Source organism: Medicago sativa, chromosome 3 (genome assembly GCF_051527215.1).
Source record: "Medicago sativa cultivar Bolivia chromosome 3, Bolivia_mono, whole genome shotgun sequence".
Taxonomy (NCBI): Eukaryota; Viridiplantae; Streptophyta; class Magnoliopsida; order Fabales; family Fabaceae; genus Medicago; species Medicago sativa.
This window is the reverse complement of record NC_140751.1, coordinates 74,196,359-74,327,931: the sequence shown is the minus strand read 5'-3', so window position 1 is coordinate 74,327,931 and position 131,573 is coordinate 74,196,359. Positions and strand designations below refer to the sequence as shown.

The 131,573-nt window shown below is 33.0% G+C and overlaps 8 protein-coding genes, 1 long non-coding RNA gene, 1 other non-coding gene and 1 pseudogene across 19 annotated transcripts; 5 read left to right on the top strand and 6 right to left on the bottom strand.

The window, feature by feature from the left end:
* Positions 1–3,423: 3,423 nt before the first annotated feature.
* On the top strand, positions 3,424–3,529 carry LOC146940104 (small nucleolar RNA R71). Its single transcript, XR_015033783.1, has one exon. It is a non-coding gene; the product is annotated as a small nucleolar RNA R71 (small nucleolar RNA).
* A 26,888-nt stretch (positions 3,530–30,417) lies between these two features.
* Positions 30,418–32,540, top strand: LOC146940103 (uncharacterized). Its single transcript, XM_085753716.1, has 2 exons — positions 30,418–31,317; positions 31,568–32,540. The coding sequence occupies exons 1-2, from the start codon at positions 30,961–30,963 to the stop codon at positions 32,186–32,188; spliced, it is 978 nt and encodes a 325-aa protein (XP_085609842.1). The 5' UTR covers positions 30,418–30,960; the 3' UTR covers positions 32,189–32,540.
* Positions 32,541–33,959: 1,419 nt separating this feature from the next.
* Positions 33,960–39,371, bottom strand: LOC146940102 (serine hydroxymethyltransferase 7-like). The gene is made up of 4 exons (XM_085753715.1): positions 37,975–39,371; positions 36,359–36,764; positions 35,135–35,227; positions 33,960–34,482 (listed from the first exon to the last, which is right to left on the bottom strand). The coding sequence occupies exons 1-4, from the start codon at positions 38,977–38,979 to the stop codon at positions 34,259–34,261; spliced, it is 1,728 nt and encodes a 575-aa protein (XP_085609841.1). The 5' UTR covers positions 38,980–39,371; the 3' UTR covers positions 33,960–34,258.
* Positions 39,372–44,351: 4,980 nt separating this feature from the next.
* Positions 44,352–46,945, bottom strand: LOC146940101 (Co-chaperone GrpE family protein). Its single transcript, XM_085753714.1, has 3 exons — positions 46,688–46,945; positions 46,013–46,504; positions 44,352–44,822 (listed from the first exon to the last, which is right to left on the bottom strand). The coding sequence occupies exons 1-3, from the start codon at positions 46,886–46,888 to the stop codon at positions 44,613–44,615; spliced, it is 903 nt and encodes a 300-aa protein (XP_085609840.1). The 5' UTR covers positions 46,889–46,945; the 3' UTR covers positions 44,352–44,612.
* Positions 46,946–54,525: 7,580 nt separating this feature from the next.
* On the bottom strand, positions 54,526–58,359 carry ARF17 (auxin response factor 17). 2 transcript variants are annotated; one of them, XR_015031890.1, is made up of 4 exons: positions 57,151–58,359; positions 55,426–56,169; positions 54,798–54,888; positions 54,526–54,704 (listed from the first exon to the last, which is right to left on the bottom strand). XR_015031890.1 is itself a non-coding variant. In XM_085753698.1 (3 exons), the coding sequence occupies exons 1-2, from the start codon at positions 58,270–58,272 to the stop codon at positions 55,465–55,467; spliced, it is 1,827 nt and encodes a 608-aa protein (XP_085609824.1). In that variant the 5' UTR covers positions 58,273–58,359; the 3' UTR covers positions 54,526–54,704; positions 55,426–55,464. The 2 variants fall into 2 exon arrangements, 1 of the variants encoding a protein (XP_085609824.1); XM_085753698.1 differs by lacking the exon at positions 54,798–54,888.
* A 13,212-nt stretch (positions 58,360–71,571) lies between these two features.
* Positions 71,572–73,326, bottom strand: LOC146940099 (uncharacterized; annotated as a pseudogene).
* A 3,998-nt stretch (positions 73,327–77,324) lies between these two features.
* On the top strand, positions 77,325–81,069 carry LOC146940098 (Galactosyltransferase family protein). 2 transcript variants are annotated; one of them, XM_085753713.1, is made up of 11 exons: positions 77,325–77,545; positions 77,718–77,820; positions 77,934–77,992; positions 78,103–78,305; positions 78,498–78,561; positions 79,113–79,185; positions 79,280–79,400; positions 79,529–79,616; positions 79,758–79,883; positions 80,207–80,316; positions 80,449–81,069. In XM_085753713.1, exons 1-11 carry the CDS (start codon positions 77,454–77,456, stop codon positions 80,595–80,597), a joined length of 1,188 nt encoding a protein of 395 aa, XP_085609839.1. In that variant the 5' UTR covers positions 77,325–77,453; the 3' UTR covers positions 80,598–81,069. The 2 variants fall into 2 exon arrangements, with proteins under 2 accessions (XP_085609839.1, XP_085609838.1); XM_085753712.1 differs by having other exon boundaries at positions 77,715–77,820.
* A 2,081-nt stretch (positions 81,070–83,150) lies between these two features.
* On the top strand, positions 83,151–87,465 carry LOC146940097 (vacuolar protein sorting-associated protein 9A-like). The gene is made up of 5 exons (XM_085753697.1): positions 83,151–83,298; positions 83,386–83,533; positions 84,285–84,455; positions 85,267–85,446; positions 86,407–87,465. The coding sequence occupies exons 1-5, from the start codon at positions 83,207–83,209 to the stop codon at positions 87,247–87,249; spliced, it is 1,434 nt and encodes a 477-aa protein (XP_085609823.1). The 5' UTR covers positions 83,151–83,206; the 3' UTR covers positions 87,250–87,465.
* A 14,065-nt stretch (positions 87,466–101,530) lies between these two features.
* LOC146940096 (myotubularin-like protein) lies at positions 101,531–102,795 on the top strand. Its single transcript, XM_085753711.1, has one exon. It carries the CDS (start codon positions 101,829–101,831, stop codon positions 102,471–102,473), a length of 645 nt encoding a protein of 214 aa, XP_085609837.1. The 5' UTR covers positions 101,531–101,828; the 3' UTR covers positions 102,474–102,795.
* Positions 102,796–106,323: 3,528 nt separating this feature from the next.
* LOC146940095 (uncharacterized) lies at positions 106,324–111,733 on the bottom strand. Of its 6 annotated transcripts, none has more exons than XR_015031888.1 (12): positions 111,505–111,733; positions 110,966–111,092; positions 110,823–110,868; positions 110,522–110,710; positions 110,290–110,410; positions 109,354–109,820; positions 108,467–108,531; positions 108,305–108,360; positions 108,039–108,190; positions 107,420–107,476; positions 107,136–107,323; positions 106,324–106,539 (listed from the first exon to the last, which is right to left on the bottom strand). It is a non-coding gene; the product is annotated as an uncharacterized LOC146940095 (long non-coding RNA). The 6 variants fall into 6 exon arrangements; XR_015031889.1 differs by having other exon boundaries at positions 107,185–107,323; XR_015031885.1 differs by lacking the exon at positions 108,305–108,360 and having other exon boundaries at positions 111,505–111,727.
* A 1,431-nt stretch (positions 111,734–113,164) lies between these two features.
* On the bottom strand, positions 113,165–124,955 carry LOC146940094 (PHD finger family protein). Of its 3 annotated transcripts, XM_085753710.1 has the most exons (20): positions 123,508–124,955; positions 121,297–121,382; positions 120,717–121,088; positions 120,517–120,600; positions 120,278–120,423; positions 120,031–120,112; positions 119,095–119,134; positions 118,696–118,840; positions 117,955–118,046; positions 117,431–117,646; positions 117,038–117,285; positions 116,730–116,960; positions 116,432–116,650; positions 116,276–116,329; positions 116,083–116,148; positions 115,832–115,972; positions 115,691–115,744; positions 114,640–114,699; positions 114,058–114,462; positions 113,165–113,925 (listed from the first exon to the last, which is right to left on the bottom strand). In XM_085753710.1, the coding sequence occupies exons 1-20, from the start codon at positions 124,802–124,804 to the stop codon at positions 113,752–113,754; spliced, it is 4,212 nt and encodes a 1,403-aa protein (XP_085609836.1). In that variant the 5' UTR covers positions 124,805–124,955; the 3' UTR covers positions 113,165–113,751. The 3 variants fall into 3 exon arrangements, with proteins under 3 accessions (XP_085609836.1, XP_085609834.1, XP_085609835.1); XM_085753708.1 differs by having other exon boundaries at positions 120,031–120,423; XM_085753709.1 differs by having other exon boundaries at positions 117,431–117,643; positions 120,031–120,423.
* Positions 124,956–131,573: the final 6,618 nt, after the last annotated feature.

The window sequence follows — 131,573 nt, the reverse complement described above, 5'->3', positions numbered from 1 at the left end:
AGAGGTGGTCAGCTACCACGTTCTCGACTCCCTTCTTGTCACAAATCTCAAGATCAAATTCTTGCAATAATAGGATCCACCTCAACAGTCGTGGCTTTGAATCCCCTTTTGTTAAGAGATATTTAAGAGCTGCATGATCTGTAAAAACAATGACTTTGGAGCCTATTAGATAAGAACGAAATTTTTCCAACGCAAAGATTACAGCAAGCAATTCCTTTTCAGTGGTGGAATAGTTAACTTGATTTTCATTTAAAACCTTGCTTGCATAGTAAATTGCATGGAACAATTTGTTCTTGCGTTGGCCTAGGACTGCACCAACAGCATAATCACTTGCATCACACATAAGTTCAAAAGGTAAATCTCAATCGGGTGCAATGATTATTGGTGCAGTCACCAACTTGTTTTTAATCAAAGAAAAAGCATTTAGACATTCAGAATCAAAATTAAACTCGTTTTCTTTGACCAAGAGGTTACAGAGGGGTTTGGAAATTTTAGAAAAGTCTTTTATGAACCGCCGATAGAAACCGGCATGCCCCAAGAAACTCCTCACTCCTTTAACATTGACGGGTGGAGGAAGTTTCTCTATAACCTCTATCTTAGCTTGGTCCACCTCAATGCCTTTAGCACTTATTTTATGCCCCAAAACTATACCTTCAGTTACCATAAAATGACATTTTTCCCAATTCAAAACAAGGTTAGTTTCGGTGCATCTTTTAAGTACAACATTTAAATGGAACAAGCATTGATCAAAAGACTTACCAAAAACAGAAAAGTCGTCCATAAATACCTCAATGTTCTTCTCTATCATATCAGAGAAGATGGAAAGCATGCACCTTTGAAAGGTCGCCGGCGCATTACACAGCCCAAAGGGCATCCTTCGATAAGCAAACACTCCAAATGGACAAGTGAAGGCAGTCTTTTCTTGATCCTCCGGAGCCACTGCAATTTGATTATACCCCGAATACCCATCCAAGAAGCAATAAAAGGCTTGGCCAGCCAATCTCTCAATCATTTGATCCATGAATGGTAATGGAAAGTGGTCCTTTCTTGTTGCGGTATTCAACCTCCGGTAGTCTATACACATTCTCCAACCAGTGACGGTGCGGGTAGGTATCAATTCATTTTTTTCATTTGCTACCACCGTCATTCCTCCTTTCTTGGGTACCACATGAACTGGACTTACCCATGAGCTATCTGAGATACGGTAGATCATACCTGCATCTAGTAACTTCAGCACCTCTTTCTTCACCACTTCCTTCATGGTTGGGTTAAGTCTCCTTTGAGGTTGAACCACCGGTTTGTATTCAGCCTCCATGTGTATTTTGTGCATGCAATAAGCTGGACTAATACCCTTCAAATCAGAAATGTTCCACCCCAAAGCTCCTTGATTGTCTCTTAACACCCTCATTAATTTTTCTTCTTCCAAAGGTGTCAAGGTATTGCTGATGATTACTGGTTTAGAAGCATCCTTAGTGAGAAAAACATATTTCAAGTGAGAAGGGAGTTCTTTTAATTCTGGATTTTTCTCTCCTTCTCCACTCAAAATAGGATCATCCATAGAGTACTTACCCATTAATTCTTCTATTTTTACCGGACCCAACTCTTGCTTGCTTGCTTCTAGTTGCTTCACACAATCACTTACTTCAAGATCTTCATCATCTCCACATCTTGCGATAGAATTCACAATTGCACGTTCAAGAGGTTGTGTTGGTTGATGTTCACAAGAGTCATCTTTAACTATTTCTTCAACAATGTCAATCCGCTAACACTTGGGATTTTCATCTTTGTGCTTCATGGCCTCAAATATATTAAACACTACTTGCTCCTTATGGAATCTCAACATTAGCTCTCCTTTCTCAATGTCAATCAAAGCACGGCCAGTTGCAAGGAAAGGTCTTCCTAAAATGAGTGGCATATCCTCATCTTCAGCCATATCTAAGATCACAAAATCTGCCGGAAACACCAAGTCATTAACCTTGACTAGCACATCTTCAAGCACACCTAAAGGATAAGAGATTGACCGATCAGCTAAAGTAATGGTCATTCTTGTTGGTTTTGGTTCCCCACACTTAAGCTTCTTCATCATTGAAAGAGGCATCAGGTTGATACTTGCTCCCAAGTTACATAAAGCTCTTCCAATGTCTACCGGTCCAATTGAACAAGGGATAGTGAAAGCACCAGGATCCTTCAGCTTAGGTGGTAGCTTCTTTTGAAGAATAGCACTACAATTTTCAGAAAGTGCTATGTTCTCATCATCCTTAGGCTTCCTTCGTTTGGTTAACAAGTCTTTCATGAATTTAGCATACAACGGCATTTGATCGAGAGCTTCACCGAAAGGAATATTCACCTGAAGTTGTGAGAAAAGTTGCATGAACTTCTTGAATTGACCTTCATCCTTTTCTTTCTTCCTGGAAAGGTGAGGGTATGGAAGCTTCACATATGATGGAATAACTTGCGGTTTATCTCCATCTTTCAAGATTTGACTCTTCGACTTCCTCAAGATTGAATCTTCATCAATTAACTTCTCACTTTTTTCTCCCTCTATTTTTTTCTTCCTTTCGTTTTCAACTACTCCATGATCATCTTCTTTTTCAACTTCACCATTCTCCTCCACCTCAACTACTACATCATCAACCTTCTTTGGAGCTTTTGGAACTAAAGGTGTCAAAACCTTTTTGCTCCTCAATTCAATAGCATTACAAGACTCATTCTTAGGGTTGTCTTTAGTGTTACCTGAGAATCCGCCTTTACTTTGTTCAGCCAATTGCTTAGCTAATTGCCCCAGTTGAGTTCAAGCATCTTCCTAGAAGCTTCATTGTTCTTTCTTTCAGCTTCTTGACTCTTCTTCATCTCTTCAAAGTTGCCTTGAGTCATCTTCATGAAGTTCATCATAGTTTCCTCAAGAGCTGATGCTTTCTTTGTTGTTGTTGAGGAGGAGTAAGCATCTGAGAATTCAAAGCGTTGTTATTCGAGTAGCTTAGATTGGGATGCTTGTTGATTCCTGGAGTGTAGTACTGATTTTGCCTTTGATATCCTCCCATATAGTTAGCTTCTTCACTAGAACCTTCTGGTACACATTCACCATTGGGATGTTCTTCACCACATAGATCACATTTGATTGCAGCCACTTGTTGTTGCTTATGAGCCAAAGTGAAGCCTTGAAACTCCTTAGTTAAAGCTTCGATTTGTTTGTTCATAGCTGCTTGGTTAGCAAGGATAGCAGTTTGTTCACTTACCCCGAACACTCCTCTTTCCTTCTTTTTCGCTTCAGCACGATACTCATTTCCAGCCATGTTTTCTATCAAAGCTTGGACTTCATGATCAGTTTTGCTCTTGAGACTACCTCCCGCGGAAGCATCTAAGAACATTCTAGTGTTTGGTGTTACCCCCTCAGTGAAGATTTGGAGTTATTGTTTCTCGGTGAAATCATGATTAGGGCATCTCTTAAGAAGCAAATTGAATCGCTCCCAAGCATCATATAATGATTCACCTTCTCCTTGCTTGAAGTTAGAGATCTCCATCTTCTTTTCCCAATACTTAGACATAGGGAAATATTTCTCCAAGAACTTTAGCTCTAACTCTTCCCATGTTTGGACAGTCCCGTTTGATATTGTTAGCAACCAATCTTTTGCTCTTCCCGTCAAGGTGAAAGGAAATAGCCTTAGTTTCTTTTGTGCTTCAGTCACGGTGGCTGGTTGCACACAAAACTCACAAGTTTCAGCAAAGCGGCTCAAGTGTTCATGAGGACTCATAGCTTCAGTCCCATCGAATTGCTTGTCCCTCAAACCGTTGAGGACAGTTGTCTTGATGTCGAAGGCTACGGGGTTAGCTGGTTGAAAAGTATGGGTCAGTTGACCGCGATGAGTGGCTAACCCGTAGTCTCCTAGCTTAGGTCTCGGTGGTACAACTCCTTCACCTTCCATAGTTGCAGATTTAGGAGAAGCAGGTGTTTCAGATTCAGTTGAGAGTGGCTCCGGTATTTGTTCTCGAACACCCGGTGGAACGGACTGAGCTAACCTTTGCGACCGGACAGCTTTCCGAAGTGATCTAGCAGTTCTTTCAATTTCCGGATCGTACTCTAAGTCGTCTGAGCTCTGTTTACCTCGCATAAACAGCAAAATACCTTAGTAGCACTGCACAACGCAAAGTAATCAAGTGAATATGAAAACAGAAAAATAAAAATTAAAAACAGAAAATTAAATTGCAAAAACCCTAAATTATAACGTAATTGCCTTGTTGAAATAATTCAACAGTCCCCGGCAACGGCGCCAAAAACTTGATAGACGTTTGGCAAGTGCACCAAATACTATCGAAGTAGTAAAAATATCGATCCCACGAGGACTGTTTTTAACTTCAATAATTCAATTGCGTTATAAAAGTAGGATGTATAAAATTTATTTTGTTTTGCCACTAGGCAGTAGATTTGATTTGATTTTAATTAAATCAAGAAACAGAAAATAAAGATTTGTTAAGAAAATATGGGAGAGATGAGATCAGATCCGTTGAATCCTCTAAGTTCCCCTAATTGGTCTACTGCACCTATTTGTTATGAATCCTCTCCTAATTTACGATGATTAACAAAATAGCCCTAATCAATCCCTTGAGTTAGGACCCTCTTCTTAAACTACAGCCCCTAATTCCTTAGGTGATCTAATAATTCTTGAAGGTTTTACCGAACGTTAACCTATTATCACTAACAAACGATTATCTATTCCTAGACTAACCCTGTTTATTAGAACAATTCAATTAGGTCTAAGTCGAAAGCCATGGTCAGTGGTCATTCGTTCTCACGAAATCAAGTTATATGTGATCAAGATATAAAAAGCATTAAGAACAATTGAATTGAATAAACTAGAATTGAATTCATAAACAAAATAGAGTTTCACAGCAACATGTGTCAATTAGGGTTACAAAGATTCATCTCGGATCTAATCTCTAAGAGATTTAGCTACTCATAATCGAGTTTACAAATAGCATAATCAATGAAATAATTAAAACATACATGAATTGGTAAAAGGTTGAAGAAATCGCCCTTCTAGCCGTCTCCGATGTCTCAAAATCGCACTTTGCTCTCCAAAATCGTAACCCTTGTTCTTCAGATTGAGTGCAGTATTTATAGAAGTCATGGGCCTGACCCGTCAAAATCGCGCCGCGCCATGTATATAGGCGTGCCGCGATTTCCCTCAAACAGGGAGGATGTAATTTTGCTTCAAAAATCGCAGCACGACTTAAAATTGGCGTGGCGCGATTTCCTTCGAACAGACTTCAATATTTAAGCTTTTTGCACTCCAGAACAGTATAAATTGCATGAGAACTCTATCAAAAAGTCACAATAAGTCCTAAAAATTACGTAATGACAGCATGTCATCACATAACTCTCATCTCCTTTTGCATAGCTTCTATTTGTTGAGTGAGAAGCTTATTTTGAGCCAAAACCGCATCATTTGCTTCTAGTTCAAGGATATCGGCTTTCCTTTGTTGAGGATTCCGGTTGTGAGAAGATTTTCTTGTGTTGAGAGCCATTTGGTTAATGATTTTGACAGCATCAGCTGGATTTTTCATAGCAATAGAACCTCCAGCACTTGCATCTAGCATCGTCTTGGACATGTCTTGAAGCCCTTAACGAAAAAGATATAGTTGCATTTGGCTATCAAAACCATGCTTTGGACAATTCCTTAACAATGATTTATAGCGCTCCCAAGCTTCACAAAGAGACTCACTTTGGCCTTGAGCAAAAGTTGTAATTGAAGTTTTAGCCTCAAGATGCCTATCCTCCGGAAAGAATCTTTCTTGAAACGCTTTCTCTAGCTCAGTCCAGTCTTCCATCAAAGAATTTGGTTGATCAATATACCACTCCTTTGCCTTCCTGATCAAAGAATGACGAAACAATTTCACAAACATACCCTCTTCCTCATTTTCCTTCAAACCAAGTGTCCCGGCGATACCATAGAAGTTGGTTAAATGTCTATATGGATCCTCATGATCCATACCGGTAAACTGGTTATGAGTTATCAAGTTTATCAACCCCGACTTCAGCTCAATTGATTTGGCATTTTGATTTCCAAGATTAGCTAGCCTCCTCGGACTAACCCACATTGGTAGAGCATCATTTTCACCTTCATTAGCCATGACTACTTCTGGTTCACTCCTTGGAGATGATAGTTCAGAAGAGTGTGAAGAACCACTAAGTGAAATAGTATGCACCGAACCGGAAGGAGAAGGAATAAAAAGTAAGGATTCCGGCTGAGCCAGCCTGGCTAATCTCCTAGCTTCCTTTGCTTGCTTCCTAAGTAACCTAGCAGTTTTCTCAATCTCAGGATCAAATTGTAGGTCTTCTTTAGCAACGGTACCTCGCATAAACAAAGTTCACCAAGACTATACCAGGTGGTTAGCATAAAAAATAATGAATGATATAGGTATATGCATGAAAGAATTTTGTGCAAAATTTGACTTAACATGACAAAATTGTTTCAATACTTATGACAAAAATTTCCGTTACTCCCCGGCAACGGCGCCATTTTGATGTAGTTTATTTCTACATGTCATATAACTATGTACACGTGAGTATATATAGGATCGTTTCCACAGGGAGTTACGTTAATCATAAGCATTTTCACAATAGTTCACATTAAGGGTTTGGATATAAATTGTTTGTTTGTAAAACTATATTCCTACATGACATAAAAGTAAAAAGGAGAGGAGATTGAACTATTTCGCTTGCGGTATAAGATAACAACCAAGCATAACAGCAGCAATCTCTTGATCGATTAACAGACTCTAGCTTTAGAACCAATATTATCACAATCATTTCTACAACATCCTTCGTGTCCAAAGCGACATCGTTATCTCTAAGTTAGCGTTTAAACATTCGTGTCCAAATTCCTTAAACGATAACAAAGTCGATCGGATAACTTAATCGACGGTGTCCAGCCCGATTAAGTATCCGAAAGCATTAAGTTCTTGATTAAAAGCAATTATCAAAGGTTTACAAACTTGTCAAGAGTGTTATAACATAAGATAGATTGTTATTATAGTTCTAGATTCAAGAGTTTGTGTCCAAATCATCTTGAATCTCTTTGAAAGCATTAAACATAATAATAACAACAATATTGAATCATTAAGCTAGAACCTTATGTATTAAAAGATCAAAAGATTACATAATAGCTTGTTTAGTTACCTCAATACTACAAGAGTAGATAATAGCTACACATAGACATGTAAACTATGCAAGAGATGAAGGAAAGATGAAGATTCCATGTCAAGATCCTTCGTGTCCAAAGTGATCTTGAGTTGAATCTACTCCTCAACAACTTGCTTTGTGTTTCTCTCTTGAAATAGCTCTAACCTCTCTCTTAGAATGTATGAAAATATCTTAATAAAACAGTGAATGACCTAAAAGAAAGGTAAGAATGCTATTTATATGGGCCTGTGTTTTTGTACCTACGCTAATAGCGCCATTTACGCTAATAGCGTGGTATGTCGGCCTATAATCTGGCCAATGGGCTGTTGCCACGTTGGCCTTGCCCTGCTTCTACGCTCCAGCCACGCTAATGGCGTGGCTTTCTGGACTCTTTACGCTAATAACGTGTCTCACGCTAATGGCGTGTTTCTTCATGGCCTGCTACGCTCCAGGTACGCTATTAGCGTATCTTTCGGGAGTGATTACGCTAATAGCGTAGCTTACGCTAATAGCGTGTTGCTTCACAAGTGCTCCAGATTCACGCTCCAGGTGCGCCATTGGCGTACCTTTCTGACCTTGGGCTTTTCTTCCTCACGCTAATAGCGTAGGACACGCTAATGGCGTGGCTTCCTTGAATTTTGACTTTTCTTGCTCCTTGCTTGTATTTTCATGCACAAAAAGGGTAGAATAAGGCTCAAAAGCATACATGACATATTAACACAATATTTGGAGTTTTCCATAGAGAATCTTGCAAAACAAGTCACTAAAATGCCTAAACTCCTATATGAAATATATCACTTTTAAACACTTATCAGTAAATGATAAAGCTACAGAGTATTTTTCCCATAGTGTTACATCAACTATATTCCCACTGCATAAGGAAAGACATCTTTCAGTTCATTATTAAACTTATACAAAATCCTATCATCTGATGCTGGCAAATTAGAAAATAATACCTTTTATCTTTAAACACAATGTTCGTACACGGTTTCTTTCTAGTCCCAATTGGCGTTGTCTTGACAATCTCATGAAGAAGCCCGATGATTTCTTTAATTTTTTTTTTTACTTCTATAAGAACATTATAATCGGAGAAAACACTGAAATAAATTAAAGCACATAACTATACCATATAAAATGTCAGTTTTGAATTTCCCATCTTGAATTTCCTTAAATGTCTTAAAGCGAAATTCATGAGTAAGAACGTTAGTTAACTTGTCATACTTCTGCACCTTGGTACCAGAGCCAATAACAACCTTAAAGGGATTAAATGCAATGTCATTATCAAACACATGACAATTATACAAAGTATAAGTCGTGTTTTCCTCGATCAAAGTCTTCCAATGCTCCAATTCTCTATATCGAGTTATTACATGAACTCTATCACCCTAAATCCGAGAAAGAAACCAAAAAATATAAATAAATCAAAATGTACACTAATAAGTAACATTGATAAATCATAAAGGAAATTACAACAAATCTTAACTAACTCATCTAACCTTTGCATCACAAATAATGAGCTTCATATGTTGATTTTTATTACTACCAATCACAATCCAAGAATCCAGCACCCCAAATCCTATTTTTTAAATGTCCAAATCATTTTTGAGATCCTTAATGTAATCATAATCCCTTGACATTGAAAGTTCTATATAGAAATACAATAATACATCATTTAATTTTATTCCCTTTGTTCATTCTAATATCGAAAGAAGCTAGCATATTTCTATGTGATCAATTTTTGTATCATCAAATCAACCTGATCTTAAATGCACAAATTTCTGTATCATCAACTTTTTGGACCTCAATGATATGACCAAAACAAATTTATACAAATCAACTTTCGTACGGCTCAATGATATAGGAAAAAATAAACCAAATATGAAAACTGTTATAGCTTTAGGATTACTCATAAAAACTAAAATAACTCACATGCATCAATATTTTTCAACTACAGTACCAGAAGCTAAAATAATAATTGTGTCAAAACTTTACCATGAGCTAAAATTCAATCATCATGACCTTTACTATACTCCACATAACAAAGGAAGATTTTTCTATAGCCATGCAACATAACAATTTCTGGTACATAATCCACTAACAATTGAAAAAAAAAAACCCCTTAAAATGCAGAATCGTGAAAAAAGGAAGAAAACCACCTATGATGAAGCAAAAACTAAAACAGTGTCGAAAAATGAACCACTCAAGCCATAAAAATCAGTCAATTCAAGTCATGCATGGTCTCAGAACCATGAAAAAGAAAGAAAATGACCTCTTATGAAGAAGAAAATGAAACAGTGTTCCCAGCTGAACTTAGATACCGTTTGACCAAGGTTTTTTACGGTCTAAAAGTTACTTCAAAACAAAATTAAAATAAAGGCCTTTAAGAAAGAAGCTAAACATTTCTTTGTTTTTTTTTTGTTTTAAAGCTATTTTTAAGTTAAATGTTGTTTGACAAAATATTGTACAAACTTTGATTTTTTTTTATGGTGTTTGGTGTTAGAACCCCGGACTTGTCATATATTTATGTGTTGTTCCTATCATCTGAGCCAAACTCACAAGGACAAAACTTTGAAACATATATGTTTAGTTTTTTTAATAAGAAAAAGATATGCATAGTTTGATACAATAATAAGGTGCAATATATATATATATATATATATATATATATATATATAAGTATAATTTTTTTAGGTATCTAGACCTTTTTTGAAGAAAAGACATCTACAATTTTACTATTAATTAAAATCAAAATTTTATAAAAATAATCATACGCATTATGCAACGCCAAAAAAAATTATACGCATTAGCGTAATATAAAAACAGACACACGTAAATTATTACTCTAAACGTTAATGTGTGTGTGTGTGTGTGTGTGTGTGTGTGTGTGTGTGTGTGTGTGTGTGTGTATTTGCGAGGTTGAAGAAAGAAAATAAAAATATTTGGTATCATTAAATGACAGCGTGAATAAAAATATTTGTGAGGTTGTGATGATTAAAAGATATTGAAATTAAATCTATAAGTGCTAAAAAGATAATAAAATTCCTTTGAAAAAAGGTAATAAAATTAAATGGAACCTCTTTAAAAAAATTAAATGGAACGGTTAAAAAAAATTATATGGAAGAAAAAACATATTGAAATATAATATTAAAGAATAAAAGAAAAGGTTCCCAACGTGAATTGAAGAGAGATGCTTGTGAAATAAATCGTCGAGAAGTAGTTTTTTGAAGTAACATTCAACAACTTTTGGCCAAAGCTCGTTCCATTCAATTTTATGCATTAAAAAAAAGTACCTTTTTTAGTAAGTACTTAATTGATATTGTATTTGACCTAACTTCTCCTTAAAAATGTAGAGAAGTTAAAAAAAAAAACGGGTCAAACGGTAACTTAATCTCCCACAACGGCAGTGTAGAAGCAACTGAATTTGGGAGAAAAAAAAATTGAAAAATAGTTAAAAATAAAAAAATTGGAAAATAGTTAAAAGTTTTTAAAAATATAAAAATTGGAAAATAGTTAAAAAAACGGTGAGGTAGTGTAACACCCACGGCTGACGAGGGCAGGGGAGTGATTACCGGTGCACAAGGCATGACAAGGTGCGGCTCCCGACAGCTTCTAGAGGAACCGAATCACATCGGAATGAGAGGGATCCTAAGGCCATGTAGGTATGGGATTGCATGGTTAAAGGAAGGCTTATAAGAATTGTTTGGTACTACCTATATCAACAAGATGCATCTTCTTTTCGGTAGCTCATTTCATAAGAACTTCACAGTTAAGCGTGCTTGACTTGGAGTAGTCTTGGGATGGGTGACCTACCGGGAAGTTTCCCGGTAAGCGTGCGAGTGAGGACAAAGCACGTTGAAAAGACTCGTGTTGGTTTGTAGGGTCAGTCGGCAATCCCAAAAGCAATCTGGGATGTTACAAGTAGCACTCAACCAAGCAACACTAAAAAAAATTATATGCATTAGTGTAACAAAAAAACAAACAGAGGTACATAAAATATTACTGTAAACGTTAATGTGTGTGTATATTTGTGAGGTTGAAGAAAGGAAATAAAAATAATTCGGTATCATTAAATGACAGCGCGTGAATAAAAATATTTGTAAGGTTGTGATGATTATACAATAAAATTAAATGGAACCTCCTTAAAAAATTAAATGGAACAGTTCAAAAAAATAAAATAAAATAAAGTTAAATGGAAGAAAAAAACATATTGAAATATAATATTAAAAATAAAAGAAAAGGTTCCCGGCGTGAGTTGAAAAGAGGTGCATGTGAAATAAATTGTCGAGAAGTAGTTTTTTTAAAGTAACATTCAACAACTTTTGGCCAAAGCTCATTTCATTCAATTTTATGCATTCAAAAAAATTACTTTTTTTTAGTAAGTACTTAATTGATACTGTGTTTGGCCTAACTTTTCCTTAAAAATGTAGAGGAGTTGGAAAAAAGTCGGGTCAAACGATACCTTAATCTTCCACAACGGCAATGTAGAAGCAACTGAATTTGGGAGAAAAAATAGAAAAGTAGTGAAAAACACAAAAATTGGAAAATAGTTAAAAGTTATTAAAAATATAAAAATTATAAAATAATTAAAAAAAATTAGTGAGGGGCAAAATGGAAAATTCACCCATATCATGGTGAGGTGGCAACAACCAAATTCCACTAATTAGAAAATTACAAAAATGGCCCTCCTAGGGCCAAAGTGGTAAAATCATAGGGATTAATATTTAATATATAGTAAGTAGACTTCCTATTTATTTTTACTTCTTATACTATGCAAGTTTGCACATAATAGAATTTTTTTTTATAGTGTTGTTTTGGGAGATGATTTTCTTCGAACAATGATAAACACTAAATGTAAACACATCTTTGTTGGAATTCATATATTAATTTGTTATATTGTGGGAAATTAGCCCTTCAAATATAAAAAATGGCCTTCTTAAAAAAAATATGAAAAACTGTAGGGCACCACTTTTTTATTTAAAAATGAAGAATTTTCGGCTGAAAATTCAAGTCTTTTGCATTGGTCCCTGCTTGCTTGGTACTGTCGGCTAAGGAAACATACACACTGGACCAAAATATCCCTTTTAATACTTGACCTATATACATCTACATATGTGGTGGATACCTATACTATACATGCATTATACGGTGGTAGCAGTCTTATCCCACTTATGACCCACTTTTTTATCACTGCGTTGGAGCAGCTGGTTTCTCTTCCATCTCAACTTATCTGTCAAATTTTAAGTGGAAATTAAGTCCCAAGAAAAATCACACAATTTTGATGGGACTAAACTAACAAACTTAGATTTAGGATTATACTATATATCACTTGGAGCACTTGTCATGTTAAAGGGCCAGTATGGTATTATATAACGAAAGTTTGATTGACCAGAATCCTCGGGGTCCTACTCTATCAAGATCAAAAAAGAGTGTCATCCATCAAAGTTGACACTGCTAGGTGCTAATTATCTTCGGCACCTCCACAAGGCACAAGCCTCGTGTAACCTCACCATTCAGTTTTGTCAACATGTGGTATTGATGAGGTATACTAGCTAGTATAAACTTCAAATAGTTATTATTATTAATATGATATGATATAAACAAAGTTGAATTAAGAAGGTAAAATCACATATCAAAATCACAATCATGAACAAGGACAGTTGCAATACCACGGCCTCCCCACATAAAAAGGCCTCCCTAAGTTGCCCTATTTTTAGAGCCTACTAGGAGCACTAGCATTCCTTGAATTACCAAAAACGATTATTTGATGGTTTTAAACTTTTCCATAAAATCTGTATAAATTAAAGGGTAGTGGGAGGAGAAGGGATATTAGGTTGGTTTGGTGGGTAAGGACTGAAGTGTTTAAAATATGGAAAATATTAAGGGTTTGGTCCACACAACTCAAAGCATAATGTTAATAATTATTAATTATTTTTTTAAACAAGTCAAAATGAAATATATTAACCAAAAGCATATTCTACCTTGCACAAGTAGCGTAAGACTATGACTCAAAAATATTTACATTTACAAACTGAAATACAAACCAGACACCAACAAGAAAAAATAATAAAAACACTAGCAAGAAAGCAAAACAAATCACTTGCTAAGGAAACATGACTCAAACAATAAAATGATTTAAAGTCATAAGTGATTGAAATCAAAAGCCAAGTTTTTGTATTTAGTTTTCAACCATCAGAAATATAGAAGTTTCACTTTATCAAAGAGTTGATGTATAGACAGTTCTTTTTGTTGAAAAATACGACAATTTTTTTCTTTGAGAGAACCCAAACACAAGGCAGCTAAATCAAATGAATCGAAAATTAAATTTTTTCAACAACAATTATCGATTATATTAATATTAACCGTTTTAAAAAAACATTGCTAGGAGAAGGAGAAAATGACCAAAAGATAACCATAGTGGGAGGGAATCTTGAAGTGGTGAGTGTTTCCAACCAATTGAACCGAAAAGAAAAGTTACAAAAAAAAAAATTAAAATGAAAGCCCTACCTTGATCACCTCTCACCATCAATGGTAGTTAGTCAAACATGGCAATTGGTTATATCATATCATAGGACCCTAACCTAAGGCATACAATTAAAATTTGATCATTGAGTCCTTTCTTCTTGTATAATAATTGCAAACCCTTTTACTTGTTTCTTAACAAGACCTAATTCGTTGACCCGTAATGAGTTCATTCCCTTTTGCAACTATAGTTTCCCACGCGTTCTCAAGCATAGAGGCAAAATAAGTCCCACATACATAAATGGACCCATAGATCATATCAACTATATATGATCTATAGTTGAATGGAGTGAAAATGATGGAAATTTACGTATCTTCTTAGGAAACCATGAGATGTGTAATGTAGATGATAGTGGACATGTTTGCACAATTATCTTGATCTTTAATCATCTCTCTGCTCCCCACTGTGTCATTTGTATATAGGTATTCAGTTAATCACACACAAAATTGTTGGAGGAAGACAAAGTGTATATCAAACCAGCCATATGTCCCTTCTCCTAATTTGATACGTACTAATATACTACTTCAATAAAAATTACTTTGTCGTCCCTTAAATTACACCCAAAATAAAGAAAAGATTGCAGAGACATTTAATATGTTGGAACACAAACTTGAACCAAATACATTTTTTCTTGTACTTAATGGCCGTGAATTTAATAAGTAGTTTTTTTTACCGATTATTTTATAATTCCAATTTTGCATGTTTTTGAAAAAATTTGACATTTTTTTTATTTGAATGGTTCGCGGATTGTTGGGTCATGAGGGGAGCTTGGGAGATTATTCACATTAGGCCAAAAGCAAACACACAAGTGAGTTGGATACCACATCTTAATTCAAAATCTTAGGACAATAGGTTTATGAGTTCTCTTACTCATAAAGTGTTCAACCTCCGCTTTTTCAAGCAATGTGAGACTTCTAACTCACACTTGCCACAACAGTCTCCCTCTCAAGTGTGATTATATCCATTCATGCGAGCATGTTCCCCCCTCAAGCGAAGTTTTTTCATCCCACTTACACTCGCATTTGCATCGCCGTTGTCGGGACATGTTGTCTGACCACCATTGTCATGAAGACTTTTGATACAATGAGTCGGTGAAACCCTTCTTCAAACTATCAGCTTTGATATAATTGTTGGGTATTGTTCGATTATGAGGGGAGTTTGGATGATTATCCATATTCAGCTAAGAGCAACCACACAAGATAACTGAACAATATCACATCTTAACACGAAATCTTAAGGTCATCCATATTCAGCTAAGAGCAACCACACAAAAGAATTGGACATCACATCTTAACAAAAAATCTTAAGGAATTGAGTTTAAAGAATCTTAAGGAATTATGTTTAAGGATCATCTTATTTATAAAATTTTAACATCCAATTTTTCAAACAATGCGCATAACTCACACTTGTCACAACACAATTGAACATGTCAAATAGTGAACCAATGTGAGGTTTACTCATATATCACAACTCGATATCATGTACATGTTTAGGTTAACCTAATATTTAATGAGGTGGAAGACCCAACTCTACACTTGATTATGAGAAAGATTAATAATATTATCAAATAATACGTGAAAGAAATCACTTGGTTCATTTGGTTTTAAAAAAATCACTTGGTTCGAGATAATTCAGCCATTTTTCAATCTCGAATTGAGAACAAAATCAAGTTATTGTCAAACTCCGTTTATTTCTAGACCCACCTTATCACATTGCTTCTAAACCATTTATTTTATTTTATTTTCTTCCGCATCGGTTTCCGACCCACTAATGATAGACGACTGATTCAGTTCATGCGTAGAGGCATGCGCACTGACCAAGTGTTGTTCCCCGGGAATCGAATCTGGTATTCCCCGGGTACGTCCTTGGAAAGAGCTCCTTACCACCAGAGCCCAAACAACTTGGTTTAAACCATTTATTTTAAGAAAGGAAGAGAATTTCTACTCTAATTAAACAGCTCCACCTGTCCTCCACCCTTTAATGTGATGTTTGATTTACAAGTATGCTTTAGAATCGTCCTTGTTAACATAAATTCGCTTATGATCAGAATTTAAGACCAAGAAGAATGAAAGTTTCAGGTGGTCCCCTGGCTGGTTGCTCAATTAAATTTAAAATTTAGATAAACAATACTATACTCCTATCAAGTTAAGACTCATCACTCTTTATTAGGGGTGTAACGGTTCGGTTTGGATTGGTTTTTAGTCAAAAAAATGTCCGAACCGATGAAATCTTCATCGGTTCGGATTGGTTCGGTTTTCACTGTTTTTCAAAAAAAAAACCGAACCAAACAAATCGGTTTGGTTCGGTTTGGATTGGTTCGGTTGATCGGTTTGTTTAATAATACAATTAAAAAAATTCATATTCTCACAAAAATATTTCATAGAACTTTGTATAATTGTATTTCATATTTTGTTTTTTCATGTTCTCTATTTTCAAACAACTTTTCATAACTAACCTTACTCAATATTTCATACATATGATCCAAAATTCATTCATCCATCATTCTTCAAAAACAACTTCATCAAACTTAAATATTTCAATCATCCATGATACATACATGCATCATTCATCAACAAACACAAAAATTCCAAAAAGCGCATCCTAAAATTAAAACATTGTCAAAATAACAAATCAATGGCATAAACATGATAAAACTAACCAAGAGATAAACGATTGGAGCGGTGGCCGGTGGTGATGAACAATTGGTTTGGTGTGGTTGATGGCTATGGTTTATTTTTTAGTATAAATGAAAGAGTCTGACTGATGAGATGAGATGAAGATAATGATGAGAGAAAGTGAATGGATTAAAAAGTATTTTATGTTGGACTTTAATTTTGGGATTAACCATAAGTTTGTGTGAGGTAAGATAATATTAGTAAAATAAGGAGTGGGGTTATCATCGGATTGGTTCATCGGTTTCACGGATCTCGAAATGAAAAACCATGAACCAAACCAAACTAAATCGGTTTTGATTGGTTCGGATCAGTTTCAAACCGAACCAAACAAGGTCGGATATTTTTTCGGTTTGGTTTAGTTTGGACTTTCGGTTTTGTTGGTTTAGACCGAACCGCTTACACCCCTACTCCTTATTTAAAGATGTTTACCAAGTATTATTTAAATCGGACAATTCATATTTAAGCATGTAAACCATATTAATATGTCGACTGTCATCCCTAGTTAGCATTCCAGGTTGGAATTGGATATCTTTCCAACACTCTATATATCCTGTTATTTTCTCTCTTAAATTTTCCAGCTGAGTGTAACAAGTACTCCTATGCTAATGTATCATTTTCAATTCTTAGGACCACTCAGTTGTGTCCATCTAAGATGAGCATTAAGAGGAAAATGAAATATATTCTTATAGACTTTCTAGGTGAAAATCATGATGAGGAGAAAAAGATTGACAGCCAGATCCATCCGTTCAAAGTGTTTACTTTCGCTCAATTAATTGGTTCACATAAGAATGTTAATCCTATCCTATCCTATATGTATATATTTTCGGACCCATCTTCTCCTTAAAATTAGCTTAAAGGGTCATGTATATGTTATGGGATGATAAATTTGGTAAGTACACCGAATCGTTTAAAGTAATAAAGTAGTAAGTTATCGTTTTCACATGAATTGTTGTTTTCGCCTCGACAATTAAACTAAACTTAATTAAAAACAGTAAATGGTGGAATTTGCAAGAATTGTTGTTTTACAAGAAAATTAAAGTAACGGGAAACAGAACCGATAAAGGCGATTAAGATTTTTTGAATCCCCTCTGTTTCATTGTTTGATAGAACATGTTCCTAGTTAACGTAGGAGGTGCATGGTGTAAAAACTGAAAAAGTTGTTTTTTCATGAATAGAGTATGCGGAGCGCATGAACCAGAGAGCAAATCCTAATACTCGAAAATCTCTAGAAAAGTTTTCCCAAACCATGAGTAACTAAACACTCTAAAATCAAAATATTACAAAAGTTTTCCTAAACCATGAGTAACTCACTATAAAATCTCTAGAAAAACTTCGAATGACAAAAAATACTCGATAACATACCTATAAATATCACATTATGAAGTGTCATCATTGTGTCTTGTAGGTCTAAGGATATAACTTTTAAAATGATTGATTTTGTCATCTAAAAAAGGTTAATGACACAACTTGTTGCTCGTTTTACTTTCATTCCTATGTGATTATATATATATATATATATATATGCATAAAAAACATTACATCATTCTGCACTTTTATGTTAAAATATACATTCCTCCTTCTTTGCTAAATATATTAGAGAAAATTACACATATCTTCTTTAAGAAAAATTTGAATCATATTCTCCTCATCTCTCATGCTAAAATATATACTTCTTTGAGTTCTTTTCTTTTTTGAAAAAGCAAATAGTCCATTGTAATATAATTAAACTTTGGAGTGCATTTTAATATAATTAGTATAAGTTCTATAAAATTTGTTTTAGATCTCGAAATTGGTCCGTGTGGCCCTCGACCACTTGATCTCAATTGACTCGTTAACATCAAATTACTAGCATTTAAGTTTACTAAATAGATTAAAATAGAGTTAAAGTATAAATGAATAAATCGTCAATTTAGTTTATAAAGCATCACTGTCCTTTCAATTTAGTCTATAAACTATATAAATAAATATAATAAGTATATTAAAATTTCAATTTAGTCCTTGTTGTCAAGATTTTAGAGACTAAATTGGCAAAATTCATATTTTGTGTAGAATATATAGTGATGATTTATTCAAATAGAAATTGTCTAATCAAAATTCTTTTTTTTTGTACAAATTGTCTAATCAAATTCTAATAGTCCAAACTCTCAAATTCGCAACCATGTGATTTAGCGAATCAATTTTTACATTAACTAGTTACAAACCCGTGCTTCGCACGGGTTCAATAACGTATTCGATAAAAAAAAATCTTCGAAAGAAGAGATGTTAAAACGATGGAACATTGTGATTCATCATAAAATATGTATGAGCTGATTAAGAGAGCATATAATCAGTTTATGAGATTAGGAATTGACATAATATTTAGGATGAAAACAATTGGAACCAATGATGTGTGAATTATGATTACATATTATCCAAAATTATAAAAAAGAGTTTTGTTGTTAGAGAGTTACCAAAAAAGGATTGATACTCATATTTACATCAGATGAAATCAAGCAAAGAAGTAGCATCAGTGAGTGAAGATAATCTAGTCTAGGATTAGAGTTAAGGTGATCTATTGAAAGTGCAGATCATGAACACCAAATCTTTATTTGGGAACAATTTGAACGTGCATATTTTTAGGTGGCTTCTCTAGATCAAAAATTAGCTTATCACCTACCTCTAACATATGTTCTCTGCAAAAGTTGAACCATTGGCCGCCTAAGTATTTTTCTTAACTTGCTCTCTTTGTCGTTATCAAGCGACACTTATACCTTTTTTGAGCTTGTTTGTCGATGAGTGTGATTGTTTTCCGTGTTCCTTTTAGAAATGTCCTTGATATCTCATTTGGGAAGTGTTAGGTACAAAACAAATTGCAGTGTTAATTAGATGTTATAAATATTATGAATAATTATTTGAGCCTAAATATTATGTCAGTTTCTTATATCATGAACTAATTATTTCTTAGAACAATCTTTCTTTGATTGATGTCTTCAAACATTTGGTGCAACTCTCATAATACCATCCAAACTGGTTAGGATTGAATTTAGTTGTTTTCTAAATAGTGATGCAGTATGTATCCTAACACAAATTATGCACATGAAATAAAGAATAATGCAATATATATTTTTAATTTGTGCGTAAAAAAACTCAAAGCATGTTTGTGCATAAAAAAAGCAGACCTTGACTAAGTTTATAAATTCAGAAATTGGCCTAACCTGAGACAGATTGGAAAAATCGTTGTACGAAGTACGTTGAGAAGAAGCCGAACTCTGACTTAAGTTCTGACTGAAGCTTTGACTATGAGCTTGAGAAGTGTTAAGGTCACGGCAACAATTCAAGAAACATGGTCAAAAAACAATCAAATCAGATTGTGAAATAATAAGTTACTCTAAAACTGTATTGTGAAATTATATTGCAAACTTACTAAGTCTTAAACTTCTCAACAACCGGATGATGTAGGTTGATGAGCAGCCTCGAACATGACCAATTGTTTTATATATTTGGGTTGCTATTGACTACAAAATGGAAGCAAAAAACTCAAGGTAAATAGATGGTAAATGATAAAGCTACGAAGTATTTTTCCCATAGTGTTACATCAACTATATTCCCACTGCATAAGGAAAGACATCTTTCAGGTCATTATCAAACTTATACAAAATCCTATCATCTGATGCTGACAAATTAGAAAATAATACCTTTTATCTTTCAACACAATGTTCGTACACGGTTTCTTTCCAGTCCCAATTGATGTTGTCTTGACAATCTCATGAAGAAGCCCGATGATTTCTTAAAAAAAATTTACTTCTATAAGAACATTATAATCTGAGAAAACACAGAAATAAATTAAAGCACATAACTATACCATATAAAACGTCAGTTTTGAATTTTCCATCTTGAATTTCCTTAAATGACTTAAAGCGAAATTCATGAGTAAGAACGTTAGTTAACTTGTCATACTTCTGCACCTTTGTACCATAACCAAAAACAAACTTAAAGGGATTAAATGCAATGTCATTATCAAACACACGACAATGATACAAAGTATAAGTCGTGTTTTCCTCGATCAAAGTCTTCCAATGCTCCAATTCTCTATATCGAGTTATTACATGAACTCGATCACCCTAAATCCAAGAAAGAAACCAAAAAATATAAATAAATCAAAATGTACACTAATAAGTAACATTGATAAATCATAAAGGAAATTACAACAAATCTTAACTAACTCATCTAACCTTTGCATCACAAATAATGAGCTTCATATGTTGATTCTTATTACTACCAGTCACAATCCAAGAATCCAGCACTTCAAATCCTATTTTCCAAATGTCCAAATCATTTTTGAGATCCTTAATGTAGTCATAATCCCTTGACATTGAAAGTCCTTTATAGAAATACAATAATACATCATTTAATTTTATTCCCTTTGTTCATTCTGATATCGAAAGAAGCTAACATATTTCTATGTGATCAATTTTTGTATCATCAAATCAACCTGATCTTATATGCACAAATTTTTGTATCATCAACTTTCTGGACCTCAATGATATAGGAAAAAATAAACCAAATATGAAAACTGTTACAACTTTAGGATTACTCACAAAAACTAAAATAACTCACATGCATCAATTTTTTTCAACTACAGTACCAGAAGCTAAAATAACAATTGTGTCAAAACCTTACCATGAGCTAAAATTCAATCATCATGACCTTTACTATACTCCATTTAACAAAGGAAGATTTTTCTACAGCCATGCAACATAACAATTTCTGGTACATAATCCACTAACAATTGAAAAAAAAAAACCATAACATGCAGAATCGTGAAAAAAAGGAAGAAAACCACCTATGATGAAGCAAAAACTAAAACAGTGTCGAAAAATGAACCACTCAAGTCATAAAAATCAGTCAATTCAAGTCATGCATGGTCTCAGAACCATGAAAAAAGGAAGAAAATGACCTCTTATGAAGAAGAAAATGAAACAGTGTTCCCAACTGAACTTAGATACCGTTTGTCCAAGGTTTTTTACGGTCTAAAAGTTACTTCAAAACAAAGTTAAAATAAAGGACTTTAAGAAAGAAGCTAAAGTTGTTTGGTTTCTTTGTTTTTTTTAGTTTTAAAACTATTTTTAAGTTAAATGTTGTTTGACAAAATATTGTACAAACTTTGATTTTTTTTTTTTTATGGTGTCTGGGGTTCGAACCCTGGACTTGGCATATATTTATGCATTTATCCTATCATCTGAGCCAAACTCACAAGGACAAAACTTTGAAACATATATGTTTAGTTTTTTTGAATAAGAAAAAGATATGCATAGTTTGTTACAATATAAAGGTGCTATATATATATATATATATATATATATATATATATATATATAAGTATAATTTTTTTAAGCATTTAGACCTTTTTTGAAGAAAAGACATCTACAATTTTACTTTTAATTAAAATCAAAATTTTATAAAAATAATCATACGCATTATGCAACGCCAAAAAAAATTATACGCATTAGCGTAACATAAAAACAGACACACATAAAGTATTACTCTAAACGCTAATGTGTGTATGTGTGTATTTGCGAGATTGAAGAAAGAAAATAAAAATATTTGGTATCATTAAATGACAGCGTGAATAAAAATATTTGTGAGGCTGTGATGATTAAAAGATATTGAAATTAAATATATAAGTGATAAAAAAATAATAAAATTCCTTTGAAAAAAGGTAATAAAATTAAATGGAACCTCTTTAAAAAAAATTAAATGGAACGGTTAAAAAAAATCAAATGGAAGTAAAAAAACATATTGAAATATAATATTAAAGAATAAAAGAAAAAATTTCCAACGTGAATTGAAGAGAGATGTTTGTGAAATAAATTGTCGAGAAGTAGTTTTTTGAAGTAACATTCAACAACTTTTGGCCAAAGCTCGTTCAATTCAATTTTATGCATTAAAAAAAAGTACATTTTTTAGTAAGTACTTAATTGATATTGTATTTGACCTAACTTCTCCTTAAAAATGTAGAGAAGTTGAAAAAAAAAACGGGGTCAAACGGTATCTTAATCTCCCACAACAGAGTGTAGAAGCAACTGAATTTGGGAAAAAAATTTGAAAATAGTTAAAAATAAAAAAATTGGAAAATAGTTAAAAGTTTTTAAAAATATAAAAATTTGAAAATAGTTAAAAAAATCGGTGAGGTAGCACTCAACCAAGCAACACTAAAAAAAATTATATACATTAGCGTAAAAAAACAGACAGACGGACATAAAATATTACTCTAAACGTTAATGTGTGTGTGTATATTTGTGAGGTTGAAAAAAGGAAATAAAAATATTTGGTATCATTAAATGACAGCGTGAATAAAAATATTTGTATGGTTGTGATGATTAAACGATATTGAAATTAAATATATAAGTGATAAAAAGATAATAAAATTCATTTGAAAAAAAGATAATAAAATTAAATAGAACCTCCTTAAAAAATTAAATGGAACGGTTCAAAAAAAAAAGTTAAATGGAAGAAAAAAACATATTGAAATATAATATTAAAAAATAAAAGAAAAGGTTCCCAGCGTGAGTTGAAAAGAGGTGCTTGTGAAATAAATTGTCGAGAAGAAGTTTTTAAAGTAACATTCAACAACTTTTGGCCAAAGCTCATTCCATTCAATTTTATGCATTCAAAAAATACGTTTTTTTAGTAAGTACTTAATTGATGCTGTGTTTGGCCTAATTTCTCCTTAAAAATGTAGAGAAGTTGGAAAAAAGTCGGATCAAACGATACCTTAATCTTCCACAACGGCAATGTAGAAGCAACTGAATTTGGGATAAAAAATCGAAAAATAGTTAAAAACATAAAAATTGGAAAATAGTTAAAAGTTATTAAAAATATAAAAATTATAAAATAATTAAAAAAAATTAGTGAGGGGCAAAATGGGAAATTCACCCATATCATGGTGAGGTGGCAACAACCAAGTTCCACCAATTAAGAAATTACGAAAATGCCCCTCATAAGGGCAAAATGATAAAATCATAGGGATTGATATTTAATACTCCCTCCGTTTCAAAATGAGTGTCGCTTTAGCAAAAAAAAATTGTTTCAAAATGAATGGCACTTTCAGTTTTCAATGCAATAATAACTTTTTCTTTTCAATTGTACCCTCCAATTAATACTCAGCACACTACTTCCAAAGTATTACTTTTAAAACTAACCAATAGTTAATAAGGATAATTTGGTAAAATAAACATTCTCTTTCTTTTAATTATTGCATTTCTTAATATGTATGTAAACATTTAAAACGACACTTATTTTGAAACGGAGGGAGTAAATAGTAAGTAGATGCAATGGAACGTTTGTACAAATTAAGTGTCACTAGCTACCCTCCACTATAGGTATTTTAAGCAATTGAGAAAACTACCCTAGTTGCTTTTAGTTATTTTCATTGATTCCCACATGCATCATTAGAGTTTTTTTTTCATATCTTATTTAGGAAAAGGAATTTTTACCATAGATGAACAAACAAGCCCTTGCCCACCACTCAGATGCTATATCCCCAACTACCTCTTTTCACTAAGCAACGTTTGGATTTGCGTAACTTGTTTTGTATGGTACGCAAGAATAGAAGGTTTCTTTAATTTACGGTTTTGTATGAATGTGGCAGTCTTAAATACTCGAGTTATGTACATTTTCTGTTAATAGGTGGTACTACTATGCCATTATTGTTTGTTTTATTCTTCATTTTAGGGAGGGTAAATACTACTCTACAGTTGAAGCCCACAGTATTAATTAATTATAAGGTCAACTATGCTAAATTATACTATTAAGTTGTGTATAGAAAGAAGGAAAAAAAAAATTGTCTTTATACCTTGTAAAATGAAGACTCGTTTTAATCTTGAAAGTATATGAAACTCAATTTGCTAATTAAAAAAATAAAAGTTGTAATTCTAAAATAAACTTGAACAACTTCGTTTCTAGGGTTTTGTTTTTGTTTGAAAAGAAATGGAGGACTTTGAAAAAAAAAGGAATGAGTAGGATGAAGAAGTAGATAACTTTAAGAGGGAGGGTTTTAAGGGTTTATAATAATTTTCAAATTAAATATATATTGTTACAATATTTTTAAAATAAAAAATAATATTAATTACAAACATTAATTTATCATTATCTAAAAATATAATCTTTCAAAAATGCTAATGATTTATCAATTTTCCCCTATATTTTCTACCTCCCGAAGTTCTCTCTTTTCCTCCTCTCCAAAATCTAAGTAAATCACTGTCATGAAATTTAGTCCTCACAATAAATTTTATAAAGAGACAATTTGACCCATGATAACAATTAAAAAGAGACAATTTAATCCATAAAATCGAAAAACCCCTAAATAATTTCTTTATCTATAAGTTACTTGTTTTTGTTCTCTTTCTTCTTTAGCATTCCATACAATGAATGTGTCTGCCTACGTACAATTGAAGATTTGCATTTGCACACCTTACACTTTTGAAATTTGCACATTTAACCTTATACTTTTTGCACTTTGTACACCCTAACTTTTTGTTACACATGTTTTATTATACTTGTATCCCAAAACGCTCAAACCACTTTCACTTACTTGTTTTCACGCTACACATTTCTCCCCAATCTTAAACTCTCTCCATTTTCTAAGTATTAAAGTGACATGTCTAATTCTTGAAAGTTTCCATATTAATCTCCTTAACTAGTGCCCCGGGGGCACTAGTTAACATTTCCCTTTAATAAACAATGTTATTACCAAAACTGCTAGATCAGGATTGCAAATTTGATACATACCTTGATTTGATTCACTGAAGACTGCATTAAGTTATGTTATGAAGAATTGCAAAATTTTGATCATTAGGAGAAATGTTCTCAATGAAAGAAAAACACTTCTATGATTAAATGTCCACTCATTTTATACTTTTTTTTTTTTAAATGGCCACTCATTTTATACTGAAATCATTTTTTAGGTAATGCCAATACTGAAATCATTATTTTTATAACAAAATTATCACCTTGATATTATTCCAACTCTAACAGATGTTTTTGACAATTCGGTGGATGATTTGGTTATTTGAAAAACTGTAGCACTGCTTACTCATGCCAATTTGCAATCCACAAATTCATTTGAAAAAAATGTAAAAACTCAAATCAAAATATGGAATACACCATTCATCGATTGAGAAAAAAAGGTGTTTTTTTAACAAATCAAAATAAAATTATATATTAAACAAACGGTTCTTCCAACATAAGAAGTGCACAAAGAGAAGCCGAAAACATATTACACAAAATACATACCAACTGCACCAAAAACAGCAAAGAAAATAAAAAAATAAACAACAGATTAACCAAAACACAAAAATGGATTAAACTACCAATGTTAAATATCAAAATCAAGACCCGATTTTCTTGCTTTTTCATCCACCAGAAAATGAAAACCTTAATTCGATCAAGGAGTTTTAGCAAAGCTGGTTGCATATAGAAATAAGGTGTTGGATATTAAAATTGATATGGATATAACGTTTTTCTTTCGAGTCTGATAAAACAACAATGGGTTGCAAACTCGGGATATTTAGTTAAACTAAAATAAACTTTTTACCCATCTCATTTAAGTCGTCTTGAGTAACATTTCTCTTTCTAAATATAAAATCATGTAAAAAGCGTAAAGTGATAAATAAATTAAATAAACGTACATAAAAACAAAATGACTCGTACAAACAAACCATGAAATAACATTTTTCGATTTTACCTCTCTCAAAAAAACATTTTCTATTTTACTATTAGGACATTAAGGTCGGCAGCACTCAATGCCATAGCTGCTGTCCAGTCAAAAAAAAAAAAAAAACATCAAGCTAATGTACTTTCTTTTTTCCAGATACTTCCAAATTAGGTAATTCTCTTTAACACATGGTGAAGTATTAAATATGGACACCTCTAGCTATGAAGAAAAATTTGTAAAATGTACAAAAACATTGACACTCTTCAATAAAACAAAGAAAATCAAAAGCTAAGAAAAAAATTAGTAATAGAAAAAATTAAGAAATTAAGAAAATCAAAAACCTTTTTCCACTTAAATTGCTTTTCATTTGCATGAATCAAGTTACTACCTAAGCTCTGTTTAGTAAAAAATTGTTGATAAGTCTGCTTATCGTGGATAATTGATACCTATTAGAGGATAAACAAGCTTTATTAAATTTCAAATGTTAGGTAAAATTAGTAGTTTAACTAGATGATAAATATAAAATTGCATAAAAAAGATATGTTTAATTAATGTCTAATTTTTTAAATTTAAATAATATGAATAAAATTGAAAGAAAAAATCATAAGCTAAAAGTTACTTGCAATAGCTTATAAAAAACACTATATGCTAGTAAATTTCCAAGTACTCCCACCGTTTCAAAATGAGTGTCGTTTTAGGTGTTTACACACATATTAAGAAATGCAATGATTAAAAGAAAGAGAATGATTATTTTACCAAATTATCCTTATTAACTATTGGTTAGTTTTAAAAGTAAGGAAAATGTTAACTTGTGCCCTCAAGGCACAAGTTAATGATTCAAATATAGAAAAAATTTATTGGAATGTGTGCGTTGCATTTAATATTTAACTTTTTAATCATTTAAATGCACAAAATTTTAGAAAAAGTTTCCTTTTTTAAGTTTCTTAACATGTGCCCTAAGGGCACAAGTTAACACTACCCTAAAAATAATATTTTGGAAAGAGTGTGCAGAGTATTAATTGGAGGGTATAATTGAAAAGAAAAAGTTATTATTGCATTGGAAATTGAAAGTGACATTCATTTTGAAACAATTTTTTTTTACTAAAGCGACACTCATTTTGAAACGGAGGGAGTATTTCGATAATATTGTAACCTCTCTAGAACAAAATATCTCTATAGGTAAAAGTTACTTGCAGTAGCTTATAAGAAAACACCATATGCTAGTAATATTTGCAGCCTTCCTCCAAACTTCAACATTCGAAACAAAATTCTTTTACTTTAGGTACAAGAACTCGAAGACCATTTTTAGGACTACCATGCTCTACTCGAAAAACAATGATCTTGAAGCCTTTCGAAGATTCAAAATGTGTAACTTTTTAAAATGAATTGTCATGTCAAGTTTAAAGAAACGGTTAGACTTGAGAGAACTTTAGCGCTCACAAATTAAGTACTAAAATCTATCAACAACAAAAAAATCAAGTAAAAGAAATTTATAAGAGAAAATTTCACGGTTGTAAGAAGATATATGGCACTCATGTATTGTAAGAGTTAATTTATTTATTCTATAATCAATAGAATCAAACTTCATGCAAAAGTGATCATTTTATGTTATAAAAACTTGTCTATTAGATAACACATTCGTCTTCATAAGACAACAGATCTTACCGACTATTGTTTTGAATTATGTATGCAGCTCATCTTTACTTATAATAATAATTGTATCTTTTTCTTATACTTTTGTCCTTAATTATGTTTGTTTCTTCTTCTTACCTTTTTTACTTCGTTTATTTTACGATCACGTGTTTCTTGCACTGCAAACTAAGGTTTGTAATCTTAAACTTGTCAACGAAGAACCTTTTAAGAATCTAACTTGAATCTTAATTGATCTTCATGTTCATTTCTTGAGAGGTTATATTTCCATATCAACAATATCATTTTTTTTAAATTATAACTTTAAATTAATATCGTTTGCATTACTCACACGTTTTTGTATTTATTTTGATGATGTGGCAAATGATACGTGATAACTCAGTTATTATCTTGGTGAATTCTTACTTAAAAACTAATTTATAATTCGTCAAAATTATATTAAATTAATCTGTAAAGAAAAAACAACCAAATTTGATAAAATACTATCTAAATGAATTATTATTTAATTACCCATTTTATATCACCAATTCAGTTGTTGTATAAGAATTTCACTTGCCATCATAAAAAATCAACCATAAGTGCATAGATGAGAAAATGTCATATATCATTAAAACTTATAGATTTAAAAAAGAAAAACCATAATCATAATTGAGAAAAAAAAATAGAGATAAAAATCTCTTTCCTTTTAAAAATATAGATAACATTTTCTCTATTACTCACTCATATATTGGAGGAAATATATATGAATCTCACAACTTTAAGTAAAACCTATTTCAAAGTGTATTATTCATATACATACCGAGAAAGTGTATTATTCATATTAATTCCATCTAATAAAAAAAAGTATTAAAGAGAATGTTCATAATACTCATCTTCCTAATAAATCATCAACTTATCACATTTATAACATCACATTTTCTTATCTCTTTTTCTATAAGAGTGTACACACACTCATGTGCGTTTACACTAAACATTTTCCTTTGAAAATGAGGGAGTAGATATGAAACACAATGGCCACACCATGACATCATCTTTTATGTAAGCTTCCTTTGTTTTGAGGGATGCCCATATAATCTTTACCTATGACCAATTCAATATTTACTTTTCCAAATGAAATCTTTGAAGACCAACATACTTCTAAGATGTCCCATTCTCCAAAAACCCACGAGCACTCGTCTCAACCAAATTAAATAAATAACATGTTACATAACCCGATGCATAATTTAGATTGCTTGGTAGTAATGGTCCCCCATTCCCTTCTCCCCCAACCAAGAAATTTTTTAAACATTAAACAAGTCATCCATATAAATAGTAATTGGAGCATAGTATATATGAAAAAAAGTAGAAAAAGAATCGCATACAAATGCAATATTCCTTTTCAATAAAATAAAGGAAAGGTAACATTTCGTGGCCTTCAATTCAATTAGTGACTAAATAGTACATTCGATCAAATCAATTAAAAACCAATTGCTATTATACACATATTATGGGACCCAGTTGCAATACTGGACAATCATGAAGCTATGTAGCTCAAAATTATTTTTAAATTTTTTTCCTACCAATATATCTGTCGCTTGATGGGTAGTAAGGCCTACTCAATCAATGGCATGAATATGTATTGAATATTTATTTCACTAATGGCTTGGACAATGAACAATATGCAATTTAAATGATACTTTGGATTTGGATTATACTACTTAGAAGTTAGTGTTTGGAATTAAATATATGCAATACAGGGGGAATAAAGAGTGGTAAAGGGGTATGTGGAAGCATCATCTTTTTTTCAGTTCTTGGTCCCAAAACAAAGTTGATGATACTTATTAATAAAAGTGGTAAAAAGAGCATATATGGCCTCAAAAGACTGATTTATGTATGGGAGAAGATTACGAAAAACACATAAGAACAAGTAGCCTCATCATTCCATTTTCTACTTTTTGGAAGAAAAAAAATCAATTACTTGGACAATATATTTCTAGGAAAAACAAAATTCAAATTTCAATATTTTAGAGTTTGAAAATTAGCTAGCAAATTTCAGGAGCTCGAGGAAGAAATTGAGGAAAGAAGAAGCCAAAGAGCACTCAAAACAAAAGCATGATGTGTATCAAACTCATGTTGTAGAAACAAAACAACCCATGGTCAAACTTTGTATGACCTAGGAAAATCTCAACCTTATACTCCCTCCGGTCTCATTTATAAGCAAAATTTGACTTTTTAAATTCATCGAATAAATAATGTATGTGGTCTATATCATATACCACATACATCATTTATTTAATGTACCTAAAAAGTGAAAATTTGCTTATAAATGAGACCGAAGGGAGTACTTAATAGTTTATACATGTCATGTATCAATAAAAATATCAAAATCTCACTAACTTGCGCCCTCTTCTTCGGTTTCTTTCCCTTAAAATATACTAAAATATATCCAAATAATACAAATAAATGGAATGAGTTTGGAGAAATCATTGTTTAAAGGTTGACACACCAAAAGAAGGAAAAGGAAAAAACTCAAAAGATTAGTATATATTATAACCTATTTGTTTTAGATATTAAAGTTTGACATCAAACATCATATTTCGAGCGCATTCTATATTATCTATGATGTTAGGTATACCACCGTATTTTGAACACCATCTTTAGTGTATTTCATACGATGTCAGGTATACCATCGTATCAAAAATTTGTATATATGTATTTTATAAAGATGGGTTTGTTTTGGGTCATTGACCTTGTTTCTCCATAGTCCATCCCTCCCACTCATCCTCTCATTTTCTTCATTGCTAATGACTTGTCCTCATTTTTTTCTCCTCTTTCTCTTAATATTTTCCAAAATCCCTTTTCTAAAAATTTGATTGTCTTCTTTTTTTGCCTATCTTCTTTTTTGTGTCCATTAAACAATGAAAATGGCATATTACCAATCATCCTTTCCCCTCTGTAGGAAACACCCATCATTGCCCCCAACAATCCTTTTCAACCTTAGAAACCTGAGCTTCTAAGATATTCCCTTCTTCCAATTCCTTTCACTTTTCTTCTCTTTTTTTTTCCCCTCAAAATTCTCCTTTTTTTTCCCTTATGCTTCTTCCACTCTCTCTCAATTTAAATATCTCCTCCCTCTTCACAAACCTCTCTCCCTTCTCACTCCTCCAATACACTTTTCTTGATCTTTTTTTTCCCCTTAAAATCTTCATATTCTCAAATTTTTTCAATTTCCACAAAACTTTAACAACTTAACAAAAGAAAAATGGATCCTTCATCAACAAACTCAGTGAATGGATTCTACTCATTTCTAACAAGAGGAATAGATGATCTAGAAAGAGTGTTCTTAACAAACAACTTCATGTCAATTCAATTCCTTCAAAGAACACTTTCTTTACTTCGATCTTTACACACACAATTGACCCTTTTGGTTCAAAAGCTTCATCTACCAGTTGGTGATAAATGGCTTGATGAATACATGGATGAAAGTTCTAAGCTTTGGGAAGCTTGTCATGTTCTTAAGTCTGGCATTTCTGGAATTGAAAATTATTACTCTGCTGCTTCAAACATCACTTCAACTCTTGATTCTCATATTCACATCACCCCTCAAATCTCTCGACAGGTTTTGATTCTTACCCACATCAAAAAATTCTATCTTTTTCAAATTTCATTCACACCCACATGAAAAAATTCTATCTTTTTTCAAATTTCATTCATATCCACATGAAAAAATTTAATTTTTTTTCCAAATTTGAATCATACCCACATGAAAAAATTCAATCTTTTTTTGAAATTTCTTCATTCATTTTTTGCATGTCAACAAGAACAGAACATTGAAAAAAACGCTTTTTGTTTGGTTTTTGATGATGCAGATTATAAGAGCAATATCAGGATGTAGAAGAGAAGCAGTTGGGCTAGAAGAAGAGAATCGTGCTTTAATGGAAACAAGGATTCAACCACTTTCATTACGTTTTGATGAAAGAGTTTCAATTGAATCAAAACTAAACGGTTTCAACGGTTTCAGAGGTGTTTTATACGCAATGAGAAACGTGAGTTCGTTGTTATTAATGATCCTCTTATACGGTTTGGTCTATTGTTATCCAGAATCATCGGATTTGATCTTCGGAGGGTACGAGGATTATGAATACGAAGGTTGTTTATTTCTTGGATCATCTTTTATGATCTCAACAGCAAGATTACAACAGCGTGTGGCGGCGGAGATGGCAGGGATCAATGGTGGGCCAGGGATGTTGTTACATGAGTTTAGAAGATCAAAGGTTGTTATAGAAGATCTTAGAGGTGAAATGGAGAGAAAAGGTTCAATGATGGAATGGGAAAATGAAGTTGGTATTAGAGAAAGAGTTGATAATTTGAGAAACTCTTTTGGTGTTCTTAGATCTGGTGCTGATAATATTATTGCTCAACTTGATGATTTCTTTGATGAGATGGTTGAAGGAAGGAAGAAGCTTTTGGACTTTTGTAGTCATAGGTGAAAAAATAAGTCAATTATTTTAGTAATTGTGGAATTGAACTATTGAAGAAGAAGAAGAAGAAAAAGTTTCCTTGAAAGGAAAGAAAAAAAAAATGGTTAGAGATTAGAGTAACAGTTGATGGGGTTGTTGTACCTTCTATTAACCCTTTTTTTTTTCTTATTAGAAGTTATCTTTTGTGGTGTTTTGTTTTGTTTTTCACTTTTACCTTAGTTGAAAAACATGAAAAATTTCATGCCACTGCCTAAGTCTTTTTTCCAAGCAGAAGAAGCCTGTAAAGAAGATTCTAAAATTTAATTTAATGTAGTTGTGGATTTGAAAACAACATTTATAATAGATTAGTAGATCAATTTAACGAGTTGTGTTATTTTAACATCAAAATACAGACACCAAATATATTTATCTATATTTTTATTGCTTTTCATCTTCTACAACTTAGTACAAACTTTTCAATAATACACAAATAAAATGTACATAAAAATCAAAAGGCATTGTATTTGATGTGAAAAACTTTAGGTAAAAAAAATCATTTGTTTAATTTAGTTTTAACTTCTTGCACTAGAGTAGAGTTAAATTATTTGGGAAACTTCCATTTCTCCCTCCTCTAACTAATTACAGCTGGTGAGGAAAAGGACAAAAGTAAAAGGGAATAAGTAGTAACCAAAAAAGTGGAAGGGAAAAAAGAAAGTGAAAAAGAGACCCATGATCTTAGACATAAGAAGGCAAACACTGATGACAGAATAGTGTAATAGGGTGAAATTTAAAATGCTTTTTTCTATGGTAGTGATTGCTTTTTTTTTTTTTATTCTCTTTATTGTTAACATTGAATTTGAAAGATTGAAAGAGGTTGTAAGTTTTGCCAAAGAAAATGACTAATCATTCATTCTAGTTTTAGTCCAGAAAGAATAATGGAAAGGGATGCTTTGAACTGTTGCACTCTGAGATTCCTGAACTGCTTTAACTCCAAAGCCAGCTTCTTTTGCTCTTGGCTTAGCTTTTGTCTGATATGGTTCAATTTGAAAGCAATATAAACTATGATGAACATCAAAACTTCCTCTCACCACATTCTCCCATTGCCTGACAAGTCTCTCTCTTTCTGTCTCTCACACTCAGAATTCAGAATTTTGTTCTGTTTCAAAATTCTTCAACTTCCACTTTTTGGGGTTTTGGGTTGTTTTAAATATATCACAAAAAATTCAGAGGTCACTTTCTTAATTCTAACCGTATCTCATGCTTTTTGTCCCTTGCCGCAAATTCATGCCTTGCCTCCTTATAAGGGTTCAATATAAGTAAATGCTTTAAAATCAAACAATAAAATAATACTCAAAGTGCAAAGATGCAGACAAAAAAGAAAGTAATATAATGCATTATGCCGTAGGTAAGAAATGTCTGCTGCTCCTGCTTGCTGCCTGTTCAACAGCTGTTACCAGCATTAAAAGCACTGGTAAATGTACAAACAAAGACTGCTTCTTAATCACACGAAAGTGGTACTATAAAGTAAAAACTTGAGTCAAATATGAGAGTATGATGCTGGTGACAATAACCTCAAGCATGTTAGGCTCCATAAACAGGAATAAGGACAGAAACACAGGTTAGTGATGACTACAAAATAAACTCATGCTTACTTCAAATAACACACAGCCAGTTACACACGGTAGTGACTCTTGACCATTGAATCCAGATCGAATGACTTAGATTATACAATAAGTAAATTAACGTTAAACAAACTCGACCATGGATTTAAATCACAGTCAAGAATTATTAAAGCAGAGAATTTGTATCCATCAACAAGAGTGCCAAATAACATTGTCATGTAATTTTGCTGATGTTTCTCCAAAACCAAAAGAGTATGGACCTAGCATAATTTGTACAATCGCTAAGTAATAACTGGAAAATTGCAGTTCAGTGTATGGTCTGCATACTTATTTACAAGAGCTAACTTGATAAATAAAAGAGTAATGAGAAGAATATAAAAATCTGACTAGATACCATGGAAAAATAATTCAAAACATGGTAAGCCAGGAAGTATAATAATGTCCGGGTATGAATGGATGGAAGGTTTGCACTCTAAAATCAATAATTGAATCCTGGCATTTCAAACTGGGAGCCAAATGTCTCAACCCGATTTCTGAGGTCAAAAATATCTTTATTACTCTGAAGACCCTTGAGAAAATCTTTGCATGATTTACCATGTTCCCTCTGTATAATGCTGGTAATCTGAGCTGCCCTCAGAAGAAAATCTGCCATGGTCTCAAAATCGTCCTCTAAACAGCCTCTTGATGTCATTGCAGGAGTTCCTGAATACCAATAAAATAAAGGATTTTTAGCAATAATTAAACGTAAGGCCATTCAAAAGACCCGATAGTAATTTGTTTAAACATTAAAAAAGTTAAAGCCCAAGAATAAATGAGACTGTATATAAAGTTGATTTGCTAATGAAGTTTTCCCAAAACTCATTTTCCATAAACTTTTTTTCAAAAAGAAAAAATAACAGCTTTCGCTCAGATACCTTCCCCAAAAGTTTCCTAAAACACATTTTTCCTTCCAACAGAGTGGGGAATAAGAGCTTAGACTTTAATAACAACTTCTACTTGAAAAACAAATCTTCTATGGTCTCCAGCACAAGAATAGTATAGAGTAGTAGGGTGTGAGTACAATGCAGACTTTCTCGTCTTTACATTAATTCCAACAAAATAAGATATTACCATTTGTTAAATATGTGGATATTGGATCTTATATGGAATCGATTACGTTTAGACTTTGAATCAAAGACATGTTCTTATGAAACAGTGACAAACCAAGCATGGACTCAAAATACTAAACTAAATAGTATGGTAAAGGTAAACACATATTTACTGCGCTTGCAAACATAATCGACCAAAAAAATTAACGTAAACTGAAACTATTTTAATACTTTGACTTCGGGTTAACTATATGAGAGATACTCACCGATTCTCACTCCTCCAGAAGAAATAGAACCATAAATGGCACACTTATTGAGAGTGATGTGACACGCCTCACAAACCTTCTCATAGTTTCTGTCTGTATAAACATAATAAGATGATAGGGAGAGCATGCTCAAGTCAGCTTTAAGTACAAATTTATAAGACAAAAGGAATATAGGAAATCATGAGTAACAGACACAAACAAACAAGATACTAGATTTCAAAATTATAACAAAAATATACATTAGCATCTTTACTATACAAAACTCAACAACAGAGGCTGGCACATCATATCTATTTCTTCTTTTCTATTCTTTTCTTGCACCTTGCCACCACTTAGTCAAATATCTCTATTTTGTATTACTCAAATCTTGTAAACCATACATCTATTAAAAAAATGGGGACAGATGTGCATAAAACAGATACTTTGAATTTGAAAAGGAAAAATTCCAAAAATAATTTTAGGCTAAAAGAACATACTGCAACATTTGCAAAATCTGACCATTACTTATCGAGTAAACACAACCTTGAGTTAAAAGGACACCCATACAGAGACTCCTACTAACTGTCTATTGCTCATCAACAATATAAGAGTTGAACATCAAAGAACCCGATCTAACAAATTCATAAATAGTTTCTAGGTACTTTAAAATGAACAAAATAATTTACACAACCAATTGATACAAATTTGAAAGTCTTTGGATGGCAAAATAAAGTCAACTTGAAAACATATTTGTTATAAAAATGATGAAGATAAACCTCGCATATCTTGGCAAATAGTCCTCAGGAGGAGAAGAGTGATAAGTTAAGGTAGCAAAATGAAAAGAAGGCAACCTAGTGGGATAAAGATAGATTTTTGTTGTTGTATGTTAGTACTGACTTAAACAAATACTACATAGAATTTTTCATTTACTTGAATGAAAAATGATAAAAAGTAATTAAACCACAAAGAATTGACTTGTGCATTTTATGAATTTATATAAATTAATAATTGAAATAAAGAACTTGCATTGCATTGAAATACATAACAAGTTCAAGTACAATGAGCATACACTTTTAATATATCAGGGACATAATCATAAAATTTAAGGCACTTGTATTTTTCATCATTTAGCAACATGGTTAAAAATAATAACTTGTAATATGGACAAAAAAAACCATCATATTCACTTTTAATTTGATTATAGCATATATGAAAAACAAAACAGAGGCAGCTCGAGAAAAGTACCAATTAAACCGAGTGCAGTTATATCCCAGAGCAAAAGATGATTGTCAGTACCATCAGTAACCAATCTGCATTTTCTTTTCAACAAAGCAGCTGCTAATGCTTGTGCATTTCTCTTCACCTGCTGCATGTATGCTTTATACTCTGGAGTCGCAACTTGTTTCAAAGCTATGGCAAGAGCAGCAATGTGATTGTTGTGGGGACCTCCTTGTAACGATGGGTATAAAGCAAAGTTTATCTTCTCCTCAAAATCATAATTACTATTATCATCTCCATGATTAAGAACAAAGCCTTGCTTCCTTGGTTTTGGCCCTTTTCGGTAAAAGACAATACCTCCTCTTGGACCTCGAAGACTTTTGTGGGTTGTTGAGGTTACAATATCACAGTAATCAAATGGACTCGCAACTTCCTGTAAAAAGTAAAAACAATTGTCAATATACATGAAGGTTAAAAGCGTGTCAAGTCATGCTATGGAAAAATAAAACCTTTTACAAAGCGCCAAACAAATAAAAAAGAACAGCATAATTGGTAGACAAGCAATTAAAAAAAAAAAAAAAAAAAAAGATTATAGTCCGGTTACACACGTGAAATTTCTTCAATTAACAATACTGTATACGAATGATTAAAAGGATGACTTGGTTGTTAGGGGTGTGGGATATAGGAGATGTGATTCATAAAAGGACAAGGTTCAAATCCCACTATCCACTCACATTTCACAAACAACTAACATTTGCCCACCAAAAGAAATATTAAGCCCCGTTTACTTTATGATAACGTTTTCTATTTTCATTTTCGAAAGTTTGTGTTAATTTTCCTATCTAACATGAAGATAATAGACTCTTAAAGTGAACAATTGTGTGAATTTTTCGGAAACACTGTAAATGCCAAAATAGTTGTTTTTATTATTTCCAAAAATGCATCATCTCGATCTAGTATTTCATCTTCTCTTCATTATAATGGTTCACTTCAGGAGTCTCACATCTTTGTATTAGCAACTTAAAATGGAATATACATTTTAGAAAATGAAAAAAGGAAATGTTTTCACAAAGTAAACATGACCTTTACCATGAAAACCGGACAAAGATTAGATACACGACTTCAGTTTATGCATATTTTTGGAACCATCTAGGCAATTTACATTCCACCAAACAGGCAAATAGTAAACCCCCCGGCAATTAGTTTCCTTCATGAAGGTGATTAACGGAAATAAAAGAAAAAATAAATACCCACTTTCAAATAGAATTACACTTCAAAAAGTCAATTCCATCAAACTCGATGATACGAAAGAGCCAAAAAAGGTGAGGTCATTTTGCTTTCCATCCTTCCTAACATGCTAGAACTAAGGAATACATATCGTTGTCTACAGAGATATTGCTAGCAATATACTACTTTGTCTAATGTCAAATTCATTCAAACTAATTTTACTTTTGTCAATCACATACACAATAAGACAGGAACATATCCAAACATGTCTATAAAGCAAAGTCACGACATCTTACGTGTTCTAAACCATATATCTAACTCTACCCTTCAAATAGTATCAATTGAGAACAGCACTGATCCCAAAACAAGTAAAACTCATAAACTAGTTGAACAAAATAAGAGAAAAGTAAATATACCTTAGCCGCAACAAGACCACTGATATGAGCCATGTCACACATCAAAACAGCTCCACATTTATCAGCAATCTTCCTAAACCTCGCATAATCCCATTCTCTAGGATAAGAACTACCACCACAAATAAGTATCTTCGGCCTATAATCCACAGCTTTCTCCTCAACCTTATCATAATCAATATAACCAGTCAAAGGATTAACCTTATAAGGCAAAGTCTCAAAAAATATAGAAGCCGCCGAAACCTTCTTCCCACCATGAGTATAATAACCATGACTCAAATGTCCACCAGACGCCGAATCCAAACCCATAATCCTATCACCAGGATTCAAAAGACCAGTATAAACAGCAAAATTAGCTGAAGTACATGAATAAGGCTGAACATTAACACCCCAATTACTTGAATCAAGATCAAAAGCATTCAATGCACGCTCACAACACAGAAACTCAAGCTGATCAATATACTGATTACCGGTATAATATTTCGCTCCCGGCATTCCCTCTGAATACTTATTAGTCAAATGACTACCAAGTGCTTCCATCACAGCCCTGCAAACAAAATTCTCAGAAGCAATTAATTCAATTCCTTTAAACTGTCTCAACTTTTCCTTCTCCATAATAGTAAATATTTCAGGATCAGCAACACTCAAAGGTTGATTCCCCCAACTCACAGCCTTAGAATCCACCGCGACACGCTTCGCCGGAACAAAACTTTGTTGTGTTTCTTCCTCTAATCTCCTCTTGAAACAAATAGGCCTACCCATGAAATCAATTGTTTCACCTTCTTCTTCACCATCACCATCAACAACTTCATCTTGTTCTTGTTTAATGAGATTAACATGAACATTGTTGTCTGGTTTTTCATGAAGTAAACGCCATGAAAGAGAAGGGTTTGGTTTTGAATTCAAATGGAATGAAAAAGAGTTATCAGTGAGTGACCCATTTGATGAATTTGTTGGAGATGGCATGGTAGCGTTTAACCCCAGTGATAAACCCGCTTGTGCATCCATGGATCAACCCAAACAAAAATACCCAATTCAAAAAAATCGATTTTTTTTAAAAATTCAGATAATGGGTGGTTTCAGAAACAACAATAACAAAAAAATGAAATTTTTTAAAAATTGAAGTAATGGGTATGTTCAAAAACAGCAACAACAATAACAAGGACAACAATAATGGGTGGTGTGAGAATAACAAGGTAAGGGTGAAGAGGATGTTTGTAGCATATTAGAATTAGAAAGAGAATGCATGAAAACGAAGAAAGGGTGAAAATGAGGAATGTGGAAAAGGGTTAAGAAGAAAATGAAGAGTGAAGAATGAACCTGAATGGAATTGAGGGATAATAAGGTAGCGTAAAGAATATGAATGGGAATATGTGAATGTAGCAGGGAAGTTGAACATTGGGGTTTGGGTTGGTACTCTTTGGAAATTTAATTAATTAACATATGAACATTTAATTAATTTATTGATTTATTGGGTGGATTTTATTATTTTAATATGATTTACGATAAGATGTTTCTTAAATTGGATTGCATGTAGATGGAATTGTGGGCTAGGTTCATTTTGTGGTGTTTTTTATGTTAAGTCGTTGATTCGTGGACCCACTTTTTTTTCTTTCCGTTTTTTCTTTTTCAAGGATTTTTTTTCTCTTCATTTTTTTACATTTGTGAGTTGCCTATTTGGTTTTATCAAAAAAAAAAAAGAGTTGCCTATTTGGTATACAGAAATGATAAATGGACACAAAATAACATTCACAAATACGACACCACCGTATTTCTACTGTTAACATGTACTCTTTTTTGTTATTTTTCTTATTTCTCTGTTGTCATGCTCCCACGTACAGCTCTCCTCTCTCTTTCTCTCATTTGAAAAAACCTTCTCTGCAACTCTCACCGGCAACGAGGTACTAGCGGCAGTGACTGGATTTCCGACGACGAGGATGGTGTGAGGGAGAGCAGATCCGAACAGTGTGATGGTGGTGAGGACGATGGCGGTTGAGGATGGAGGGTGTTGTAACGCCGGTGGCGGTTATGAATGACAATGGCGGTGGTATGGTGGTTGGAACGAAGGTTGTTGTGGACTGAACCTATCTCGCAGGTGCCCGCGTCACTCTCCTGACCTCGCAGATGCCGGCGTCGCTCAGATCTGTCCTTTGGTGGCGGATCTGTGAGTTTCAGCAGTTGGCGGCCATAGAGGACGGAACAGTGGTTGTAATGGAGAAGTCAAATCTGAACGGCTTGTAGAGGAAGGTGGGTGGTGTGTGGTGGGAGAGTGGTGGTGGTGGCTGTTCAGAGAGACAGAGAGAAGTAGAGGAAGAAATTGTTAAAAAAAAAAAAAACCCTCATTTCTACATGTATTCTCAATTATGCCATTAAATCTTGATGGAAATTACAAGACTAGTCCTGATGTCATTTTTGTGTTTGGTATTTTTGTGTTCACTTATCATTGCTCGTTTGACATATTCTCTTTCATGAAAGATACGAGGATGGTGGCTTCTAGTAGAGGATTTAAATTATGACACACGTTGTTTGTGTTAAGCTCTCTTTTATAAACTGACAATAAAATCGAAGTCAACAAATCAAACTCGCTTGGTTAATACTCCCTCCGGTCCTTATTATAAAAAACAATTGATTTTTTTGGTTCATTGTGTAAGTGATGTATCTAGTCTATATTTACACTAAGATACATTAATTATTCTATGAACCTAAAAAGTCAACTTTTTCTTAGTAATAAGGACCGGAGGGAGTAGGCATCACTTTTTTGCAATGTGTGTTGCATATTTATTTTGATCATACCTTTTAACTAATACTCCCTCCGTCTCTAAATAATACTCCCTCCGGTCACATTTATAAGCAAAAATCACATTTTTAGATTCATTGAATATTTGATGTATTTGATCTTTATATAGACTAGATACGTTAATCATTCAATGAACCTAAAAAATTGTTTTTTGCTTATAAATGTGACCGGAGGGAGTAGTCGTTTAAGGTTTATGCACGATTATTGAGGAAATGATTAATTGTGTTGATTTTGATGGTAAATTTAGTATCATTTACTAAAACACCCTTATTAATTGTAGTTAGTGGAGTAGTTAAGTTGGATGAAATTCAATAAATAAGGGTATAATAATGGAAAAAAATAATAAATGCTGCATTGGTATTCTAAAGTGACAATTATTTTGAGAACAAGAAAAATGGGTAAAGAGACAATTATTGTGAGACGGAGGGAGTATATAAATACAAATATTAATATATAAGATATTGTTCGATTTGTTTCGATAAATATTTTTAAAATACTAAATTTTTATAATTTTTTTACTTTAGATAATTAAATATATTAACGATCAAAGTAGTGAATTAACATATGTAAATTGGTTGGCTGTGACGTATTTTGAAACGAAGAGAGTATCAATTTAATGTCATTTGGAAGCTCTCTTCTCTCCCTACCCCTCAGCAGGCCTTCCCACCGTCCACCGCCACCAATCATCCTCTTCTCCTCCACTAATCCACATTGTCCCTCCAAGACGTAGACATCAACACCGGTTGTATGCATTCCCCTCACGATTGCATATTCTTCGGTGGCCTTCCATTGTCGCCTATGGCTCTAGTCGTTCTTACCTGTTTCCTACTCCTTTGGATCTTCGTCGTATGGATCCAAGCAAACATGTTGTCCCTTAACCCTGTACAAAAGGGCGATTTTATGACTGGTTTTTTGTACTTCACGATTTGGAAGATTCACTTATAGGTTGTTGTTGTTGATCTGTTTATTGCAATTCGCTACTACTGGTTTGCGTTTTCGTTGTGCTAGCATTGGGTTGTTGGTTCGGGTTCATCGTGTTATTTGGTTTTGCACTCGTATTATGAGTTCGATGGATTGTGTTAATGCGTGTTTGTTGCTTCGTGCTCCAACTTTGATGGACCATCGGAATTGGCGGTGGTTTTTATCCCATTCAAGGCTAATTTTCTATTTTGAATACTCTTTAGGGTTGATTTCATACGATTTTTGGTTGTTTGTAATTCCATTTTGGGATGACTAAAACACTCATGTGTGGTTTAATTGGGTCAAGACTATGTTCTCTAATTCTTTGTACTTCTCTTTTTATTTTTATCTACTTTTTGTCTTGCTAAACAAAATAGTTAATGTCATTCAAAATTGATCACAAAAAACCCAAACTAATCATTGGTCAAATCATATAATGTAATATTTGATTCAAAATTGTTAACAGGAGTAGAATAAGTATAAAAATTGGTTCCACTGAATGAATAATTCAACAGAAAAAAAAATACTTCTTTGAAAAATCAAATTACAGGACGTGAAAACAGTTTTTCTTATTTGGTTAGAAGAAAAAAATATTTGGAAATCAATAATTAATACACGTGTCCTGAAAAATGAATATGTATGGGATTACCAGTTTTCATCCTTTTCTCATTTTCTTCTTATATTTTCTGGATGAGTTTTTAATGAGAACCGAAGCAGTTCTATTCTAAATTAAAATAAATAGCATGGCTGAATTTAAAATATAACCGTCGACCAAAGTTTGAACCATAATTGCTATATGGACGAGTTTATATATATATATATATATATATATATATATATATATATATATATATAATTGGACGAGCTTCTAAATCAAAGTCATTTACTAATGTGTTACCAAAAAAAAAAAGTCATTTACTAATGTAGATGATGAGCTTGTCAACTATAACATTTTTTATGAAAAACTATTTTGTGATTATATTTTATCCAGACATTAGATTATAACCATTTGATATTGATCATTTTATTAACATTAAACTGGATAAGTAAAAAAAAAACATTTGTGAGTGGTTGTCACTTTTAAAACATGTCAATGTTCGACACTTGCCTTTCTTTAACTTACAACAAATACTGGATTACAAAACTAAGAATAAATTCTTTCTCATCCAAAACAACAAAGAATAACTTATTTGTCAAAAAAAGAATAATTGAATTAAATACTTTGAAACTTTTTAGTCAGTTTCATTAATTTATTGATGAAAGCAATTATTAACTGGAAAAAAGGAAAGGATATGTTAGGTGTATGCTGGATCTAGTTTTCCAGATACTGGCCAAAATATACTTCTAGAAAGAAACTTTATTTCCATCCAGAAGTATACTTCCAAACATTCGGGGGATAAAATTTGTCAAACATGGTGTATAAATTGTAATAAGATACGATGGTGCACAAGACAATTCTTCTTCAAATACAAAATAAAAAATAAAAAAAATAAAAAATAAAAAAGTAAGACAAGTCTCACACCATACACAAATTAGTTTTCATCATCGGATCAATAAAGTTCATCATTAAATTAACTGAGATAAAATGTGACTTTTTAATCTAATGATGAAAAAGACATTCGTGTATGGTGCAAGACTATTTTGCCCGGGCATGTTTAGACAAAGGCAAACAATATGTCAATTGTCATTTTGGCCTCCTCGCTTTTGTGTTTAATCATTTTCCTCCCTTCATACTATTCAGTTTTTTGTTCGTAAATTTCATTCTATTTCTCTAACTCTCAATAACATGAATCACAGTTTGAATTCTTCTATGAAGCCAGTATATTTCCTATCTGAAATTAACTAACTAATACAGGCGATAAAACCATAACACCTGAAAGTATGTCAATTATTCAATTATATTCAACCACCGTATGACAGGAAATGAACAACATCAATAATATTTGCAAAATAAAAGGAGAAAATTAATGGTCCCACATACATACTATCTGCATAGACTATGGTTACATGAATAATATTTGATACAGTATAACAGAAATGCAAACATTTACCTTAGGAAACTGAAATATTTCATGAATAATGGTAACAACACAACACACACTTTCCAATATATTAGTATCTTTTATTGGTCTAAAATTATATGGATCCCACCAAATTTATATGGGATCCACATGATTTGGTAGGACCCATGTGAATTTTAACCAATAAAAGAGAGGGTGTGTGTTAGAGAGTGCGATGCTAGCACTCGTCTTATGTAATTTAATTAAAAACTAATTTCAAATATTATTTTCACAATCCAATTATAAAATGAATTGAATACCAGTATAAAGCTATAGATTGGTAGGCATGTTTATTGTATTATGTTTTAATAAAATAAAAGAGTTCTACTCTGCAAATGCAGTTGTCATTCCCTCACAATTTTATGAAAGGAGTTTACTAGAGAACTACACTTATCAAGCAAACACAGGAGCTCCACATATGTTCAAAACTCAAATTTTAGTTGCTTTTTGATGAGTGCCTGACAAAATATTAAGGCGTACTGTTAAGTTCTCACTAGCGCTATCCTGCATTACATGTTGTAAAAACTCTACGCATCAAAATCATGGACAATAGCAACAGAAAATTTCAAGAAAGAACAATTTCTGGTTTATAAAAATCGATTGTCCAATAAATTCATAAATTTTTCATGATCAAAATGAATTCCCTTTTTCAATGATGAAACGAAAACTTCAGTGCAGTTTCAATAGAAGCATATCATAGACTATACTCACTTGGGGCCAACATACCATAGAACAACAGAAGCATTTCAAGTTTAGCAATAACAAGATACCAGGTAAGCAGGTGGAACTAGGCTTTTGATGAATAAAAGAGAAAGTTCAAGAGATTATCTTTCATCAATTCTAGCAGCTGTTGATGGCTGCTCCAAGGACTGGGTAGATGCCACTGAAGATTTTTTATTCCCGGGACCTAAGGAAACCTTCACAAGTGCTGGCCTTACAACCTTATCTTTGAGCAAGAAACCTCGACGGGATTCTTTAATTATAATCCCTTCCTTAAACACTTCGGACTCCTCACGTCCAACGGCTTCATGTATCTGCAACAGAAGTATTCCAAAAACAAATTAAACAATAGCAATGTAGGTAACTATTTATAAGATTTCATCTAATATGCCTTCTATAGGCAGAAATGATGTCCACATTTTAGTTTTCAAGCATATAATGTGGTTGAGGGGCCCAGATATGATTGGAAAACAAGCAGCATGGTGACTATGAGAATAGACAAACTATCAACAAGATATTTTCACTTTCCAGAGGAAAAAGTAAGATGTATGAAACTCAATTTCTGTTTCTTTCCCGTGACAGTGCAATCAAAAGACAATTTAGCGCAGAGAATGTGGCAGGAGTATAGGGATACCAACAATCAAATTAGCCATAAAGAAAAGGTCATTTGATTAACAAAAACAAAAAACTGTAATTTGTAATTTGGTTTGCAGCCAAGTCCCACGAGGCCTTAGACATAACATAAAAACAGAATCCCTTTCGATAGTACTTGAGTTGATTTTCACTATGAGTCTATGAGTGCCCAAACAAATCTCCACTCACATTGCCCGTATAAAATTCCCAAACAAAAAAACTAATTTGTTTCTACCAAAACCATTCTTGCAAAAACATTTTTCTTCAAAATCTATATATATATATATATTTTTTTTCAGCCAACATAAAACTTTGTCGAATCCCCATGACATCGACCAAATACTATATTTCTTTTTTAGGGGTCTACAAAATATATATATTGAGCAATTCCAAAACAAATAACATCTCATCTATGCAACTTTTAGTATCTTAAAATCGTGGCAGTGAGATCAAAATGTAGTAGTGTGCCTTACAGTCATAAATCCATAATCACAAGCAAATATCTGATGATAGATTTAAAGATCATGATACAGAGCAGTGCAGTACTATCTCTCTAAAAAGCAACTTAAATGCCAAAAGCAAACCTAGCAAGCTAAACATTGGTTCCACAATTTCATCACTCACTATCAGGGTTGTTAAATAGCAGCTACAGCGGCTCTATAGCACCGCTATTGTTCTATAATATGCTATGTGGTACAAAATGTTGTCAAACAACTTCTATAGTGGCGCTATAGCCCTATTGTGCAGCGGAATTTTATCAGCTATTTTCCGCAATCCGTGATTGACAACATTGCTCAAATAAACTCTCTCTTAACATACAGTCTGTAACTGATTTAAATATCGATACAAGGTACTTTCAAATTTAACTTACCAAAGGATTAAAAGGCTTGCCAACTGTAGCTACCACAGAAACATGATGACTCCTCAAAGTCTCTACAAATTGCTTGTAAAGACTTTGATAGCTCGCATCAATCTTCTTCTCTTTCTCCGTTTCCGCTTCAATCTGTTGTTTAACTCTCTCAAAACTGTCCACCATCAACAGAAGTTTTTTAATGAATTCTTGCTGAGCATCCGATTGAATGCTAATTCTTTCCTTCTCACATCTTTTCCTAAAGTTATCAAAATCCGCTTGCAAACGGAGATATTGCTCTTTACAAGAAACTTTATCCGCCGATAAACTAGATACTTTCTGAATCAATTTATTCCTTTCAATTGCTTTTGATTGTATTATTTCTTCAATCAACAATGCGGTCTTTCTATCGCCGTTAAGAAAGGCTTTCTTGTATGCTTTAATAAGGACCAATAAGCTTGGTAAATCTTGTTTATCTTCATCATTCCGAGTCTCGTCTGTTTTATCATTTGTCTATGCAAAAACAAGACAGAGAGAGGATAAGCTGTTAGAAGCTGTTTTCAGCTTATTTTCATAAGCTCTTGGGGATAGCTTATGAAAACAGCTTATTTGAGTATACAAAAAAAAAAAATTAACAGAACGAATAACAAAAAGTATGTGATGTAAAAAAAAACAACAGAGATAGAGAGAGCGTACACTTGAAAAGGAATCTTTGGAAGCGAAGAGGGAGGAGATTGGATTGAGAGTTGGAAACCCCAAGATAGTGTTGGAGGCGTAAAAGGGGCGAGATGGAAAATGAACGAAATTGGGCGGTTTTGGAGATTTTGAAGAGAATGAAGAAGAAGATGATGAAAAAGAACAAGCCAATAGAGATTGATTCGAGAGAGAAGTAGCCATTGTATAATTTCTGTATTAACGAACGGGACGGAGGGTATGTTGTGGAAGTTGTTTGTTGGTTGGTAATTACTGGAGCGGTTATGCCTTATGCACCTTGCATAAATCCCAACATAATTGCTTCCTACACCCCCAAAGGAAACAAAACAAAACAAAACAAAACGAACCAAACGCGAAAACAAACTGAATCATCACCGCCGTTCATCATCATCACCACTGGAATCTTCAATCTCATCATCAACACCGTCGTTCATCATCATCACCGTCATCATCACCGTACCGGAATGCCAAAACCATTTTGCTGTGGAAATGGTTTCTGTGAGTTGTACTCCAAACTCATTTTGCTGTGGAAATGGTTTCCAGAATCTTCAATCTCATCATCAACACCATCGTTCATCATCATCACCGTACCGGAATGCCAAAACCATTTTGCTGTGGAAAACCATTAGATGTACTTAATGGTTTCTAGCAGTTTCCCAGCCATAAATCCCTCTAACATCACAAAGATTTTGAATCCAGTAACAACTTCAGATCTGAAACCGTGAACACAAACAGTGATGAAACAATAACATATAGCAATCAACACAGCACCATTGGATTGAAGAAAACGCGAGGGAAGAAGAGGAGCGAACCGGTTTTAATCTTTAGATCTACTCCTTCTCGTTGTGTTTTTGCGCGATCCGAGTTCAGATTTGGCTTTAAAACGAAAATGGATGTTGAAAAATGGCTTTAGTTTTTAAAAAGGGTGAGTTTGGTTCTCCGGCACGGCGCTGCCGCCTCTGGCCGGCGACCACCGCGCCGGAATCATCATGTGTGGCCGGAAGAGATGAAGACTCATCTGAATTGTAGAGAGAGAGGGAGAGCTTTATGTTTTAGTGAGAGAAATGCTTGAAGCAAATGAAGTTTGATTTGGTGTAGTTTGAGAAGCCTATGATTATTACACGTGTACACTAGATCTGATGGTTGTGAAGTGTTTATGCACGGTGCATAAGGATTTTCTTATACACCATAACTTTTGCCGGTAATTACATGCTAGAGTGCGGACTAGCCACGAGCGGGCCATTCTTATGAATCTGGAGGTTCGGTTGGCCCGTAATATTTTTTTAAAAGAGTAATGTTCTATTTAAATTGAAAATTAAATTCGTAAACATAAGAAATAATCATCATTGTAACTATCACAAGAAATATTTATATTCTAATAAAAAAATATTTATATTCTAATAAATAATATAAAAAATACAAGTTCAGGTGAATATCTTTATCAACCTTCCAGTCACTAAAACGAGAAGAAAGAAAGTCTGGAACGCGCGTATCAGAGAAATGAGAATAATAAAAATTTTTTAGTGGGGGCAGTAATAATGGGCTATACAAATTTTTTTGAGGCTCATACATTGGGGAGGCCAACTCCATTGAGTTATTTGCTCCTCCAAAGGAACAGGCCTGGAGATTATATATAGAGTTAAATATAGTTTTTGTCCTCTATAAGACTTTTATATTCTGACTAATAACAAGAGACATATTGCGGTCCTCGTTAGCTTAGCTCAGTTAGTATGGACAATGCATAAAATATGCAAGTTCCGGGGTTCGAATCCCGGCCACCGAAAAAAAAAAAAAAAAGAACTTTCATTGCGTTGAGGATGCATTATTTGTCGCATGAATACGCATAGTTAATGGACTGTGTTTAGATGACTGTGTTTAGATGTTGGAGTTTTTGTTAGGTTTGAATTTAACTTAAGGGCTCTCTTGAATGATATGGGAAATTTTTATAAAGGAACAAAGAAAATTCACGTCACAAATTTTTATATCCATAGTCACGCATGTGAGATTTTGTACGAGTTAGACAAGTTAGAGGCTTATAACAAACATGGTTGGGTGAGTCATGAACAAAATAGAATATGTTTCATTTACAAAATATAGAAAAAGAGACGGTTGTTACCAAAAGTGCTAAAGAAATGACCAATGCGGTTGATGCAAATATATTAAGAAAAAAGTGGGAAGAGTATTAGAGAAGTGGGTAAGAAAGGCTTTGAGGTGTTCACAACTAAAAATATAGGAACAAAAACTTTTAAAGACCTCGCAGTTTGTTGGGTGAACTACAATCAGAGTTAGAGAAAAGTATCAACAATATGGATAAGGGACTGCGTTTAGATGTTGGTGTTTTTATTAAGTTTGAATTTAAGTTAAGAGCTCTCTTGAATGATATGGGGAATTTTTATAAAGGAAGAGTCTAAGTGGAGTCATAGCGAAGAATGATGAACATACCAAGAAAGTGGAGGTAGGAGATTATGATTTTACTGGCAAGAGTGAATAATGTGATTCTATCTGTCAGTGTAAGGTTGATGTTGACAATGAATATGTGTTTGTGTTGGTTATGCTATATTTTCGGCATTAGAATTGTCTGTGTTAAACTCATAGACATTTGAGTTTATTGTGTTATCAATTGAATTTTTATCTCCTTTTCGGTTTAGTTAGGAGTCAGATAAACAAAAATTTAAGTTAAACTCTGATGCATTTGTTCCATGACCGATTACAATAAAAATGTAGTTGTACATTCCTGATGTTCTTGTTTTGACTTTGATGCAACCTTTGTCAAACTTGGTGGAAATATGTGTAGTTAAGGGCATGTTTGGGTTAATTTATTTGAGCTTATCTGCTTGCATAATTACTGTCGACCCACTTAGTGAGATAAATCTTGGTTGTTGTTGTTGTTTTACTTACATAAGTACTTGTAAGACGATTTGAGATAACTTATGAAAACAATTTATGACAAGTTCATAAACTATCTTTAACTTATTTTCATAAGCACTCCTACATATTTTATGAAAATAACTTATAAGATTACAATTCAACTTTGTATTATGTTTTGTTAAAGAAATAGTTTATGCATAGGCACTTATGCTATAAGCCACGAATTATGTTGTTTATCTAAACAAGGCCCAATAATGGTGAGTGGATGTTGTGAGTGTTGTCTAATTATTCCAGCTTCTATTGTTTGTAGAAACTTAATTTGAATTTATTCAGAGTGTATTGAGTACTAATTGTTGAATATTTATATATTATGCAATTTTGGTACTTTTAATTTATCACTAATAATGTGTTTTTATTATTTATAATATGATGTTGATAAATTAATAATACAATTTAAGGTGTTGCAACTCCCGATATTTTCTCGCATTCTTTTCTCGATAAACGTCTAAGCTTCTTGATTCGATGAGACAACACACACATGGTGCCATCCAATATCGTTCTCAAATTGTCGTGGTCAGTGTTTTCTTCATCTTTTCGGCCATGGTTGGGCCACTCGACGTTAACGATACTTGCCGGATCCATGTGTCGTTGAGAGTGGTTGTGCGATGGAAGATGAAAGAGAATGACTTTGTTAAGTAGAGTGAGAGTTTTTTGTTGAGTGGGTTTTGTTGATTCCATAATCTCTATCAATTATATATGGGGTAACATATGTGATACCCCAATTATATACACTAGTGTGTTGGCCGTACACCGCGCAAATGATAATTTACGTACTTTACTTTAATAAACAAATTTAGCATCAAATAAATATATTTTTTATTTAAATTATATAATATGGCTCCATACAAACATAAACTTTCATATAATATATTTTTAATTACCACGTAATTTATATCGATTTAATAAGAGTTATGTAAACCCTTAAAAAAATGTAATTCTATAATCAAAATTGATTTATGATTTATGATTTTTTTTCCCTTTACCTAAATTTCATTTTGTAACATCAACAGTTAAAATAAAACAAATTACATGAGCAAGGAAAGAAGTCATATTTATACCGGTAAAAATGTCAAAATTATTAGGTCGAACGTTCTCCACTTGTGTCTTTAAATTTCAATGATCATTTGTCATTTCGTCTATAAAAAAACAGAAACAGAAACATGAATCAACTGCAATAAAAAAAAAAACTTGAATCAACTCATTGTTTTTTGTCCTAAAAGTGCTGAATTTTGAAACCCAAAAAGGTGAGTTTTGGCATAAAAAATAGATTTTGTCCTCACTTTCAACACGGGGAAATAAATCACATTTTTTAGCGTTAAAAATCATTTCAAAGGCAAACAACATAGATTGATACCAAAACTGCAATAAATGTGAAAGTAGAGGACAAAGAAATTCGACTTTAAAAAGGAAAACAATTTTTGTAAGTTTGCTAAAATATGGGGACAAATATTTTGATAGAGAAAAGGTCATGAAGATAGTAATAGAGGCTGTATTGACTTTTAAGATTTATTTTACATTAAGATTATATTGGATTTATATCACACATTTTTAAAGTTTTAAAATATTTTATGAACTTATAAGATTCAAAAGAATTTAATAGTAATTCGTAAGAATTCCTTCAAAAAAAAAATAATTCGTAAGAATAATAATTAGAAATGCAAATAAAAACAATAATAAAAAAAGTTGGAGGTTTTTGTCATGAAAAATAAAACGGATACAATTTTCAAATCTTTTAACAAAAAATCAATTCTAATTTCATTCGTTATCCAAATTAGCTAGATATTTTTGTTGAAATAGAATGAAGTAAAAAACGACAATGTCAATTGTGTTGTTGTCTAGGACAACTAATGGAGTGAAAAAAGAAGAGTGAAAGATATCTTCTTTTCTGCTTCCTTAAAGCAACTTAAATTATGCTAGATTAAAAAAATCACATGAATTTTATGCTCTAAAGAAATCATACATATGGAGAACGTAAGTGTGTGCCTGTTCCATCGACCATATGAGAGTTGATCCTGTACTAATTGTTTTTTCATTACAACAATTTCTGAAAAAGTAAATCAAATTAAAACAGGTATTATGTTTTCAGTAAATAGTAGTTCGATAAGAAAAGATAAAAGCAAAAGACAAAACATAACTAAAAATTTGAATTAGGAAGAATTAGTGTTCGAAAATGCATAAAAGAAATAATCAAAATGGACGAGAAATGAGAGATGCAAATATAACAATGAAATAAAAAAATAGAATCGAAAGAAATGTCATGATGCTAGTGTTGGGAAATCCACGAAAGAAACAAAATAAAATTAACTCACAAATTTATTGTGGTTCGACAATGCATACCTACCTTCACAATCTCAACACTAATGTTATGACTCAACCTACTTTTTTTATGGACTAAATTGCAAACTCTCATACAATTTATGCACGGATAAAATTGAAAAATCCCAAAACTCTCGCACAATTGCAATCTCTAGAAGGACAAAATTACAAGCCTCACAATTACAATTTATGCACGAAAAAAATGCAAACCCCCGCATGACGGGAATTACTTTTCCCACCCTATGGGTTTCCTCGCGCGCCCTATTTTTTCCAAAAATGCCCTTGAGTTTCCGGATTTTATAATCCGGAATGGTGTTTTCTTTTGTTAAAGGGTGAAAAAATGAGTAACGGATTTTTCCGGATTTTGTAATCCGGAAATTTCAAAAAATAGGGCGCGTTGCATGATGTTTCCGGATTACATAATCCGGAAACCCCCAAAACACCCTTTTTCAAGTTAAAACAGTCCGGATTATATAATCCGAACTGTATCAGCACAAATTATAAACATGTTTGTAACATGGATAGTCATTTTAGGGACAATATTAATCTTCCTAACTCTCATTCTCTGTTTTTGGGTCATTCTTACCCGTTCTTAGTCAAAAATCGGGTTTTCGGGCTACTTGATCGGATTGCTCCGAAACTTATCCAGAAAATCAGAAAAAATTCATAGACCATGACACTCCCATAGAAGGGACTTCTTACGGGACTCCGCCCCTCAAAATCCAAAATTCCATCGTTTAGACCCATTTTTCATTTTTTTTTTAATTTTTCATATTCTCAGAAAAATCCGAAAAAAATTTGCATTAGTTCTATTTGATTTTTAGAATTTTTTGGTGCTATTTTTATATTTTTATGATTTTATTTGACAGGTTTTTACCATTTTTGACTTAGTTTTTTTGTTGTTTTTAAAAGCAAAACTCAAAAATGCAGAAATGTTGTGAGAGTCTGATGGCTGATTATACATAAGAATTGTCCGGATTATAAAATCCGAAATAGTAAACATGAATCCGGATTTTAAAATCCGGAATACAAAAGAGCATTTTTGAAAATTTTATAGGGCGCGGGAGAAGGCCATAGGGTGGGAAAAGTAATTCCCCCGCATGACACACAATTGTCCAAGCCCCAGTACACAGAGGCTAGAGATAGAGCGGTGTAAAAAGCCCAAACTAAATCTCCATATTTATTATAAAAACACTCTACTTTTTTTCTTCATACTACTCGAATTAGGATTTGGACGAAAAAAAGTCTATAACATTGTCATTTAAATGACAAGATATATTCGTCCAAATCCTAATTCGAGTAGTATGAAGAAAAAAAGTAGAACATTGTTTTATATTTGAGAATCTAAAAGTTGTGATTAACAACTTTAAAAAATTGTGATTAATTGTGTTCGATTTGTTATGTTTTTGTAAGAAGTCAAATGAAATACTCCCTCCATTTCAAAATACATGTCCAATTTTTGTAATGTGCACTATTCACTTGACTTAGCCTGACCATACTTTTCAACTAATGTATAAATACAAATATTAGCACGTAAGATGTTGTTTGATTTGTCTCGACAAATATTTTCAAAATATTAAATTTTTATAATTTTTTACTTTAAATAATTAAAGATATTAACGGTCAAAATTATGCATTGGCATATGTGAAGTGGTTGACTTGGACATGTATTTTGAAACGGAGGGAGTATATAAAAAAACCATCCAAGCACAAGATATGGTCTAAAATGGAGATAAACAAAAGCTGTAGATACATAGAAATTCAGAAAGCATAATAACAAAAGGAAGAAGATCAAGATGTAGAATAACCATGACAAGCAAATGAGTTACTCCAAAAAAAAAAAAATCAACTCATAAGACGGTTTTGGTTTATTGAGAACCCAACCGCGTGAGAACGTTCAGTCAAATACCATCAAAGAGGCTGCACTTAAAAATCAAATGATTAACACTTTCCTTTTTCCTACATCCTCATAACATAACGATGAGTCAGAAGTTAAAATATCCCGCCAAAACAAGTTATCCTTTGCTGAAATTAGTTTATTCAAGAGCCTCCACGCAAACAGGGAAACCTTTAAGGGGTCTCTACCTTGTTCCTATGGAGATACATGAGAGTCAGCACCCCATGATTCAACATATGATAGACTCCTTTGTGACAGTACCCTTCAAAAAGATCAAGTTTCCAAGTCCATTTTTCAACAACGTTAACTTGGAAAAAAAATGTTATCCATCAAGAGAATACCACTCTACAATCTGCCCAAGAACCAACTAATTCGAGGCGTCCAATCTCACCGTCCACTTACGGGGGCTTCCTTTGACAGAGTACCACTCTACAATCTGCCCAAGAACCAACTAATTCGAGGCGTCCAATCTCACCGTCCACTTACGGGGGCTTCCTTTGACAGAGTACCCCTCAAAAGGATCAAGTTTCCAAGTCCATTTATCAACAACGTTAATATAAAGCCTAATGCCCATTATGGCCGGCCCATTTTGACACCTCTAAAAGCGATACACGTTTAATATAGAATACTAAACAGCAATCTACAAAATTTTCTATATAAATCCAATAGCGGGGTCAAATTGAGATACTAACCAACCATTGTACTCTAGGAAATATTAAAAATGTCAAAATTAACATTGCATACGTCTTTACCAAATATTACATACTTAGTTTCATTGTTCCCGGTTTCAATAAGACAAACAAAAGAAAACAGCATACTGCAAGGTCAAAAGATGGTCCTGTCTGCGTGGAGAAGTACCTGCATGGAAAGAACCCAAAGTAAGCAACAAAATTAATTGAACATGGATCTTAGTCACATGTATAAGATGTTCAACAATATAAGGACACTCACTTCAGATGGGAGAGTCACAAATTCCCCTTTTTTTTATCCATTGAACTTCATGCCATGAGAAGCTGCATCTTTTTTCTTCCCCAATAAAGTTCTGAACAATGAAAATAAACATCCATTTATTTTCTTGTATTAGACTAGTTACAAAAAGAGTAGTCCTATTCACATGAGAATACTCATGAGATCATCATACGAGTATTGATTTTCTGTTATGGGGTAGCAGGGATATTCATCCCTCTGCATTTTCATTTACTTTTTATCATCAATATTCATTTTTGCCCTTTTTCTCTACTTTCTGTCAATATTTTCCTAGGAGTGTTTTTGCTCTGTGGTTTTGGTTTGCACCAGAAACAGGCATCATATATCATGACCATATAAAACTCAAGGAAAAAACCAGACCTATGTTATCAATTAATCCACTTGTGAGAATATATGCACAAACAAATTTACCCATCACTTGATTAGAACAAACCCTAAAACATGCCAACATTCCAATAAGACAGCTAAAAATACCATTGAGCTAACACAAACTACTTTTTCAGTAAAAAAAATTCAACAAAGCATCAATATCTAATTTTATAATTTGATTTATCCCTATTGAGAACTTTGATTCACTAAGATATAAGCATACCTGTACAGCTACTTATGTGCATGACAGTCACAACTAATTTCACAGATAGCACGCCTCAACTGTTGAGGCTATTTGGCACTGGCCATCAAGCCTGTCGAGCAATTTTGAGTAAGTCGAATCCTCAAGAGGGTTGTTAATGCCTTCAGTTTCGTTGCAGCCCTTACTGCTGTCATCTCCTGTGCTAACAGTACCATTTGAACCACTTTCAACGGGCTGTTCTGTCTGAATGACTGCACCAAATAGCTGAAACGTTACAGGCCCGGGTTTCATTGAGTTGCAGTTGTAGTTCCGAACAAAATCTGTGCCAAAGGAAGGCAAACTACTCTGGCTCTCTGGTGAAAAATCACCAGAGTGAGAACTGCCAACGTTTAGATCCGTTGAAAAAGATTTTAACCCCGGCACTGTGTTGCTGCCAAAGGAGTTACCCATACAAAGACGGAAGTTATCACCTGGAAAGTTGGAAAAACTTGAAACGGAAAATAGATCATGCCTGGCTCCCTGCATGCCAGCAGGAAAAGTACTGTAACTCAACAATGGTTGATTCAATTGTCCCATTGTTGAATTAGTGAACCCTGTGATAGAAAAGGGGTCTCCATCTCCATCAGTTAACACCCCAGATACCCCTCTAGTCCTTTTCAATGGGGGAAAGGGCGTATGAAGGGAAGGTGTAGTAGAAAGAAGTTCCACCTGCCAAGGGCTGACCCACTTGGAAGTTTGCAACACTTCAGGTTCGTCCCATGTAATCTATCAGAAACAATAAATGGCCAATTTTAGTTATTTTAGATAGATGATAACATTTTAAAGTAGAAGTTCTTTGACAAAAGCTTCTTTCAACGTAAAAAATATTTTGTCACCACAAAAATGATACGAAGAATCAGACATAAGAAATCAAAAGCAGGAAGAGAGACAACCAAGTCAGATATAGAAAAATCATTGCACTAAAATTGAAGTAATTTGCATGTGAAAGATAAAATTCATGAAAGAAATATATTATATATTCTAAATGTAATAATGAAAAAAAAAGCTTGCAATCCAGATTTCAAAAAAAGGAAACGAAAAAACAAGGAAGGAAAGCATAATTGAGATTAAGAAACAGAGCTTTACTCTTACAATCTCATAAGTCCCAATAATGGTATCCATTGGTTTCACAAAATTTTACAAATCCTAAAATCACTTCTATGTTCTAAGTTCCAACCCAACCAAATTTCCTGAATTCAACAAAGCAGGGTAAAACATTTAGACAAAAATGTAGAAATTCAAGCACCGTAACAGAAGCAACTGAACAACAAATCAAATGTTAACATGGTAGACATATACATTACCTTTAAACAGATGATAAACACTATTATCATTCTGTCCTTACCCATTTCAACCTCTTCATGCAAATATAGCATTAGTTAAAATGCTATATATAAACTACATTAAACCTTGCAAAATGATTTTTACTTAAAAACACATGCCACAGCAACTCTTCCATACTCATATTTAATCTATTTTAGCAAATAAATTGAATATATATTTGATTGGCCACATTCCATTTTGAAAGCAACATTAAGTAGAAAAAATCATAATCCACAAAAGCATTCTCAGTCAAACTTTATTCCAACTAGATAAAATGCATGTTTCCTAATCAATATGATCAAATTATTCATATATACCATAATTATTATATAACGCACACAACAATCATATCAAATAAAGATTCAAAAGAAAGAGGAACCATACATGAAGCATACGCCAAGGTGAACCTCTCCAAGCCCCACGATCAGGAACAGAAACCTGAGACACTACACCTTGAAACCAAGTAGTCCTGGAAGAATCATCAGTCTCCACAGCCATTTTGATTCTCATTCCAGGACACCAAGTAACACTCATCGCCGCATCCACAACCTCCGCTTTCAACACAAAATCCGACCACCCCGCTCTCGGATAATACACCACTTCAAACCCCATCCCCTGTGCTGCCATTTCCGCCGCCTCCGCAACCGCCACCGGAGACAACTTCCCCTTCCCGTGCCTCGAAAACGCCTTCTCATCCACCAGCTTCTCTTCTTCATCCACCCTACTTCTCACTCCACAGATCGGAAGACACAATCTCGACACATCGGAGCAAACACCGCCACCGGCGCTACTCCGATTCGGAACTAATCGAACAGCACGACGGATTCCGATGAACATTGCACCTCTAGTATTCTTCATAAAAACAACGGAATCACCAGCAACAAGCTTCTTAGCGTTCACAAACCTACTCCAACCGGTGGTCAACAAATGCCGGCGCGGCGTTCCACGGTAAATGTGACGAAACTCCCAAGTCAAACCATGAACATCAGTAATCAACAAATTCTGCAACGGAGGATCCATACTATAATCCAACGGAGGAAAAATCGAATCAGCACAAAACCTCGGAACAGAAAATCCACCACCGTTGTTCGCATCAGAAGGAGTAAGAATCTTCGCAAACGAAGAAATCCTCTCACCGTCGTCAGCTTCAATCACCGGAATCCGTGGAAAATTAACAGTGAAATCATTCAACGGTTGAAGAAAAAGCTTAGCGAAAACCTCATCGGTTTTCGGATCGGCGAGGAAATGAACGGCGGAGACGGAGCAGAGAATGTAGGGACGAGAGAGAAGAAGAGGTGAGAGATTGTTCGGAAGTGAAGTAGCTTGGTCCATGTGACCTTGAGGGAAGTAGTAAACCCTAGAATTGACGGAGGGGATTTGCACGGCAGCGCCGGCGATAGCTCGCCAGAGTTTGGGGTTGAGTGTGGTTGCGTTTTTTGGAGACGGTGGTAGTACTTGGCGGTTCATGATTGGTTGAATGAAAATGAGTGAGGGTTTTTCGAACATAAGAAGTAACGGAATCGAAGGAGTTGGTTGTGTGTTTGTTTTTCTTTCAGAGAGAGTGAGTGACACAATGAGTGTGCTTCTTCGTTTCTCTTTCTCTTTCTTTTCTTTTCTATTTAAAGTTTGTTGTGTCTGGAAAATGAATTGAAATTGAAACAACTTGCTTTACAATTACGGTTTTACCCCTACTATGCAGACAAAACAAAACAGAACCCATATCATATGCCTTTTTAAGAACTTTTAATTACGATATTTATTGCTAATGTCAAAAGATAATGATAATGCTACTTTATCTGTGGATTAAATAAGTATGGTACGTTTATCAAAGATACGAGTAATGGGCGGACAAACATTTTCATTAAGGGTAAACATAGGGTTTTGCGCGTTTAACTTTTTTTGTCTTTCAATTTAATACAACTAGCTTTAATTTAATTTAACTCTGTTACTTTTTACTGTTACATTTTAGGGGAAGGAGAAAATGTGTGGAACATGAACAAATTTTATAGTAGATGCTTCTTCAATTGCATTAATTAATCTAAACTTTTACTAGTATGTATTTTTCACATTAAAGTATAATAATTTTAATGTTGGTTGTGTACGGTGAAATCTGATCTGAAATACTAGTATACTTGTTGTTTTAAATTTGTACTAGCAGTGTAACAAACAGTAATAGGTAGGTGCAGGTGTAATATTGATGATCTAGTAAGAAGTTGTTGAATTGCATTGCATTGCATTGCATGGAGTGTTATGTCTGAAAATATTAACAGCGTGATGCTTGCAAATAGTACCGCTGTACCGCAACAGAATCAAATCAGTTAAGATATGATTTTGTTGTAGTGGCTGGCGTACGTATATGTCGCACTTTGTTTGTTTCAGAAATGGACGGTTGATGATTGATGAATGGTGGTTCATGATATAGTAGGGTGTGTGTGACATAGGGGATAATAGTGAAAAGAGGATGATGGAATAAATGTTTGCTGTACGGGTCCCGGAAAAGGCGGCAGAGTGAAAAGGTAGAAACGGACTGATAGTGATAAGATTTGGTGAAGGTTGGATGTAATTTAAAGGTGTGTTTGTTTGTTTCCAAAACATTCAAATCGTTATTGGTGGCGAATGTTCTTTGTGGGAATATTATTTTTGTGACTCGATGAAGAATGTCATTATGTCTTTGGTGAGTAATTAAAAAAGAGTGAATAGGAAAAAAAAACCCTGAAATTGTAACTTTTGTCAAAAACCCCCCTGATTTTCGCAAAACTTCAAAAATTCCCCTGAAATTGTTAAACGTTAGTCAATTACCCCCCTCCGTCTATTTTACCTGTTACACCCTGTGATGTGGCAGTTAACTGTACACGTGGACTGAAAGTTATGCCACGTCGTAGGGGGGTAATTGACTCTTTTTTTTCATTTTTTTTTTGCTTTTTTTTTTTTTTAAATCTATGTGATTATAAAAATAGGCAAATACCCCCCTCAACTTTAAAACTTATGTACCAATTATCCCCCTCAAATTTAACACTTACGTGCAAATACCCCCTTTAAATTTAAAAAGTATTTGCAAATTGAATTAAATATTATGTTCAAAGATTACTTCAAATGTTTAAAGACTAGTTTTAACAAAGATTTGTAACAAAACAATAATTCCAAACTTTGCTAGAGAACTTAAAGGTATGAAAGTTAAGGAACTCATGCCATGACTGTTGATGAACAACCAACTGGGAAGATTCATTTCAAGAGTCTTGCGGGTATCACCAAGACTTTCCCTGATGAAGCTTTCCTGCTGGCCAGTAATCATATCATATGAATTAATTAATGTTATGATAATCTACCAAAGCCTAAATAGATGTTTGGTATAAAATAAAAGAATATATAATAGTTTTCTTTCTATGTTTTATTTGGTGTAAATGGATTTAATTCATGCTGATACAGTAAAGGGATTTAGTTTCAAACTCAGTTTGCAAAAGTTTTAAATTCATTTTGTATAAAAGTTTTTAATTGTATAAACCATATCTCTTGAAATGAATCTTCCTAGTTGGTTGTTCATCAACACTATCTCAATAACGGGAGGGCATGACATGAGTTCCTTGGCTTTCACACCTTTAAGTTCTCTAGCACAGTTTGGAATTATTGTTTTGGGACAAATTTTATACCAAAAAGTCTCATATTTGTTAAAACTAGTCTTTAAACATTTGAAGTAATCTTTGAACATAATATTTAATTCAATTTGCAAATACTTTTTAAATTTAAAGAGGGTATTTGCACGTAAGTGTTAAATTTGAGGGGGATAATTGGTACATAAGTTTTAAAGTTGAGGGGGGGTATTTGCACATAAGTATTAAAGTTGAGGGGGGTATTTGCCTATTTTTATAATCACATAGATTTTAAACAAAAAAAAAGCAACAAAAAAAAAATTAAAAAAAGAGTCAATTACCCGCCTATGACGTGGCATAACTTTCAGTCCACGTGGAGGTGCCACGTGTACAGTTAACTGCCACGTCACAGGATGTAACAGCCAAAACAGATGGAGGGGGGTAATTGACTAACGTTTAACAATTTCAGGGGGGTTTTTGAAGTTTTGCAAAAATCAGGGAGGTTTTTGACAAAAGTTACAATTTCAGGGGGGTTTTTGCCTATTCACTCAATTAAAAAAATTTAGAAATGTTTCAGAGTTATTTAATTAAAAAATACTCCATCCGTTTTAAAATGAGTGTCGCTTTAGCTAAAAAAATTGTTTCAAAATGAAGGTCACTTTCACTTTCCAATGCAATAATAACTTTTTTCTTTTCAATTGTACCCTCCAATTAATACTCTGCACACTAGTTCCAAAATATTACTTTTAAAACTAACCAATAGTTAATAAGGATAATTTGGTAAAATAATCATTCTCTTTCTTTTAATCATTGCATTTCTTAATATGTGTGTAAACACCTAAAACGACACTTATTTTGAAACAGAGGGAGTATAAAAAGAAATGTGGTAAAATTATGTGATACTCCCTCCAACAGGAGTAATTGGAAATAATATGTGGCCTAAGGATGGCAATGAGTACCCAATGGGCAGGGTACTATACTACACATCCCCATACCCGCGTTTATAAAAAATGTCTGTATCCGAGCTCGTACTCTCGTGGGCAACAACTTTAATGTCCTTCCTCGTACTCTATGGACATTTAAGTACCCATACCCGCATCCGTTACCCGCACTTTAACCATGAAAAGGCAATAAAAAACACCACAATTGAAATAAAACTATGATCCAAAAAAAATCAAATCAACTCATAAAATAGTACGAATCGTAGTATTTATATTTGGGTCATGTTAACCAGTGCCCCCAGGGCACTGGTTAAGGAAGCCAAATATGACCACACAACTTTCAATGCAAAATACTACTATATTTGACCCTTAACCACTGCCCCCGGGGCACTGGTTAACATTTCCCTTTATATTTAACCAAATAAAAAAACATCCAGAATATCCCTAGAAAGAAAGAAAAAAATATAGATATTTTACATAAGTTATACGTTAAAAAGTTGCAGTTGCATGTTAAAGACATAATAAATTGTTACTAAAGTTTTTATTAAGTTGTATTAAGTTGTTTTAGGGTTAGGCTTAAATAGTTAAATAAATTAGTAATTAATTGAACGCAAAAAATAAATAAATTATTTATCATATTATATAAATACATATATGCGGGTTGCAGGCTGAGTAGTACAGTGCACATACCCGTGTCCATACCCATTCAAATTTGCGGGTAATTACCCATACCCAAGCCCGGACCCATGAAAGCGGAGTTTTACCCTACCCATAGCGGGTATTTTTTGCGGGTGCCCATAGGGTCTGGGTCCAGATGCCATTCCTATCTGTGGGGGAAATCATGAATAAAAGCATGTTTAATTTTAAGTTCACAATGTTTGTTTCAAGTGAAAAATGGATTAATTTTACTAAATGTTTGATTTTTTAGTGACTGGACTTTGAATGTAGTATGTTTAGTAGTAATATGAAAATGTTAATAATTGCACTTAGGATTTTTTTTTTTAAGGAATTGCACTTAGGATATTATTTAAATGTATAAAAATATTAATTTTTACATAAAAAATTGTGCAGTTTAACTTGTAACTTGTATTTTTAAGACAAAATTTATTTGTGTGAATACAATGTCTTTAAAGTAGTTGTTAGCAAGACCGGTAATCATAAAAAATCATAAAGGATAGTAGTATTTATACAATTATTTTGTGATAACTTTCGAACAACTTTTTCTCTCTATTATTTTAGGACAAAAACAATATAGAGAGAAAGAGGAAAAAAGAGTAATAACATAATATGATAATGTGAGAAAGTGGTCTCAAAAGTTGTTAGAACATGATAGTACGCATATCATTTTTTTAAATAATATTTATTGGGTATATTTAAACAACAACAAAAGTGTGCTCCTTAAAAAAAATTGATTTATTAAAACAATAATCATATTTTAATTTCTTGGTGTTTCCGACATAACTTGATGTTGGTACAAACCTGATATCACATTTTAAATTCTCACATCACCACCTCCTAAGATATGCTTCGTTCTAAACTCTAACACACACCTCAAACGCATGATAACTTGAGCATGAACATGTTTTTGGTTTATCACTTAAGCCAAAGACGTAAATCTCGACCAAACACTAATGTCTAAGGTACCCTCTTTTACTGATTTGTAGTCATCATTGTGAAGAACAATTATAAATAGGAACACATGAGTATTTAAAAATTTGGAAAATAAAACAAAATTTAATTCAAGGGTAAAGTGGAAAATATTTATACTAGTTATGATATTGGTGGTTAAATTTTTCTTATAATAATGGTATAAATGGACCTCACATAATATTTTACATTACTTTACGATTCCTAATTATTTAAACAACCCAACTACGATTTCTAAATATCCATACCACTTATCTAAAAAAATTAAATGGGTCCCATTAATATCACACACTCTAAATTTTTATCATTTTAAATCAAAAAGTATTGGTTAAAATAGAGAAAAAAGAGAAAGACACGGTTGCTCTGCATGCAGTGGAGGTTCTAAGGCCCGGTAAGCCCGGGCACGACCCAATTTTTTTTGCAATTTCTTATGTAAATCCTCCTGAATTTCTTATATAAACCCCTATAAATCTGGCAATTTCTTTAGATTTTTTATTATTTGTTTGCAATTTCTTATGTAAATTCCTATAAATGTGTTGCAATTTTTTTTTTGCGCAGACTTTATAATAATACTGGCTCCGCCACTGTTTACATGTAGTCGTGGTTGAATTTTGCAACTCAAAAAATATTAAATAGAGTGTTCATACTGACACAGGTTGCTAAAACTACAAATGCCTCGGCCGATAAGTATACTCTTAAATACTTTACATTCTTTTCAGTTTTTATTTTGTCGTGTTGTGTCCAAAATAAAATGTTTTTTCGTTGTTTATTCGTTGCTTCATGTTTCACATATTCTTTTATTGTTTCACACTAGTACAAAAAACGCTTATCGACACATGGATTTTAAGTGGACAACTATCCACCTGACTTAAAAACTTGGACGGATGGAAAATTTTCAACTTCAGTATATATTAGGTGGGTTTACCCCATTTAAAAAGTGTTTGTTTTTTTTACCAAAGATTAATATTTAAAAGAGTAGTGCTAGCAACACTTTCTTTTCAACACTCTCTCCAACACTCACTTTCTAATTGGCTTAAATCATGGTGGGTCTCACACTTTGGAAATGAGTTCTACTTAATATGGTGGGTCATACATTGGTTTTATCCAATAAGAGAATGAGTGTTGAAAAGAGTGTTGAAAAGAGGGTGTCTCTAGCATCCCTCTATTTAAAAAGTGTTTCTAAAAATTAAGGTACACTCAAGTGCCAAAAAACAAACTCACCACAAAAAAAAAACCAAATTTAAGACCCAAAATCAATAAGCGCCAAACACTTATCGACCCAAATTCATATTTCTCTTTCTTTTTCTCAGATTTCACCATTAGCACCATAAACCCTAATTTCTCTTTCTCTGTCTCGTGAAACCCATCATCACCATAGGACATTTATTTCTCAGATTTTACCGTGATACCCATCGAGCACAACTTCTCAGCCGAACCCATCGAGCTCCAATGCTATCGGCCAAGGTAACTTCGTTTTCACTCATCGAGCAATGTCGTCAATTCATCACCTCTTCACTGTTACATCGATTCTACTCTTTTTTCACTTCAAAGGTACTTTTTTTTTATAGCTCTCTCACATTCAATTTCTTTCACTTTTTTGTTTTTTTTAATTGATTTTTTTTCATAATCATGATGATTAAGTTTTTATTGAAGACTGTATGAACTTATTGTTATCTGAGTATTGGAAAATTATTATATAGAATTGATTTTTATTTAAGGTTTGATTTTTTTAATAGTTTTTTGTTGTTTGAAAGTGATGATGGAAGTGTTAGGATTGAAATTCGAGAATTTTTCTTATATGAGTTTTGATTTTAAAATTGCAATTTTCTTGATCCGTTTGTTATTGTCACCTCCTCCATTTTTTTATCACATATTTGCCTAAAACACGAGATTTTAGTTAAGATAGATTAAATAAAAGAATGAAAATAAGGTAAAATAAATTAAAATCAAGACACGACAGTCACCACAGTAAATAAAAAATTTGAATAACATAGGATATGAGAACGTTTAATGAGGCGTGTGGAATCAAGAGAATGGGAATAGGCATAATTTTGATTGAGGCAATGCTATCCCCTTAAATATAAACAGAATGAATGGAAAAAAAAAAGGAGGTAAATAGAAGCATATGATCCATGATGATGTGCACTGTAACATCCCAGACTGCTTTCAGGATTGCCGACTGACCCCACAAACCAACACGAGTCTTTTCAGTGTGTTTTGTCCTCCCTCGCACGCTTAAATGTGGAGTTCTTATGGAATGAGCTACCGAAAAGAAGATGCATCTTGTTGATATAGGTAGTACCAAACAATTCTTATAAGCCTTCCTTCAATCATGTAGTCACATACCTACACGGCCTCAGGATCCCTCTCATTCCGATGTGATTCGGTTCCTCTAGAAACTGTCAGGAGCCGCTCATTGTCGTGCCTTGTGCACCGGCGACCACTCCCCTGTCCTCGTCAGCTGTGGGTGTTACATGCCCACCAGCTTCCGCTTGGTTTGTCCCCGAACCACACCGTACTGGGAGAGGTCTGCTCTGATACTATTTGTAACATCCAAGACTGCTTTTTCAGGATTGCCGACTGACCCCACAAACCAACACGAGTTGTGCACCGGCGACCACTCCCCTGTCCTCGTCAGCTGTGGGTGTTACATGCCCACCAGCTTCCGCTTGGTTCGTCCCCGAACCACACCGTACTGGGAGAGGTCTGCTCTTATACTATTTGTAACATCCAAGACTGCTTTCAGGATTGCCGACTGACCCACAAACCAACACGAGTCTTTTCAGCGTGTTTTGTCCTCACTCGCACGCTTACAGGGAAACTTCCTGGTAGGTCACCCATCCCAAAATTGCTCCAAGTCAAGCACGCTTAACTGTGGAGTTCTTATGGAATGAGCTACCGAAAAGAAGATGCATCTTGTTGATATAGGTAGTACCAAACAATTCTTATAAGCATTCCTTCAACCATGTAGTCCCATACCTACACGGCCTGAGGATCCCTCTCATTTCGATGTGATTCAGTTCCTTTAGAAACTGTCGGGAGCCGCTCATTGTCGTGCCTTGTGCACCGGCGACCACTCCCCTGTCCTCGTCAGCTGTGGGTGTTACATGCACAGCAGTATTAGTTTGATGTGTTTTGATATTCTTTAAAATTTCAGTCACAAATCATTCATTCTGATATAATCACTTTATAAACTTCCTCTAAAACATTCATTCAATTTTGTTTGATGTAATATGATACACTAACCGAAGGTTGATTTCTTTTTCTCAAAGAATAAATAAATTGAATGGTGTTAAAGGATACATCGGAAGACATGTATAAAATTATATCCTATTAAGTTATAGGGATGATATTTACGAAAGAAAGGAAATACTCCTAGTTTATTTCGGTACTCTGAGTAGTATAATAAGCAATATTTTTATGTTGTTTTGGTGAGTTCTCTTTCTGCAGAGAGTAGTCATAATTAAGATTTGGTGGGTTGCTTTATCCTAGAACGGCGAGGTTGAAAAGAGGTGTTGCACTATTGAGACAAAGCCGCAAAATATCTTAAAATAAGTGACATAAAATTATCCTTCATTTTCGATGAAAATAACACTTAGAAGAGGAAAGCGCACTCTAGGCAAAGAAAAAGTGTGAACCCTGTTATGTTAATTTAAAATTTTGATGATAAAACTTCATTATGCACTGTCCTTTTGGAATTGTCCTTTTTGCAGCTGTATGGTTTATGTGTTGGACTTGCGAGAATTTTTTAAAGCAATACTGATTTGTTGAAATTATACTGATCAATTGTTATAATGCAGGCTCCATTATTTTTAAATGTGAACTATATTTTTCTATGTTGTTCTAAAACACTTGTCACTATTTCTTGTTAATTACACAGTTTTAATTATTTTTCTTAGTTTTGATTGTTGATCTTCTGATTGTTGTCTCAAGGGTCTGATATCAAGAAAAGTGATCAAAATTTTGTTGGAAAACGGGTTAAAGTTTGGTGGCCATATGATAGTATTTAAGTGCATGGCTATTCATTTTGTGATATGTTGTGACTGGAAATTTTTCTCATGCAGGGTCAAGGACTGGGTGTGTTGTATGCTATTAGGCTCAACTTGTAATTTGTACTTTTTGTATGCCTGGTTTAAACAAGTTGTTTGTTTTTACTTGGTATATGTGGTTGAATTATTTTTTCACTTATAATCTTGATGATTGTTGCTTTGTGTGCCAAACAAATCTTCATTTTATTTCTGTCAGGACCAAATAGAATAGAAAAGCTAGCGAGTTAAAGGATATAAGTTTGATAAATGAATAGGGTAGCAAACCAATACATAATGAATTCTTACAAGGTAGTTCATGAAATCAAAATATTTCCCTTTTCACATAAGAAATAGGCAACTCGTACGCATGCACCCTTCACTCTCAGTGGTAATGGACGATTTTATCATGTATTTTATCGTGTATTACAAATTTTGATTTCCCAAACAAAATGGATATCCAATACATGTTGCCTTACCGAACCGATTGGAAGTAAGAATAAGAAAAATAAATAAACCAATCTGGACTTATCAGTGATAGACAAAATTAACTAACATTTACTGTGAAACCATTTTGAATATGTAATTAATGACCTTAAGTTCATATACCAGGACCTTTCAATCATAATAAGCTTTGTTCACCAGATGCTAAAAAACCTGAATGAATTGCCTAACCTCATATACCCCTATTCATTTATCAAACTTATATCCTTTAACTCGCTAGCTTTTCTATCCTTTTTGGTCCTGACAGAAATAAAATGATGATTTGTTTGGCACACAAAGCAACAATCATCAAGATTATAAGTGAAAAGATAATTCAACCACATACACCAAGTAAAATCAAAAAACTTGTTTAAACCAGACATACAAAAAGTACAAATTACAAGTTGAGCCTAATAGCATACAACACACCCAGTCCCTGACCCTGACCCTGCATAAGTAAAAAAAAAATCAGTCACAGCATATCACAAAATGAATAACCATGTACTTACATATTATCATCTGACCACCAAACTTTAACCCGTTTTCCAACAAAACTTTGATCACTTTTCTTGATATCAGATCCCTGAGACAACAGTAAGAAGATCAACAATCAAAACTAAGAAAAATAATTAAAACTGTGTAGTTAACAAGTGTTTTAGAACAACATAGAAAAATAAGTTTGCATTTAAAAATAATGGAGTCTGCATTATAACAATTGATTAGTATTATTTCAACAAATCGGTATTGCATTAAAAAATTCTTGCAAAATATTTGATCACATTGCAAAAGTCCAACACATAAACCATATAGCTGCAAAAAGGACAGTTCCAAAAGGACAATGCATAATGAAGTTTTATCATCAAAATTTTAAATTAACATAACATGGTTCACACTTTTTCTTTGCCTGGAGTGCGCTTTCCTCTTCTAAGTGCTATTTTCATCGAAAAGGAAGGATAATTTTATGTCACTTATTTTAAGATATTTTGCGGCTTTGTCTCAATAGTGCAACACCTCTTTTCAACCTCGCCATTCTAGGATAAAGCAACCCTCGCCAAATCTTAATTATGACTACTCTCTGCACAAAGAAAACTCACCAAAAAACATAAAAATATAGCTTATTATGCTATTCAGAGTACCGAAATAAACTGGGAATATTTCTTTTATTTTGTAAATACCATCCCTATAACTTAATACCATTCAATTTTATACATGTCTTCCAATGTATCCATTAATACCATTCAATTTATTTATTCTTTGAGAAAAAGAAATCAACCCTCGGTTAGTGTATCTTATTACATCAAACAAAATTGAATGAATATCTTAGAGGAAGTTTAGAAAGTGGTTATATTAGAATGAGTGATTTGACTGAAATTTGGAAGGATACCAAAACACATCAAACTAATACCTCATGTGATCCCATCAACTTGATGATATATTGGTCCCACATCAAAACTACATGTGACATTTATCAAATGAGTTAAATGTTTCATGAGTAGTGATGAAAGTATTCCAAAATGACTAGAATCATATAAAAAGTTTAACAACCATAGTACTTCATATAAAAGCATAATTGCATGTAAAGAATGGTGATGAAAACCATTCTCTGACCTGTTAACTTCTGCAGCAAGAAATTGAGCATATTTGGATATAAAATGGTACTTTTGAACCAATTTCTACTTTTCATCTGATATGTTCCACAAGTACTGTTATAGAATGAAAAATGTCTCGGACTCTTGGTCATTCTATAAGAAATTAAGTATTGAACCACATAATATAGCAAAACAATTTACTAGTAATTATAGCAATCAAAGTATTCTAAACACACAAAAAGTGGATTTGTGCAAATAAGCCACCCAATGACCCAATTGTAAATCGATATATGCAAACATTACAAACACAACCACCACCACCTCATTCTAAATTAAAATTCATTCGATGTGTATACAATTTACTGATTTGTTTTCTAATATCTCCCGAGACACAGAAAAATATGCAATTAAAATGGTTCAGAGTGTAAACTTCTATAAAAAGAAGAAGAAATCTTTAGCTCCAACAAACTTTCAGAGAACATAGGTATGTTTTCTTCCTTGAACATTGTCTTACCTTATTTAATTGCTACCACTTGAGTAGTCAGGGAAAAGCTCTTTTCTAATAACAAGAAAACATATATCAGAAGCCACAATATAACAATAATAATAATATATAGTATAATCTATGAAGCACAAACTCGGAAAGGAGACACGGCACGAATATGAGGACACTGCTAATGTAAAAAACATAGGACGGAGACACGACTATATATATTTTATATATTAAAAAATTAAAGTAATTTATGAACACAGTTTATAAAGAGTCTAAAATGAGAAGAAAAATTTATGTTTATTTAAACTCGGTACTTTCAATCAACCAAAAAAATACTTAAATCAACCAAAACAAATTGAGTACTTTCAATTACGAAAAATATTCTAAAACAAAATGATAAAATCATATCTAGTCGATCCACATTTAGGAAATCAGCCTCTAAGCCTGACTCATCTAAAAACAAGTCAACAACTTCAAGAAATCCACTGTCATCCAAACTCGTCTCCAACAACATTCCACATTTTCGTAATCTTCAACTCTTTCAAATCTAAGCTTTAACATATTTGCATAGTAACATTCGACTTCTTGCCCCATTGCTTTAATATTATTGGGGAGTGCTTCTTGAAAGAAGTCAAAGGTTACTATGCAAATATGTTAAAGCTTCCACTCTATGTGGTGTCATCTTTTCTCTTCAAAGAATGGATAAATGAATATTTGCTCCAATATCTTTCACAACATGATGGTGAACAAGGTTTTGCAAGTAACCTATGTGCAACCTTTTGAAGTCATGGAGCTTGAGCACAATGAACCAACCACCATGTTTTCGCAACCTTTTGAAGTCACGGAGCTTGAGCACAAAGAACCAACCACCATGTTTTCGGATGCATCTTGTCTCTATCAACAATAGAATGCAAGTTTGTTAAAACCTTCTCTTCCATGACTTCAAAAGGTTGCACATTGCACAACCTTGTTCATCATCATGTTGTGAAAGAAATTGGAGCACATATTCATCTATCCATTCTTTGAAGAGAAACAAAATACCACATAGAGCGGAAGTTTTTGTATATGTGCATAGTAACCTTCAGCTTCTGTCAAGAAGCACTCCCCAATATGATTAAGAGGAAACTAAAACGTGAAATGTCGTTGGAGATGAGTTTGAATCATTGGATGGTAGTGGATTTCTTGAAGTTGTTGACTCGTCTTTAAATGAGACATGCTTAGTGGCTGATTTTCTCAGTATGGAGTGACTAGGATGTGATTTTATCATTTTGTTTTAGAATACTTTTTGTAATTGAAAGTACTGTTTTTTTTGTTGATTTGTGTCTTTTTATTTTTTGTTTGATTGAAAGTACCAAGTTTAAATAAACAAAAATTTTGCTTCTCATTTTAGACTCTAAATTGTGTTCATAAATTGATTTATTTTTGGTAATATAGAATTAGAAAGAAAGCATGGCAAAGTGTGCTATAGAAACAAAGGAATTGGCTTCCGAGAGTACAACATGAAGCTTATTATTTAAAATCAAAATCGCCTAAAAAAGACAGATAACATATTTGTTAACATGTAAAAAGCTATATAGCTAGAGACACAAATTGCACATCATCTTACTACTCTTAAACTTTTATGAAGACAATGTTCAGAAGATGAGTACTAAACATGTCCTTCTTCCCATTATTTAATTCTAATTCTAATGATATGGCTTTGGGAAAATTTGTGGAGAACCAAAGTCTTTGATGACAGTTAGAGAAAATGTTGAAAAGAGGGTAAATATTATTCTTCATAATGAATGACCTGATGTGCCAAGTTTGTAAAAAAACATTGCCAAGAAGAAAAAAAGTTTGTAAACAATATGGAATCGACACGCACCACACATGATGAAACAAAATTTAAATTAGAACTATTAAACGATATTACTCACGTAGTTATCATGCAGAAACTAATCACAAAATAAAACAGATGGAAGTTCACATTTTCAACAAAAAAATGTCACATAAGTAACATCTATAACAAAAAAAAATCTTGAACAGAGGACTTATAGAATATTAGTGAACAAGATTTTGCACATAGAGGAGTCCCTTTTCAAAATCACTGAGACCGAGAAATGGTTGAGGATAAGGGGGAGCCATTATTTTCAATGATGGCCTCAAAAGTATCATCCGGTCGACAATATTAGCAGAAACTTTACGACAATGTTGCAAATTAATCTCTCTTAGGTGTTTGCAGTTCACTACCACTCGCCTAACTCCGTCCTCCGTGATATCACGACAATTTTCCACATCAAGTTGTTGAAGCTGAGGACAAAACTATGAGATCGCATAAAGTACTTCATCATCAATTCTTGACTTTGACAAATTCAAGACCTATAGTTTGCTGGATTTGAAGTTGATCCAAGGTAGCTCCTTTTGTGGGTAGAAAGGTAACTCCAAATATCGAATATCACCCCATCTCCTTAACACATTACCTATATCTTTAGATATACCGGGGCAAGAGTTCAAATCAAGAAGCTGCATATTGGGAAACATGAAAGCAAAAATATCGATGTTTACATTAAGCAATTGTGAATTGTTAGCCAAATGGAGAGATTTCACTTGACGGTAAACAAATGGTTCCCCCAACGGACCAATTCCAATGCTTGTTGACTCTATTTTGATATCACTAATTAAGCAAAGGACAATACCTAGGGAGTGCAAACAAGGTTAAGTTGGTGAGCATGTTACAACCACTGACGTTTATAGACACCAAATCACGAAGATATGGATACAACATTGAAGGGTTGTCATCATCATTCAAAAACTTTGCATTTTGAAAATCGAGATGCTGCACAAATCTACACTTTGACAGGAAAAAAGAGATCCCAAAATATGTATATTCGCAGCAATCTTGAAGGGCAAGGTTCCTCAAAGGAAGATCTTCATTTGCTAGAGAAATAAGCATATCATCAGTAACACATGAAAATGACAAATCAAGATGGGTTAAGCGTTTCAAACTCACCAATGAATCAATGAAGTATGAAGTAACATTTTTGCTTTCTCTTGCTTCCATAAAGTTGCTAACAGAGAAAGAAGACAAACTTGGTCTCTCATAGATTGCAGAAGCAATACCAGCATGAGTTAGTAAAGGACATTCTAATTACATAACCACCTCTTACAGTTGCTGGACATTTCAAAAAACTAAGAATCGTTAACATATAAATTACCTGAGAGATTAACCCTGCGGAGTTTTGAAAGCTTTTGAGTTAGAACCTTTAAAGCATTGTTGCAACTGTCGTAGTCGTCGCTACTTATTCTTACTTTGGGGAAACTGATATCAAAATCTTCAAGCAAAGGGAAAGAATCAGCTATAAAGGTTATATCAGTGTGATTGAGAGGAGAACCGGTGTTAGAACAGTTGAGATTGGTCAAGGATAATTGAGTCTTTTTGACAAGTTTTTGCAACCCTAAAGCGGGGAACATTGGGTGGTTGGAGAGGTTGAGGGAAGTGAGGTAGGAGAGGGAACAAGAACAGGAGGCACGACACCGCGGAAGCTGGAGAAGTCGAGGGAGGTTAGGTATGGAAATCTGTGGAAGATGCGAGTGAGGGATACTGATGGATTCAAGATTGTGAGGGAACATACTAAACAACCGCTGGTAGAGAGGAACCGTTTGGAGACAAAGGATAGAGTATGCTTTATATAACGGTTACGGTCGTCGCTGTTATCGATCTTGAGGAGTTTTGATAATACAAATTCCCAACAATCTTCTGGTAGTAAATCATCAAAGTCTTCTGCCTTTCTTTTTTTTGGATGAACTAGTTGTCATTCTTCTCTTCTCACCGAAAAATAAATGCTAACCCTAACGCTCCGAGTTGAACTTGAAACGGAAGGTGTGATTGTTTATGGCGCTTATAAGAGTTTATATTTGGATGTATATATACCCAGCATAAGTGGGTCATAACCAATGGATCGCACAAGAGGGCTTTCTCCCATCAAGTTTTGCTCACTCCAGACCAAATTTCCCAAAATACCCCTGCATGAGTTATCTCATGCGTTATACCAAGTGTGAGTTAACTCATACATCGTGAGTTAACTTTAGCGAGTGTTTTTTCATGTTTAACACCTGCATGAGTTAACTCAAACGGGTGTTATACCCAGCGTGAGTTAACTCACACATATGTTTTTTCATGTTTAACACTTGCGTGAGTTAACTCAAGCGGGTGTTATATCCAATGTGAGTTAACTCACGCATGGTATTTTGAAAAGTTTGGTTGGGAGTGAGCATTTTTTGTTGGGAGAAGAGCAGAATTCTATATACCACAACCCACAATTGAGAAGCCCAAATACCATTATCTCAAACTAGCAAAAAGATCGGCACTCACGTGTCCGTCTTTCTGTTTTTTTATTGAGATAACATTTTTTTTAGGAATTATTGCGATAATGTTTGAAAATTATGAACAATATTCTTTTTATGAAATTTTGATTTTGATTAAAACTAAAAATATTAATATTTGTTTTTTTTACCAAAAAAATATATTAATATTTGTTGTTTTCAATATAACAAATCAAACTAACACATTGATTATTTATTTCAATGACACCAACAATATAACAAAAAAATATAATCTATTTTTTTAATGACACCAACAACAATCTTTACTAAGTTGTTTAAGGGTATAATTGGGATAATGAAAAAGTAAGTATAGATATATTCATCTAGTTTGTTACATTTTTTAGATGATAAATGAAAAAAATTGGACATATATATACTCACATCGTGCTTGTTACATTTTTATTTTAATATTTGAATTTATTCTTATCTATTTGTTATATGTGTCATTTGTATTGAGAGTTGAGAAAATTTTTGAAAAGATAAATGTCAATATAAAAAACCAAAACATGTTATTTTCTTTTTATATAGTATATATAAGGAAATATCGTCAAGTAAAAAAATAACCTTTTTGTAGAACATTCACAAAATATGTATTAATAAAAGGAAAATGCTAACGTGTGCTCTTAAGACACAAGTTAAAAAGTTAAAGATATAAATATTTTTTAAAATTTGTGTATTCAATGTTATAAAAGTTTAATAATTTATATTTTCAATATAAAATGTATCGATTATTTTTTTTTTAGCTCCTTAATAAAATCAAAGTTGGTGTTCTATTGTATTATTTGAAAAAACACGTCACTTGTATCTTTTCTTAATTTCTTTTGTCCCCGACCTTGATTTAACAAAATCAAACATCAATCCGACCACACATTAAGGAGAGCCACCTTGAGACATTTCTAAAGCCTGCTTGACTAACACTAACATGGGCAACATTCCTTTGGTTAGGAAAGGAAATCTCATGGTAGTTTCCAACTTTTTCATAGGGAAGCACACACTACGTCCTTTAAAAAATATACGAATAAATAAATAAATCGATCCTTTTAAGAAAGGATAAATAAGGATTGTAAAAAAAAAAGGGGGGGATAAATAAGGTATATATTCTGAAAACCTAAGAAAACCACTCATTGGGATTATTTTTGGATTGAACCTAAATGCATTTTTTTGTTTATTTTTGGTACAATGAACCTAAATGCATTTTTTAATAAGTAGATTCCTTCAATTGTGGGTAATTCTATCCATGACACTTTTAAATATTAAATACGGATGCTTCTCTCTTTCTTTTGTAATTATCCGTCATATTGTGAGAGTTTAGCATCGTCTTCTATATCTATGGGGGCGGTTGGTTTCATATCAATGGAGTAGCATTGGCTACCCGAAAAGAAAAAATAAGCTTGAATAATTTAGTATAGTTTTGTATGTAGCCGCCCCATTGATATATTATTTGACTACTCCAAACAATTTTGTTGGTTCAAAGAAGGGTGATATTAATAAAAATATTGATAATCTATTAGTTTAGTGTCAATTATAGATAAATTTGACTTCTTAAAACTTCATAGAGCTCAACTTTAATAAATAATTATTGGTAGATTTTATTTTCTTTGTTGCCGTTTCATTAAATATAAGTAAAAGTTATTGTGAATTTATTTTACTTATTGATTAGGTTTAATATATTAGTTTTTAAAATATATTTATTTCTTTTTCATTATTTAACTTCCTCGTAAAAATTGTGCTAGCTTCGCCGTTGTATATCTAACTCTAGTTAATCAATGATTTTTGAAATTGGCAAATGGAAACAAAAATTTGTTGACTAGCTTGCCTCTTTGTGATTACTTGTCCATTTACCATTACTCCATTTATATTGGTAATTGATGGATATATGGTGTAACATGTCCAATTAATTTTTGCGTAAGTTGAAATTGCTCATTGTTCTTAAAAATAAATTTAAAAATCCATTGTCCCTGTTGTTAGTATATTATCATAAAATTATCAACATGAATCGATTCTAATAGAAGGAGCTAGTCTCTTCCAATATGAAGAATCAAAATTAAAAATTTTCGTCTAAATAAATTGTCATATTTAGTATTCAACACATCTGAATGAAGTTAATGTCAAATGAATATAGCATGTAGGAGCTCAAATCTCATCTATATACGCGGAAGTTACCTTCTTTACCTTCATATAAACTCCCATTTTCTTAAATATTCATCTCAATTTTCTCTATAATTTATTGGGTTAAATATGTTTTTGGTCCCTATAAAATTGGGAACTTCTAAGTTTAGTCCTTACTTAATTTTAATAGGTTTTTTACTCCCTACAAAAAAAATTGTTTCTAATTTTAGTCCCTACTACAACAAAGTTTGTCTAATTATCCTTGACCTCTTAAATTTTTGAACAATTTTTTTTAGACAAGTTTAGAACACTATGAAATGATGAAATGTTCATTTACTAAAATTTAGAATTTTTTAACATGAAACGAATTAAATATGAATTTTTATAACGGTAAAAGTTAAAGATAAAATCAACAAAATATGGACGTAGAAATAAAATTTTGCGACATTCTTTTGCAGAGGAACTTTTAGTTATGTTCTTAACACGTCTGCAAAAAATTGTTCAAAAACTCAAGAGTTTAAGTATAAATTAAACAGATTTGAATTGAGTAGGGACTAATACTGAATGCATAATTTTTTTTAGGGACTAAAAAAACTATTAAATTAAGTAAGGACTAAACTTAAAAGGTCCCAATTTTATAGGCACCAAAAACATATTTAACCCTAATTTATTTAAAAACGTGAAACAAAATAATTTTTCCCTCTTCTTTTCATTCAAACATGAAAATTGTTATCATTAAAATTAAAGGTAAATGTTAGGATCAAAATGAGACGTACCTTATTAAGTTGTGAAACGAGACTCATATAAAACGTCTGAAGTAATATTAGGTTGATGGATGTGGTATTGGGCTTGACCTTGCCCAAAAGTTCAATCTAGAATATCGTGTTAAATATGGTCCGTTAAATATCTATTTTCATTCTTCATTTTTTGTTAACATTTAATTTCATTCTTATATAATTCTTTATGGGAAACAAAAAATAAGAAAAGAAACAAAGACCAAAAGAGTCATATGAGAAGACCACAAAGTCATGAACAAATTGAGACAAAACTTAGACGCCATTTCTTACAAGGCACAAGTCGACGACCACACACAATGCGCGTCACGACTCATGTACTATGTACTACCGTAACTCGCTCACCAATTATTACCACACTGTTTATTTTTCAACTCGATTAAACTTCATAGTATAGTACTTGTAACCTTCATCATAATAACAATAATTATGCCACTACTTGCGTTTCTTCATTAGCAGACATTACATTAGTTTAATAATTTAATGTATAATTTTCTTATATAAAAACGGAAAAGAAGAAAAAACATCAATAGTAGCAGACATTAACCAAAAACCATAGACTAATTCATTCTTTGACATTCCCACCAAAGTTCCAATATCTATAACTTCTTCTTCTTCCAATTCTTCATCTAACTCACAAGAAAAATCAACACAAACATGAAGACTCGTACTTCTACCAAAATCTCTGCTAAATGGATTCCAATTTTCTCTGTTTTTTCCTTCCTTATTGGCATGCTCATCACAACTAGGTAAGTCCCTTCTTGCCCATTTCTTGTTTTTTCATCAATCGTACGTGTTTTTGTGTTGTGAGTGATTTTGGTTTGAAATCAAAATCATGGGGTGTTAGATTTCTGTTTCAAAATTTGAACTTTATGATCTGATTTTGGAGGTTTTTTTTTTTTTGTGGTTTTTTTGTAGCAGGATGTGGGAGCAACCTGAATCAAATGGTGTGATAATTTCTAAGCATCAACGTGATCAACAAGAACTTCAAGTGATCTCTGAGGATTGTGATGTGACCAAAAAGGTATGTGGTTGATTAATTTCTTTCTCAGATTTCTAACTTCAGTTGTAGAAAAGTTTGTGTGTTATTTTTGCTTTTTTGGTAAAGTAAACCCTACCACTTTTTTGGAATAACAGAAGCAGGAAAAGCCTAAGGATGACATGAATGAATTGTATAAAACACATGAAGCTATTCAGTGAGTGCAAAATTGATTCCATTTCCTTTTAGCTAGATTTGTTTCTTGCAAATTGCAATCGAAGTTCTTTTTTACTTGAATAATTTGATTTTTAATTTCTTGGATTCCAGGGCCTTAGACAAGCAAGTTTCAATGCTGCAAATGGAATTAGCAGCAGCTAGAAGTTCTCGCGAAAAGAACTCAACTGGCTCGGCCACCAATTCCAGTGAAGGTGCTTCCAAGAAGAAGAAGGCATTTATAGTGATAGGTATAAACACAGCTTTCAGTAGCAGGAAGAGACGTGATTCAGTTAGAGAAACTTGGATGCCTCAAGGTAAAACTATCTTATTTAAGACTCAATTTGGTATGATATCCCTTTGATATTGGGATGAAAAATTTGAGGTCAAATTTTCCTGTATAGTTAGTAATCCTTGAGTTTTTATCCCTATTTTTTAGGGGTTGTTGAGTTTAACTATGATGGATTAATTTCTGAAAAGTTGTGTTTTTGTCCCCCGATTTTGATCAGGTGAACAACTTCTTCAATTGGAACGGGAGAAAGGAATTGTTATCAGATTCATGATTGGCCACAGGTAATATAGTCTATATGATTCTGGTTGTATCGATGTATGAAACTACCAAAACAAAATTTGGTGTGATTTAGGAGATAATAACAATGAAGGTGACCGAATAAATTAGGAGTATAATGCGAAGCTGTAGGATGTTTCTTATTGTTTGGCATAACACTGACATTAACTATTTCAGTTTGAATATGACAACACAAAAAATATGTTCTTGTTTTGGTTTGCTAGAACTAGTACAATGTTATCTCTTTTAACACTACTTGTCTGACTTCTAGATCCAAAACATAAGTCACTTTGAAAATTGATGATGTGTAAAACTAAGTATTTTGGTCACTTGATTATTTTTATTGGATCAAGACGCTTGTTTCAAATGCTTACCTCAAACTCAGAGAACTATGAATGCCTGCAAAAATGGCTTGTATGACCAATATCACTTGGCTCCCTTTACAGTTCTTTGTTTTTCTTAATACTGCATTGTTCCAATCACTACATGATCTGTTCATTTATATGGATTCTACTTAATGGCACTAATATGAATGATCTTGCCATTGTTGTTTCAGTGCAACTTCCAACAGCATTCTAGATCGTGCTATTGATTCAGAAGAAGCTCAACACAAAGACTTCCTTCGCCTGGTAAGGCAGATCATTATTCTTATGACTTTATTGTGTGAGAAAAATATGGATAATTTGGCTTAATTTTGACATTTGGTTTTGCATTATCTTATAGCAACATGTTGAAGGATATCATGAGCTGTCTGCAAAGACAAAGATTTTCTTTTCTACTGCAGTTGGATTATGGGATGCTGATTTCTATGTCAAAGTAGATGACGATGTTCATGTCAATTTAGGTATATATCTGTCTTAGGATTCTTGACTTCTTTTCAATGTATTGCCATCGTTTCTTTTAAACCTTTACCACTTATCTCTGCCCTATTTCCCCCAAAAAAATAACTCCGCTCTTCTTTGTTGCTCTTAGGTGTCTTGGCAGCAACCCTTGCCCGTCATCGTTCAAAACCCAGGGTCTACATTGGGTGTATGAAATCTGGACCTGTTTTATCTCGAAAGTAAGTACACTGGATTCTGGATTATTTGGAGGCCTTTCCCCTAGAAGCCGGAGGGTTCAGACAAAAATAACTACTACTCTTCCATGCTCCTGATTGTGGCTTAATGCTTATCCATTTTTGACGTTGTTTCTGCATTTATAGGGATGTCAAGTACCATGAACCTGAGTTTTGGAAGTTTGGAGAAGAGGGAAACAAATACTTCCGACACGCAACCGGGCAGATATATGCAATCTCTAAGGATTTGGCCACTTACATTTCCATTAACCAGTACGTATATGTTTCTTTACACAGTCCTTAATTTGGCAACCGAGGATCATTTTTGAATGGAAAATTAAAATTTTAATCTACATTTTGTCTATGTGATGAATGATGGTCCTGCAGATTTTATTGGAAGCAAAAAACTTATTTCTATGATTTGATTCAAGTGAAAAACTTTTACACGACAAGTTAAAACGTTTCCAAATATGAAATCTCAGCTTGTGAATTAGACCTTGATAATAGAACCAGCAAGAATCTTTATGTATCCGACATATAATATTCTTTCTTACAAAAAATTACAAATTTCATTGAGGTCCTCATTATGATTGCAGGCCAATTTTACACAAATATGCGAATGAAGACGTTTCACTTGGTTCATGGTTCATTGGTCTTGAAGTTGAGCACATTGATGACCGCAGTATGTGCTGTGGAACCCCTCCAGGTATATACTTGAAGCAATCTTAAATCTCTGTGCCTAAAAAATTTAAAGATGATTAGAAATTAAATCAAGTTTGTCAAGTGTCAACTGTAAATAATATTTATGTCTGATATGCAATTAATTAATGTTGTGCAGACTGTGAGTGGAAGGCACAGGCAGGTAACATTTGCGTTGCGTCGTTTGATTGGAGCTGCAGTGGAATCTGCAAGTCAGTGGAGAAGATTAAATATGTGCACTCAAAATGTGGTGAAGGAGATGGAGCTGTTTGGAGTGCTTTATTTTAGATTTATATCCAAAGGAGGATGATTTTTTTTTCTGGTCACAAGATGAACTACTTGTTTAAATTGCAGCCGGAACATTTCGGATTTGAGAATGAGAATCATCTGCAAAAGATATAACATTGACCATTTTTGTGGGAAGCTTAGAGGCAAGGCTGGTTGATCAAGATAAGAATTGCATGAATGTGGAGGATTTTAGCATGGGGTGGGGGATATGTATAATAGCTATAGAGGTGCTAATAGAATATTTATTTAGGACTATTCTAAGTTTTTTTGTTCTTTTAATACACTGTCTTGTGTGAGATTGTTCTTTGTAACGAAAAGCAGCAATGTTCTGATAGTATGTTAAATGTGATGCAACGAAATGTCAAAATTAACATCAGTTTGATCTGATTCGGACTCAATTGCCCAGCCAAGGTAGCATGGTTGTTGCTACATCTGAGTTTGCATTAAAAGAACACAGAACTAGATTTGTCTATGCTTAACGAATAATACTAGGTGCACATTCATGCTAGTCCCGTAAATGTTTTCTTATACTACTACTAATTACAATATTATGAAGTGTGTCTTTGGTTCTGCTACAAAAGTTGATTTAGAATAAATTGATTTTAATAGAAGTCAATTGAACACTTCTTCAAAAAAAAAAAAAATGTCAATTGAACAATAAATTTGAGAGTAAAAATTACATTTGGAATCAAGTTTCAAACCATAGCTTCTATCTAGTTATAAATCATTCTCCTTTTAAAAAAAAAAAAAAGCAAAGGTACAAACCATTCTAGAGGTAAAATCAATTACAATTAGGATTCCAACTCAATATAAACATGTCAAATCCACAAAGATTGATTTGGTGGTGTAAGTGTGAGACTTTGGAGCATGATGCTCTCAAGATCTTAGACTCGACGATGATACCAATCCACATGAGTGTGTTTCTCTCAAGTTATTGAAATTTCTAATATGACTTAAACCCATTTTATACTAAAAAAAACTTCTAATAAAAAGTTTTAGAATGACTAAAATGTAGGATTTTATGGAGAGAAAAGTTATATATTTAACTAGTGTCTATCTATAATAAAATAGTTTATACTTGTAAAAAAATTATTTACTAATAAAACCATCTACTATCATGTCCTTAGTCAATGAACAGATAGTTAATCCTATCTATAATTAAAGTTAGGCAAATGTTAACATGCATGTTAAGGAATTTAAAATAGAAAGAAATGTCTTCAAAGATGTGCATTCAATTTTACTCCCTCCGTCTCATATTACTTGACCTAGTTGACTCTGTCACTTATGTCAATGCACAATTTTAAACTTAAATTTCTTTAATAATCTAGTAGAAAAAATTACAAAAATTTGATATTTTGAAAATATTAATCGAGACGAATCTAACAACATCTTATATGTTATATTTTGTTTTTATATATTAGTAGAAAAATAGAGTTAAAGCATGTTACATAAATAGTGCAAATATTTTAAATAGGTCAAGTAATATGGGACGGATGGAGCATTCAACTTTTTAAAGTCAACATTTTGTTCTTTTTTATGCAAAACTTCTAATTTTAGATTCCATAACTTGTGCCCTAAAAGCATACACATCCATGATACTCTATTTTGTGGCATAAATGGACCCCACCTAATCTTTTATAATATTTCACACTTCCCAATTATTTAAACCACTCAACTACATTTTCTAAATATCCATACCACTCTTTTAAAACTCTAAGATGGGTCCCACTTATCTTACAATAACAATATACTTTAAATTAAAAGAAAGAATGATTAAAAGAATAAAAAAAAAAAAAAAAATGATGTATATAACCGTTGGCTCCTCTTCTTATTTAAATAGTAATTAAAAGAAGGAAAAAAAAATCAAAAGTATTCTAAAACCTGACAAACTACAGCAAAAGCAAAGTGGCAATGCATTGCTACCATTGCAAGTTTAGAGTAATGATATTTTGACATTCATTTGATGACAACTTTATTGACAACCTTGTTTTTCTCACTTCTTATTGGTCAAAAACAATGGAGAGAGAAAAAGAAAGAGAGAGGATAACAACATCATGTGAGTATGAGAGAGAAAGTTGTCCAAAAGTTGTCAAAAAATGGTTGTCAAAATATCATTTCTCGCAAGTTTAACCACTCAATTTCATTGTCAAATATCCATGATACTATGACATGGTAGCATTGGGTAGTGTGATACCACCCATTTTTTCAACCGATGTGTGTGCTCTAAGGGCACAAAACCCTTAAAGTTAATAGATTCTTGAATAGAATAATTCTTAAATTTTATTTACTTTTTAAATGAATTTTGGATTATAATATTTTTTACTATTCCATGAAAATATCATCACATCACAATAACCCTAAAACCTACAAAATTACAATGAAACAAAGATAACACATTTTTGGATTTTTATGCTTTGAGAAAGAAAGTAAAATTTTAATAACCGCCGTATTTTTCTTTCAAAGAAAAAAAATAACCACCGTATTTTGGGGTTGCCTTCTCTTGTGCATCAACAAGTAAAAAAATAACAAGTGACGTGTTGGATCGCTCGCGTCACTGTGTCGGCATTGTCAACTCAGACGAAGCTCCAACAGTTTACACAGACAGTGTAATGGAAAACGCCGACGCTTCCTCTGGTTTACACGACTTCCTTGAGCGCATGCGTCAACCCGCTGCCGCCGATTTCGTCAAAGCAATCAAAAGGTTCCTTCCTTCTCCTATTCACCATCTTAATTTCAATCCGAACCCTAATCAATTCACTGATACATTGCTATGATTATGATTTTACAGTTTCATAGTTTCGTTTTCAAATCATGGACCCGATCCTGAGAGAGACAGTGACGCCGTACAAGACTTTCTTGCTAATATGGAAGCTGCTTTCAAGGCTCATCCTCTTTGGGCTGGTTGCTCTGATGATGAACTCGAAAGTGCCGGTGAAGTTAGTTTCTTCCGTATTCTTATTTTCATTTATTACTATTATGATTAATTATCCATAATTGAAGATATTTAATTTAACTGTAATTAATCAACTAGCTTATTTACTCTATTAATGAACTCAAACACTCAACTTCTTAATCTCACTTGTACTACATCTACATTGCAGTTTTGGCAATAATGGTTAATTGTTTAAAACACGAGTGGAGTGAAAATGCGAGTTTTGTGAGTAAAGCATAGAAATAACTAGTTTGTTAATTAGGCCTTGTTTGGATAAATAGCTTAATTGAGCGCTTATAGCATAATAAACATTTATCATATTAGTGCTTATGTATGAATTGTTTCTATAACAAAAGATAAAATTAAGTCGAATCATTTTCATATAAGTTGTTTTCATAAGCTTTCCCAGACAGTCTCATAAGTGATTATAGCAGTATATAAGTTCTAATAAGGCAATCCAAACAGACCAGTAAATAAGATCAAATAAGGTAATTCAAACAGTCCACCCTTAGTTAATAGGTTAGTTAGAGAGCGTGTAAAGATAGTTAGGCCAAACAAGGCATGCTCCCTATAAATAGGGATGAGTTATTAGTGAGGGGATTATCTTGTCATTGGGCAGACCCTTGAAGTGCTAGCACTGTTTGTAATCAAAGGGGATTCTTTCCCATTTTCAATCATAATATACCAGTTGGTTCTATCAGTTTCCTATATTTTCTGATTGATTGCTCTTACCTCTGGGTTTTGATCATGTACAGGGTCTCGAGAAGTACGTTATGACAAAGTTGTTTCCCCGTGTATTTGCTTCAGTTCCAGATGATGTAAAACATGATGAACAACTTTCAGAGAAGATGGCTTTGATTCAACAGTTTATTCGACCAGAAAATTTGGACATCAAGCCACCATTTCAGAACGAAACATCATGGTTGGTGAGTATATAACTACATTCAAAACTAATTTACTTATCTCTATAAAATTATGTCAACTAAGTTTCCCAACGATAACAATATTTTATCATTAGAAAAAAGGAGCACCATGTGTAATTATGTTCAATGAATGCTAGGATTGTCATCCAATCCAATGTAGCAATATCAAACTCAAATGCTGCTCAATTCTTCTCCCGTCTTTTAGTTCAGTTTTAAAAATGCAACTGTATACTTTTTGGTGTTTCCCAATGCCAACTAACTAGCGACCAAAGTTATTAAGAAATACATAGTTGAATTAAAAATTTAAAAGCCCTACTCAACTAACATATTTTCTCTGACATGGGACATAAGTATTAAAAACCCTATTCTTATAATTTAAATTTAGCTCATGATAAGTGCTGATCCATGCTTTCTCCGTGTTACACATTATAGGTACCATTCGTTTTCTGTCAACATTTTTTCCAAATGCATTTAAATTGAGTGGTTCTTGGGTATTTCAATGTTTTTTGGTTACATTGTTATTCAGTTTGTTCTAAAGTTGGATAGGTAATATTTTTTATTAGCCAAGCTTTTCCTAAGAATCAATTGATTCAATTTTCAATTTGATGCACCACTGGGTTCTCATTAGCCACAATATTAGTTTGTAAATAATGATTGCCAATTGTGGGACGAAGTGCTAGAAAAATTCTTCTGGAGTTGTCTTTTTTATGAAGGCTTTGGCCAATAAAAATTACAATTTTGACTTGTTAATGGTTATCTATATATTTCCTGCATCCCTTAAATTTTATATTCTCTCTCATTCTTATGGTGACAGCTTGCTCAGAAAGAATTACAGAAGATCAACATGTACAAGGCACCAAGAGACAAACTTACTTGTATTCTAAACTGTTGCAAGGTTATTGGTAACTTGCTTCTTAATGCTTCTCTTGCTTCCAAAGATAATCCTCCCGGAGCTGATGAATTTCTTCCTGTGCTAATCTATGTTACCCTAAAGGTACAAACTCCATTCTTCATTATATATATTCCCTCCGTTCCTAATTATAAGGCCTTTTACAAAACATTTTATTCCAATGGTCTAAAGTTTTGTCCCTAGATATAAGACCCTCTACAAATTTGTAGATGCATTTATTACTCTTTCCAAATATTTCCCTTATTAATACACTTTATAGGACATCCCATATATATAAGACCCATGATTTTTGTTAGGATGTCCTATAAAGAGGGTGGGAGGGAGTATTATATATATGTACGTACTTGTCGTATAGAATTAATTTGGTTTCCAAAAATGTTTTTATTACTTCCTTCACTTTTCTAATAAATAATGGGTAGGACTTACGAATATGTAGGGCTACACCTATCATTCCCATACTTTTACTTTGCCACTTTGCTTTGTTTTTCAGTATATGAATTCCACTTGTACAAATAAAGTTTGCAATTCTGTGACTTTTATGCAAAGTTTCATGTGACTTTTGTACAACAGGACAATGTTCAACGGGTGTTTTGAAATATCATCTTGCAAACACTGGTCCATTCATCACAGCATAACCATATTACCCACAAATATGCATATATTTTATGTGTGACGTCTGTTGCATCATTATTTGCTTTGAAAAAATGTCTTTTGAACTTCTCATGGTGTTTTATGACCTTTTCCTTTGAAATATTTTGCTATCAAATTAGTTATATTTCTTGCTTCAAACTAAAATGTGATGAAACTAGATAAATGGAGACCTACGTATGTGACTGTGAGACTTCAAAATACATGTATATATTGATTTAGTGCATCATTGAATTTAGGAGCATCTCTTTTATACATGTTAGTTGAAAGAATAGCATCAAAGCTATGCAGAGAGCAACTAAATATTCCTAAACTCTATTTTAGGTGCCATTTTCATGTGGATAAAGTTATATCAGTTTTTTTTAAGAAAAGTCTTCTATTGGTGATACTATGCAGGCAAACCCTCCACAACTGCACTCAAATCTACTGTACATACAAAGGTTTAGACGCCAATCTCGTTTGGTTGGGGAAGCATCATATTATTTTACAAACATGCTCTCTGCCGAATCCTTCATCTCAAACATTGATGCAAATGCCATTTCGATGGATGAAACTGAGTTTGAGAGAAACATGGAATTTGCTCGTGCTCTTCTTTCAGGGCTTTCAGTTGATACGCAAGATCCCAATTCACCTTATCAAAATCATGTACAGCATGACAAAAATAAAGCTCCATCATCTGATGCAAAATTAGAAAGTAAGAAAGTGACTTTCGCAAGTGAATCATCGATCACAAAAGTTCCATCACTCTCAGATTTGGAGAATAAAGGGGCAAGTATGATAATTAAGGAGGATAAGTTGAATGATGTTTTCAGGGAGTTTCCATATATGTTTGCTAGTGTAGGTGATCTTACAGTAAGTGATGTCGAAGACCTGCTAAAGAATTACAAACGATTAGTTTCCAAGTATGTGTGTCTTTCCAAAGGATTGGGTGTCTCTTCTAGATCTCATCTTCCATCCAATCCTCAAATTAATGCTCAGCAGGACCATGTTGAAACCCTTTCCAGAGGGTTAGCCTCCTCCTCTTCATCTCATGTTCCATCCAATCCTCAAAATAATGCTCAGGACCATGTTAAGAGTGAGACCACAATAGATTCTTCAGACAATGGACCTGTAGCTTCCAATGAAAAATCAGAAAAGTCTCCTGATACATCAGAGGATAACTCAGACCCTGAGAAAAAAAGTGATTCAGGTTTGGCACAGGATGAGGCAGCTGCACCAGAGGGTGGTGCCCCCTCATAACCTATAAGAACTAGCTACAATAGTTTTTTTCCCATCATATACCCCTCTTTTTTTTTTCTTTTACTCGTGTTCATGTAAATTTATTTTAGATTTCCCCTTGTGTGGTAACTGTCCTTTTGATAAAAATGACAATGCCATGACCACTATCACTATGTCATCTCCTCTGTAACATTATTCTTAAACAGATTTTATAATTGCTACAAGAGAAATTTTGAATTTGGTTTTGCAATGGATGGAAAAGAATGCGAAGAGGCAAATCTAGTTTAGTTCAGTTAACCCTGTATACTATACTGGTAATAATGGATCAAGAAATGTGATATTTGAAGAGGGATATCACTTTAACTAGTCCTGTGCACTTTCACTATGTCTTACCACTGGGAACACAGTTAAATTACCACGGTGTTCGTGGTTTGGTGTTTCATTGCATGTATTGCATGATTGCATGTTTCGTGAATTATGTCATGGGTTCAAACAACTGGAAGGGCTAGGAAACATGGAAATCAAACAGTCAGATTTGAAACCAGACCAAGATTACCCTCCCCCTACAGGTGCATGCTTCTTGCACCAACCATATCTAACCTAATCTCGAACAAATATACATGTCATTCTCGTGCACAACAATTTGAAACTAGAATACATAAAATACTTGAGAGTTGAGACATGATTGCATATCCAAATCTAGGTGTTTTATTTCCATTTTTGAACTTATGGGATCTTTGATTAGAAATATTGACCACCATATCAAGAAAATTGCTTGTGCATCATTTTCTACGACAACGCTGGATAGCACCATTGCTTTGTCTGTTGCTCTTGTGTTTATGTAATAATTTTATTTTATTCCCTTTAATGCAATTGGAAGTATTATATTATACGATGTATGTATGAAGCCTGACCCTGTTGCCGCCTTCCTTGTAAAGCACAGTTATGGGCAAACTGAAAATGATTGCTGAGTTTCTCAAATAAAAAACACCGAGGTTAGGGCCCTCATTGAATAAATAACTTATTTGCGGCGTATAGCACAAACACTTATCATAATAAGTGCTCATATATAAGTCATTTCTCTATAAAAAAGATAAAATGAAGTTAAATTATTTTTTGTTAAATCTTTAAGCTATTTTTATAAGCTTCAAACAAACTCTCAAAATTTATGTTAGTAGTAGATAAGTTCAAATAAGTCAAAAAAAATAAAAATAATCCAGTTTCTCTTGATTTAGGATCTTGTTCAGGGACAAATGAACTCTGACTTGTCTGACCAACGTGCAGCTAAGCATCTTCTGATGCTAAAGGAGCAAACAATTGGACCCTTTTGAATAGTAAGCTATGAAGTACTACGTGCAGAATAGCAAATCGAATATCGCATTTGGAGATATGCATGTATGTGCATGCCTGATCTACTTTACCACTCAACTCAATCAATTATTGTGAATTATTTTTTGGACTCGTTTCTTTTAAGTTATGTCAAACTTCTTTTATTTCAAGTCATTTCTCTTTTAACTTATTTTAAACTTTTTACTCATGTATTTTCTATTCGATTTCACTTCTCTGTTTATTTTGTAAAAAAAAAAAAAAAAAATTATATGAGAGACTCTTGAAGTGAACAAGGGAAGCTTTGACACAACGGTAAAGTTGTTGTTATAAGATTGAGAGGTTTTGTCAAAAAAAAGATTGAGAGGTCACATGTTCAAGTCATGAAAACCTCCTTACGTATGCGAGAGCTTTGGTGCACTTGCCCTTTTAGACTCTTGAAATGAACATTTGTGATAGAGAGAAGATAAAATGTTGGTTATGTTAGTTAGAGATGATGCATTTTTAAAAATAATAAAAATAATTTTGACATTTTCACATTAAAAATATCTTACATCTGATTATCAAATAAAATTAACAGAAATTAAAAAAAATAGAAAATGTTTTTATAAATTAAACGGGCCCTTAGCTTCCAAAAACAAGCTAAGAGAGTAATTTATACTCATGTGATTTGAAGACGTTTCCAACAGAGAACCAAATATTACTGTTAGAAGACTTATATCTCTTCACACTCTCAAGTTTCATCACTCAATTTTCTCGGTTCCCGAAGCGTGGTTATGATTTTAGAGAAACCTGGTTCCAAAAGCAACTTCTCTTGCTTCTCTTGGAAGCTATTTGTCTTGATAACACAAAGCAAAATAAAATATTACTCTGAGGGAGGAAAATGACATGGTCTAGTGATTTGATATGGTTGGTAACGTTTGAGTTAGGAGATAAGGAGTTGAAGGTTCTGAGTTCAAACTCGAAAGAAAAAGTAAACAGTAATTTGTCAACTAACTAATAACATTTGTCATTTAAAAAGATATAGGAGTAAACCACAAAATTGGACCATGTCTTTATAAGTCACTTTTAAATTAGCCATTGACTCTATTAATATATCAAATTAGTCATTGTCTTTGTCAAAAGTTTCTCAATTAGGTTTCACGTCATATGACAAAAACATAAAGACAAAAACCTAATTGATAAACTTTTCATAGAGACAGAGACCAAATTAAAATATTAATCGAATTGTGGACTAAATTGAGAGTGACTTACAGAGAGACAGAGAAATTTAGTGGTTTACTAAAAAAAAATATACCTTTGTAGTGAAAAACACTAATAAAGTATAAATTACTTTTTCCACAACGATGGAATATAAGCATAAATGATGTATAGTTGATATATAAGATCTAAAATTTAGACTGCATTAATCGATTTTTAACTGCCATTTTATTTATATGATCTAAGAGACAACACTCCACTTGATAGCGAAACAAATATTTTATCATGTGTAAAAGAGATTGTTCAATATTTTGAAATGAAGTGCTTACTATTTTAAACATGGGAAATGTTAACTTGTGCCCTCAAGGCACAAGTTAATGATTCAAATATAGAAAAAACTTATTGAAATGTGTGCATTGCATTTAATATTTAACTTTTTAATCATTTAAATGCACAAAATTTTATAGGAAGTTTCTTCTTTTAGGTTTCTTAACATGTGCCCTAAGGGCACAAGTTAACACTACCCTTTAAACATTTACATTTACACGGTTAAACATTTCAATTTTTAATGCAATGAATACATACTATTTTAAATTCTAAAGGGTGTCTCTAAGGAATTCATTAGCATTTTTCTTGGTTGTGTCTTGTTAATTATATATTGTTTCTAGTTGTTTATTAACGTGATTGTTGGAAAGCCTCAAACACACTTGATTTATTGGAGGTTCCATTGCGAAAGAATGTTAATGTGTGATGTCGTCAATCTCAACCTCCTATCAAACATTTTAATGGTCTTTCAATATGTGATTGAATCGATCATTTCTAAGATCACCTATAGTCATTTTGAACACAAGCTAAATAAAGAATCTGTAACTTACATGATGGTTTTAAAGACTTTGGATTCTCTTTTCTCTTAGGCCACAAACTATATGTGAAAGATATTGACTCGATCGATAAGAGGAAGGTTTCAACCAGGTATACATATTGACTTATGATTTATGTATCAATGTAAGTTATTTGGATAGTTTATCTAGTTGTATTGACTTTTTTTGTGGTGGTCGGGGTTCGAACCTCAAATCTTGCATATTTTATGCATTGTCCTTATCAACTAAGTTAAGCTTACGAGGACAATTGTATTGACTTTTAACCATGGAGGAGAAATATATTCCTACATAAATGGTCAAATCTAATTACACTAATCTTTACATTTTAATGAGTGACATTTACCAGTTGAAAAAGAATAGTATCAAACATGTAAAATTAAAAGTTTGCTTACTTTCTTTTTAGCGTAAAAAGTTTGCTTACGTTAATTAATTAGTTGATACAGCCAATAAAAGGGTGAACACGTGCCTTCCACATGCAGACATTGATGGCGTGTCGGCCGCAAACAAATGAATCAACCGACGTTCGTAATTGATTTTCTTTCCACGTGATCAGTGTTCCCCATTTTAGATTTTCTTTTACTTTAATGCTTTAATGTGTGTAATAACCTAATCCAATTTTGAGTTAAAATTTAGATTAATATGAAGTTGGAATAAATTTTATTTTATTTTGCAATGTGTTAATTGACAATTTTTTGTCGAGGAGAAGAGAAAGGACCCTTCAATTTTATTGGAGAGATAAATTATATGCAAAAGAAAAAATGAATTTATTGAAGAAAGCATAGTGTATCGTAATTGTTTGTTTTAAAAATAAATACGAGAATCAAATTTATTAGAGAGAGAGTATGCAAGAAAACGAAAAATTTATTGATACATTAAAATTTATTTTCTTATGGTAGCATCAATAACTTTGCAAAAAAAAACATAAATAAATATAGGGAAATGCTAACCGGTGCCCGGGGCACTGGTTAATTATATAGTAGTTAATGCATTGAATTTGTGTAATTAATTTATAATAAAATAAAAAACAGTTTCCTTTTATGGGAATAATTCCCTTTTATGGTATGATTAACCGGTGCCCACGGGGCACCGGTTAGCAGAACCCATATATATAAATATCAACGTAAAAGTAGTAAAATGTTATTTTACAATATACGATCAACAATTGAAATTGATATGTTATTGTCTGTCTTTTAAGAGGTCATTTGGTTGCAAGTTTTCTCTTCAACCTCTAAAAACTCAGTTTGAGGTCTGACACTGAGAGAAGAGAAGAAAGTTGATATGTTAATTAGATTTTCAATTTAATTATATATTTTGACATAAGACCAGAGTAAACTTATTTCTAGTTAGTTCACCAACAAGGAAGAATAATTCTCTAAATAATATTGTAATAGTCTTGCAAAGCACAAATCTAACGAAAAGAATGTATATATATTTGATACGTTGAAGCTCAAATTCGAACTATTAATTCTCCACTTTTCAATGTTTAGTGTGCATGTGTTTAACAATTAACTCTATAAAATAAATTTAAAATGTCGTAATAGTGAAAATGGAGTCCTAGACATTAAGGATGGAACTAGAAGAGGGATCAATAGAGATCACGGTCCCCTAAAACTTTCAATAGTTTTTTTTCTTCATATTATTATGCTATTATATTTTTTTGTCACTATAGTTATTTTCTGTAAACTTTGTATGATCATTAATAAAAAAAAAACTTTTTTTATTCAATATATTTAGCCTTGTACACGTAAATTCCAAACTTTAATTGCACGAATCCTTAACTAGAATGCATGACATTGAAAAATAAAGTGAAATTTTTTCTGTAATTTACAGAAGAACCTATAACTAGACCATCAATTTATGATTACTTGTCGCAATTTCACTCAAATTTTTTGACTTATTGCATGTAGTGTTGTTTGCACACTCTCAATCATACCAACGATTCGGTGCCAGTGATATCAACTTGAATTTCTCCTTCTACCTTTGTATTTTTGTTGTTTTTTATTTTCTTTCTCTACTGTTAATAAATCTTCTTTATTCTCGTAATACTTAAGGAAGCCTCAAGAAACTTATCTTTCTTATATCTTTGAAATTTCTTATAATTTTAGATATATATTAACTTTGCATATATCAAATAAATTCTTAAATTTCTTGTGTACATTATATACGCATATAAAATTTTGTTTTTTCTTTACTATGTTATGCTCTTAAATTTGGTCCCCTTAAACTAAATTTTTCACTCCGTCTCTGCTATACATTGTGTGCTTCCTACTACTCCCTCTCTAATTATAACCACATTTTTAAGGGAAAAAAATTATCCCTAGAATATATGCCATCTTCCACATTGTTTTTTTTTTTTTTTGTACAATTCCACATTGTTGTTATATTCCATACATAACTTTAATATTATTACTTTATTGTGAAATATAAAAGTTTAATGTTGAAAACATCTAAACGCAAATGACAATTCGATAATAAATATATGCCCCTTAAATAAAACTCAGATTAATAAAAAGCTGCAACAACATTTGATATAATAAAACACATGTTTGATAAATCGTCACTTGTATTTGCATTATTGTGTACGTTTTGCGGTTAAACTCTAAAATATAGATTAATTTTTCTTAACTATATGAAATGTGAAATGAAACTTACAAAATAGGATGACGGATGCTTAATTTAGCAAAAGGACTAACCACCCAAAACCGTTAGGAAAGACTGCCCTCCAATCACCACCATGTCAACCATGTTGGGAAGCATGGATTAAATTAAATTATACTCCCATTTTGAATGAGAAGTTTAAGTTAATTAATGTTGCTGACCACATAGTTAATCATATTTAGTAGCAACAAGACGAAGAAGCAGCTCTCATTTCACTCTATTGCGTGGCATATGTAGGATAGACCAAGTCGGATTAATGGTGTGAAGATGTCTTTGACATGGTGGGCCAACTCCGCAAAACACGGGAACTAGATCACCATAGTTTGACTCTTCAACCTCAAACTACATTAATTTGAAGTTTGAACCTACATCTACATTTCATATTCATCATAATCATATTCAATCATCATTACACTCAACTTAACATATTCAATCATCCATAGCTACAATAACGAGTTCTAGGGGCATTTAAATTGCTACTATAGTAAGTACTTGGCATGTTTCTAATTCTTGTGACAAACTTAACATATTACAAAGACAGATAAAAACAGTCCACTATTGAATCATCCTACACTATATTGATCAATTGGTCATATATACAAAATTCAAGCAATTTAGGATCCGTTACTTTTGTGAAAAATATTTCTTATTTTAATTTTTTAAAGTTTGTGTTCATTTTAACTTGCTAGTAAAAAGATGTGAGACTCGTAAAAAAAATTCTAATAGCAAACTTTATTACTAAAAAGAAGAGATAGGTAGAAGAGGTATTAAATCTTACAATATGATGAAGTGCAAGTAGTATTCACCATTCCAAAGAGAGAAACCCAACGACCAACCAAAAGAAAAACAAATTATCTCAAAGAACAATATAGAGGAAACTTGAATCATTCATAATAAATACATAGAGTAGTCGGTTTATTTCCTAATAACCATTCCCATGATAGCTTTTTAATGGAATTCACCTCCTCTTCTACTTTGGGGTCCTTTGAGTTGAAAATTTGAGTGTTCTTTGTCTTCCAAATAAGTTACGAAGTTGTATGCCAAATCAACAAAATTCCTCTTAAAGGCTTTCCTTTTTCCACCAAAGATGCAAAGATTGTTGGAACTTGGGTTGGGGGTCTGCTGCAATAATTTGACCAAGAAGATGATGAAGATGACTATGATGAAGTGTGCACATAAATTCCAAATATTGTTGTATATCTTGATTGTTGGGAAGAGGCTGCTGCACTTGAAACCTGAAAAGTTTAATGGTTATGCATGTAAACTCAAAGCGCATGGGGTTTCCATACTAACCTTTAGGTTCGATTCGCCCCCACCAATAACTGTATATTTGATGCAATAAGGAATGACCGGCGAATCCCCTTCATGATACTATGAGTTCCTTGACGTGTATTGCACAACCACACCAAGCGTATCTCCTAACAGTATTTTACAGATTTATGGTTCCAACAATTCACTCATGCATTAGAGAATTGATGGATGATTTAGAGTAAGAGAATGATGAAGAATTATGTTGTTAATGTAACAAAATTCTGTCCAAAATTGTGTGTTGTAGTGTTCTTGTGTATCCAACTAATGCCCAAATGCCAAGCATTTATAGTGCATTATATGGCTCTTCACATTAGAGAAGACACCCCTTTGACTTGAATCAATGCTATGATTCATTAAGCACCCCTTTGCCAAAGGTTATGATCATATACACTTGAATCAATGCTATGGTTCATTAAGCACCCTTTTGCCAAATGTTATAACCATATACACTTGAATCAATGTCATGGTTCATTATCTATCAATAAATAATAATGTTCCAATGTATATGAATGATTCCCATGAATAGTTACAACTTTTGATTCTAAAGTGATTCCATTATTTTGGAAATCACCAACAATCCCCCACCATTTTCAAAATACTAAATCACATAAATCCGGAAATTCCATGCCTTCAGATAATGGTATCTCGCGATTTGAACCATTACTTAGTAAGTTAAGTTTTCGCTCATTCCCAAATAGTATGGTAGGGAAGCTTTGAACCAACTATTCATTAGAACAAGTGTGCATAACTTACACATAGAATCTCGGTACTGTTGATAAAGAGACTTGTAAAATGACACATTAAGAAGGTCTTGTGTCATATATCCCTTTTCATGAGAATTTAAGAGTCAAGCCCTTGAACTCCGTGAAGCGACCAAACTTCATTCTCACATAGGTAGACTATATCGGGAATGCCCCATAAGTATGCATTCCAGCAAATATATGCTATATGTCCATTAAGAGGAAAACCTCATCCTACCTTTTTTCTTCTTATGGTCCAAGTACTTTTACCATTGGGATGTATCTATTGTCAAGTACTACAATTACTCTAATAGTGTACTTTCACCATTGAACCCAAGACTTGATGCTACTCAAGTGTGGGTTGAGTTTCCACTATTGGTAATCAATTAGATATGGGCTTGAGTCCCATCCCCAATGATGTCTTCAACACCATATCCTTTGTCAGACCTTTCGTCAAAGGATCTGCAAGATTCTTCTCTGTTCTTACGAACATGATGGAAATTACTCCATTAGAAATCAAGTCTCTTACATAGCTATGTCTTAAACCAATATGCCTTGATTTCCCATTATAAACTTGGCTATAAGCTTTTGATAGTGTGGATTGACTATCACAATGTATGGATACTGGCGCCATTGGCTTTTGCCAAACTGGTATGTCATATAATAAATTTCTTAGCCATTCTGCCTCTTTACTCCCTGCAGCCAATGCACTAAATTCTGCAGCCATGGTGGAGTCGGCAATGCATGTTTGTTTCTTTGAACCCCAAGAAACTGCACCTCCACCAAGGTTGAAGATCCATCCACTTGTGGAAGCATGATCTTCAACATATGTTACCCAACTAGCGTCTGTGTATCCTTCCAAAACAGAAGGCTCTCCACTATATGTTAAACAATAATTCATTGTTCCCTTTAAGTATTTTAATACTCTTTTCACAGCGTGCCAGTGTTCTTTACTTGGATTGCTAGTATACCGACTTAACCTTCCAACAGCATATGCTATGTCAGGTCTAGTACAAGTCATAGCATACATCAAGCATCCAATTACTTTAGAATATTCAAGTTGTGCCACCGGACAACCTTTGTTTGGTTGCAAACTGACAGTTTGGTCAAATGGGGTAGATATAGGTTTACAATCTAAATGATTGAATTTCTGAAGCACCTTTTCTATGTAATGAGATTGGGATAAACCAATATGGTTACCATCTCTTATGATTTTAATTCCTAAAATCACATCAGCTTCTCCTAAATCTTTCATATCAAAATTTTTGGATAAGAAAGCTTTAGTTTCTTCTACCTCATTTATACTTGTACCAAAGATCAACATGTCATCTACATATAAGCAAATCATGACCCCTTTTCCATTTTGGAATTTACTGTAAATACACTTGTCAGATTCATTTATGATGTATCCGTTGGCTAACACAACTTGGTCAAACTTTTGGTGCCATTGGTTGGGTGCTTGTTTCAACCCATATAAAGACTTAGTTAATTTACACACTTTATCTTCTTGACCTTTGATCACAAACCCTTCCGGTTGTTTCATATATACCTCTTCATCCAACTCTCCATTTAGGAAGGCAGTTTTAACATCCATTTGATGGATTACAAACTTATGGATGGATGCCAGTGCAATTAGCATTCTGATTGATGCTATTCTTGCAACAGGTGCATATGTATCAAAATAATCAATGCCTTCTTTTTGTGTAAACCCTTTAGCAACTAGTCTAGCCTTGAATTTATCAATGGTACTGTCGCGTCATTTTTCGGACGGTCAAAAGGCCATTTGATTGGCGTTCGACCCAATTTTTATTTCACGACTGAACATTTAATTCTTTTCAAAAGAAAGTGGAAAAAGGTTCAAATATCACATTTTTAGGGATTAAGGGTTCGGGGGTTGGTTATATTTAGAAAAGGTGTTAAGCACCCTAAATATTCGTAGTACTCTACGAGAACCTCTTGATTTTATTTAACTTTTGTGCTATAAACTTGCTTGCCTTAAAAAATGGAATTTGTAATGATAAAAGAAAATAAAGACCTAATTTATCTACATTAGATTCATTGTTTTCTAAATTTTGTACATTAGAATGAACAATATCCTTGGGATAAGAAATTGAGTTAAATCTATCTTCTTGAAAAATTGCATCTCTTGACTCAATTACTGTATTAACAGAATATGAGTCATTCGATTCAATAGTCAAGAATTTGTATGCTTTGCTATTTTCTGCATAGCCTAAAAATACACATTCAATTCCTCTTTCACCCAATTTCTTTCTTTTTGGTTCAGGCACTTTCACAATTGCTCTACAACCCCAAACTTTTAAATAATTAAGAGTCGGCTTCCTTTGTTTCCAAAGTTCATATGGGGTTATTTTGTTCCTTTTGTTTGGAACCCTATTGAGGATGTAACATGCTGTTAGCATTGCTTCACCCCAATATCCTTTAGATAATCCAGAATAGGACAACATGGCATTAACCATTTCTACCAAAGTCTTATTCTTCCTTTCCACTATTCCATTTTGTTGTGGGGTGTATGGTGCAGTTACTTGATGCACAATACCAATGGATTCAAAATAACTCGGATGATAGAACTATCCTCCCCTATCACTTCTAAAGCATTTAATGAAAGTTTCATGCTGAAGTTCTACTTGTGCTTTAAATATTTTGAATTTATCTAAGACTTCATCTTTTGAATGCATTAAATAAACATAACAAAATCGAGTGCAATCATCAATGAAAGTAACAAAATACTTTTTACCACCAATGGTGGGCCAACCATGTAAATCACATACATCTGAATGAATTAAATCTAGCACCCTAGAACTTCTTTTAACACTTTTAAAAGGTTGTCTTGTAATTTTAGTCAACATGCAAGTAGTACATGAATCAAAGTTTTTATCAAAATTAGGAATTAGATTTGATTTCATCATATCCTCCAATTTTCTAAAATTAACATGTCCTAATCGCATATGCCATAAATCACAAGACTCAACAATATAAGCAGAAATCATATTATTATTATTAATATTTGCAACATTACATTTGAACATATTCTCACACAAATATCCCTTTCCTACAAACACACCCCCCTTTGAGAGGATAAATTTATCTCCCTCAAATACAGATTTGAACCCATTCTTATTAAGTAATGGTACAGAAATCAAGTTCTTCCTAACTTCAGGAACATAAAATACATCTTTAAGAGTAAGTGTTTTTCCAGAAGTGAATTCAATCTCTATGGTCCCTTTTCCTTGGACTTGCACAGTTGAAGCATTTCCCATGTACAAAACACTCCCATCTTCATTGATGGTCTTGAACATTTTCTTGTTTTAGCACACATGGCGAGTAGCAGCAGAGTCTATCCACCAAGAATCAACATCTTCAATCATGTTGATTTCAGAAATGACCGCAACAAAATCATTATTTGTTGCTCTTGAATTCTTTTCTTTGTTCTTCTTTTTAAAGAACCTGCACTCATTCTTGAAGTGTCCTTCTTTCCCACAAAAGTAACATTCACCTTTCCTTTTCTTTTTGTTGTTATTACCATTGTGGTTTTGATAAGACTTATCATTTTCATGATTTCTCTTTTTGGAAGATTTGCTTGAATTTCCTTCTTCCATAACATGAACCTTCTCTTGAGTGACATGATTCTTAATACCTTCTTGTTTTTGGTATTCTTCTTCTAAACGAAGGTGATTGCCAAGTTGCTCAAGAGAAATGTCTTCCTTCTTATGCTTCATGGTTCGTTTGAAATCTTTCCATGAAGGAGGAAGTTTGTCAATTATGGATGATACAATAATTGTATATTGGATGCAATATAGGAATGACCGGCGAATCTTTAGGTTCGATTCGCCCCCACCAATAACTGTATATTGGATGCAATAAGGAATGACCGGCGAATCCCCTTCAGGATACTATGAGTTCCTTGACGTGTATTGCACAACCACACCAAGCGTATCTCCTAACAGTATTTTACAGATTTATGGTTCCAACAATTCACTCATGCATTAGAGAATTGATGGATGATTTAGAGTAAGAGAATGATGAAGAATTATGTTGTTAATGTAACAAAATTCTGTCCAAAATTGTGTGTTGTAGTGTTCTTGTGTATCCAACTAATGCCCAAATACCAAACATTTATAGTGCATTATATGGCTCTTCACATTAGAGAAGACACCCCTTTGACTTGAATCAATGCTATGATTCATTAAGCACCCATTTGCCAAAGGTTATGATCATATACACTTGAATCAATGTTATGGTTCATTAAGCACCATTTTGCCAAATGTTATAACCATATACACTTGAATCAATGTCATGGTTCATTATCTATCAATAAATAATAATGTTCCAATGTATATGAATGATTCCCATGAATAGTTACAACTTTTGGTTCTAAAGTGATTCCATTATTTTGGAAATCACCAACAAAGATGACGAGCAATGTGCATGACAAGTTTTTCTTGCACTTTTTTACTTGGAGAAATGTGTATCGTAAGTTGTTTAAGTCATAAAATGAAGAAATAAAAAGTTTATAAAATAAATAATAAGGCATTTAATAAATTCAAATTACTTTTCAAAAAAAAATTGACTAAAAATTAACGATATTCATTCATTCAAACTGAAAGAGTACGTCAATACAATACAAATTCGCTAAAAGCAAAAAAGATGAATATGCGAACAAACTTGCAACATCCATGTTAATAGCATAAGACGCCAATGTATGTAAGCTTACAAATATGATTGTATTCAAGTCTCTAGAGTAATCATGTCTTCGGATTTGCAATGTTGAAGACGTCAAAGTCATTGATTGGATCTGCACTACATCGAAACTAATATAACAATCTGAACTGAACAAACACATGAAAAAGACAGAAAAGACAAACAACGTCACACAAAGACGACGAACAAAAAAATGTCGCATTAAGACGACGAATACACTAAAGAAAAAATTAAATGGATGTGAAATTATTTATTTAAATAAAAGTAATTGAGAAAAACGATTTAGAGATGTGGTTTTGGGTCAAAAATTGACCCCTCTTTAATGAATGAATAAATTTTACTAATTATTTAGTATTTATGTTATATCTTAGCCATATTTTTTGCCTTATAAACAAACATTTTTTTATTCACCTAGACTACATTCGTCTTCGTTTAAATAACTTAGAAATACACTATATTTTTCTAACCATTTTCTCTTGTTTTTCCACATAATTTCCCCCTCTTTCTTTATTCCCTCATTCATTCCACGCCAAAACAAAGTGTTAAAAGGGGGGACAATGAAGGGTAGGTCTTGCCCATCCAATGATTTTACTTTACCCCTACAGTTATGAGTACTTTACTACCATTAGATCCACTCAACTCAGATCCCACATACATGAGTCACACACAAGTAAGCACATATATAGAAGAAGATGCTATAGCTAGCTGTACCCATTACTAGTCCTTCCCATTTTCCAGACATAAAATTTTGTAGTGAAGTGGTTAATACTCAATCAGAAAGACAAAACCTGCTCTCTGATCTGATCTCTGCATAATTCCAAATAAAATCAATCCATTCCACACTCTATAGTGGTCCTTCGTCACTCCTCTCTCTGAAATTTTATTGCATGTGTACAGTTTTTCTTCCACGAGACTCCTTCTTTGCAATCATAATTTTTCTTGTCTTTCTAACCAATGCACCATTAAGAAAAGGTAGCGTTAACTTGTACCTTTAGGGCACATGTTATCCTTTTTTCAAGTAGAAAATTATTTTTTAAAAAATTAAATATTTTAATTTCTAATATATTAAATACACAGTTTTTTATTAAAATTTATCATTTAATTTTCTTAAAAAGTGTTTAGGGACAATCGCTAGCATTTCCTTTTTTTTATTTCTAATATATTAAACGTTGTGTTTTTCGAACATCCAAGTATATACTCAATTCGGTCACATTTATAAACAAAAATATATTTTTTTAGATTTAATGAATATTTAATGTATTTGGTCTATATTATAGACCAAATACATTATGTATTCAATGAATATAAAAAATAGTTTTTTTTTATAAATGTGATCGAAGTGTGTATATTATTTAATATATTTTCTTCTATCACTTTTCATTTTGTGAATTTATAAGAATCTTATCTTATAATCCCTGTAACACACAAGACTTGATCCAAAAATCATTTCATTAAAATAAAAGGTCACAATCACAAAACAACACATAAGCTAGCTAGGCTTGTAGTACATATTTGATAACCTCAAACTCTCAGATTGAAAGAGCAACACAACACAAAAACAACGCCCAAAACCAAAAGGAGAACGACCTAGTCATTTCCTCTGACACTTTCTTATATTCTTGTCCTTCCATTCTCTCTCACTCTCACTTTGTTCTTCACTCTTCTCCCCCTTTAAAAGGAAAAAAAAATCCAACACCATTCTCAACCCTCTCTCTCTTTCTCAATTTTGGTCCTAAAATTTGTTTCTTTTAAAAAATTAAGAAACATGGGCAATCAAAAATTTGAAAACCATCATCAATTTTACAACAACCATCACAAAAACACATTCCTTCCAATGTTATGCTCAAGACCCTCCATCAAAGATGTGAATCTTCCAAGGTGTAGAATCAATCCATCTTCTTCTTGCAATGACCCTTTATCACCAAAAATAGGTTGCATGGGTCAAGTCAAAAGAAACAACAAAATAGCTGGATTCCCAACTTCACAATACAAGTTGCTCAGTTTCAACAACAAAAGTAACACCCCCTCAATTATTTCACCAGTTGTGAAATACTCCAAACTCAAAAAACTTTTCTCTAGTAAGAATCTTATTAGCACCCCCTCAACTACTTCTACCACCACAAAAACCAAGCAAAGGGTGGTAGGTAATAGTACTAATATTGTGAAGGTGCCCAAAAATATTGAAAGGTGTGTTAGGAATGAAAATGTTGCTGTTGGTATAAAAATTGATGAAATGGATCCTCCTTTGCCAGTGATCAAGAAGGTGAATAAGTTGGAAGAAGGAAACAAAGGTGAGAATAGTCTTTGGAAAAGAAGATCAGGTTCAAGTTTGGCTCCATTGAGAAGTTTACAGGTTCAACAGATTCAAGTTCAAACTCCAAAGCTTTGTATTGAACCTACAACTGTTTGATAGGTGGGAATGGAACTAGATTAGACAGATCCAAAGTTTTTTTTCTTCATTTTCTTTTCAGATTTTTACTTAGATCAGATATAATGTAAATTGTTCATTGTTTATTATCCTTTTTTTTTTTTTGTTTTTTTTTTTTTTTAAGTTTTCTCAGCTTACAATTTTGAAGAGTTATGCTTTGATTTCTTGAAGCATCTCACATGGGATGATGCAGGAACATTGTGATCATATTTGTCTGTGAGATACTGTTTCATGAGTAAATCGGAAACAGGTCAAAGTCAAATTGTCAAAATATTAATGCTGTTATTAATTTTATTTTGCGTTCAAACGGTGTATATAATTTAAAATTGGTCTGGAAAATTTATTGTAATTAAATAAACAGTCATTATTTAAAGAAAATAAATAGAAAAAAAATTAACAGTCATTATTTAAAGAATAATTACAGTCAAACATAGGTTATTTTAATATAAAATCAAACATATGGTTATTTTCTGTGCATTTCTACCGTCATGAAAATATATACAATCAATGAAGTTAAAATGTTAAATACTATAAGTTTGTTTTTCAAAAAAAAGTAGTATAATCCTTCCAAAAAAAAAAGTAGTATAAGTTTGGTCTTTTTTTTTTTTTTTACTAATAAGTTTGGTTTTATAAGTGTATTTTTATGATAAAAAGTAGGGAAATGCTAATTAAGTTGGAGCGTGTGTTCAAACTTGCAACATTACTCGCATTTGAAAAATATTACATCTTTAACTACAAATTCGCTTTTAATTTTTCTCGAAAAATATTATTTTTAAATTACTTGATGAATTTTTTATTTTATTATAAAAATGCTCTTAACTAATTTAATATTTTTTTAGTATTAGTTGTTAACTAAAGCCTTAATTAAAGGACAATTTGGAATCAATACCTATACAAAAAAGAAAGACAATTTTAATATATTACGTAATTTTATTAATTATTGAGTAGTGTTAGTAACGACAATTTTAACACTTTTGTTTCAACCACGACTCTTTTATCGGGTAAAATATATATATATATATGAATATCATCAATTTGAGAATAGGTCTTGTATGAAATGGTACATATGTATTTTACATAATAGAAGAGTGTTTGGGTGATTGTTGTTGTCAATGCTATTGTAAATTGTGAAATTGTGAAAGAGTGTTTAATTACTAGTCTAAAGATTATAATAAGAGATAGAAGCAAAATATACTATTCTACAGTTTATTTGTAGTTTATTTGCTGCAATTCTTGGAAAATTAGGAAAACAAATTTCCTTCCTTTAAAAAAATTGCTTATTGTATCATTTCAAAATACAACTCTTATATTTTCTTTGAAAAAAAAATAGAAACTATTATATTTAAATATCTCTAACTTTTATACATTCATTCAAACCTTTTTTTTCCTATTTTTTCTTTCTATCACAACACTAACGGTATATCACTCCGTCTATTTCTCTGTTTTTATGGTGTCACTGAGGTGTTTAATTGTCCACCAAATATTTTCCATCTAACAAATTAGTGTTGAACAAATATGGATAATAACATACCAATAACATGATGTAGGCAATAGATAATCGAAGCACTCCGCGGATGCCTTTGGGAGTATCCCTTCTAAGAATAAAGGGACAAAAAAAGGGATACTACTATAGAAAAGAAGTGCTGCAGGCTGCAGCTATCATTTCCCTTCTTCTTTTTTTGTGATTAATTTACCTTTCTTTTATCATCCCTACCATTATTTACCTTTCTTTTTTTTTTTACCTTTCTTTTATTATGCCTACCAAAATGGGAGGGAAATGAGAAAGATCCATACATTATTATATTGTCTGTCCAAATTCTTTCCTTCTCACCATGTCCTTCCCACCAAGCAAAAGACCATAATTATCCTTGCTCCCTCTTTTATATATTCTTTTTCAAAATAAAATTTCACTGATAATATTTTTATTTTCATTTAAAAATTTCACATAATCATATCTTGTAAAAAAAATTGTGATTTACTAATCTTTTATGATTTAAATAAATGATATTTCATTTTAACAAATAGGTTTAATGGCATTAATCCTTTTATTTTCATAATTATGAAAATACGATTTTACAAACAAAATGAGATATGAAATAAATTTTAATTTTTTTTTTTATAAATTTAAGAATTCAATATGTTGTGAGACTAGAGTTTCAAGAGAAGAAATTGGAGACTCATCATTAAGTGACTTTATTGAGACCAAAAGTATGCTTAAATCTAAAATAAATTGTTTGATCCTATTAGTTTAACCTAATTTTTGTTGGCAGATACGTACAAAAGAAAGGGGAGTGAATAAGGGCAAGAAAATTGTTGTTGACACATTGCATAAGGCTGGGACACACATGTAAAATACGTTTTTGCCCCCTCGACAGTTAACTGCCAAGGAATTAAAAATCTGGCTGCAGTTAACTACCGAGGAAAACCTCGGTAGTTAACTGCCGAGGAAAACATAACTTCATTTTCTTCAATACTTCTTCTTCTAAAAGTGCTGCATATGCAGCAATTTGGGTACTTCTTCTCACAATATTCATTATTCCGTTGCAGAGCATACACATCCACCATCAAATACTCAATTACATCAATATTTATGTTTGCATTCAAAATCCCCTATTCTCGATTCATCCTTTATGAGATGCTTTTCATTTTATTTTTCTCCATATTTCTTTCTAAATTCATATCAAGAACTTCCCTCTCACACCCAATTTCTTCAATCTATGTTCATCTTCGTTTCTCTAATTAATCTTCATCCATTTTTATCTCAACAATCTCACTGTTGTTTTTCTATGTGAAAAGGCACAGAGGTAGAAGTAGAAAGAGAAGAATGAAGAACTACAAATGAGAGATAGAACTAAAGAGTGAGGAACAGTACTGTATAATGCAAAGAACCTTTAAACCACTAGATCTAGAAAAGCAAAATAAATAAATGATGGAAGTCCAAAGAAATAAATGAACGTTATTGTATATGCAGCACTTTTAGAAGAAGTATTGAAGAAAATGAAGTTATGTTTTCCTCGGCAGTTAACTACCGAGGTTTTCCTCGGTAGTTAACTGCAGCCGGATTTTTAATTCCTCGGCAGTTAACTGCCGAGAGGGTAAAAACGTATTTTACATGTGTGTCCCAGCCTTCTCAAATGTGTGAACAGCAATTTCCTAAGGGCAAGAGGTAGAAAAGAAGAGATATGGGAGAGGCGGTTGTTTGTGTGTGTGTGTGAGAGAGAGAGAGAGAGAGAGAGAGAGAGAGAGAGAAGGCACGCATCAATTTGATTCCATAATTATTGCTCTTCTATGAGGCGGAGACTTGCATAGGTGCCACTTAAGTACTTAGTGTGCCACATCAACATTTAGTCAACAAATGTATTTCATTGACTAATGTTTAAAATTTCGGAGACTATTTTGATTTTGATATATATATATATATATATATATATATATATATATATATATATATATATATATATATATATATATATATATATATATATATACAAACTAGGAATAAAAGTGGCGAGTGTTCAATTTTAAGGACGAATATAGACTTTTTTAAATTAAACTAGCTACAAACCCGTGCTTCGCACGGGGTGGATTGCTTTTTTTTTTTTTCCGGATAATTTTGTTTGCAAACACATATTTGTTAACTCTTAAAAGTAAACTGATTCCAAATGGAAAGCGGATTACTATTTGCACACAAGCTTACGTGTAAACTGATTCCCTTAGCCAATTTTCTAAATATTTGCACACAAGCTTATGTCATAAGATAAGTTCAAATACACTCCTTCAAATTCCTTTTTAGTTAATTGAAGCAAAAGTTAAACTTCATTAAATTCAAGTATTCAACTATAACTTTCATGTAAATTTATTTAAGGTTGATCAATGTGTATAACAAAAGAATATTGTGAGTACACATAATCAAGAACTGTAAGAATGATCTGGTTGGTATTGGTAGATACCCTTGACATAATATAAATGCTACCAGCCTAGGCTCCACTTGCAGAAACAATTTAAATTGTGCTTTGTCAACCTTGTTTATCTCTATCAATTGTCCAACCTGCAATTTGAATCAGAATGAGTATAAAAAGGAACAACTTCAAATCATAAAGAAATCGGTGTGCTGCATTAGGACAAAAAAACTGTGGGATCCAAAACAAAACCACTTGCAAGTGTTACATATTGATTATAAAATTTGAAGAGATTAAAGGAAATCAAAATGGCAAAAATAAAAGTAAAAATAAACAAAGCCAAAACAGGTAAAATTAACTGTTCATCAACATTGCTCGATGCCATTGTCATCTTCCTTTTAATTTGATCTACTGTTATATTGAAGTTCTGGTTTCTTCTCAATTTCAATGTCACTATCAGATTCTGGTCCCTATCATTCATGTTGGGCTATGTATATTGATTCTGGTCCCTAACTCTAGCATCATTTGCATACACTTATTATTTGAACCTTAAAATTTCTTTTCATAGGGAACAATTTGCTCATTTGTTGTACATAATGTATTAAAAAAATTCATTATGCTCAATTCAAGAAACCTATCTCTTACATTGAGCAACAAATAGCCAATATCAGACAACTTTCTTTACGCGCCACGGACCGTGAAAGACCAAAAATCTTAATACAAAATATTGAATATTAGCTTGTACCTTCATCTTTTCAGCAGAAGTGATCATGCATTTGAATATTAGCTTGTACCTTCATCTTTTCAGCAGAAGTGATCATGCATATGACACTATCAGTGGTTCTTAGGCATTTAATCTTCTAGATTTACTCTCATAATAGAAGTATAATATCAACTGGGCATTCCCAAAAGGGTTCCTATCCCATTTGGCACCTACAAAATCAAGCAGAGATGCACAATTCAAACATATGGGATATCAACCAGCTCGATGAAGACAGAGAGCAAGTTGGTACTGAGCCCGGATATTACCATCTTCGGAAGCTTTATACAACCATTTTAAAGCTTGCTCAATGTTTGGAGGCTCAACTGCATAGCATAGGTATACCTTTGTTAGACATAAACTATCATCATAATCTTCTTTTCCATTCCATTCTAAGGATAAACTAATACTCATTAAAATTCACAAAAGATATACACACGCTATAAAAAGTAACAACTAATTAAATCTAACAGATCATTGTATAAGAATGTATCACACTTACGTGCATATTAGCATTATTTCAGCTAACTTAACTGTGATCTATAAATGGATTCTTATAAGAATGTATCACACTTTAAGTGCTTGGATTTTGAAGTTAAATGCTAACATATGTCTTAAACTTACTGCCTTCGATGGATCCAAATAAAACTTTCATTTTTAGTGTGGAAGAATATATGACATTTAACTATTTTGTGAGATTAGTACTATGATTTTTAACTTACTGCATTGATAAGGTTAATGTGATATTCCTATAAACAGTGTGTACAGATTAGCACTATAACAGATAATCTAAGTGTGATATATCAATTAAACCGCACAGCAAGGTAGCAAATGAAGGAAAATATACTAAATCAACAACTAAACTTATCATAGGTCTTATAACCATACCTTTTCATCTACTAATATCATCTGAATACTTCCCTGGTCCGTAGGATTGGCACGGTCTGGTGTAGTCCACATGTTGATGACACGAACCTTCAAATTGAAATCAATCTTTCCACCAACAATCTCTGAGATTTGAGTTATCTTTGCTGAACTCCCTACAAATGAGATTACCAACATACCACATCAAAATCGCAAAAAAAATTTAAGAGTTTGAATCAAATAATTGAAAAATAACTAAGTTGATTTCATGAATATAAACCTTTGTTTACCATTTCTGCAAGTTGTGAGAGAAAAGATATCAGTGTATAGTGATATTCTCAAACTACTGTGAAAAAATGTTGAGCTTACAGTCAAGTGGCGTACATGTATTTATAGACCCTTAAAGATATGATGACTCTAAATGACTTAAGCAGAAAATGGCAAATGCATACCCCTTGTCCATCACAACAGATAGCTGACAAATGGACACCCGCATTAAACTTTTGCGTGCTCAATTCTGGATGCATGAAATCAACAAAGCTTTAACAAAACATATAACACCACACCAACTCAACCAGAATCAACCAAAATTTCTCAACCAAAACCTTCATATAATAACAACAACCTCCAAAAAAGAGGATCCCTAAATCGATTAAAAGGGGAAAAATAAAACAGCTAGAAACTTTAGGAACAACATGCACAACGCTGGCAGAAGTTTCACCCTTAGAACTTATACACAGGGACATTATTTAAGTGTGACAATGCATTATAATACCACTTATAAGATGTAAATAAAAATTCATATTTATTTAGATAATGAATGTATGCATCTATAAACAAACTTATAAACAAACAGATGTAACATTTATTTTACCACATTTTGTTACAGTTACAATAACTTAACCTAATATTAAAATACTGATTCTCTCTTTTATATTAATATTTATGTCACTGTTATACCAATTTAAAAGTAGTTTTGGGTAATCAATTACAGTTGTGTCATATCTTACAATTTCAAAAAAAATAACATTCTAAGATCTACCACATAACTCTGTCCTGTGTTGTATATCTAATATCTACTATCTAGAATAAGATAACTTTTAACACAATGTTTCATAATAATTTAGCTACACCGTCTCCTAAGTTTCTATGATGTAAAGAACCCAATCATAAGATCCAGATAGATAAGGGGAGAACCTCCCTAGAAAATGGATGTTTAGCTACTGTGAAACACATGCTCTTATGTCAGTGTTAGGTGTAAGCAAATAGCTATAATTTGAGACAGCACAATAGGAATAAATAAATCAACAAAACATTTCAGACAATTCTGCTAACATACCAGCTTGAATGAGTCAAAGAGAGACTCCACTGATGTGTATGCCAAATAGAGAAGAGCACTTTTGTAGAACTCGGAAAATTCCTGACGGGATTTGTGATATTGGGAAGACACCCAGTAATAGCTTGCATACACAGTTGGATCAATATCTGTCATGCTGTCAAGTGTACTCTTCCTATTTTCCAGAAGATTCTTGCATTGCTTTTGGTCACCTTGCTCAAGCTTGAATAAGGCAATTTGCATCTTAATGTATAGGATAGGCTTTTCTATGCTATAGGATAGGCTCTTCTATGCACTTCTCTCTAGTGGCTTGCAGTTTCTTAATGACCCCTTCAAGATAACCAATGGCAGCTTCTTTCTCAGAATACAGTCGAGAAACCATCACAGCAAAGTGTGCAAGCTTGGGAAGATTGATTTTGGTCTCAAAGTCTGATGAAATTGTTATATAACTGTATCAGAGCATCACCAGCCTGAAAATTCGAAGTAAGAATAATCCGTCAAACACCCGCGGAATAAATTATAACACTAAAAGTCATGTAAACATGATATTAGAAGAAAAAAGAAATAAGAACTTGCACTGCAGAGTAAATTATGACACTAAAAGCCATGGCAACATGATATTAAAAGAAATAACTGCATAAATTTTGTAACATCCTCAATGGCATGAAACACAAAAGGCAATAGATGAGTGGATGCATTAGTTAAACAATCACAACCACTGAAGAATGAAGCTAAACGTAAATTTTACACAAACTTTCAACTTAGGGTGTCAAATGATCATAAATTCCCTGACCAAGATACCAAAATTTGACAGCAAAGTACCAATCCAAATAATTTTTTCTATTCAATTTTTCAGAAGTAATAGATGGAGTTCCTGAAAGGGAATATGAAATGGGACTTTTCTGGTTCTAATCAAATTTGAAGGAAAATATATAATACCCCATTGCATTGTTGAATCATAGTAGCGCATGTTTTCTGGAAAAGGGCACACGCCTCTCTGTCAAACATCACCAAGGTTGCACTGTCACTGTTGTCAATCACCCTTATCTTGATAAGAAACCTGCAAAAAGAGTGGTTTTAAATCATTGGAGCCATTTAAGGTGAACTCTACATTGAAAAATAGCACCACAAGTCACACAAACCATATTTCATAAAATCAAAAGAAATTAACCTTGCTTCTAGCTGAAATCAATGAACTAAAGGTCTTGACAATTTTTCTGGTGGATCTTTCTCTAACTTTTCTTCATCTAACAGCTTGTTTCTCCTTCACTTCCTCAAATTCTTCATCAGAGCTAATAACAATAACTTCAGGTTCTGCAGGCTTCTAAGCATGTTCCACCCTTGTTGCAGGAACAACGTTCTACAACAACAAAGAGTTCCAACAGAACAATTTTAGTGATACAATGTATTAAGGAAACACAACCTTTGAAAATGGAACAGAGTAAACATGATAACAGCAACAACAAATGTACCTTGTTCTTCTCGGCTGCGGCTTGAGCAAGAACCGCTAACTGAGCCCTGCAGCAACAATAAAAACAAAAAATCAGGCAAATTATAAAGATACACAACATGAGGTAATGATTTAATTTCAATTGTAAAGTTATGGAATCAGCACCTTGTGAGGCATTTGGTGACATTAGCATTAGCACCAAGATCTGCTGGGTTGATTACAAGATTTTGGATATCTTGAAGTACTTTTCTGTTTCTTCCTTCAACCCCCATATTCTTTTGCTTATTCTCACCTAATTCCATTAACCAAAAATCATAAATCAGACATTATGACATTATTTCACTGAACAAAAATTATAAATCACACCATAGCACAAAAATGTAAAAGAAAGGTACCACCCATGGATTCACTTAACATTTTCTAGATTATCACATAACCTTAATACTTAACTAAACCACCCTCAAATTTCATTTCAAAATCTATAAAAATTAGATAGACCCATATACACACGGAACAAATTAATCACAAAAAATTCAAACTTTGATTGTTAAATAAAAAATCAACAACCTTTAAACACAAACAACCGAAGAAAAACATAAATTCAGAAGATCAAATCAAAAACATCAATTAAATCAACAACAACATTAACAACATAATTAACAATTTCATTAACAATAACAAAAACCCAATCAAACAAAACTCACCATAAATCAGAATTGAGTGGGTGAAATGAAGAATTAGAACTTGATAGACCATTAGATTAGGCTGAAGATTACAAAATCCTATTTGCATGTGGATTTTGGTGAAGAAATTGGTGAAATTTGATGGAAAGGAGAGAAGAGAGGGTGAGGCGTCTTTGAGAAGAGAGAGGCAGAGAGTTCTGCGGTTTTGGTGAGAGGAAGAGTAGAGAGAAAAAAAAATGAGAGAAAAAAATGTGGTTTGGCATATATATTTCTCTCTTATCTAATTACTGAATTACCAAAATGCCCCTCAGAAGGGCAAAATGGTAAAAAAAACAGCCATGTATTGTCCTACATATATAAGTAGAAATATGAGTTTTAAATAAATAAAGTAGGAAGATAAATTAGAGACTAAAATCATTCAAAAAAAATTAGAGGGGTCCATAGTCAAAATTAGTCATAAAAAAAGTAATCAAACCAAATAAGTATTGATATATTTAAAGATCATGTCTCTTTCGGTTATGAAATTCGATTCTAACCCTAAAAATACAACCGTGTTAAAACTCTTGAGGAGAAGCATTACCATTCTTTTGTCCTTACCCGGCTCGGAAAATTGTGTTTTTTCTTAAGGGACAGGAAAATTATGTTTTGTAGTTACAGAAGATACTTGTGATTTATAAAAGTAAAATAAAATAGATTAGAAATTATAAAGAAATACTCCACAAAAAATGGTCATGCGTAGAATTTTGACATGCAGAATCCATTTCGTCCAAATGAATACGTACAATTATAAGCAATTATTGGCTTACTTAGACTCGATAAATTTGAAAAGTCCAATGTTTGTTAAAATAAAGTTCGTTGGAGATTTATTTCCATGTTTTGAATTTTTAATTGATTATGTCCGTGCTCATGTAGAAATTGTTCTGCAGTATTCATGTTAAGGCGCGTCAATCTGTTTTGGAATTAGGCAAGTCAACATTCAAATTGTGGAAATAAAATGATAAATTAAAACTGATGAATTGTGAAACTGGATATCAAAGTCGAAGGATCACCCAAGATATGCACTCAAGTCAACAATAGCATGCCCACAGTATGAACAGTATTTAACGGACATTTATTTGATCAACTGTTGTACAAGGTCAGTTCAGTTAGAATGAATGATTTAATATGTTATGTTTTTAGAAAACGGTGTAGATAACCACCATGCATCAGAAAGAATATATCATGATCAATATTAGTATTCTTTTTTATAAAAAGAAGGCCGTTGTCAATATGAATTTAGATCATATAATCAACAAAATTTTAAAAAAGAACTGATATTCACAATAAAATAACAAAATGTTTATAAGAACTCATTTGCTGTTGTTTATGTGTAAAGTTTGGTGTCACAGTGAAATTGCCGGTGAGATTGTGAGTCACCTAACTTGTAGCAGGTTTTGCTCTCTGCAGCAGCAGTTCATCGAATTAATTATGTCACAAAGTCGTACTTATGGGCTATAAGTCATCACTGACAACGTTTAAACTAACAACCCTGTAATCAATTTTTGAAAATTCGGCTTTAGTCATTCATATCACCACAGCAGCAACTGACACAGTACATCAGTGACTAAAGCTAAACAACATTTTCTTCCTCTAGCATAAATGCTTGGCGATGATAACAAACAAATAAGTAAATATACACAAATTTTTGTAGGTTGTACCAAAGGTTTGAGCAACTCAACTAGCTCATATGCTTAAGGTTGTAAGCTTATCATTAACTACATTAAGATACAGTGAACTTAGCAGTCCAAATGATTACAAATGACAATCAGCGTTAAAATCAATTAGAATGCAGTATAAGAAGAAAAAAATTAGGTTACATAATTCATATGCTCGGTATAATATGATGCCAAGCAAGGGCCTTTTCAGAATTAATGCGACTGTCATAATATGTACATTAACTTTACATAAAAACAGGTAATTTCTTGATCTTCCCTAGTATGGTTTACAAGAGGGAATGCTTCTATTCCAATGCACGCCCTTCCAAATACAAGTAAATGCAAGAAATGTTCATCCACTGTACAGCTTACTACTCTCACAACGAATGTACAACAACGTTAACAAAACTTCCCCTCGCCAGAGCAGAATGCAGCAACGTTCTGCAACAATACAGTGACCAGAGTCCTGTCCCTACATTTTGCCATATTCAAATACAATTCCACGTGCAAAATGGCATGGCATCTTATAATGTGGATGTCAGCCTCGTGGGCGTAAATAAAAAACCAGATCGCTCTACCCATCACGTTCCCCTGGTCCACTAGCATATACATCCTCGTTAGACTGCTTGTCATTTGACAGGCAATCCGCAGGAACATATGCATATCCTTTAGGTAGCCTTGAATTCTTCATAGATGCTTCATCTGACGTCATAACAAGCTCTTTTCCAAATGATTCATTGGTCTGTAACTGCAAACAAGCACAATGGATAAGGTTTTGTCCAGCAAAATCCAGAACTCACCCACCAAATCAAACATTTCAAAGTAAAAAGTACGCAAAAAATGAAAAATAAAGACATCAGTGTCTTAATTTACTGCAGACCTTTCGAGATTTGGATCTCCATGCATCCTCCTCAGAGATATTGCGTGATGTAGCAGACGCTCTACGGGGAATCTGTTTGCCAGAAAACTGCATCTTCTCTGGAATCTTGTGGTTATAGTGACTTTGTGAGGTTGAGCAGTCATCATCCAATTTTGGGTCTGTGTCCATGGATACAGAAACTCTGACACGGTGCTTAGCAGAAACTGAGCTATCCACAGTTACATCATCTGATCTTTGGCGCGCTTCACTGCACGACCTGTATCCCTCTGTGGTTGCTTTCAGGGATGTTGTAGCTGATTCTGAACTACCATCTGGAAGGACGAAAGGACTACGAACAAGCACAGACCTAGCAACATGATCTCTTTTAAAGGCAAGTATGTCGTGAGAGCATAGAACCAATTCCCTCTGTAAATGTTGACAGAATCATAAGTTAATCAAAATAACCGTACAAGACAGATACCACATATAGAGATTCCACACAATACTCTAGACATGACACAAGAAACGTCATCAAGAATGTGGTGCAAATGGTGGAAAACAACTAAAGCCTTGACTGAACTTTTAAAAAAACTAAATTTTTACCTTAATCTTTTCCCGTTTGACAATCCTTTCACAAAGGAGACGCAATCTCTCAAGTTCAACCTGTTTCAAGTGCATTTAGAAAGAATCAAGTTATTTGATAACAAAAAAAATATATCTATCTATACAGTTGCGATTTCGTGCACGTATAACTATACCTCTGCTCCTTTATATACATGACATTATTACATGAACAAAATACTTGAGTAACGATCATGTCCAGTGCGAGTATAACTTGAACATAAAAGTAAAAATTTATGGTTCATGGGTAATTAATTTTTCTAAATTAAAACAAGAGAAAAATGCATTGGCATGTCATATGCACACAAACACAAACGAGGAACGTGATTTGATTGTGAAACAAGCACCAGCAGTTTCATCATGCTACCACTTCCGGCAGACCTACTAATTCTTCTACTGCCCATCTCTGATCATAACCAACAACCAACACCAACACCAACACCAGACAGGCCTACTAATTCTTCTACTGCCCATCTCCGATAACCAACAACCAGATGTTTGAATGTTAAAATATCAAGTTACTAATCATTTCAGCTGAATTGGGAACTAAAGTTGTACTGATAGAAAACCATATGGCAGACATAAGACTATTTTTTCAGTAATGTTCTACTTCATCAAAATAAAAATCATTACCAAGCACTTAATCCATTGTCCAGGAAGTTTAACATTATCAGGCATAGCATTGCATTAATGCCAAGCACTTCCATCGACCAGGCTATCAATTACTACAAAACTACTTTATGCCCGCGATAATCATTCCACAAGATACTCCAAACCCACATAAAGCATTGAATTCCCTCAACATGGAGACACTCAACAATCTCAACACAAGATGTGAATTACTAAGACTCTACAAATGCCAGCTGCTATAACATCATAGTTTTATAGTGACCAGCACTTCAAACTAAGGAAAACAAACTTGCAGGTCAGCAAATGAAACTTAATCCATTATCCAATGACAATATATTCCAGTACCAAGCCCTAAAAAATGAGTAAGGAATCAAGATGAAAAAAATGGATAGGAAAGTCTCACCCTAATTGGCTTGATACTTTTTAACTCCTCAACTCCATGCTTTTGAGTTTCAGCCTGGAAAAATGAGGAATTGAAACTTAAGATGTCATTATGGATGGCTAACAAAGAGGACATTTTACACCAAGAGACAAAAAGTAAAACCTTTGCTCTCTGCTCCGAACTATGCTTTTCACAGTAAGCTTTGTGTTGCATCTTGCCCCCAGCAGTCCTCATTATGATGAACAAGCCGGCACTTCTAGCACAGGATGGATGGAATGTGGTCAAGCAATGGCCATAGCAACACTGCAATCAGCATATGTCAACATTGGCTAAGCAAACAGAAATCTTAATTCCAATAGCATGCTGACTGAAGAAAATGATAGAAGTGGAAAACAATGTCTGTTTATCAATACCTTCATACATACACCATGCTTTCGGTGGCAGATGCAACAAATATCAACTCCTTTTGGCACAGTCTCCTGTCATTCAACAATATACAAATAGGTGTAAGACAAGATAATTATATGTTCTTTTTAAGTAAACAAGTAAGAGATAAGTAGTTGGAGTTCAAAATCTAAAAATCATCTGTTCCACCAATGAACATACCATTCCTTCAATAGCATCTATCTGTCCTCTTCTGAACGTAGACTCAAAAAACCACTGAAATATTGAAAATATCACAAAGTTAAAAAATAGGCAAAGTTAGGTGTCAAAGATGATAAGTGGACTTGCAAAAAAAATTAAAAAAAAAAAAAGAATAACCTCAGCACAGAAGGCATGAACCCATTGACCATCAGACGACTTCCTAAAAGCACCGGTAGTACCACCACAGAGAGCACATTCTTCAACAAAATATGGCTTCTCCCAGCTATTTATGGCAGATGGCCCAGAACTTCTTGACAATAGATCTTCACATAATTCACAGTACCATGGACCAGTTGTTTCTTTCACACTACGATAGCAAACTGAATGCACCGCAACCTACAACCATGAAAAACTAATAAGGGGAAAAGAACGGAGAAATAAGTGCATGAAAAGGACTAGGGATGAGTCCTAAAACCTTGCAACCAGAGCAGACTAAGATAGGATTTAACAGATTCTCAAATCGTCTGCAGATATCACATGATTTACGTTGCTCCTTGGAAATATCTGATCTTGGCAAAGAAAAATCCGAATATTTCTCGGACGAAGCTCTAGAGACAGCAACTCTAGAAAGAGTCTCTTTGGCACGGGGCATCGGCTGAGAACATGGACCAGTCCGCCCACTTAAAGCATCCAACTTCAATGAATTCTGAAAAATCATATTTTACTGTCAATACGGTATGCAAACTGTTAAAAGAAATTGCAAAAGAAGCGAGTGCATACAACCTCCTGTTGCATAGATTCATCTATGGTATCTTTACGGAAAGAAGAAACCCTAGTAGATGATGCTGCTGCAGCAGTTGCAGCAGCCAACACTGCCTGCGCTTCCTTGTGTTTTTTTTCTTTTCTACCCTGTTTCTTTGCCTCTCTAAGATCACGCAGATATTGACTAGCAATCACCGCATCCCATCTTTGTTGATGTGTTTTATCAATCTCCTGGGGCAAACTCTTGGCAACATTGAAGACCAAGTTTTCTGAAATTAGAAAATCAGACCCAATCAGCTATTGCTGTAAGTTTAAAACTGAACATGGATACAGAACAGTTGATAATGCCAACTTCAGATTAATTAGAAAAAAAAATGAAGTAGATGAGAATTCAGTACAAAATGATGCACACACCAGCAAGCCTCTTTTTTGCAACTGCTTCCTGCAGCAGTCTATGCTGAAAATATATAAGATCACACTCCAACTCATCTTCTGAATAAAATTCCGTAAAATTCTTTACTGGATCAGGCTTGGAAACATCAGTACAAATTAACTGCTGATTTTCACTACTCGGGCAGTTATTAGCTCCAGATGATTCAACAAAAGAATTTCTGCACCCACTTAAACCTGCTGAGAGAGAAATTTATAAGACTAGTCCAAATAACATTAAACAAAACACTAAGGAGTCATTTGGTATGTGGCCATTCTAATTTTCCAAACACATGGACACCTATTAATTTTATACATGGGTATAAATATCATCCCAATGAGGACTTTGACACTTCATACCGAGGAGATTTGGATTATTTTAATATACCTTTTTCCGATATATTATATAAACAGGTTTATATATTAAAATAAACAGGTTTACACGTACACAGGAAGTTAGAACAATCACATCAAATGCCTCCTAAAGATAATATTCAAATCTATCTCACCCATAAGGTTCTCCGAGGGCAAGCCATTACGAATCTGCAGCAGTTTCTTGTTAATGTATGGGTGAGCGTAACTAGAGATTGATTCCAGTTTTCTGCAATCAAAAAACGAAAGTTGACTTTAAAGTAAAATGCCAACCCAAGTATGTCACATCAAAGGTTGTATAGTGACACACAAAAAGAGACAGAAAACAGTACATGCTGAATATAATAAAGGGTCAAATACGTTTTTAGTCCCTATAAATATGTCAACTTTTTGTTTTAGTCCCTCTAAAATTTTCCTTCGACTTTTAGTCCCTATAAAATTTTCAATCACTATTTTTGGTCCCTATTTTTAATTTAATTTTAGTATTTTTTAATGAAATTGTGCGGAAATGTGTAAAATATTCTAAAAAAAATTCCTAAAAAAAACTAGAATTTTTTAACAAAACACAAATTAAATATGAATTTTTAACCGTAAAAAATATAAAAATTCATATTAAATTCATGTTTTGTTAAAAAATTCTGAATTTTTTTTAGAGTGATTCTTGTAATATTTTGAATTTTTCTGGAAAATTTTATTAAATAATATGAATTCTACATGAGTTTACTTTAAAAGAGGGACCAAAAGTGAAGATTGAAAATTTTATAGGGACTAAAAGTTGAAGGAAAATTTTAGAGGGACTAAAACGAAAAATTTGCATATTTATAGGGACTAAAAACATATTTAACCCTATAATAAAATAGCCACTTTGAGAAGCTCACATGAAACCAGGAAGGGGTGGTTCTGAAGCAGAATGAGCTGGGATGTGCTGATCGGAAAGCATAGATGCATTCTGCAAACAAGCAGTAGAGTTCTGTTCTGAAACGCATACAGATAAGCTGGATTTGTAGGGGTCATCAGCATTCCCTGCATAATGTAGCTATAAATACTCATAACATAGGAAGAAAAGATGTCATAAATACTCATAAAAGTAATTGAAGCATGTTTGCAGTTAAAAAATCAAAATCAAATCCTTGCAACATTAGCATTTCATTTCAATTTACCTATACCACAACCTTTAAAGGAGGGAATGACAAAAGAAAAGAGTAGGAAAATTTCAACAGAAATAGGTATAGTAGCTTTTGATTTTATAAATGGATAGTTTCAAGATGAAGCCGTACCTTGAACCTCATGAAATATATCCTCAGACTTGGTTAAATTCTGCATGGAATGAAAAACAGAACATAGTAAACAAATTGAGTTAAAACATTGCTAAGATTTGTCAAGGATGAAGTGCTAGCAGAAAAAATAACAAAAAATATCCCACCGGTAAACAAGAACCAGATGTTATCCCACGAAGCAAGTACTACTACTACAATAACAACAAAAATTTCCACTAGGTTTTAAAGATAGATCATTTAGATCCAGACCTCTCCCAATGATTTTAAAGATAGATCTCTTGCTTATCCTACTCGTTAAGCAAGTGCGAGGGAAAAAAATGAATGAAACTGCTCATTACGAAATGGTAAAACAATATACTGTCTGTGTGTTTAAACAATCCTAACAAAACATGTATATATCATTTTGAAAGACGGGGTTCCAAAGATCAAAAGGGAAGGAAGAAAAAAAAGCAGAACTGACCATGTGGTTCAAAAATGACAGAAAGAACCACTAAAAAGCCTATCTAAATAATTCAGAATACTTAATTACTCAAGGAGTCAAAAGAAAATGAATTCTAGTAGACAAAGACCTGTTAGGTTTGAGAAAATATTTTCTATTCTCATTTTAAGCTTTGTTTTCACAAATAATTTCAAATATGTCAGGGTTTTTTACCTTATTACATTACAGATATTGGAAATCTTAAAACAGAATGAAAAGGATAAAGCATGATTGGAACTATGAGTGGTTAGTAAAAACAGGAAATACAAAAAACATTATTACGTATTTGATCCATGTTATAAAGATTCAACAAAGTTTTACGCTGGCTGTCGACAGCCTAACACAACTCTCTACTTATATCAGAGCTTGGGACCGGCTATGCATAGCAAGGCTAACATAGTCGGGAAATAAAACTAAAAAATGTTTTCCAACCCAGATAGACCAGGTCATAAAATTACCATGTCAGTGGCATCGGGAACTGATGCTTTGTTAGAACTTCCTGGATTTTCACACTCAGGCTGACAAACCAAGGACTTATCAATTGACACCCCACCGTCACTAGTAGTAACCCCCTCAGATGAACATATCACTTTATTGTCCTTCAAAATCCTAATGTTATTGATAGTTCTTCTCCTTGGTGGTACAGACTTAACATTAACAGCAACAGGATCGAGCAAGCCTGAATCAGATAACGGTGAAGTATCAGAACCAGCTGAAGCTCCACTTTCATCCATGGATACAATAGCCGATTTGAATTTGGCTTTTGAGCCTTTATGAAATGCACCAGTATACACATGGGCTTTTAACCAATTGACTATTTTGTGTTGCACATCATGGGCCATATGAGCTTCCTGCAAGTATAATGTTTAAAGCATAAAAGTAAAATTAATTTTGTTCAAATAATCATTTTTCACAAAGTGGGCATGATAAATTTCAAGCATTACATTGATATTTGCAGTTAATGTATCTGGGGAAATGCCAATCTCCAATGCAACATCTTTTACATCAACTTTCCCTTTCTCTATCAACTGGGAAAAAGTGAATGTCAGCTTAGAATAAGCACGGAAAAAGAAAGAAAAAAAACAATTGTCTACAAAATTATAGTTTCACAGTATACAGTGTATGTTAATGATGTGCAGAATACCTTTCTCAAAACAAGTGCAAAACTGGGGGAATTAGAGGCATCAACCTTCTCATTGATTCTCCCTGCCACACCAATATTATGTGGTTGCGCAGAGCCACATACCAACATATTTTGAGCGCTAATCGTACCAACAGACAATCCTCCACTCGGAGGTTCATCATTATGTTTCAACTTGTCAGAATTACTATCAGACTCCAACGCTCCATTGCTGCAACCAACTTTTATACTCTGTTCACTTTTCACTGGTAATGTCACTGGAAGGTCATTAGCTTCTGGAAATTCACTGCCAACTGGAATAGAACCTCTCAAAGGCAAGATGCTTCTGTTCTCTTGCAGATTGGAGTGTTTCGAGCAAAAAGCCCGCAATTCAATCTGACAAAGTATAACATACAAAGGTACATGATAATCAACTCTTGCGACAAAACTGTAACTTGGAAAGAAAAAAAAGGGGGGCTATTTACTATTGGCATATTATGAACTAATCCAATATTGATAATCAACAACTTGCTTGATTTGTTGTTTCCTTGTTTACTGGAAAGGGGAAAGGAAGATTTAGTTCTGAAAATTACAAAGAACTCACATTATCATTGCCGTACTTTGCCCAAACCTCCATTCTATGTCTAGCTTCCCTTGCACATAAAGGATGGAAAGGAGTTCTGCAAGATCCTGAAAACACCATTAGAAGGAAAAAGTTACGAGCTAAAACAATTTGAAGAGCATGAGATAGTTATGAATGCCAACTAGCACCAACAAGTTACACACCAGATCAAAAGAAGAGCATTGAGATACTCATACTGACATTAGAAACAAAGTAAGAGACAGTAGATGAAGTGCACATACCACGGATCCTTGATCAAACATGACACTTCATAAAAAATGAAAAGAAAAGAAAGAAGTGTGTAAGCTAATATTCACTGCTCAGAAAAGACTGAATCCAAATCCAACATCCCAATAGATCAAAGATCTCCTTATGAAGCAACTGTCTGTGGTAGTTAACATAATCATTTTAAAGGCCAAAACAGCCTACTTCGATGAATAGCATTTAGTTGGGTCCCATGAGTTGATTTAGTATATCATATCTTTAGTAATTTTTAAAATAGATTTTAACAAAAATGCAAAGATGGGGGGTTGCCACATGTTCAATACCAAAATCAATCCATCTTTACATTTACTCATCAGCAAATGCAAAAACGACAAGTAATGCTATCCTGCCATTGAATAGCATGCAAAAGGATAAACAGATGGCTAAAAAATGAGCCTGCTGCTGGTATATCATTTTAAAAGAGACTAACACACATAGTCTTCACAATTTGTCATCAAACAGACACATTGCAAATACTACAATGCCTGCCTTTTAAACTCGAGGTTTGTTGGCAAAAAGAATACGCTACACATGCTCAAAAAAAAATCCATAAATATCCTTGTTCACCCAAAGATGATTCAAAATGCAAAAATTTACATAAATATATTTATTACACACCGGCAAGAAACAGACCTAGAAGACACCTGAAGAAACAACAATAACATGATGTGCAACACAGTTATTAACATCTAATCTAATTTAAACTCTGATTATGCTACATAGACAATCCATGATTTGCATTTTTAAATCAATGAGTAGGAATAATCAACAAGTCAAACAACTCCAACAACATCTAATCCAATTTAAACTCTGCATATGCTACACAGTCACTCCATGATTTGCATTTTTAAATAAATGAATATGAATAATCAACAAGTCAAACAACTCCAACAACATCTAATCCAATTTAAACTCTTAAGCTACATAGTCACTTCATGATTTGCATTTTTCAATCAATGAATAGGAATAATCAAGTCAATGGTCCAGATTAGATGCTTCAAGATCATGTGTTGCATTTTCCAATCAATGAATAGGCATAAACTACAAGTTGACTGTCCAGATTAGATACTACTATCAATATTCTGTACAAGATTGAAAAAATAAAGGACTGGGATATTCACTTCAAAATTGAATTGTATGAAACTGCAATAAGAAAAATAGAAAGAAGTTAACCCTCAATTTGATTAATTACACAGTTTTTGGGGACAGGTAGTCTGGTACAATTATGAAATGAAAAAAAAACATAATTTGGTGCACAGAATTAATTACAAAGAAATATGTTCTTCAAGACAAGGAACGTGAAAAGTTTCCAAACACTTGCACTCTTGAAGTGCGCACATATTGTATAATACAACTCTAATGTATAACCAAATTAGTATTTTAACAGTTACCATTAGGATAGATCAGGCAGAATAACTAATGTTCTTCAGCTTTAGTCAGAGAAAATAATTCTTAGCGTTATTATCAATTGGATGATATTATAACACTTTGACCAGCACAGAATTATACATGTGGGAGCATGTAATTAATGAATAGCCGGTTTTAGAGCAGATATGCCGCCAAGATGAAAAAATACATAGTCTGTACCAAGATAACGTGAAATTGGAAATTGTATAGTAGTAAAGATTGCAATTAATTAGTGTAGAAACTGAACTTATTTTCATCCACTGCACTAAGCCTAAGCCACAAAATCATCTTTGAACAAAGTAAGCCAACCCTCGATATTACCAGAAGCAAGAAAAATGTGAACCAACAATCAAATTACAATAGACAAATATACGGGATTATGTGAGTCAAAAGTCAAAACTAAAAAAATGTTGAACAAATCCGATCAGAGTCCTAACAGATGCACAATAAGCTATAGCTTTGAGACACTAAAATGCTCGCTAGATAAATGAAAATTGCTTAGTACAAGACGACAAAACATACCATGAGTACACTGAACACATGCACCACATCTCAATTTGCAAATATTACACATCAATTTTCTTCTGTTTTCCTTGATGCCTCCGACATTCATAACAGGCTCCATCTTCTTCAAATCTTCAATATAAACCTCTGGCATCCACAGACAACAATAAAGGTGCACAAACGGCGAAGACCCGACACCTTCAACAGCACTATAAACCGGTTTTAAAGCGCCACCCTTCTTTGAGCAAAGAACACAAGGATTCACCGAGTCATCAACATCACCCTTTTGCTTCGAACACCAAGAGCACAGCCATGAATCATCTACATCATCTTGCACACCATAACACTTCCTATGAACCGCGACTTTACAAGAAGCGCACACTACTAACCGATTTGAATCAGTGTCCGAATCTCCCCTGCCACAATAATGACAATAAGGTTGATCCCCGTCACTTGGACTATTCATTTCAACTTTCTCCAACCCGGCATCACCACCTAAAAGTTTCCTTTTCTTCGATGGCCGCTCAGAAGCTAAAAAAACCTTATCCCTGCTACCTAAAAACCACTCTAAACCAACACAATTCTCAGAATCATCATAATTCTTGTCATCGTTACTCGGCAAAGCTCTTTCCAATTCAACAACGTCACTTAACTCAATTGCCAAGGAACCATTCTCATTCTCATTCTCATTATTAACTTCTTCGACATCATTCTTCTCATCCACATTCTCATTCTCGTTAGAAACTACATTCAACAATGGAACAATCTTCTTCTCTTTCTCACTACTAACTACACTAAACCTAGAATCATTATCCAAATGCGGAATTTTAAAACACTCGTTCGAAACTAAACTATATGTCGTAGTATAAGCCTGCAATAACGTATCGATATCATTCAAATTCAAGTCCCTAAAATACTCCTCCGTCTCAACCCAAACATTAAAACCACGCTTCTCATTCGCCCTCGACGATTTCTTCTTCTTCTTATCACCACCACCACCGGAATTCAACTTCTTCTGACGCTTCTTATTATCCCCGTTACGGTTCAACAAACTCGCTAAACCACTCGGCAGTGTAACCTCCACCGTCGCAGAAGTCGACGGTTCCTCGATAACATCAAACGGTGAACGCTCGCTCAGCACTTTCCTCGCCTGCGAGAAGTAATCAATCTCCAAATCAGCGGCGGAGATTTCCGCCGGAGCGGCGGCCGGACAGGCAGATGATTTTTGCTCCGTCATATTGTTGCGGCGGTGGCATCGTTCTCCGGTTCCGGTCATCGGCGCCGGCAATAAGAAGATGCAGATGAACGAAAGCATTCCATTATAGAAATTGAAAACCCTAATTTGGAGAGAGAAACGGAATCGAAATTGTTGGATTCGGTTTTGGGAAGAAGAGGATAAGCCCCGTTTATTTCTAGGGTTAGGGTTTTCAGTTATTGTTTTTTCTTTCTTTCTTTCTTTCGGATCCGTTTTCTTAGATGAGTTATTATTGTTTTTGTTTCGTGTAGTTCGATTTCGTTTTCACGATGGGGGCTACAAACAAAGAAAGAAAGAGAAATTAAAAAATTAAATGAAAAGAAAAATGTAAAAATAAAAAACGTACGAGAGGAGAGAGTGAGAAGAGCGAGAAAGAGAAGAGAGAGAAAGTTTGCGTTTTTTGCAGGCTGTTATAGGGAGGTCGATATTTTTTTATAAGCAGAGTATTCTATACGGTGTTGTGACGGCATACGCTACATATCGTGTGCCACATAATGATAGACACGTGGCAAGCATGATGCTCAAGGTGAAAACGTGCAACTTACCTGCTATCTACTGTGTGTCCACTAAATATGTATCTGTCTGACTCATACTATCTAATACAAAAATAAAAAAAATTACTAAAAATTCCATTAAAGAGAAAATAGAATATGCATCCTCATTTGTAAAATAGTTTTGCGTTAACATCTAAAAAAATTATGGAAAAAAGAAAAGTTATTTTTAAAATGGAATTCTATAGTCGGCTCATGCGCAATTTGATGAGTTATTGATGAACGTTGTGTTAAACTAGTTTACATTGACCGTGTAAGATGATTAAACTCGCAATTTAATAAGTTGGAATATTGTTTTTAGGAAGTAAGTTAGAATTAATTAGAATAGACTGCCAGAGTACATTTACTTTACAACGTCAACCAATTAAAATCAATATTTTTGACACATCAACACAAGTGAATTAAAATAGAAAAATTCAAATCAAATCTTTAATAACTTCACACCTTCCTTTATTTTTGGTATTGATTGATAGCTTTTGCCTCCCATGATTTTGTTATTTGCAGTTTTAACAACTTCATCCTCTCATGATTTTGTTCTTTGCCGATTGAATAACTTCTTCCCCATAACTTCATCCACTTGCACAAATGGAAATGTAAGCAAGATGAATACTTTCTTAATTAACCTGCAGATTGAATAACAATGATGCATGAATTTATTCACTAATTGAAGAAATTTCACGAGAATAATTTGATGGTAAAGAACAAAAGCAACACATCTTCATGGAATGTAAGATAGATAGCTGATGGCAAAGAACAAAATCATGGAGAGAGAAGCTATCAATCAATACCGACAATAAAGGAAAGTGTGAACAAAAGCGGTTATAGGAGATTTGATTTGGATTTTTCCATTTTAATCACTTGTGTTGATGTGTCAAAAACATTGATTTTAATTGGTTGCCGTTGTAAAGTAAATGTACTCTGACAGTCTATTCTAATTAATCTCATATTTATTTAGTTTAGTTTTAATATTATTTTTTTTAAAGAAGTTTAGTTTTAATATATTGTTAGCTTATAAAAGTTGGCACAGCTAAGCATGACCATGACAGTGAATTAAAAGATAATAATGATAAACTAGGTAAGAATATATTAGGGAAAAAAATATATTAGGAAAAAAATCATATAATAGACGCGTGCAAATACAAGGAAATATAGATTTATTTAAGGAAAAGATGCTAAATAGTTCACACGGTTGGAGTCATAAGGAAAAATCTTGATTAATTTTGACAAAAAGAAATTTCTTCCTTTTTTTTTTGTTTACATGAGAAAAGAAAAAGAAGAAAAAAGAAAAGAAAAAAAAAAGGGATTACATCCTTACAAAGGACACCCCAAGAGCATCAGCTAGCAAAGCTAATGACAAACTAGAAGGAGGCGTTTGGAGCATAATTAAAGGATCTACGTTATTAGCTCCCAACTTTGCTAGCACATCTGCACAAGCATTCCCTTCGCGAAGGGTGTGATGAAGCGATATTGACCAATCTTTTGCCATGAAATCTCTAATAATCTCTAGCTCATTCGAATAATGATGAAACTGAGATGTTCCCTCTGTGACAAGTTGAACCGCATGCAAGGAATCTGAGAAACACATTACTTTCCTATATCCAGCCTGCCCACACAGTCTGATGCCTACTAAAAGTGCTTGTCTTTGCCAGAAAAAATTGGATTAAGATTCTTTGAATTAGTGAGTGTAGAATTATTTAAATCATTAATTATTTTTTATACAATTATTAATTGAGTTATCTGAAAATACAATTTACTTAATTGATTTTTCTTTCTATAATTAACAAACGTGTTTATCACGTTTGTGCGACTAAGCATGTGTTTGTTTCCGCGCGTTACATTTTTGTTTAGATGCACTGTGTTCAAAAGTCTCAATTAGTAGCTTCTAGGATTTCATGTTTGAAGTTTGTTAGAATATAAAATAGTTTATTGTGAACGTTGATCCAAATATATAGATAAAATGAGGTTTTCAAATTGTATGACGCAATACACTATAACTTGTGTGTAATTTTATTTTTTTATCATTGTCCATAATTAGAACTTGTAGCGTGTTTAATGGGGTAAACTAAAGTGGTAAGCTAAGTTTTTTGTAGAACCAAATTGTCATATAACATTTAATCAATCCATAATTGATATAAATAATGTTTACTTTAATAGTTATTGTTTGTAAAGAACTTAAACTTGACCTTAGTTTATTGTGAACGTTGATCCAAATATATAGATAAAATGAGGTTTTCAAATTGTATGACGCAATAAACTATAACTTGTGTGTAATTTTTTTTTTTTATCATTGTCCATAATTAGAACTTGTAGCGTGTTTAATAGGGTAAACTTAAGCGGTAAGCCAAGTTTTTTGTAGAACCCAATTGTCATATAACATTTAATCAATCCATAATTGATATAAATAATGTTTACTTTAATAGTTATTGTTTGTAAAGAACTTAAACTTGACCTTCATTTTTTTTTATCTCTAAATTAGTCTTGATTCAAAATAAATATTATTTTGACTATTCTGATTAAAATTCATAAAAAAGATTAATTATTGAAGTTGTAAACAAATTATTTTAATAAATTTTGCCTAAACAAATTGTAAATAATTATAAATATATAAAATAAAAAATAATACAAAATACACAACAATAATACATTAAAAACTACATTTTCAATGGAATACAAAATAATACATAACAATAAACAACAAATTACATTCTAACCAAATACAAAAGAATGTCAAAATTATGATATAAAATAATAAAATTAATGCTATTTTTTTATCAATGATTTCAATGCTTGATATTTTTTTAGGTTGGTTCTATAGTTGATCCATACTGAGTTTTAGTTCAGCTTTTATCATGCCATACTTACTTCAATGTAAGTTTTCTATAGTTGCAGTCATTTATAAAAAAAAGTGGGCATAGTGAACAATGCACTAAGGTTGCTCTTAAACGCTTTTAAGAATTGGTAACATAGGGGTTTCATAGCTATTTAATATATCATTTAGCTTTTCTTCTCTTTTTTGTAAAAACAATTAATGATTCAATTATAAATGGGATTTTATAGAGTTTTTTTCAATAGAAATTAAAGCAACGACTTTTTTAATTCTTTTGAAATAGGTATTGATGGTGTTCTTTACTTCATTCATCATGACTCAAATTCACGACCATTTGAATATAGATGTGGTGTCTTATCAATTGATTGTTTGGACTACAAATAAGATTTTAATAATTTCAATTTGAAAAACGATTTCGATAAATGCAAATAACATATATATTTAATATTATTTTATATATCTTTAACATACCTTTTCTTTTAGGAAACCTTTAACAAATTTGGTATCATATAACTTAATTTTGATTCAAAAACTTATGTAACTACTTTTAAATCTTCAAATAGAACTTTGTCGTTAACATCACGAGAGATGTTATGCTCTAGGTATGATTTGAGAAATATACAACATTTTTCCATAAAGTCTCTAGATTCTTTAAGAATCGCATAACGATCATAAACTATCTTACTAAGAAGCAGGGTCATGAAGAATAACAAGCCCATAAATTACCACGTTTACTCTTCAATTTAGAGTGGAATCAAGGCAAGTGGACATGAGTTAATCTGATAAAATTCTTACAGGTTGGTTTGAAATGGTCTGCACATCATCTTTTGGCAAGACAATTGGTGTTGTCATCTGATCATAAAAGCTCTCCAAATCAATATCACTAATGACTTTCATCTATCATTAATGTTTTTTACTTTTAAAGTAAGCAATTGTTGGTTCATCCCCCCTCAGTTAGATCAACAATTCCAACCTCTGAGACAGTTTGTGCACCAAGATACATTACTTATAGAGGATAATTAAAAAGCCAGGCTAGTTTAGAAGCACACTTCAAATGGAAATCTTTAGTTTAAAGATGCTTACAAGTTCAATGCTCATCATTCTAAACCCCTTGATTGGGCTAAAGATAAATGGTGACGATAATTTCATCCCTCAAATCCTTGTTGTTTTGGAAACTCATGAATGATAAGTTACCAACATATGACAGCTCAATGGAAATAGGTTATTATTTGTCTTCCATATGCAATTTTTGTTATCAAACTAATAAAAATGATGTTTACCTTTTCTTTACGTGCGCTTATGCTAAAAGAGCTTGATTTTAGTTTGTAACAATTCTAAATGCAACTTTGCATTTTTCTTCTAGAGAAGACATTTGGAGACTTTGTCGCAAATCTTAGACAGCTCAGTGCAAAGTTGTTATCACTTCTACATTGGTTAATATTTTCAATGCAACATGGTATGTTAGAAATCAATCTAGATTCAATGGCAATGATATTGCTTCGAGGTCTAGAGCTTCCATCATTACCATTAATGTTTCCTTTTATGAAAACAACTTTGAGAATTCTGCAAACTTATTTGTTTACGATTTTTCAATTTTGAAGAGCTTTAAAGTAGATATAAATCCTCCTAGAGCTTCTATCATCAAAGAAATCATTTGGTCTCCTCCAATGTTTAGTTGGGTGAAGTGTAATACAAATGGTGCAACTTTTGGTTGTCTTGGTGTTTCTTCTTACAGCGGCGCATCATCAGAGATTGTAATGTTAATCTTATAGGCTACTTTGTTGATAGGTTGAACATAGACAATGCTTTTTAAGCAAAAATTGTAGGTGCTTTGAGAGTTATTGAAATTGATTGCAATAGAAATTATAACAATTTTGTGTTTGGAAAAAAAAATTCAACTCTTGTTATTACATTTCAAGAAGAAAAAGATGATTCCCTGCAGTCCAAGAATCACATGGGACAATACAACTGTTAGATCTTAGAGTATTCATTTATCAGTTTCTCGTGTGTATAAGGAATGGAATCATTGTGCACGTGATTTTGCTAATTTAGGTCTTTATTTGAATGACTTCTCTTTCTGAAACTCTTTATCTATGGAGGTTTATAGCTAGCTTTAGTATAAACAAATTGGGTTTATATTTGTATAGGTTTGTAACTTTACGAGAGGACTTTAGCTTGACACCCCCTCTATTTTTTCTCTATTATTGTTAATATATTTAGGTGGTGCAACGTCTTAGCAACACGCCTTTTTTGTTAAAAAAAATGGCACTTGTTTCTACAAACTAACACAACTACATTTATCGCATTTTGTCATCATTCAAGCGTTCTAAGTGACATTCTTGTGTTTTGGGCCATCGAAAATAAGAAACTCATGACACCATTATGACATCTCGTAAATTAGGTTTGCTTACTTCCATGTGTCGCATTTTCATTTTTCCTTCAACAAATAAACATAAAAGAATATTGATCTAATATTTTGTCTTCATTTTCAATCAACTTTTGAAAATAGTCGTAACATTTCAGAAATTTTAAAAATGTCAAAACATTGTTATTATCATCTTGTCTTATATACCTATCACAATTATTTATTACACGAGTCTTCTATCTTTAGAGGACATTGTTATGTCGGATTATGCTGCAGGCAGCGTTGCTCAATAAGCCTAGAGCAATTAGTAGTAATGTTACCTTAATTGTATTTCAGTTGTTTTTTATTTGCTAACTATTGTTTTTTAATTGTATTTTTCAATTAAATAGTTGGAAGGGTTTTATGTGGTGTATGCATATACTCAACACACGTGTGTTTAGGGTTACTCCACCAACAAAGTAAAACAATTTTTTAACTAACATACCATCTATAAGTACTCAATGATGGACGGGTAATAAAGCAGTAAGTTATCGTCTACACATAGGTTGTCATTTAACTAAACAATTAACAATTTATTTGATCAAAAAACGATTATAGTTTCCTTGAATCTCATTTACATTCTTTGTTGGAATTAATTGGAGTTACTGTTATGACCTGACCTTGATAAACAATAGTCTTGGCCTCGTGATGTAACTGTGGGAAGTTCTAGTATATGTGCATGGATAAGGACTATACTTTTGACTTTCCGTAAGATGAATCATAACCCTTGCAACCATACTCATATTTAGTTAAAATATTTAATTTAAAACAAGTAATTTACTATTGTTCTTGTACAGACAAAGACACAATGGTCAGTCTCATACCTTGACCTAGAGATCAGGTGAACCACTAGTTTAAAAACATTATAATGTTAGGAACATGTAAAAATTAGACCAGGATACAATAATCAGAAACTGAATGTAAACTTTTACCAATTGAATCCAACAAATAAGTAAAGGTTCATCGTGGAAACCTGATTAAGAGACGTTTAGTTACCCATGATAACCGACATCACATCAAAAGAAAATAACATAACACAGAGAACAA

Coding starts and splice junctions, on each gene's coding strand:
- LOC146940103 (XM_085753716.1), top strand. CDS start 30,961: ATGGATCCTTCATCAACAAACTCAGTGAATGGATTCTACTCATTTCTA. Junction 31,318..31,567: donor CCCCTCAAATCTCTCGACAG/GTTTTGATTCTT, acceptor TTGATGATGCAG/ATTATAAGAGCAATATCAGG.
- LOC146940102 (XM_085753715.1), bottom strand. CDS start 38,979: ATGGATGCACAAGCGGGTTTATCACTGGGGTTAAACGCTACCATGCCA. Junction 36,765..37,974: donor GTGGTCTTGTTGCGGCTAAG/GTATATTTACTT, acceptor TACTTTTTACAG/GAAGTTGCGAGTCCATTTGA. Junction 35,228..36,358: donor AACTGCACTCGGTTTAATTG/GTACTTTTCTCG, acceptor ATGTTTATACAG/ACAGAAACTATGAGAAGGTT.
- LOC146940101 (XM_085753714.1), bottom strand. CDS start 46,888: ATGGCTACTTCTCTCTCGAATCAATCTCTATTGGCTTGTTCTTTTTCA. Junction 46,505..46,687: donor CCAAAGATTCCTTTTCAAGT/GTACGCTCTCTC, acceptor GTTTTTGCATAG/ACAAATGATAAAACAGACGA. Junction 44,823..46,012: donor GCAAGCCTTTTAATCCTTTG/GTAAGTTAAATT, acceptor CTTCTGTTGCAG/ATACATGAAGCCGTTGGACG.
- ARF17 (XM_085753698.1), bottom strand. CDS start 58,272: ATGTTCGAAAAACCCTCACTCATTTTCATTCAACCAATCATGAACCGC. Junction 56,170..57,150: donor CACCTTGGCGTATGCTTCAT/GTATGGTTCCTC, acceptor TGTTTCTGATAG/ATTACATGGGACGAACCTGA.
- LOC146940098 (XM_085753712.1), top strand. CDS start 77,454: ATGAAGACTCGTACTTCTACCAAAATCTCTGCTAAATGGATTCCAATT. Junction 77,546..77,714: donor GGCATGCTCATCACAACTAG/GTAAGTCCCTTC, acceptor GTTTTTTTGTAG/CAGGATGTGGGAGCAACCTG. Junction 79,884..80,206: donor ACTTACATTTCCATTAACCA/GTACGTATATGT, acceptor TTATGATTGCAG/GCCAATTTTACACAAATATG.
- LOC146940097 (XM_085753697.1), top strand. CDS start 83,207: ATGGAAAACGCCGACGCTTCCTCTGGTTTACACGACTTCCTTGAGCGC. Junction 83,534..84,284: donor AACTCGAAAGTGCCGGTGAA/GTTAGTTTCTTC, acceptor GATCATGTACAG/GGTCTCGAGAAGTACGTTAT. Junction 85,447..86,406: donor TAATCTATGTTACCCTAAAG/GTACAAACTCCA, acceptor GATACTATGCAG/GCAAACCCTCCACAACTGCA.
- LOC146940096 (XM_085753711.1), top strand. CDS start 101,829: ATGGGCAATCAAAAATTTGAAAACCATCATCAATTTTACAACAACCAT.
- LOC146940094 (XM_085753708.1), bottom strand. CDS start 124,804: ATGCTTTCGTTCATCTGCATCTTCTTATTGCCGGCGCCGATGACCGGA. Junction 121,089..121,296: donor CAAAGTACGGCAATGATAAT/GTGAGTTCTTTG, acceptor ATACTTTGTCAG/ATTGAATTGCGGGCTTTTTG. Junction 116,961..117,037: donor ATGAATCTATGCAACAGGAG/GTTGTATGCACT, acceptor ATGATTTTTCAG/AATTCATTGAAGTTGGATGC.